General features: G+C 43.9%; 2 protein-coding genes across 8 annotated transcripts in view; both read right to left on the reverse strand.

Annotated features, from left to right (window-relative positions):
• espl1 (extra spindle pole bodies like 1, separase) overlaps nucleotides 1–35,424 on the reverse strand; it is a 37,601-nt gene extending 2,177 nt beyond the window's left edge. Inside the window, exons 1-31 of one of the 2 annotated variants that reach the window (XM_060920253.1) lie at nucleotides 35,307–35,424; nucleotides 34,160–34,249; nucleotides 33,750–34,058; nucleotides 32,302–33,015; nucleotides 32,132–32,221; nucleotides 31,468–31,579; nucleotides 30,801–30,928; nucleotides 30,518–30,711; nucleotides 30,142–30,384; nucleotides 29,618–29,762; nucleotides 24,386–24,551; nucleotides 22,679–22,818; nucleotides 22,464–22,598; nucleotides 14,635–14,751; nucleotides 14,356–14,524; nucleotides 12,654–12,782; nucleotides 11,928–12,084; nucleotides 11,642–11,751; nucleotides 8,272–9,512; nucleotides 7,758–8,115; nucleotides 7,536–7,676; nucleotides 5,374–5,587; nucleotides 4,997–5,190; nucleotides 4,790–4,917; nucleotides 4,594–4,716; nucleotides 3,544–3,687; nucleotides 3,301–3,465; nucleotides 3,120–3,224; nucleotides 2,917–3,032; nucleotides 1,841–1,924; nucleotides 1,575–1,739 (exon numbers count right to left, since the gene is read on the reverse strand). In XM_060920253.1, coding sequence (XP_060776236.1) covers nucleotides 1,575–1,739; nucleotides 1,841–1,924; nucleotides 2,917–3,032; nucleotides 3,120–3,224; nucleotides 3,301–3,465; nucleotides 3,544–3,687; nucleotides 4,594–4,716; nucleotides 4,790–4,917; nucleotides 4,997–5,190; nucleotides 5,374–5,587; nucleotides 7,536–7,676; nucleotides 7,758–8,115; nucleotides 8,272–9,512; nucleotides 11,642–11,751; nucleotides 11,928–12,084; nucleotides 12,654–12,782; nucleotides 14,356–14,524; nucleotides 14,635–14,751; nucleotides 22,464–22,598; nucleotides 22,679–22,818; nucleotides 24,386–24,551; nucleotides 29,618–29,762; nucleotides 30,142–30,384; nucleotides 30,518–30,711; nucleotides 30,801–30,928; nucleotides 31,468–31,579; nucleotides 32,132–32,221; nucleotides 32,302–33,015; nucleotides 33,750–34,058; nucleotides 34,160–34,240 — 6,317 coding nt within the window. In that variant the 5' untranslated portion in view covers nucleotides 34,241–34,249; nucleotides 35,307–35,424. Of the gene's footprint in view, nucleotides 1–1,574; nucleotides 1,740–1,840; nucleotides 1,925–2,916; nucleotides 3,033–3,119; nucleotides 3,225–3,300; nucleotides 3,466–3,543; nucleotides 3,688–4,593; nucleotides 4,717–4,789; nucleotides 4,918–4,996; nucleotides 5,191–5,373; nucleotides 5,588–7,535; nucleotides 7,677–7,757; nucleotides 8,116–8,271; nucleotides 9,513–11,641; nucleotides 11,752–11,927; nucleotides 12,085–12,653; nucleotides 12,783–14,355; nucleotides 14,525–14,634; nucleotides 14,752–22,463; nucleotides 22,599–22,678; nucleotides 22,819–24,385; nucleotides 24,552–29,617; nucleotides 29,763–30,141; nucleotides 30,385–30,517; nucleotides 30,712–30,800; nucleotides 30,929–31,467; nucleotides 31,580–32,131; nucleotides 32,222–32,301; nucleotides 33,016–33,749; nucleotides 34,059–34,159; nucleotides 34,253–35,306 lie in introns of both variants that reach the window. The other variant, XM_060920252.1, reaches the window with a different exon arrangement.
• Nucleotides 35,425–47,465: 12,041 nt separating this feature from the next.
• LOC132885537 (zinc finger protein 239-like) lies at nucleotides 47,466–120,052 on the reverse strand. Of its 6 annotated transcripts, none has more exons than XM_060920297.1 (4): nucleotides 119,869–120,052; nucleotides 92,798–93,816; nucleotides 67,387–67,402; nucleotides 47,466–48,520 (listed from the first exon to the last, which is right to left on the reverse strand). In XM_060920297.1, exons 2-4 carry the CDS (start codon nucleotides 93,787–93,789, stop codon nucleotides 47,705–47,707), a joined length of 1,824 nt encoding a protein of 607 aa, XP_060776280.1. In that variant the 5' UTR covers nucleotides 93,790–93,816; nucleotides 119,869–120,052; the 3' UTR covers nucleotides 47,466–47,704. The 6 variants fall into 6 exon arrangements, with proteins under 6 accessions (XP_060776280.1, XP_060776276.1, XP_060776277.1 ...); XM_060920293.1 differs by lacking the exons at nucleotides 47,466–48,520; nucleotides 67,387–67,402 and adding exons at nucleotides 96,595–96,692; nucleotides 99,148–99,173 and having other exon boundaries at nucleotides 86,126–93,844; XM_060920294.1 differs by lacking the exons at nucleotides 47,466–48,520; nucleotides 67,387–67,402 and adding an exon at nucleotides 96,595–96,692 and having other exon boundaries at nucleotides 86,126–93,816.
• Between the last annotated feature and the right edge of the window lie 1,844 nt (nucleotides 120,053–121,896).

Below are 121,896 nucleotides of genomic sequence, written 5' to 3' on the forward strand. Positions count from 1 at the left end.
AACTGCTCGCTTCAGGTCCTTCCACAACATTTCCATTGGATTAAGGTCAGGACTTTGACTTGGCCATTCCAAAACATTAACTTTTTTCTTCTTTAACCATTCTTTGGTAGAACGACTTGTGTGCTTAGGGTCGTTGTCTTGCTGCATGACCCACTTTCTCTTGAGATTCAGTTCATGGACAGATGTCCTGACATTTTCCTTTAGAATTCGCTGGTATAATTCAGAATTCATTGTTCCATCAATGATGGCAAGCCGTCCTGGCCCAGATGCAGCAAAACAGGCCCAAACCATGATACTACCACCACCATGTTTCACAGATGGGATAAGGTTCTTATGCTGGAATGCAGTGTTTTCCTTTCTCCAAACATAACGCTTCTCATTTAAACCAAAAAGTTCTATTTTGGTCTCATCCGTCCACAAAACATTTTTCCAATAGCCTTCTGGCTTGTCCACATGATCTTTAGCAAACTGCAGACGAGCAGCAATGTTCTTTTTGGAGAGCAGTGGCTTTCTCCTTGCAACCCTGCCATGCACACCATTGTTGTTCAGTGTTCTCCTGATGGTGGACTCATGAACATTAACATTAGCCAATGTGAGAGAGGCCTTCAGTTGCTTAGAAGTTACCCTGGGGTCCTTTGTGACCTTGCCGACTATTACACGCCTTGCTCTTGGAGTGATCTTTGTTGGTCGACCACTCCTGGGGAGGGTAACAATGGTTTTGAATTTCCTCCATTTGTACATAATCTGTCTGACTGTGGATTGGTGGAGTCCAAACTCTTTAGAGATGGTTTTGTAATCTTTTCCAGCCTGATGAGCATCAACAACGCTTTTTCTGAGGTCCTCAGAAATCTCCTTTGTTCCTGCCATGATACACTTCCACAAACATGTGTTGTGAAGATCAGACTTTGATAGATCCCTGTTCTTTAAATAAAACAGGGTGCCCACTCACACCTGATTGTCATCCCATTGATTGAAAACACCTGACTCTAATTTCACCTTCAAATTAACTGCTAATCCTAGAGGTTCACATACTTTTGCTACTCACAGATATGTAATATTGGATAATTTTCCTCAATAAATAAATGACCAAGTATAATATTTTTGTCTCATTTGTTTAACTGGGTTCTCTTTATCTACTTTTAGGACTTGTGTGAAAATCTGATGATGTTTTAGGTCATATTTATGCAGAAATATAGAAAATTCTAAAGGGTTCACAAACTTTCAAGCACCACTGTAAATGTAAAACAACTGTGCCTCAGACATGCTTGGCAATTTATGTGACATTGATCAATGTCTACTGAGGAGTGAAGAAAAACAAAAACAGGAGTTTTTCAATGGATTTCATGCATGAAAATTTACACACAGCTTTAAAGAACTTCAAGTATAAAAACACTGAACACGTTAAAAAAATTAATAAAAAAAAGTACTTTAACATCATACAAGCTGCCTTCTGTCAAGTTTGTATTTATTGAAAATGTAACAGAATCAGATCACAATATCTAAGTGTCATAATGTAATCACATTATATCATTTCACCCAGCCCTCGTGTGTGTGTGTGTGTGTGTGTGCATTACCACCCAGCGGTGAGGTAGCTGAGGGTGATTCCAGTTCCCTCGAGGTTTCCCTGCACACTGAGCGCAGCACTACTGCACCCGAAGAGCAGCGCCACGGCATGAACGTTCCCTCGGAGCAGCCGCTGAGAGTCCAGGAAGCGCGCTCCAGCTCCGTGTCCCACATAACTGCACAGACAGGCCGTGGATCAGTTTCGTGAAAATTAAAGAAAGGGAAACTTCGCCATCTTTCTCCTGTTTACAGAGCTGTGTGGTGACGGTTCACTCACATGTACAGGTCTTTAGTGGCGACGACCTCCTGGAGCTGATCAGGATCAGGAGGAGCTCCACACACACCCTTCCACGCCTGCTCACTGAGGAACGTCACACACACGCAACACGTTAGCCAGCATGATGTGATCAGAAGGACAGCGGTATATAAAGATGGACCAGAACAGGAGCTGACAGTAAAAGCGTTATCATGTAAAGGCACACAATGGTGAGGACTCATTCAGTTCAGAGTGATCGTATATGGGAAGAAGGTGCTTGTGCCTTTGGGAAAGATTGGAATTATGGTTGCCATAGCAATGTTCCAAATCAGATTTCCCATTCGTCCACATGGAAGAGGTTGTGCAGAACAAACCGTGGGATCTGATGGCATGAACCCGGATCAGTATGGGGTCCAGACAGAGTTAAAGACAACGCCCTGATAACCAACTGGGTCAGCAGAGAAACGTTTCAGCATTTTAATATTTCAACACTCAAAACTCTGAAGGTTGAAAACACTGTTTGAACGTAAAGGTTTTAACCTTTACACACTTTACTGTTCAACATTTTATAATGAATGAAGAAAAAAAACTAATATGGCGTAACTCAGTTTAGCATGTTCAGTCAAGTCAGCATCAAAAGTTCACCCATAAACTTAAACGTATAAAGAACGAGAAGGTTCATCAACTTCAGCGACTAACCGTACATAAACACACAGACTTTACTCTGGGCCTCTGCCCCCCCCAAGCAAAAGTACTGGAACATGTTGAGATCAGAATTTTTTTGAGGATTACTATTAGTGTATTAAAAAGTCAGAGGATGTAAATGCTTAGCAACTTGAACTAGTTCTCAACATTTGCCATCATGAATCTGCTTTATAAAAAAAATCAAATATAGTAATGGAATTTTATACACATCAAGTAACCGACGTCATGTTCGTCTCCTATCCGGACTTTCAGAAGGAACTCCTTTACTGTAACTGGACCTTTTAGACCAGAAATTTTAGTTGAACACGCCACGTTTATAAATAGACACACGTGTGTGTGTGTGTGTGTGTGTGTGTGTGTGTGTGTGTGTGCGCGCGCGCGCGAAGTCTAACCCAGTAAACCAGTCTCTGAAGCGCTTGTCCGTCTCAGGCAGGTTTCCATCAGGGTTCAGAACAAAATAAACCTGTTGAGGATCAACACCACGGGACAGCACGCAGTCTGGATCCACCTGAGATTGAGGGGGAAACAAAAGCACTCAGGTCACATGATCACATCTAATAAGACAGACCAGTGTAGGGTGGAGAGGTGTGTGTACCTCTCGGAGATGACTGTGCCCCAGTACAGCGTGCAGTGAAGGCATACGAGTGACAGAACGAGGCTTTAAACACGAGATGTTCTCCCATGGCAGCTTCTGAAGATACTGCAACACACACACGCGCACTAAAATCCCCATCCTGTATTAAAGCATGTTCCATGGGACTCGAGCAGAAACCCACCTTGTCTAAGATGAGGACTGTGTGTCCACGCGGTTCCTCTCTCCACTTCAGCTCACACACACTCTTCTGTAGCAGCTTCAGGAAGTCTCCGTCATGCAGACACGCCCCCTCACACAGAGACTGCAGGTCAGAGCGAGACAGCAGAGGAGCTGCGGAAAGAATCACCTGCAGGAACAACAACAAGTTAAATCTCTTAACATTGCTGCTGAACCCGGATCCGGTGCACATGCACTCATCTCTGACCTTCAGCATGTCCACTGTGATCTTCATTCCTTTTAGTGATGACTGAAGGAGTTTCATTTGAGCTGGGAGCTCAGGGTCAGAGGTCAAGGGGAGGAGCAATGCTCGCCATACACCCAAAGCCGCCTCCATGTCCTCAAGAAGTTTCTGAGAAACACCAAAAGCAAAACACACAGTTGAGCGACCAATAACATTTTAATTCTGAACAGACTTCTACTTCAGTCAGTTTTTCTATATTTGTGTCACGATTAGTGTTCTGTTGGGCATCTAGTGCTCTACACACAGGGTCTTAAACACTTACAGTGGTGCAGGAAAGTTTGTGAACCCTTTAGAATTTTCTATATTTCTCCAACATCCCAGAGTTGAAGCTGTTCTGTACGGAGGAACGGGCTAAAATTCCTCCAAGCCGGTGTGCAGGACTGATCAACAGTTACCGCAAACGTTTAGTTGCAGTTATTGCTGCACAAGGGGGTCACACCAGATACTGACAGCAAAGGTTCACATACTTTTGCCACTCACAGATATGTAATATTGGATCATTTTCCTCAATAAATAAATGACCAAGTATAATATTTTTGTCTCATTTGTTTAACTGGGTTCTCTTTATCTACTTTTAGGACTTGTGTGAAAATCTGATGATGTTTTAGGTCACATTTATGCAGAAATATAGAAAATTCTAAAGGGTTCACAAACTTTCAAGCACCACCGTACATTACAGCCCATGTAGTGAGCGTATCAAGTGCACTCCACAGGGTCTAAAGCTTACCTCATTCCCCATGAAGTGAGGAAATGGTGCACCATGTCGGGTCTACAGCACCTCTGCTGCACCCTGTCTAGCACGCGTTTACGGTGCACTCTACCGGCTCTTAAACACTGACAGTATGGCTGAGAGACTGAGCGTATATACAGTAGTGCACCAAGCAGGCGCTACAACACTTAAGGTTATACTCGATGTCGTGAGCACAGAAAGTTTTATCCTGTGGTTTATGTGATATAAGCACTAATGAATATGCGAATATTAATGAGCATCATGTTATAAACACAATCTTTCACCTGCACTCGAGCGTCAAGAGCCTTCCTGCCCTCCCACCACTGTGCCTTGTCTGCTACTGCGCTGACCTTCTTCTGGCCCTCTAGCACCGCCTCCATCTCCTCCAGCAGCACAGCCATAGAGCGCTACACACACACACAGTCAATAAGTACACACACTGCAGCACACCGGTTGGTACAGCACATTGCAGAAACGTACGTGTGTTCGTGCAGTCGGGATCCTCATGGTGATGGGGGTGGAGTCACGCTCCAGTCGTGAGATAAGAATGGTGCTGCCAATGTCACCAGGACACGCCCCCACGAGAGACAGCAAACACACAGTTACACCTGCACGAGACGACAGCCCTGTTTATCACAGCTAATCCACATGGTGGTCCATCACATCCCAGCACGTTGTGCGTTCTACCTGTGGGCAGGTGTTTGAGCTGCTGCGTGAACTCTCGGCAGTGCGCGTGCGGGAACTGAGTCGGCTGTGTGCAGGTGAAGGAGTAAATCCTCTCGAGTGCAGACAGAGTCTTTGTCTGCGTGTGATTGGAGGATTCCTCCAGACTCAGTCCGCTCAGACTCTCCACAACATCACCGTTCGACTTCTTCAGCTTCCTAAACATGAGCGATAAGAACCGGGGTCAGGGGAGCTTCTCACACAGCCATGAATTATAGAATCTAGCACAGGAGTTCAGAGTTCAACAGATAAAACATTAAAAATAATTTATGGTACCACTCGGAAAGTTTACGATGTATTTAAAAAAAAAAAAAGGGGGGGGGGGGGGAACCTCCTCACACCTAATCCGACTGGCCAGGTGACGAGTCATATGGTGACGAGAGGACACACCCAGTGACTGAGCATGCAGCATCGCCGTGGTGATGGGATCAGACGGGCCGAGTAACAGGGCGAGCAGCGAGCACAGGTGTGGGTAGAGGGAGGGGTTTGGAAAATGATGGACAAGGAGCCAAGAGGAGGTCAAAAGTGATTGGATCCCATCCACTGAGAGCTCACCTGTACACACACACACACAGTAATAAAAGGGTGCATGTTATATTTGTCTCGTGTCTCTGCCTGGTGGTTACTGTAAACCCTGGATATCCACACAAGTTCTACCCCGGTGCAGGAGCGGAAACAGCACCATCGATTTTCTAATCATCGTACACATTAAAATTATTGCCAAACTTTTAGAGCCAACACTTTTCTTTCAGGTCAAAAGTTAAAACACATTAATGAGCTCAAAACATTCACTGCAACAGAAAGCAGAGATGCCTCAGGATCTGAAGTGGGCGGGGCTTCGAGGAAATATTAACTCTTTACTCCTTAATGACATATGACGCCTTGTCTAAAACCTTGTCTTTAGACTTTGTTCTTGCAAATATGTTCTAAGGGTGAACAGTATATACATGTACAAGGGTGGCTGTAGCAACTGCTTTAAGGGCAGGGATGCAAACAACCATGGTCAAAAAAGAGTGAGGTAGCACGGCGACGCGGACCCCCCACCACCACCACCACACACACAAAATATCAGTCAGACAACAGTTTCAACAAAACAGAACATTTATTTAATACTATTATTTATTAATTCAGTTCCCAATCCATCTTCAGTTCCCCACCCCAAAGTCAGTCCATCTTTACTCCCTTCACTTTAATCCAGGTCTGTAGTGTGAAATGTTCTCGGCTGTGTTTTTGTTTAAAAATGTTTTCCAAATTGTAGCTGTGTTTAATTCATATCCAGAAAAACATATATTCCAATATAATATACTCAGCATAAACATTTTAAATAGATTCTATATTTTTGGTCCATCCATGACATATTACTAAAGTAGCCTATTTACTGTTGTTGATGTGGGTCACTTGCTGTTAGCCAATTCACTTTCTCGTACCAGGAGAGCTGAAAGGAACGAGTATTATTCCCTACCTTTTTCACCAAGTCAATTTGAGGCGTTGGTCTACCCTGCTCTTTAATTTTAATTTTTTCCTCGAAAGGAAGACTGGCAAATGGCTTCGCCAAAATTAAATCAGCAATGCTTGGCATCCGTGCGCAGCTTTCTTGCTAGCTGACTAGCCCCCTCAAGTTCAGTCACTCAAATAAACGAAATTTCTGGAACTAAGATAGCAAACTTGACAACACTATATTTACACTTTATTTACAATGAAAATATATACAAACTAAAAAAGCTGGTAGAAACCGTATGTAATGAATGAAATCGAAATGTAAGCTGATCTCTTACAATACACCACAGCACTCGCGAATCCGCATGGGACTGAACTGAGATTCACCGCTGCCTGTCTATAGTTGAAACGAGCTGTCAAAGAAAATATCCGGCCGCTTTCACCAATCACCAGTCTCCTCGCAGAAACTGCCATGTCCCTCCCACTGTGAGGCTCGGAGTCCGTGGGTGGGCGTTTTCGCAGTATTTGTCCAGTAACCGTCTTGCATTTTGAGATTGAAAAGCGCAGAGCTCCCAAATGCCATTGAAGTGCACTGAGGCTGGGCTGCATCGCGCTGTCACGAGGGGGAAAAACTCACGCACACATTAGATTAGGCGAACTGGGGAAAGTTATAACGGAATATATCCACCAGGGGGAACCAAACGTTGTATGGTCTGCACAGTACTCGGGTCTATCATTACTACCAGAGTGGATTACCAGAGACCAACCCCCCCCCAAAAAAAACTCTTCGGATCTGCACGAATTACACAAGTCACCCAAAATGCCGGGGAAAAAGCGGAATGCGCCGAAAAGCACGCCGTTTGCACGCTTGTAAGGGGTAAAGAGTTAAAATTCCGTCATAACAAATTCATGTCAACTGGCTCATCCACCATTTTCATTTTGAGAAAAAGTTTGATCTTTTGGAGTCGATATATTTAACCAGGAACTCGTAGCAGCGTATTTAAAACGTGGCGCTCCTGTAAGCAGGTCTGCTTCGTGATGTACTAGAAACAGGAACCTCATTCACCTGGTGTGACGTGTGTGTGGGGTACTGGTATTCCTGCCTGTCCAGAGCTCCTGAGCTCCTTCACACAGTCTCTGGTCAGATCTGCTCCCAGGTCTCTCCTCAGCACCTCACAGTCAGCGTCAGGGCCGTCAGCTGCACTTCCTACACACACAGGATGTGGATATGAACAAGCATTACATTCCAGCATCTCCAAGTCAGTCAGTCTCACACACACACACACACCTGCGTTCACCATCTCCGAGTCAGACTCCTGAAGGTCCTCCAGGCTGATATCCAGCCCGTCTCCAACCTCATCCTCTCGGATCATCCTCATCCTCTCCGGTTTCTCCACGTCATCGGAGCTCTGAGCTTTTCTGGACCGTCCCCGTCGTGGCTGCGTTTCTTCCTCGGAGGAGGCACCGCTGGTACACAGGGCGGTGCTTTTCTTGGTGGTTCTTGTGCGTCTGGGCCGGTCCTGCGCTGGAGCTCGGCTCAGACAGGGCTCGGAGGGGGGTTTTGGTGTACAGGAGACGGGACGCTTCTCGGACTTTGTCTCCAGCGCATCAGCCGTCTCCGCATCGCTCTCATCACTGAACTCCACCTGGGAAGAACACAGAAAGAAGAAACAGACTGGTTTTATGAGTAAATATTAAAGGAGATGTACTCGTGTGCACATTTCAACATTTGTGCTCATTTGTTAACTTGTGTGTTTATGTGCATTCCTGTGAACAAGACGTCTAAAAACCACTTCTCAGACCTTAAAGCGTGAACGTTTGGTCCGTTTCGGAGCAGCTGGAACAGGGACGGGTTTCTCTTGCAGTGGGGACGAATCTTCAAAAACCTGGAAGGAACCCTTTGGCACATCCTTTGATCTTGTAACCCCAGAGCGACTACTGGGCGTGGCCTTGGCCACAGGAAGAGGGGTGGCGCTGACTGCAATATCAGGAACCTCGTTGGTGAAGTCAAACGCACTCAGGTCAGTGGCCATGTCAACCGGAGTCACGACGGAGACAGACCTGGGTCTGGGGGTTCTGGTTGCTCGTGGGGTTTTAAATACCATGGCAGGCTTCGTGATGCTGATTTTTGGCACAGAGGTCTTGGGTTTCTTCGAGGAACCGATAGTGACCTCTCGGGTTTTTTTACCCCCCGGTTCTACACAGGCCTCCTGTTTGATCTCCATGAGGTTCTTCGCCGATGGTGCTGTGGCTGGGAGAGGTTTGTCACCGCTGGAGCTCTTTCCTCGGGGTTTGACTTGTGTTTTGATTTTAGGAGCCGTCGGAGGAGCCCAGCCCCACACAGAGGAGAAGAGCTCATCAGGGCTGCACTGCTTCTTTCCAGCCAGAGCCAGGCAGCAGGCCACAGCTTTGGCCCCCAGCAGAGCCGCCTTCAGAGGCCCCAGCTCAGGTAACCGTGCCCCTCTGGGCTCCACAGCCTCCAGCCCTGCCTCTATCTCCTCCCACAGAGCGGTGGCTTTCCCCGTCTCGGCCACGCCGCAGCACAGCTGTGTCAGCACTGCGCTCAGCTGCAGTCTCACAATCTCCGGCTGCAGCATGCACGGCTTTTCTGAACATTTAACGGGCACCAGTGCTGCCAAGCGGGTGTAGAGTTTCACGCTGATGCTGCGACAGCGAAGTTTAGCTACGTGGCGTAGTCTGCGTGAACTCTGCGCCTCGTTCTGGGCGTCGGCTTGTGCCAGGGCCCAGAGCACACTGACTCGAGCCAGGCTGGGTTCAGTACAGCAGGGACAGGAGCAGCTCTCAGCATGACTCAGGCAGGACAACATACGCTGCCGTTTGGGCTTCAGAGGAGGGGACGCGTCCTGCCCCAACTCAGACAGCTCCTCTAAAGCTTCACGGCCCAATGAGCGAGAGCTCAGGAGCCCACGCACATCCTCCTCTTCCTCCTCCGGGAGCTCGGGGGCGGAGGCTTTCACAGCCGGGCGGCCTTTACGGGGTTTTATCTTCACCTCAGACTTCTGCTGATGCTGATGACCAAAATCTAAAACGATAACAGGAGAAAGGTCTCTGCGTTTAGCTACGTTCATTACTGACTAATGCTACACATGGAAAGGGTTCTCAAAACAACAAAATTGAGACAATATTTATGAGGGGTGGGGGACACTGACGTGGAGTTACTGTTAAAATCCAGAAGTTGATTATTTTCCTACAAGAGCTTGTCCTCAAGTCTTTTATTCATTACATCACCAGTCTCTCTCCCTCTATTCCTCTTATATCACAGCAATTTACCAACAAGTACAATTTGATTTTTTTTAAACCATTTAAAAAAAATGTAAAGTTAATTCCTGTTTTCAGTTATGTTACAGCAGCTATAAAACAGCTGCTCCCTCACCAGTCTCTCTCTATTCCAATCATTGAAGTTAAGACAAAGAAACGCAGCTTGTTACACAAACTACCGAGAAAAAGTGTAAACTCATCCATCCTGAAGACATTGGAAAACTTAGTTACAGCTTTACCTCTGATGCTGGAGACTTCCAGAAATGTTAAACACCTTAGTTTAGAGCAGTGCTTCTCAATTATTTTCTGTTATGCCCCCCCCAGGAAGAAGAAAACATTTCGCGCCCCTCCACTCTCCGCCGCGACTATAAATAGTATAATTTGTCTATAAAATTGTTATAAGACTTAACAATGGTGTTAGGTGTACTTATAATACAAGTACACCTCTGCATAACACTGTATCCTAATAACATTAAAGAAGACAAAAAAGAAAAGAATATAGATCAACTTACAACAAAGAATAACTTGTTTTTAGTCTGTAACAGAAAAGATTTAAGGTCCATCAAAGTGCTTGCAATTTGCAAAAAAAAAAACCCTTATATAAACATTTTTTAACCGACTAATTCGGTCCTTTTCAAATAGTGGGGCACGCCCCATTTCATACTCCTCTCATTATCTGTAGCCGCTTTATCCTGTTCTACAGGGTCGCAGGCGAGCTGGAGCCTATCCCAGCTGACTATGGGTGAGAGGCGGGGTTCACCCTGGACAAGTCGCCAGGTCATCACAGGGCTGACACATAGACACAGACAACCATTCACACTCACATTCACACCTACGCTCAATTTAGAGTCACCAGTTAACCTAACCTGCATGTCTTTGGACTGTGGGGGAAACCGGAGCACCCGGAGGAAACCCACGCGGACACGGGGAGAACATGCAAACTCCGCACAGAAAGGCCCTCGCCGGCCACGGGGCTCGAACCCAGGACCTTCTTGCTGTGAGGCGACAGCGCTAACCACTACACCACCGTGCCGCCTCAATAAATGATAAATTCAAATTGATCAGCAACATTAACTCAGGAGCACAATATATAAAACACTTTAACCTACAAAACTAAAATTAATAAAACTATTTGTGCTGATTTTTTTTTTTTATCAAAATGAGGAAGTCAGGATTAACGAGCACGTTTTGCAGTGCACAGCTTTTCGAAGCGGGGTTTGAAGCATGATCCTGCAACTCTCAGCTCCTGCTCAATGTTTAGCTGGGACCTGTACGTGGTCTTCAGTGCAGCAACAGCAGAGAAGCCAGGGTCACAAAGATAAGATGCTGCAAAGGGAAGAAGAATCGTATTCTTCATCCTATTTCCTCGTCTTAGCTTTCGGGAGACTGTCGTTTGTCTCATTATCTCCGTCTCTCTCCGCCTTCCTCTTCATCCCTGTTAAATATTTTTCCATGGTGTCTCTTGACGGTTTGTTCACTGCACTTCATTTCTCCTGCTCTGTGCTGTGTGTACGCAAAAAAACCCTACCCCATAGTGCTAATACTCCCCGCGCACACCCTGACAATGAGAGCGCCACTGCCACCTACTGTAGTGGATGTGCAATTACACTTTATTCTAGTACAGCAAAAGCATGTTCCCCAGGGTCACACCCCCCCCCCGGCATCGTACCCCACTATTTGAGAAGGACTGGTTTAGAGAAAGAGGTGGAACCCCCCCACCACCAATTCTACATTTTCAGTTGTTACTATAGAAAACAAAAATGTATGAGAAGGTGTGTAATCGTACGGTATAAACCTGTGATTTGCAGCTGTGTAACGGACAGGAAATTCAATCAACTGATCAGAATCAGAGTTTGATTAAAAGATCTAAATTAATGTCTAAGATGCGTTTACCTGTACAAAAGTCCAGCAAGTGTCTGACCTGCTCCAGATCCAAAACACTGGCTTCACCTGCACCTTTCATCAACTCCAGTTCAGCCTTCAACACCAACAGCTCAGCACAGCTACAACACACACGTTATGCCACATTGAAGTGAACCACACCATTCAGACCTGGTATTAAATTGATATTTATGAACCTACACATGTGGAGTCGAGGCTTGTTCATGTTCTCATTAGAAGACGATGGAATGCTTCAGGAAGCTTGTTTAGTGTGTGTGTTTTATAAATCAGGACTCACTGGCTGAGTGTGTGCAGTTTAGTGGCAAGTTTGAGGGCCTCAAGGCACTGAGCTTTGGCCTCATGAGCTGTTCCACTGCTGCTCCTCAAGCGCACCATCCTCTCCGAGCAGAGCAACACCTCACTAAGCAACAGCCATTTAAACACCACGCTGTCCCCTACACACACAGCCCAGGACAAGTGTGAACAAAACATACATCCGCTCGTACAGTAAACACATCCCTTAACTGCTCTTGCGCCACCAACAGGAAGAAATTAGACATGCATTTACGATCATAAACTCATCATCCTAGTCTTGTCTGAATCTTTGATACATGCAGATAAACAGATACCATGTCAAGTTCCACCATTTTGAAAGACAGAAATGTGGAATTTTCCACTTTGTTTCATGACATGATGGTAATAAACAGGCTTCAAGTTCAAATTCACAGCACTAGTGAGAAGTCAGTGAAGCACTCTCTCAGCAAGGGCTTAATGCATCACGATCAAATTAAGTATACATCTGCATAGGAACCAGAAGAAGTGAGGCCAGAAAACGACTGGCCCCCTTAATCGCTGCTTACAGCTACATTTATAATAACGATTAAACTACATTCACAGTGTTTACTCTATGAATCAGATTTACACCTACAGGTGAGCAGTTTGTCAATAATCATTGGTCTTGGGCACAGGTGCTACACTATGATTGGTCCATCATCCTCCGGAGGAGAAACATGTTTGTTTGTACCTTGGTCTACAAACTGAGTGTCTGTGTTGAGACCAGGCGCTCCGTAAAAGCCGTTTCCCAGCAGCATCATCACCAGACTGCACAACAGCTTCAGGGCTTCATACTGGGTCGTGTCTGGAGTCTTTAAACCTGCACACACCAAAATGTTAAAATGATGGACATGATCAGTTTTACCTTGCAGACATCGCGTGGCAAGAAATACGGGAATTTACCACATTGACCAACACCATGACTCATTCATTTCATTCTTTTTTTATTTATTTTTATAAATATATAAACTGCATACCTGCCAACCTTGAAAACATTTTATGAGTACAATTTTACAATTTCATGAGTACCCCCCCACTTCGCGTCAACCTCACCCCAACCCGGCGCGCATGCGCCCCCACAGACCAAAAACACACTTTCAATCCAGTTTTATTGATTGACCTTGGGAACATAGTCCAGTTTTGTAAAACATTCCTATTGATAGACTTTGGGAAACTGTTATTGATGGCTCTTGGGAACTTCCTTCCGTTTTGAAAAGCACAAAAAACATTAAATACATGCGCAAATGAAATGAAATTAAACCAGAGCCACTCTTTCAAAAATAAATAACACATTAAATAGATACAGTGTGTAAAAAAGGCACTTTCAACACAAAACATGGTCTGCACAAATTTCCCATGCAGTAGGTTTAGACTTTTGCATTTTTTAACATGTTGGAAGTATAAATATTGCATTATACAGTAAAAATATTGCATTATACAGTACACTGCAGTATTTTGTAGTACGCCTTTTTCATGTGCAAACTATTGCATTTACTGCAGTAATACTGTATAAAAAAGCATTTGATACTGCAGTACCACGCAGGTTTTTTCATAAGACGGATGACCAATTTTCGACTTCACATCATCTGCAAACATTCTAGGCTACCATTGACAGAAGTTACCGACTGCCCTTAACATATACAACACGCTACGTTCTGTTGAGCACATCAATAAAGTGGCACTAATCATAGTGATTCAATGACAGCGCGAGAGGAATTGTAATCAGGTTTCGTTGGTTACCGCATCGAATATGCAGCCTCGAGTGACGGCTTCGAAGTTAAATGAAGAACTAGCCTGTACTGCTGGTGTTGTAAATGCACAAAATAACAGCTAGGAAGCTCGAGTACACGTGAAACACAACTGTTTCTGTTACAAATATAAAAACGACGTCTCTAACCGACGTTTCAATCCCCGACTCGCTCTCGCCACCTGGCTGCACTCAAGTCAGAGACGCGAAGGAGGAAGGGGAGGGGCTGAAGAGGGCAGAGCCACATGCTCTGGAAGAGGGGCGGGGGATTGGGCAAAGCGTTCCATTCTGGCTTTGAGTTTTCTCACAGATCAGCGGCATCAACTTCAGCGAGAACTTGACTGAAATGCGAGTTCGGACAATACGCGTACTTTTTAATGTGAAAACGTCCAGTCGTACAATGAGGTAAAAATTCGTAGCGGCTACGCAAGATGCGTACAGGTTGGCAGGTATGTAAACTGTTTGGTCAAGCTAGTAAGCATGCCAAGAACAATTCAACACTGTAACAAGCAAACAACTAATAAACAGTAGCTTTAGGGCAGTAAAAATAACCCGCATTTACAAAGCTAAACTTCCAAACTGCAAATTTCTAGTGAGACTTTACATCCTGTGTGTGAATGCATGCATATGCAGTGTGTGTGTGTACCGTGCTGGACAATGGTCTGGCGCAGGTGTGTGTGCAGGGTCCCCGTGTCCAGACTGAGGTAGGCACTGGCAGTCTGCAGAGCTCGAGCTTTCAGCAGATACCAGCTTTTGGAGTGATGTAGTGCAGTCTCCTTCAACACCTCACAGAGACTGCGTACACCTTCTTCCACCTGACACACACACGATGTAATAACGTTTGTACATTCTGTCTGCTCCGTCGTGCCAAGTGTTAGAACAGACGTATCGTATACACAAGAAAGAGAGTGTGTGTGTCCTTCACCTCTCCTGACGCATAGCAGAGTTGTGCTCTGAGCAGTGCGTTAGTGACCGACAGGATGGTCATTCCCTCACAGCTCATATCTGCAGTTAAACAGCACTGTGCCTGATCCAACGGCACCTGAAAACAATCCCAGCACCGTCAGCATCAGGTAAAGACCAGTGGCTTCATTAACACTGTAAAACACTTACACGAGACCTGAACAACTAGCACAGTTATATTACTGAAAATTAACACCGAGAAATATCCCTTAGTTTCTAATAATCTAAATGATCACTGTACAGCTCTAAATCAGAAAAAGGTGGGACTGAATGGAAAACGCAAATAAAACAGAAATCAGTGATGTGTAAATGTACTTTGACTTGTATTTCATTGCAGACAGAATGAACCCGAGATATTTCATGTTTTGTTGGTCAACTTCATTTCATTTGTTAATATCCACCCATTCCTGCGTTTCAGTCCTGCAGCACATTCCAATAAAAGTTGGGACGGGGAAAACAGGGCCAGTAATGAGGTACAACAATGACGATGTGAAACAGGTGATGTCAACAGGTGACTGTAATCACGATTTGGTACAAAATCAGTCTCCAGGAAAGGCCGAGTGTTTGAGGAGTAAAGACGGGCCGAGGATCTCCAGTTTAGCAACAAATGCGTGAGAAAATTATTGAAATGTTTAAAAACAATGTTCCTCAAAGAAAGATAGGAAGGGATTTGGATCTTTCACCCTCTACGGTGCAGAATATCATTAAACCATTCAAGGAATCTGGAGGAATTTCAATGCGTAAAGGACAAAGGGCTCAAGCCTAATCTGAACCCCCGTGATCTCCGATCCCTCAGACGGCATCAAGAACCCTCATTCATCTACAGCTGATAGAACCACATGGGCTCGGGATCACTCTGGAAAACCTTTATCAAGTTACAGTACAGAGTTACAGCCACAAACACCAGTTACAACTTTACTGTACAAAAAGGAAGCCTTATGTTAACGGTGTCCAGAAGCGCCGTCGACTTCTCTGGGCTCGGAGGCGTCTGGGATGGACCATCACACAGTGGGAACGGGTATTGTGGTCAGACGAATCAGTGTTCCAGGTCTTTTTTGGAAGAAATGGACGCCGTGTGCTCTGAAGAGGAAAAGGACCATCCAGACTGTTACAGGAACGAGTCCAAAAGCCAGGGTGTGTCATGGTATGGTGTTGGGTCAGTGCCCTTGGCGAAGGTAACTTACACTTCTGTGATGGAGCATTAATGCAGAAAAGTCCACTGAGATTTTGGAGCAACATCTGCTGCCTTCAGGACGACGTCTTTTCCAGGGAGATTAACAAGACAACACAAAACCACATTCTGCTCACATTACAAAGGCGTGGCTGTGGAAGAAGAGGGCGTGTCCCCTCTGTCCCCAATAGAGAATGTCTGGAGAATTTAGAAATGATAAATATGACAGTGACGACTCTGAACTGTTCCACACCTTCAGACCTGTTTACAGGAAGAGCGGGACAAAAATAACACCTGATACACTTCATCACTTGGAGTCTTCAGTCCATAAACAGCTTTTAAGTGTCGGGAGAAGGAACGGGAACGTTATACACATTATAAACATTATAAAGTGGGAAATGATTTACTGTAACAAAATTTTTTCAAGTGTGATGCAGGAATCAAAATCTAAAGTGTTTTTTTTTGGGGGGGGGGGGGCGAGAGAAATCACACAATTAAATAATGTGCTGCTACAGTGCGAGTGCAAACACTGTTGAAATTAAAAAGTCCCAACTTTTTCTGATTTGTGGCTGCATATGCTTAAAATAAATAAATACCCCTGTATAAGTGTACTTTCACTTCAAAGAACATGTACATATTTGATAAAACTATATTTGACGGAATTTGAATCCCCCCCAAACAAGCATCTTTTTCATATTAGAGAGAGAGAGAGGAAAAACACAAAAACATTGTATTATTAAGAAAACAGAAGTTCTCATTTCTAAAACACACTTTTGCGGATTTAAATGATCATTTCATGATCCAGAACGGGTTTGCTGAGTGCAATAACAAGGATGCAGAAATGTGCAGCGCAGTCCGGAACGTGGCTCTGACTGTTCCTCATCCTCAGCTACATCACTACAAGTACTATATGACACACCTAATGAGTTTAGCTTCTTTTTCCTGCTCAACATATAAACAAACTCGTACACCTTCACCCAAACCAGCTTCATTCACCCCATCTTAAAGCAGATACGCAGAGCCATGGCCTCGCTTTTCGTTTATAAACACCTTGAGACCTCAAGAATGGCACGGGAATAGTTTTAAGCGTCATCAATAAATCTAATACAGTAATTTTTATGATTAAAGAGATGTATATAGGTAGCGGTCTGAGTGAATGACTGACATCTGTAACGTCACAGCAGGAAGTCTATCGGTCTCGTCGCCATTTCCGCTATACTAAAACACAGAGCTGACTGCAACTCCGATCCTCCATTTTGAGCTAATTTATCGCCATGCCGCGTAGAAGTGTTTTTGGTCGGTGCAGCAACATGACAGAAGGCGGATTTACGTTGCATTCACGGCCCAAGAATGTTCAAACTGCAAAGATTTGGACGCGTTTTGCGAGAAGTTCACGGGCACATTGGGCACCTATGAAGTGGTCTCTCCTCTGCTCTGCACATTTTACTGAAGACTCGTACGAGACCGCTGATCTGTTGAGGAGCGTTGGCTATAAGCTCGGATTGAAAGAGGGTGCAGTACCAGCAATTAAAGGGAAATAAGTATTTATTTTATGTTTTTAAAGTGAGTTCAGTTGCACCAGTCCTCCTGGAGTGTGAGCCGAGGGTTGTTGCTAAAATCTGGGACGGGACATGTCGCTCAGGCAGTGACCTCCCCGCGGTTGTTGCTAAAACCGGTGACCTCCCGTTCTGTCCCGGGTTTTAGTAATTGCCTGAGCCCAGCAGTAATGGTGGAGTACTCAGTATGGAGTGAAAGAGTGGAGCAGCCGTCTGATTTCTAAACTGGATGTCGCTGCCATCTCACCCTGACGTGGAAGAAGTGAATGAACGGAGAACTGACTGAACAACTGAAAGTCAGATTGTTTCAAAAACAAATCGGCCACAAGATCGGCCTTCAAGAAGCGAGAACACAGACGGGTAAGCTCCGACTCTCACTTGGATTTAAAAAAAAAAAAAAAGCGCACGTTTACCTGCGTTTAGATTAATCCATGTAACTTGTATTGTGTGTTTAAGTTAGCGGTATAAGATTATTTAATTTGCTTCAGAATGTGATTGTCTCAGTTCATCTGATTATTTAATGAGCCTTTTACGGTTTATCAGTGAAAATGCATGCATGTACATGTATGTTGCATAAGTTATAGCACCCATCCTGTTTTAATGAGTGTCAACCCACAATCAGTGAAGTCAAATCAGTCTTAGTTGAGCGAGTCGGTAACGGAATTTCTTACCACCCCAGTTCCAGAAAAGTTGGGACACTGTATAAAACAAATAAAAAGAATGCGATGATTTGCAAAATCATGGAAACCCTATATTTCATTGAAAATAGTATGAAGACAGCATGTCAAATGTTGAAACTGAGAAATGTTATTGTTTTATGAAAAATATCTGCTCATTTTGAATTTGATGTCAGCAACACGTTTCAAAAAAATTGGGACAGGGGCGTGTTTACCACGGTGTTGCATCATCTCTACTTTTCACAACACTCTGTAAACGTTTGGGAACTGAGGAGACCAACTGCTGTAGTTTTGAAAGAGAAATGTCATCCCATTATTGCCTGATGTACACTTTCAGTTGCTCAACAGTTCGGGGTCTCCTTTGTCATATTTTGTGCTTCATAATGCAATAAATGTTTTCAATAGCAGACAGGTCTGGACTGCAGGCAGGCCAGTTTAGCACCCGGACTCTTTTACTATGGAGCCATGCAGTTTTAATATGTGCAGAAAGCGGTTTGGCGTTGTCTTGCTGAAAGAAGGAAGGCCTTCCCTGAAAAAGATTTTGTCTGGATGGCAGCATGTTGCTCTGAAACGTGTTTCTATCATTCAGCATTAATGAGGCCTTTCCAGATGTACAAGCTATACGTCATGTGCACTAACGCCCCCTCATACCATCACAGATGCTGTTTTTGAACTGTGCCCTGATAAGCCAGATGGTCCCTCTCCTCTTTAGCCTGGAGGACGTGGGGTCCATGATTTCTAAAAAGAATTTTTACTTTTGATTCGTCAGACCTCGGGACAGTTTTCCCACTTCGCCCCAGTCCATCGTAAACGAGCTCTGGCCTAGAGAAGGGGGCGGGGTTTCTGGATATTGTTTATATCTGGTTTTAACTTGCGTTTGTGGATGCAGTAATGAAGTGTTTTCACAGACGATGGTTTTCTGAAGTGTTCCTGAGCCCATACAGTGATTTCCACTACAGACACGTGTCTGCTTTTAATGCAGTGTCTCCTGAGGGCCTGAAGATCACAGGCATCCAGTGTCAGTTTTCAGCCTTGTCTCTCGCAGACAGAGATTTCTCCAGATTCCCTGAATCTTTTAATGATATTATGGACCACAGATGATGCAATCCACAAATTCTTTGCAGTTTTACATTGAGGAACGTTATTCTTAAATTGTTGCACTGTTTGCCCACACAGTCTTTCACAGTGCGGTGAACCCCGCCCCATCTTTACTTCTGAGAGACTCCGCCTCTCGGCAATGCTCTTTTTTTTTTTTTAATCCAGTCAAGTTACTGACCTGTTGCCAATTAACCAATTTTTTTTTTAGCATTACACAACTTTTTCAGTCTTTTGTTGCCCCTGTACCAACTTTTCTGAAACATGTTGCTGACATCAAATTCAAAAAATGAGTATATATTTTTTTTAAAAACAATAAAATTTCTGTTTCAACATTTGATATGGTGTCTTTGTACCATTTTCAATGAAATATCGGGTTTCCATGATTTGCAAGTTATCCCACTCTGTTTTTATTTACAGTTTACACAGTGTCCCAACTTTTTTGGAATTGGGGTTGTACTTTCTCCATAAATTTTTATTTATATGACTTTGGTCTATAGCTGTAAAAGGCCTCGGCCTTAAAACCGCTTCCCGCTGTGATGTCCTGCACTCAGGGCTGGCTGGCTCAGCGAGGCAGCTCCAATGACAACTTTGCGGTCGATTTTAACTCAAAAAAAAAAAATTATTCCCATTTATGCAGCATACAAGAGTCAAGGATGGAGATGCTACCCACTCAGAAATTTATTTAAAAATAAAGGTTCTGCGTATCTGCTTTAAACACACCACAGCTCGGTCTGATCAGGTTCATCAATATGGGCTTGGTTTGTCCCATCAGCTTCAAATATAACCACGCCCACACAATACCTGCTGCACACCAAGTTTCAACTGGATGCCGCCCTGTGAACCTTTCACGCGCACACCCTCACTGGCCACTTTAATAAGAACCTGTTGGTTCTAAGCCCCCTGTTCTTGGCTGCAGGAGTGGAACCCAATGTGTTCTTCTGCTGTTCCATGCTGAGATGCTTTTCTGCTCACCACGGTTGTAAAGAGTGATTATATGAGTTACTATATCCTTCCTGGCAAAAAAGCTCGACCCAATCTGTCCATTTCCCTCTGACCCTCTCTTATCAACAAGGCATTTGTTTCCACCCACAGAACTGTCGCTCACTCACTCAGTGTTTTTTGTTTTCTGCACCATTCTGTGTAAACTCTAGAGACTGTTGTGTGTGAAAACCCCAGGAGATCAGCAGCTTCTGAAATACTCAAACCAGTCCATCTGGATCAAACCAACACCCAGACCACAGTGAGAGAAAGTCACACTGTGAGATCACAGTGTTTCCCGTTCTGATGTTTGAACATTGTGAACATTAACTGAAGCTCCTGATTTCTATCTGCGGGATTTTATACATCAAAGGATCAGCTGATTAGAGAACCGCGTTAAACAGCAGGTGAGAAGAGATGCAGAGCATGTGGGAAGGAGAATGTTGAGGATGGAGCTGCCAGGGAAATGAAAATGAGGAAGGCCAAAGAGGAGATACATGATGTGGTGAGAGGACATGAAAGTGGCAGGTGTGGAAGAGAAGGATGCGGAAGACAGGGAGCAATGGAGACGAAAGATCCACTGTGGCGACCCCTAATCAGGAGCAGCCAGAAGAAGATTAAACAACAGGTGGATGGGTGTTCCTAATAAAGTGGCTAGTGAGTATATGTATGCATGCATTTATACACACATATATATATATATATATATATTTTTTTTTTTTTCACATCCTTACATATCATTGACCCATATAGACCCCTTTCACTGACGTCACCCGAAACCGGAAGTAAACAGACCCTGCGCCATCTTGGAAGACCAACAAACTCGTGATTAGGGGGAAATAACGGCAGCGGTATGTGAACCCACGAGAATAAAGTGGAGTGGCAAACAACTTAAACAAACAAATCTGAGCTGTTTTATTTATGATTTATTGGCCCAACAGTAGACTTGAAAGAAACCTGTGTGAGACTTGGCAAAAAACTGTGGATATAATGGATAAGTCTGTGCATGATCTGCGGACACTTTGAGGTAAGCAAACGCAAGAAATTCAGATTTAAAACATGCTAAATTGGCCCCAAGTTGATAACTGTATGAGGAGCAAGCCTCCCAGACTTCTACAATTTAATAATAAATAATAATAATTTAGGATGGTTTGGGGCTTGCTCTCCCTCCTATTATATAAATAAAGCATAGTTGTTGTGTAGGCATATATCATAAATACATATGTATAATTTGGATAAATTAACCTAAATTATGGATACCTTAATAGTAACAAAGTATTAATTTTTCAACTGAAAAGATATATTATTAAAAGATAAATATCAACAAGATTACCTTGGCCATAACTATGTGTAGGTTATTCTTAATAACAGCTGTAATATCACGAACCAAGCCGCTAACAACATAACTGTAAGCCTGTAGCCCTTTGTAGGCTTTCAAGTCATCAGCAGTGTAGGCAGTGTTTGAACTACGGGGTACTCGGGGGATCCGAGATCCCCTGAAACAGACATGAGATCCCTTGAAAACATGATTTGGGAAATGTTGGGGGGTCTCTAAAATATTGGCAAAATGATGTTTATTGACATAGCAATCGTGTGTAACGGGAAGCATTTGCATATCCGAAGTGTTGTGTTTACATCAAAGATAAAATAAACCGATAGGACAACGACTGCTGCTGCCAGGTTGGCTGTTGAGTAGCCTGACTGTGTTTTTTTTTCTTGCGTGTGGTATCATTGTTGACGCGAGGTTGTTTTTTGAACATGCCAATGCGGACACGATTTCCCCTGATGAGTTATGACTTCAGACGCGATGCATGTGTGAAGTCCGCGTGATATGTGCGTAAGAGAGGCTTCTCATGTGTTTGGAGATCTGCGCTCCGAGACAAGCGCAAGCACCCCCACCCCCCCAAGGGAAAAAAGGGACCCCCCGAAAATATCGGCATAGTTCGAACACTGAGTGTAGGCACTGGGTGTAAACAACAAATAGTTTACAATGTCTGGGTAGCAAACAGATGGCAGAATTGGTGTCCGGTCCTCCTTATGTTTCCATTCTCCCTTGCCGCGAGTCTTATCATATGGGTCAAACCCATCAATCACAGCCAGTTTCTCCACATACCGTGCCCTTTCTGCAGCTGGTAATGTACTCACATAACCAGAATTATCAGCCATCGTGTCACTTTACTCTCGCTCGTACTTTGTTTTATATTGTGAGTGCATGTACTTGGCCTTCCAATATGGCGCCTAACAAAATCTCGCGGCGCGGTGACGTCATGCGGTAGCCCTCTATACGTGGACATGGTGATGTATCGCTGACCTGTGCGAGTTGTGGAGATCCCAGGTCCAAAAGGAGTTTCGCAGCGTGGAATGAAGCCACGGCGCTGTTCTGGAAATCACCCAGGAGCCGGAAGAGAGATGCAGCCAGCTGATAACACTCCAGAGCCTGCAGAGGCTAAAGCAGAACAAGATCCAAATGAATAACTGAGTGAGTTGTGTGTTTACAGGATAGTGCCTGTTCGTGTGTGTGCGCACCTTGCCCATGAGTGTATAAAGCGAGGCCATTAGTGAGATGGAGGTGGTGGTGTGTTTGGGGTCCCTCACTGCAGGTACAGAGCCGTCCTTCAGCAGAGTCGTCCAGAGCGATAAACTCTTCTCTAAAGGCTCCATGTGTTCTAAACACACACAGTATAATTTGACTCGGGTGCCTAAACTTTTGCATACAAGGAGATATACAGGGGAATGCATTCAAGCCTATTAAAAAGTGACATTTGTTTTTAACACACTAATTTCTGTTCTTAATGAAATTTAAAGGGCTCCTGACAGCAAAAAAAAAATGTTAAATTGTTAATTTCAGCCATATTGAGTTGAATAAAATGACATTTACTTCACACATCGCGCGACAGAATAGTAACAAACATGGTTTTGAATGGCCCGCCACGCAGATAAATCGATATCATAGCGAGCCAACCCATGGCCGAGGAAGAAGGCGGATAGGACGTCACATGCAGAACCACTGACAGACATTTTCTCAACTTCTCGTTGTTCACCAGCGCTTTGCAAGTGAATATTTTTGTGTCCGAGTGGTTTATTTTGGTGAATATGCCTGCTTGTTGTGTGGCTGGATTTTGCTCAAACCCCAGGGAAGCCGGGTATAGTCTCTATACCTTTCCCAAGGATCCCATCAGACGCGAAGAGTGGGCAAGACAAAGTGCGCCGGACACGGGACATGTGGACTCCCAATGACAGGTGGGCCTCTGACAGACGTGACACTTGTTTGATTAGTTGCTGATTGATGATTTTTCGGCATAGATCTCCATCTTGTAATGAGATATTTACTAATAAATAATAGCAATAGGTGAATTTGTTCATGATTCAAAGTTCTTCCACAGTTCCGCTGCAGTACCATGTTGGTTGGACCTTATAGGCCTAACATGCAATTGAATTTCATCAGTTCATACAATTTTTTATTCTTATCAAAAATGTGAGAAAACGGCCCAAATCTAAAAGACCATGAACTTTCAACAGAGCATATTTTTTTAAAAGGAAATCAGTGCGGTAATATTGTCTGCATGCCCCCCCCGAGGACTAGATCTATTATAATAATAATAATAATAATAATAATAATACCACCATTCAGTGTTTTGGAGCCTCCCGATGTCAGCTGGGATCACGACGTCCTCTACATTGGGCCCGTCGTCGTTTGTGTCCGAGTCGGAAATCTCACCTTCTGCAGGCAAATCGTCCAGATACGGCTGAAAACGATGAGGCAAAATGCCACCCACTGCTTCGTCTTCATGTAATCCAACATGTCCAGTGTCAACCTCAAAAAGGGCCTCAGTTTCTGAAGTCTGGTCAGAAAATCGCTCGGTTTCGTTGGCCATAGCTGCCTTGAAGGCCAAGCAGTCGTTCTGCATGTGACATCACGACAAATATGGCGGCCACTGACAGCGGCTTAGCGCTTGGCCAGATTGACGCAACTTCGCACAAAGACAAATCTACTGATTTCGTTCTGTTGGTGGTTAGTTCTATCATGAAAGTGATCAGTGGTGTTTGTAGTTTTATTACAGAAACCTATTTTAGAGCATAATTTTGCCGTCAGGAGCCCTTTAAAGGAACTGTAATTTTCTGAAAGGCCCGAGTCATCACGCGCATGAAACCGGTTTGGATTTCAGAAGAACGAGCCTCAGCGTGAATGTACAAGTTTAAGAATATGAAGGCGTGTCAGTGTTTGTCCCTCACTGTTGTGTTCAGACAGATTGAAGCGCAGTCCGTCGTACACCAGCTGACTCTCCTGGACTTTCTGCTTGTCTTCATACTCCAGATCGTTCATGGGAACCGGATCGAGATCGGCAGCAGTCTTACTGCCGTCCTGCACTGCACGCAGACGCTTCTCCATGTCCACAGCCTGGGAAAAAAAAAAACACCACCACACATTTTCACGGCGAACTGGAATCAGCATGGCACTGGAACTGTTCTTCTGTCCTATACATCCTCTTGTTACATGTGTACAGAGACAGCAGGAAGAAAAATAAAGCATGGAAGGAAGTTGATGAGGAGATCCGTGGTACCTGGAGTGACAGTGGGGCAAAAAAGTATTTAGTCAGTCATCAATTGTGCAAGTTCTCCCACTTAAAAAGATGAGAGAGGCCTGTAATTTTCATCATAGGTACACTTCAACTATGAGAGACAGAATGAGGAAAAAAAAATCCAGGAAAATCACATTGTCTGATTTTTAAAGAATTTATTTGCAAATTATGGTGGAAAATAAGTATTTGGTCAATAACAAAAGTTCATCTCAATACTTTGTTATATACCCTTTGTTGGCAATGACAGAGGTCAAACGTTTTCTGTAAGTCTTCACAAGGTTTTCACACACTGTTGCTGGTATTTTGGCCCATTCCTCCATGCAGATCTCCTCTAGAGCAGTGATGTTTTGGGGCTGTCGCTGGGCAACACGGACTTTCAACTCCCTCCAAAGATTTTCTATGGGGTTGAGATCTGGAGACTGGCTAGGCCACTCCAGGACCTTGAAATGCTTCTTACGAAGCCACTCCTTCATTGCCCGGGCGGTGTGTTTGGGATCATTGTCATGCTGAAAGACCCAGCCACGTTTCATCTTCAATGCCCTTGCTGATGGAAGGAGGTTTTCACTCAAAATCTCACGATACATGGCCCCATTCATTCTTTCCTTTACACGGATCAGTCGTCCTGGTCCCTTTGCAGAAAAACAGCCCCAAAGCATGATGTTTCCACCCCCATGCTTCACAGTAGGTATGGTGTTCTTTGGATGCAACTCAGCATTCTTTCTCCTCCAAACACGACAAGTTGAGTTTTTACCAAAAAGTTCTATTTTGGTTTCATCTGACCATATGACATTCTCCCAATCCTCTTCTGGATCATCCAAATGCTCTCTAGCAAACTTCAGACGGGCCTGGACATGTACTGGCTTAAGCAGGGGGACACGTCTGGCACTGCAGGATTTGAGTCCCTGGCGGCGTAGTGTGTTACTGATGGTAGCCTTTGTTACTTTGGTCCCAGCTCTCTGCAGGTCATTCACTAGGTCCCCCCGTGTGGTTCTGGGATTTTTGCTCACCGTTCTTGTGATCATTTTGACCCCACAGGGTGAGATCTTGCATGGAGCCCCAGATCGAGGGAGATTATCAGTGGTCTTGTGTAGGTAACACTATCCCTTTAAGAAACTACATTTCCCATCAGCCAACTTCTGTGTTGACCTACGTCACATCCTCTTTGAAGCCATAAGTAACGGAACACGTTTCCGCGCGTGCTCTCTCTCTCGTCTGTTCCTGTCTGCACATGCAGAGATCCGCTCCGCCAAGCAAACCAGATAAAGACGTCTTTCCTTTTCCTCAAGAATCAGAGTTTCGTGCTTTTCTTTCACCTTTGGCCACGGTAGATTCTAGAATCGCGCGACTTTAAATTCAGATTGAGTGAAAACCGGTTTTCAGTTACTCATCATAAGTACATACGGACTGCAGCCCAAGCAGTTAATTAATGTCATAAGCGACCAGCTACTTCTAATAAAGCGCTGTGCACATTATTTTAATCAGAGATTTTCTTCCCATGAACTACAAAGCGTCGGATCAAGAATTCTCTGCCTTCTACAGAAGTCTTCACGAGCTCCTGTAAAATTCAGCATCTTCGTAGCTTCTCTGTATTCCTACACAGAGGCAAGGTACTGGAGCAGTAGGGGTCGACTGATAATCGGCCTGGCCGATATATCGGGCCGATATTCTGCATTTTTAGGGTTATCGGTATCAGCCATAATTTCCACCGATATGCCGATAACATGCCTTTTTGCAGCCATTTCGTTCCTAACGTGACTGTCACTGCACGTCCTTTCCTGCACTCGCCTCCCTGAGTTCAAGAACACGGTCCCGCCCACCACAACATCTGATTTGTTTGGCACAAGAGATATAGCCAATCGACATGTGTAGCTAAACGCTGTGAACTGTTTCAAGGCGGCCGTACGGGCACTCGGGCAGAAGCGGCACAAGGGATACAGCCAATCAACACGTAGCTAAACGCTGTGAACTGTTTCAAGGCGGCCGTATGGGCACTCGGGCAGAAGCAGATCCCACTTCAAGGTAAGGACACGCTGCTTTTGCCGCAATAAGTCACAAACGCACAAGTTGCAAAAGCACATCATTATATGTTTACATTCTTCATCTACTACTCGTTAAAATTGTCCATTTGCATCTGTGTAGCCAGGCAAACTTAGCTTACGGAAGGAAGCACTTGAATTAGCCTACAACCAACTAGTCTCGCTGAAACTACATGTAATGCTTCCTTCACTACAATATAATCCTCCTAAATTGGGAATATTAGGCTTGGGCATTAAAAGCATTGGAATGTAGATGGTTACTTGTTAAGTTGTTACATAATAGGGAGTGATAGCCTACTTTATGTTTGATTTTACTTTTTAAAAAATGCTGCAGGCAGCTCCCTACACTTGATTTGTTATTTAAAAACTACTTGAAGTTGGTAAGTCTTACTTAGTTCTTAGTGTAAAAGAATCCAGAGTGTATTTTCATTTATTTTCCACTGAAAATGGTGAGCTGTAATATAGTAGGGAGTGATTTTTTTTTTTTATTGGTGAATATTTTATTATTTTATTTCTCATTTTATTCTAATGTTTGACTTTATTGTACAAATGCTGCTGGCATCTCCCTGCACAAAATTTCATGTTCAATTTTACAATTAAACATACATTTCATGGATATGAAGGTCTGTGTCAGTGTGTGCTATGTTTAATTTCATGTGAATTATAATGTTTACATTTATCGGTTGCACATATCTGGGGCGGCACGGTGGTGTAGTGGTTAGCGCTGTCGCCTCACAGCAGGAAGGTTCCGGGTTCGAGCCTTGTGGGCGGCGAGGGCCTTTCTGTGCGGAGTTTGCATGTTCTCCCCGTGTCCGCGTGGGTTTCCTCCGGGTGCTCCGGTTTCCCCCACAGTCCAAAGACATGCAGGTTAGGTTAACTGGTGACTCTAAATTGACCGTAGGTGTGAATGTGAGTGTGAATGGTTGTCTGTGTCTATGTGTCAGCCCTGTGATGACCTGGCGACTTGTCCAGGGTGAACCCCGCCTTTAGCCCGTAGTCAGCTGGGATAGGCTCCAGCTTGCCTGCGACCCTGTAGAACAGGATAAAGCGGCTAGAGATAATGAGATGAGATTGCACATATCGGTTATCGGCATCCCAGTTCCATAATAATCGGTATCGGCTCTGAAAAAACACATATCGGTCGATCCCTATGGAGCAGATTTGGCATTTTGGGCAAAAAGACTAGTCTTAAGAATTAGTTTATTTACGTAGTGTGAATTTAAACTCAGGAACTGTTTAAGTGTGCACACTGATTTCGTGTTTCCATCATTGTTCCATTTTTGATCTCAATTGTTTCATCGATAGGTTTTGCATGCCCCCTTTTCCTTTCTAACACCAAGTTCATTATTTACACATATTTTGACCTCATCAAGATTTCAGTGAATTTGGTAAAGTTATAAAGCTAGTGGGTTAGCTGTTACGGCTAATTCTTCTGTCTCATTAGCATCCAGGGCTAATTGTATTGTCTCCAGGAACTATAAGGCCTCACCACGTGGTCACACACAAAACAGACCTCAGTTAGCATCCCACGCTATCCTTTTGGTTAGGCCATAGGCCTCACAACACACCTTAGCTAGCAAACCAAAGCTAACTCTCTTTGTTCTATAAACAAACACGTGGTGACCCTCCCCCCTCCGTTCTTTATCACGAGGTCCTTTGTCTCAACTTTAGATAGTATTCCAAGCCCTGATTCAATTCAACCTTTATAACACATTCCCCCGTGCCCACATACATCACGGATGACCATTTGAATGTATTTCAATTGTTAACATTTAATTTTTTTTATCACACACACCTCACTGTTTGCTGCTGACTATTTGAAGACTTCAACTGCCATTATTCATTTTATCTCTGTTATAATAAATTCAGTTAATTATTGAAACTGTTTATTTGCTGTTCCGATATTTTTGAAGTTACTCAATCTCAAAGGATTCCAAGGTGCATACAAGTTGTGTAATATGGTAAATGATCATAATAATTTGGAATATACCATAATATAGCTGTTTGATAATTTATTATTAAGCATCAAAATTAAAGGTATTATTTAATGAGACTGATTTAATGAGATTGATCACTTAATTACTAATTGCACCTACACTTGTATGTCTTCCATTTTCTAATAATTGCTCCCACAGTTGATTTCTTCACACCAAGCTGCTTACCTATTGCAGATTCAGTCTTCCCAGCCTGGTGCAGGTCTACAATTTTGTTTCTGGTGTCCTTTGACAGCTCTTTGGTCTTGGCCATAGTGGAGTTTGGAGTGTGACTGTTTGAGGTTGTGGACAGGTGTCTTTTATACTGATAACGAGTTCAAACAGGTGCCATTAATACAGGTAACGAGTGGAGGACAGAGGAGCCTCTTAAAGAAGAAGTTACAGGTCTGTGAGAGCCAGAAATCTTGCTTGTTTGTAGGCGACCAAATACTTATTTTACCGAGGAATTTACCAATTAATTCATTAAAAATCCTACAGTGTGATTTCCTGCATTCTTTCCCCTCATTCTGTCTCTCATAGTTGAAGTGTACCCATGATGAAAATTACAGGCCTCTCATCTTTTTAAGTGGGAGAACTTGCACAATTGGTGGCTGACTAAATACTTTTTTGCCCCACTGTACATAGCTAGTGCAGTTAGCTTCTCGCTAATCTAATCTGAGATTAATGGCAATCTGAGTGTTATTGCATCATAAAGTGCACGAGCCTATCAGGTTAGAGTATGCAAATACAGCCCATGCAACACCATGGAAAGGGGGCGGGGCCTGATGGACAATGTGCCTTCTAATTTAGACTTTTTCTCCAGGGGAGTTCAATCCTATCTTTGATCTATATGAAATGATCCGTCCCATCTCTGACCTCCTGTAGATCGGCCTCAAGCGTGCAGATATAGAGCCAGAGAGAGGCGTGGGCCTTTTCATCCTTCAGCCTATCAGAGTTCTCCACCGTCTCTGGCTCCTCCTCCAACAAGCGCAGAGCCTCTTGGGCAAAATCCACGGCGGAGCTGAAGAAGAAGTCAACGTGAACATTACAACAGAACCTGAAAGTTAAACACGTGCAATACAAAAGTAAAAATAAATAAATAAATAAATAAATAAATTTGGGGGCGGGGGAGACAAGTAAAACATTAGGTAACTGCAAAACAACATTCTACACTCAGTCCAAGACAGACAGACGTTGCATACATTGAAGAGACCTCAGAATTTCTGAGAACAAAACTCAGAAAAGCAGATTCTTGGAATTTGGCTTTTTAACCTATAAATTTTTCCTTGCCAAAATTTGAGACTTATCTTGGAGACCATCCAAGTTTTTTTTTCCTCCCTCATAAATCTGAGAGTTTAATCTTTCTGAAATGGAAAGATTCACACAACGTTCACACACACCAGTCAGTCTGTTGGCTGAAGTCGTGGTAACAGACCACCTGAGCCATCTCACACAGGTAAGAGGCCCGCCGGAGAGTGTGTGTGGTTTCCTCATGGCAGATATCGAGGAGGTCACACAGAGTGTTATAGCGCTCCTGTGCCGTGTCTCCACTCTGCTCCTTGTACACCCGCAGCTCCTCCTCCAGGAGACGCACACACACCTCCTCGTCCGCTGTTGCAGATCCTAGACCGTCCCTCAGGGTCCTGACCGACACACAGCAGCTCCGGTTTTACATCATTTTAAATTTTAATGTAAATGATCAGAAATCAGCATCTAACAGGAAATCAGGGTGTGACGAATAAAACACTTCTCTCACAAGTCATGTGCTTGCGTTACCTGAGGCGCGTGTCGTCCTCTCCGGCCCGCGCAGCGTCACACTTGGTCTTAACCCACAGTGACACCGGTTCTGAGAGATGATCCAGAACTCGCGAACCCAAAAGCTGAATCCAGCGCACGACCCAATCCAGAGCTCGGTCCAACTGAGACGCTCGTCGACTGCACTGTACTGCTAACATGAAGCAACGGTTCACCTGAACACACACACACACACACCCCTGAGAAACCGGCAGAAACCAGTGAAGGTCAGTTTGTGGGGCGTGGCCACAGGGGCAGGTCTTACTCTGTCCACAGGGAAAGAGGATGGACAGTCTTTACTCAGCTCCTGGCAGATAATCTCCACCAGTCCATACGCTTCCTCATACAGCTTCCTGTTAAATAACTCGTACACCACATTGTTCACCACACACACTACACACACACACACACGGGAAATTAAATACATTTATTCTACATTTGGATAGATGTTCTTGTATTATTCCATTTTCATACATTTTTAAAACACAGCTCAAAGTCTTCAGTGTGACGGATTTAAAAAAATAAAAGTAAACCCACACACAAGGCATTGAAATAAAACCATAAAGTAAAGAAACTAGCAGTGACAAAGTCCAAGTTAATTACAATATGAAATGAGAGGACACTTATTTCTTCCTTCAAAAGCCACCAAGCTTTAGAATGTGCTTACCCCCCCACACACACAAAATACATCCTTTACACTGTAAATATAATAAATGTAATAAAAAGTCAGATCCTTTTATACGTGATCATTTCCAGCCCCAAAATAAACTTCTTTCCCAGATCCAATCTCTGCGATTTGTTTCAGGATCTGATGTGTTCTCTGATATCTGATGTTTAGGAAGCGTTATCCTGATACACGTCCTGGTATTCTAGCATCTGGAATTGTGCTCTGGATCTCTGGTGCACAAAAAAACACCAAAGCTGAGATTTACCTGCTTTCAGTAAGAAGCCGTCGTTGGACAGTTTGCGAAGTTCAGTCATCATGCGTCCTGCTGTTGCCTGGCAGTATAACAGGATTCTGTCCAGACATTCAACGACTGAGTCCTAAACACAAACACGTCATTTTATTCATTCACTCATTGGGGGGGAAATGATAGTCACCAGTTTAGTACTAAAACTTCCTACTGGCTGCGTCTAATACCACCATTGAAAGCGGAGGAGGACGAGGAGTAGGAGAGAGATCTCCCCCCCAGTGGGATATTCTGGTGCCATGGCGCTGCTGCTTGTGTCAAACAAAACTTGTTCCATTTTAAATTCGCACAAATAACTCATTAAAAAAAATTAATAAAGGAAACTGACTTTTACAAACAGAAACCTCATCGTACGAGTCGTTCTCGAGGTTACAGCGTTACTTTCCTCTGCGCAGCTTTTCCATCTCACCTTTAAAGTTAACGAAATGTAAACTCAGGAGGCGGGCCCTGATCAAACCCAACAGAGGAACAGCATCAACACCCCTGTGTCAAGTGAGGCCACGGGCACTTCTAATGTTGTCATGGCGACCACTCCAGCCATCACTCACATAGGTGAGAGATCACTAAACCCTCCTTTAGCTCTGATCTGGTTGTTACCTGTGTAGGAAGTGTGCGTGTTTTTTACCTGTGAGGTGTGTAAACTGTCATAGGTGCTGAGGAAGCCCTGGTACAGACTGAAGCACAGAGAATACTGCAGCTGCTGTGAGAACGAGCCCTACAAAACAAACAAAAAGGTATGAACAGAACACAGCCTTCTGAAAGAAAGGAAGAAAAAGAGAATGAGAGAAAGCTGACCTTTTGCTGCTTGAGTAGAAACTCCTGATATTCCTCCCAGAAGGAAAAACTGGCCAGCAGTGTAGCTCCGCCCATGCCTTTCGACTGCCCCGCCTCTGTTGCCCAGACAACCAGCTGACACGCCTCCAGCAGGGCGTGGCTTTCCGTGTCACTCAGAGCAGCAGGCAGGCCTCTGAGGATGCGAGCGCATTCTGTGAACGCCCTGCTGCATTCCCCGCCGGCGCCGAGGTCTCGATGCAGTCGCACAGCACGACTCGCCAGAACCAGCACCAGACCCAACACCTCGCTGAGCTTCTGTACGCACTCCAGCGCTCCGTCCACCAGCCGCGCCGCTTCATCCCACAGTCCGCTCTTACACAGCGGCTTACACACCTTCACCACTGCCTCACACCTCACAGCCAGCAGGGGCGGAGTCAGTGCGTGATCCTGCTCCACGTGCGCACTGAGGAAACGTGTCCGGAACGCCGAGAGCAAAAACGCAGCGTCATCCTGGGACAAGCTCCCACGTGCACGTTCGTACTCGCTCAGCGCCTCCTCCACAAACAGAGGTACTTTCGATGAGGTGGAGGACGTCCCCTCCAGCAGACGGAAGCGCAGAGCCTGCAGCTGCCCACTGAGTCGCTCTCTCGGCGACAGACCGGAGGCCTGAGCACCGCTCCAGCCGTTCCACAGGACGGCAAAACAGTTCCGCACCAGAACACTGAAGTCTTCAGCCTGTCATCGAAAACATCAGGGACACGTTACTGCTCAAAGAACCACAAACACCGAGACAGAGGTGCATTAATCCACTCAGGGACAGAACTACTCTCTCAGATGGAGACACGTAGGGATACCACAAAACCTTTAGTGTCAAGGTACCAGAACCGGAACTATTTTTTCACTGCTCCATCATGTGAACATTAAAGAACAGGTTCGGGAAGATTTTCTCTCACCTCAACTCTGAACACTGGCCTTCAACATGTCAGGGCTTTCAAATCAAACACGTTGCATACTGAAATAAATAAATGTTTTTGAACCCATGTTCTACTTTTAGTCATTTAAAATAAAACCTACAAACAATTTTTCAGCTTTAAATTAAAACATTTTATTTTCCCTCCGTTTTAAATCAGGCATCTAATTATTTTTTTGATTTATACAAAGATGTCAGGTTCGTTACAGACTCGGCACAGCAGATCATTTCCACTTTGTTCGATACGAGGCTCTCAATGTAATACATCTGTTTTGAACTGCATCATTCAGTCTGGGTTAAAGACATTGCCATGGCGATTGGGAAGGTCACACTCTCCAGAGGAGAACGCAGGATACCGAGAGCTACACGAGTCAGAACAGGAAAAACAAAATCCTGTGTTTTAGACACACCCCCTTCACGGCCATATTTAACTTTGCAATCACGTGGTATAGGAGCTTCATATATTGTTATGCCTCTCCAAGAGGGGGTGTGGCCATACCTTCGAGGACACTCCCTGCAGTCTGAGGTACATCAGCTCCCCGAGTCGACCCGCAGCAGCATGAGCTGCGTGCGTCGCCAGCTTCTGAAGGATGTGGAAGATGATCTTCTCTAGATAAAGCGAGGAACCCTGTACTCCGGGTTCTGTGATGGAGCAGTAGCCCCATGTGGCCAGCTCAACCAGATCCACCAGACGCTCCTGAAGCTCAGGGTCAAGAAGTCCTCCTCCGCCGAGGCGCTGGTTGCAGGCTCGAATTATCCGGTCACATGCCGTCCGGCCGAACGGTCCGAGGCCGCCTTTTACATGCTTCTGTAGAAACAGCAGGTTTCAGAGAAACAAACTTTCAAACATCTAGCAGTTTAAAAACTCACTCATCACATTTTATTCTCATTTAAAACATCATTCCTTACCTTCAGCTCATCATGAAGAACAACAGTGTCCTTTACGCAGGATATCCGCTGGACGTACTCCTCTGTTTTTAGACATTTCATTCTTCTTTCCTTCTTCACACACACACACACACACACACACACACACACTCTCAGGACATGGACAACTGCCCCCCACCCAATATAAATGTAGGGGAAACACTGCCATCCATCAGCTTACAGCAGTCACAGAGTGAAGGCTTTATGAACAGGAAGATCTTGTTTATCATGCAGATTACTGATCCTAAGAATGTTACTCGTTTATACAGTAAAACTTTTCTTCTTCTTCTAACAAAACTGACATTTTCAAGGTAACACTCATCAGCACAGATCTGTAAGATCCTTGAAACGGCTCATAAAATATTCATTAAATGATAAAGTCTCAGTTGAAAGCTAGAAACCTCACATTTGCTTTGTAACCCCAAACACCCATGAGCCCTGCTGCTTCTGTCTCTCTGACTGACAGGCCAGAAGAACTCCAGACAGGAAGTCAGCTTTACAAACCTGATTTCTCAGCAACTTAAAGCTGCATTAGGTAAGAGTCACACACTTCACTAAGATTTGAATGATCTTTATTTTTTAAACTCATTAACCCCACCCCCATCTCCACCCATGTATCCGAAGCTCCACCCCCAAACTCATGGTGGGCTAACTAGTGTTAGCACGCTCACTACAGACTGAACAGGATCCATGACGTCACTACCAGCCTGACGTGATGACGTGATCCCGCCGGGGAGGATTGAAGAGGCTGTGAAACAGTGTTGGGGGCGTGTCCATAAAATGACTGACAAGTGGCCAATCCAAACACATTCCGGGCCGGAAGTCTGGTTTCAAACCGGGTTTTTATTATTTTAAAGCCATGTAGTACATTTTCCCCCCCAGACTCTGGCTCAAACTGTTACCCATCATCATTTCTCCAGAAATGTTCCACGTTAAGCAGTTTTATTAAACTCTGTTTGTTGTTGTGATTATTCCTGCGTAAACTCTGACGTGTGGCTAGTCAGCTAGCTAACAAACAGCGGCTAATGCAGCTCGCGAGCTAACTAAAGCCGTGTAACTACACCGACTCGACTTTAACCCGAGTTTAATAAAGTCCTGTCAGAACCCACTCACCCAGAACCCCACTCACCCAGAACCCGTCTCGGTGTGTGCGGTCAGTAGCCGCTAGCGTTAGCGCTCAGTCCTGTGGGGAGTTTATACTGACCGCTGCCTCGCGCACTTATTCAAAATAGCGCTCGGCCTGTCGGGAAACACGAAGCAAGGCATTCTGGGTATTACAATGTGACCTGTTTTTCATCTGTTCATGACCTAACAAACATGGCGCTCATGCTCCTCCCCCACCGTGCGCACGCGCACACACTTCTTTTTAAGACCCCACACACTTTAAAAAAAAAAAATTTAATACAATTAATAATCATTGAATAATGGCAGCTAAATGAATTATAATAATCTCATCTCATCTCATTATCTGTAGCCGCTTTATCCTGTTCTACAGGGTCGCAGGCGAGCTGGATCCTATCCCAGCTGACTACGGGCGAAAGGCGGGGTTCACCCTGGACAAGTCGCCAGGTCATCACAGGGCTGACACATAGACACAGACAACCATTCACACTCACATTCACACCTACGCTCAATTTAGAGTCACCAGTTAACCTAACCTGCATGTCTTTGGACTGTGGGGGAAACCGGAGCACCCGGAGGAAACCCACGTGGACACGGGGAGAACATGCAAACTCCGCACAGAAAGGCCCTCGCCGGCCCCGGGGCTCGAACCCAGGACCTTCTTGCTGTGAGGCGACAGCGCTAACCACTACACCACCGTGCCGCCGAATTATAATAATTTTTCACGGAAATTAATAATTTTAATACAGTAAAAATGCATCAATTCAACAAGTGTTTCCAGGCAAAACAAAACTCTCCCGGTAGCACTTATGATGAATATGAAGGAAGATGTGGTGAATAAATGGGCCCCCTCTGGGTCCGTGCGGCTCCTGATTATAAATAAGAGTTTTCTGATGCCGTGTCCATACAGTAAATACAGCATATATATTTACTCTATGAGGCAGTAGCTACAAAAATGAACAATTTAAAAATCACAGAAGTAAAATATACCAAGTGTCTGTACTTTATATTATTCTCCTCTTACAGTTTTCCAAACTGAACCCTCCGAGCCGAGGCTGACACACACACGCTGTCGCCACGACCCAAACTCTTATTTCCCGGAAATGGCCCGGCGCTAGAGCTCAGTGGAACGCACTTTCCCTCTGGAATAAGCATAAACACGTCTGAAAGTGATTTCTTTAGTCCATTTATTTCAAATGGTGAACCAAACTGTATACACTCACCGGCCATTTTAATAGGAACCCGTGTATGTGCAGTGCGCGACTGTTACACTCTTACAGCACGATGACGTAGTGGCTCGCACCTCGATATGAGGCGGCAGACGCAACAAAAATGATTTTGACCTTTTTGGTGACCTTGACCGGATGACCCTCAAAATGTTGGAGGTTCTATTTGAGACCAATGTGCATCTGTTCTGAAAGTTTCATGAAGGTTAATCCAGCTGTTTTCCCGTAATATCATTAACAAAAGAAAAAAACAAAGAAACCCAACCGAAAACAAAACCTCACCCCTTGGTGGACTCCGTCCCGGGCGAGGTAACTAACAAACGAACACAGCAGTGCTAAAGGACATGGACCAGGATATAAAACGCCATTCATGATGGTCAATTTGAAAAAGCATTTAAAACTAGTGTTGACCACCTGCACTGAGGTAAATGGTATTAGCACTGACTCGCTAATTTGAGTGATCTGAAAACTTCTTCTGAAGTTGAGTAAAATCTGCCAAAGAAACTGAAATCTGAAGTTACCAAAGTTATATTTTATTATGGATTATTACAGTTATTCACCTGTTCGGCTTTTTTATTATAATTCAGCACTTAGACTTTAATCTGTTCAACATTTGGACAGATATTTAATTTCACATTTTCAGTAAAATATGTTTTAGAAACAAATATATATTTTAGTATAAATCATCCAAAAGTGTATTATATTCCTATAGGTAAGTGATATATTTGTCTGGCATGTTTGAAACTGGAAGAGGCGCTCCTGATAGTTACTCGTTTTGGTTAGTTTAATCTTTGAGATTTATCTTCACTTGTGCATTCTGCTCTCTGATTAATGGTTATTTTGACCAGTAATGTCTTTCTTCTTGTCATAAGATTATGATCCTGATGATCAAGCAGTTCCCACCCAACCATCACTCACATCTATGGCCAATTTAAAGTATTCAGTTAACCTAACCATGTCTTTCACATGGTGGGGGAAGCCAGAGCACCCAGAGGAGCCCACACAGACATGGGGAGAACATGCAAACTCCACACAGGAAGATCGCCCGCCATGAGGTTTGAACCCGGAACCTTCTTGGCGTCAGGTGACAGTGCTAACCACGACACCACAGTGGCACCTGTCAGCAAGCTTATACATCGTGATGCATACCATGTAGCACAGAACTTCCTTTTTTTGAGAATTTTGATAATCATGTCACCCACATTAAATAAACCTCATGAAATTTAGTGAAGGAAAATAAGCACAGTGGGACCAACATATCCACTAACTCAGTAACCATGGATTCAGTTATCCAGGGCCAAAAATATGAAGCAGAAACCTCAGAATCTTGTTCATTCATTCATTCATTCATTCATTCGAGAGCAACCATATTATTTTCTATAAATGGTTTGAAAACAGGATGCAAAAGCAAAATTCCTTTATTATAATAATAAACATGAACAACCAAACAATGTGAACACAGGAAGAATCATGAACATGAAGCAAAAATGAGAAACAGGAGTAGGGACTAAACTCTGAGCAAAACATGGTGAAAATTAGTCACAACAAAAACTAGACAAACACAGAAAGAAAAAAGGAACTAACATGAGCAAATGATGATACAGATCTCCCACTGGCTTTGGACACTATTTTTATTTAGTACACAGCCAGTATCTACTTCGAATTCACACACATGATGTATTCTGAATTTGAAAGTTTTCATTTGCATTATTTATATTAGTGTCTTGCTTTTAATTTTACTCTGACGTGAACTACAGTATATCTGTACAAGTGTCTATCATTAGATTTGTACACGTTTAGTACATAGAACTTTACTGAGGAGTGAGTGAGTGAGAACTACAGTGGTGCTTGAAAGTTTGTGAACCCTTTAGAATTTTCTATATTTCTGCATAAATATGACCAAAACATCATCAGATTTTCACACAAGTCCTTAAAGTAGATAAAGAGAACCCAGTTAAACAAATGAGAAAAATATTATACTTGGTCATTTATTTATTGAGGAAAATGATCCAATATTACATATCTGTGAGTGGCAAAAGTATGTGAACCTTTGTTTTCAGTATCTGGTGTGACCCCCTTGTGCAGCAATAACTGCAACTAAACGTTTGCGGTAACTGTTGATCAGTCCTGCACACCGGCTTGGAGGAATTTTAGCCCGTTCCTCCGTACAGAACAGCTTCAACTCTGGGATGTTGGTGGGTTTCCTCACATGAACTGCTCGCTTCAGGTCCTTCCACAACATTTCCATTGGATTAAGGTCAGGACTTTGACTTGGCCATTCCAAAACATTCACTTTATTCTTCTTTAACCATTCTTTGGTAGAACAACTTGTGTGCTTAGGGTCGTTGTCTTGCTGCATGACCCACTTTCTCTCGAGATTCAGTTCATGGACAGATGTCCTGACATTTTCCTTTAGAATTCGCTGGTATAATTCAGAATTCATTGTTCCATCAACAATGGCAAGCTGTCCTGGCCCAGATGCAGCAAAAGAGGCCCAAACCATGATACTACCACCACCATGTTTCACAGATGGGAGAAGGTTCTTATGCTGGAATGCAGTGTTTTCCTTTCTCCAAACATAACGCTTCTCATTTAAACCAAAAAGTTCTATTTTGGTCTCATCTGTCCACAAAGCATTTTTCCAATAGCCTTCTGGCTTGTCCACGTGATCTTTAGCAAACTGCAGACGAGCAGCAATGTTCTTTTTGGAGAGCAGTGGCTTTCTCCTTGCAACCCTGCCATGCACACCATTGTTGTTCAGTGTTCTCCTGATGGTGGACTCATGAACATTAACATTAGCTAGTGTGAGAGAGGCCTTCAGTTGCTTAGAGGTTCCCCTGGGGTCCTTTGTGACCTCGCCGACTATTACACGCCTTGCTCTTGGAGTGATCTTTGTTGGTCTGCCACTCCTGGGGAGGGTAACAATGGTCTTGAATTTCCTCCATTTGTACACAATCTGTGACTGTGGATGGGTGGAGTCCAAACTCTTTAGAGATGGTTTTGTAACCTTTTCCAGCCTGATGAGCATCAACAATGCTCTGAGGTCCTCAGAAATCTCCTTTGTTTGTGCCATGATACACTTCCACAAACATGTGTTGTGAAGATCAGACTTTGATAGATCCCTGTTCTTTAAATAAAACAGGGTGCCCACTCACACCTGATTGTCATCCCATTGATTGAAAACACCTGACTCTAATTTCACCTTCAAATTAACTGCTAATCCTAGAGGTTCACATACTTTTGCCACTCACAGATATGTAATATTGGATCATTTTCCTCAATAAATAAATGACCAAGTATAATATTTTTGTCTCATGTGTTTAACTGGGTTCTCTTTATCTACTTTTAGAACTTGTGTGAAAATCTGATGTTTTAGGTCATATTTATGCAGAAATATAGAACATTCTAAAGGGTTCACAAACTTAAGCACCACTGTAGTTGTTGGCCTCCTTATTCTGACCCGACCCTGGCCCTTTCTCAGCCCAGTATGCTCAGACTGGATCATTAACGTTACCGTTCCCCAGTGAGCAGGAACAATGTTGTAAGGATCCTCAGTAGTGAAAAACATTAGTGGCTGGGAATCCCAAAGTCATGTTGAAGAGGAAGAGAACATTAGCTGCTGACTGGGAGGAGAACAGTGGTCCTGTGCTCATACTGCTGCGAGAGTGAGCTGTTGGACACGCCTGCATTTGTCCACTGGTCTCGGACTGTGATGAGAGCAAGGGTACTGCTGCAACATTGAGAATGGGTTTTAAAAATCCTGTCAAATTCAATAACTAACTTTTCTAACGCTCCCCCCAGTCCTCTTTTTCTTGTTTCTTTTCTGTACTCTGATGTTTTTTAACCGCTATCATGATAGCTACCTATTTAACAGAGTCAAAAGTTAAAAATTTATTGGATACATTTAATAAATATATAATTTTTTTTTTTTTTTACCAACATTAGCTTTTGAAGTTAGCCAACATGACCTCAATGATGGTTATACCGACAATGACCGATGACCCATGCATGACCTTGTAAACGCCTCCCACTGACAAAAAGCCAGTTAACAAGAGCCAAATTTGAAAGACAGACATTCTCTTAAACAAGTCAAATGACTACTTCCAGGGCATACTTCACCTGTCTTACATTATAGCCTGCTGTCGATGATAGACAGCGCCCCACACTGGTCAATGCTGTCCAACACAGTCGTGTTGTTAATAGCTCCGTCTAATCAAGTTAAACTCGAAATTTTTGAAAAAGCATACGACTACTTAAAAAAAAAAAAAAAAAAACCTTAAAATATTAGAAAATTTGTTCATAAAGCATCTTTAGTATGACAAATTTGTTCAAAGAGACTTATGCATGCTTATAATCAATCATGAAACCTTTATAAAATCCTTTCATAAAACATGTTAAATTAAAAGCCATAAGGAAAAGCATAGGCCCTTAAAAGGTACAAATGTTTATAGCCTCCTTGATTGAGACCACGTCTGAATTGAGGCTGTCAGATCCTTATTATAGAGACTAAACTTTTGTTCCAACACATAAGGACTCGGACTCACCAGAATTTTCAACTGGCTTACTCCAGTCCTCATCAAGGAATGACCCTCTGCTTCCGGCACATGACTTTTCCAACACATGACTGGAGCAGAGGGTCAAAGGTTGTCAATAAAGACTGGGGGAGGTTCTGGTTAAGAGTAGGTTGAAGGGCCCTGATGTAGATGGCTTCTTTTACTTCTCTAGCAAAGAAATTCGGTTCACTATCTCGTATTTCCACTGTGTCGGACTGAATTTTGCGGCCACAGACAACAAAAATTCGGTGGTAGATATAGTGACACAAACTGAGGTAGCTTGTAGGAAATTACCAGAATGAGAGGCCAACGTACTCAGAGCCAAAGTTAACAACATTCTTACCCGCCCAAAGACTGAATCCAACTAGAGCCCTGCACTCCCGCGGGGGTCCCGCCGCAAAGCAGTGCGGCGCGGGACAAATTTTGAAAGCTCATTGCGGGCGCGGGCGGGACCGGAAGTGCACACATGCGCGCGCGGGCGGGAGCGCACATATGCGGCGCGGGTGGGAGCGGTGACAAGCTGCAGTCCCGCTAACTAAAAACATGTTTGAAATAAAATTTATAAATTATTAATTTATGTCTGTCATATAATTTGTGCTGGATATTTTATTTGGCACTAATAAAAACATTTTAAGATGCCTAAATTTGCAGAGAGTGTCAGATTGCCAGATTGAGTGAGGAATGGCATCTTAAATTTGCCATTGATCACCCTAACGGGAAATCCTTTGATCACTCTAATGACTCGCAGTTCACACCCAACTAGCAAGAGAACCATGAGTGAAGTGATTTACTGCTTGCGTTAGTCTACAACTCTAATCAGAGAGACAGGTTACACAGTGACGGTAGGCTTGACTCAATGCTATCCCAGAAATCCTTCCTGTAATATGCAAATTTGGCTGTCCAATCAGAGGCAGCCAAATTTGCATATTACAGGAAGGATTTCTGGGATAGCATTGAGTCAAGCCTACCGTCACTGTGTAACCTGTCTCTCTGATTAGAGTAGTAGACTAACTCAAGCAGTAAATCAATTCACTTCTCTTACTAGCTCTGCTTTGCAATTAAAAAAAAAAAAAAAAACAACCCATTGGTACAAAGCAAGCCCATTCACTTTATGCTGATCAGAGAATTACAATGGTTTCTCATGTGATAATGTGTGATTCGCGATTAAATATTTTAATCGCTTGACAGCACTAATTATTATTATTATTATAAGAGACACTACATGCTGAATTCAGAAACAAGGTAAATAATAACAAACGTGAACGTGAGCTGTAGATATTTATGCTCAAATCCACTCAAAGTAGGGGACGGGGCACCATCACGCTGTGTCAAGACAAGAACTTTCCTGAGAAATAACGCGAACGTCTGCATCATGCGGGATTTGCGGGCGGGAGCAGGACAAAATATGGCAGGCGCGGGCGGGAGCGGGACTGAAAATCAATTTTTTTGTGGGCGCGGGCGGGACTGAAAATCAATTCTTTGCGGGCGCGGGCGGGAGCGGGACTGCACAATGCGGGCGCGGGCGGGACTGAAAAATCCGACCCACGCAGACCTCTAAATCCAACCTATCGAAGGAGGAAAGGGAAGCGCTAAAGACCCTCAGGCAAGACGACATCATCATGATACTCCCTGGGGACAAAGGATGGCTAACCGCTGTGCCAAATAAAACAGACTACAAACAAAAGTGTGAAGATCTTCTCAGTGACGATCCCACGTACCGCAAGTTGGGAAAAAGGGACCCTACACAGAAGTACAAGAAAGAACTCCTCTCGACTCTACAACCCATCGAAAAAGAAGGCAAGATTAACAGGATTACATACAGACAACTGTACCCTACCACTGAAACGCCACCCAAGTTCTACGGCCTACCTAAGATTCACAAGCCAAACATACCTCCGAGACCGATCGTTAGTAGCATTGACTCCATCACCTATCGTTGTGCCAAGTTTTTAGTTGAAATTTTGTCCCCCTTAGTAGGGAAGTCCACACACCATATTAAGAACTCCCAATATTTTGTGAACCTTATCAAGAACAACAGAGTGAAAGAGGACAAAATTATGCGTTCTTTTGACATAACCACGTTATTTACATCGGTCCCTGTTGATAAGGCACTTGAGATCATCTTACGCAGACTACAAGAAGACAACACACTTCCACAAAGCTCCACTCCAACCCCCTCACAGATTGTGGATCTACTTGAGGTCTGCCTCTGTTGCACCCATTTTGTGTTTGATGGAATCTTCTACCAACAGATTCATGGCACTGCTATGGGCTCCCCTGTTTCGCCCATAGTATGTAACTTGTATATGGAACATTTGGAACATCTGGCAATCAACACTGTCCCCCACCCACCCCTATGGTGGTATAGGTACGTGGATTACACTCACACCAAACTCAAGAAGGCGCACGCTCAAGAATTCATGGAACATTTGAACTATTGACCCTCACATCAAATTCACTTACGAGGAACAAGACAATTCACTAGCATTTCTAGACACAAACAGTCATACAGGCAGAGGGCTCATTGCAGGTGAAAGTCTACAGGAAACCAACACACACAGACCAGTACTCGAACTTCAATTCTAACCATCCCCTGGAACACAAATTAGGAGTAATCCGGACGCTCTTCCACAGGGCTAACACCATCACTGACCCAGAGGACATGCAGGAAGAAAAAGAACATATCACTCAGGCGCTCAAGAAGTGCGGCCATCCCCAGTGGGCGATTGACAAGGCTACTCAACCCAAACCCCATCAACCGAGGGAACAACACAGACAAAAAAGACCCACAACAGAACAGAGGCCTTATCGTCCTCCCCTACATCAGAGGACAATCTGAAGCGCTTCAGAGGATCTTTAGATCCCACGAGATAAAAACTTGCTTAAAACCCACCTCCACCCTGAGAAGTTTTCTTGTTGCCCCCAAGGATAGAACTCCCAAGGAGGAAAAGTGCAGGACTGTATACTGGATTCCTTGCCAGGGAAAAACTTCCAAAGGCCAGTGCAGAGAAAATTTACATAGGAGAAACAGAACACTCACTGAAAACCAGGTTCTCGGAACACAAACGACCCAGCTCGACAACGTCAGAGGTATCACAACACATCCATCTAGAATCACCGGGACATACAGTCATACTCAACACTGTGGAAATAAGACAGTGAACCGGATTTCTTCACTAAAGGAGTAAAAGAAGCCATCTACATCAGGGCCCTTCAACCTACTCTAAACAAAGACAGGGGGAGGTTCCAGTTATCACGAATTTGCAACTGGCTTACTCCAGTCCTTGTGAAGGAATGACCCTCTGCTCCAATCACGTGTTGGAAAAGTCACGTGCTGGAAGCAGAGGGTCATTCCTTGACAAGGACTGGAGTAAGCCAGTTGAAAATTCGTGCAAGTCCAAGTCCTTGTGTGTTGGAACAAAAGTTTAGTTTCTATAAATGCCGTTTACCAACACAGAGGAGTCTACATATGAATATTCAGATCCTTTACTGAAGTACTAATACCACACTGAAATACTCCAAGTCCTGTGTTCAAAACCTTACTTAAGTGTATATACATCAACAAATGTTTTTAAAGTGTCACAAGTGAATGTGCTCATCGTGCAGCAAAATGGTTCCAATCAGTGTTTTACTGATTTAAAATTAAATATGTTTATAATTTCACAAGAGCGTTCACTTTCAAAGCTTCAAAAACACTACACACTCAGGTGAAACAGAGCTCCAGATAGCTAACAGAAATGGATCAACCTTGAAGCGATTCACTTACTAGCTCCAGTCTGCATTTACTGTCCCACTGGACTGCAGTTTGCTGCCTAAAAGTAAACAATTACTTCACTAACTAACTATGCACATTACATCATCATTGTAACCACGGATTTGTTTTCACCACATACACACCTCACTGCTGCAAGCTAACATTAAATTGGTCTGCCCACTAAAGATTGGCTTACCTCTACATGCTTCCTTAAATTTGATGGAGTATTCTTATAAGTAGTAATTGTATGGGGCAGAGAAGACATTTGAAAATAAATGACTCCTTCTGTTCCACCACTTGGGGGGGAGATTCCAATAAGGCCATGAGCATTGAAGTGGCGAGTTGAAAGTCCTGACTCTTATACTCCTTCCAAGTTCTCAATATTGGAGGCTACTGTATTGCTAACGTTTTGTGTTTGCTGCATAGCAACAGGTCTAAGTGCAGGTCAAAGCAAATGTCAAAATAAAACATGTGCTGGTCTCTGATTGCTGTGCTCGCTACTTTAATTTGGACAAATCAGTTTTTTTTCACCTCAAAAGTAAGAAGGAACGACAGATGTTGCATCATGTAGTGGAGTAGAAAGCAAGATATTTTACTTTAAAATGTAGTGGCGTTAAAGTGAAAAGTCCCCCAAAATGGAAATACTTCAGTAAAGTACAGATACTCAAAAATGTACTTAAGTACAGGAACAGATCACACTTACTGTCCAGCACTGGTGATCAGCGATTGGTCTCAAGCTCAAGTCAGGTGTTACACTGAGTCAAGCAAACCAACTCGGGGGAGGGGACCCTGGGGGTGCTGTGCACGCCCCCCAGACACACTCCTACTTCCAATGCCCATAGGCCTTCCAACTTCTGACAGTGACTAGAATATAGATATTGTGGCAGAGGAAAGAATGGTCAAGGGTCAGCAGTGGACAAAAAGAACGCTGGATGAAACAGACAGGCAACACATGATTGTCACCCGCGTCTCATCACTGCCAGTTTACTTATTGAGGTCTCTTTGTGCTTGCAAGGACGCCCATAACCAGCTATGATCACACAGGAATCACACATTTAAAATGGTCCAATCAGGGTTTAGGCATTGTAAACAATACTGGTTAAAGAAGCAAATGACATACTACTGGCCTCATAACACCACATTTCTCTGGCTGGAATACTTCTGAGACCATAGCTATGATAAAAATATTCTAGAGAGACTAGAACATTTTGTTGATGTTAAGAGAAGAACCCGAATCAGGACTTACCTGACTGACCATTATCACTTTGTTCATAAGTTCATAGTGCATGCTCTTTGCATGCCAAAGTTTGATGCTCTACAAGTTACAGTTAAAAAGAAAAAAAAGTACACCCTCCTTCAATTCTAGGTTTTTATTAGGACTGAAAAGTATGGTTGTTTTAATCAGGACCTACACAATGATTGTGATCCTCACCAACTTCTATAAACAAACAACCTCAGGGTGACAACTAAAAGCATGACCGATTTCAATACATAGTAATATTTTTCCAAAACATAAACCAACATTCAGAAACCAGGTGGGTCGGAGAGCTCAGCTCAATCAACAGTACTGCCACACATCCTCATCTGTTTCCGTGAAGGTGTGGTGCTCTACCCAGCTGATAACGCCGATTATTATTTACAGGCCCCCAGGTCCATATTCTAAATTTGCTAATTTCATCTCAAACCTGGTTGTTTCTTTTGACAAAGCATTAATTATTGGATACTTTAATATTCACTTCAATAACCCATAAGACCCTCCGAGAACAGCATTCATGTGCATTCTAGATTCAGTAGGGGTTAATCAGAATGTCAAAAGACCGACTCATGGGGGCATCGTGGCTCGGGCGTCGTGGCTCGGGTGGATGGGGCGCCGTGCCGTGGGTCCGGGTTCGGTTCCGACCCGGGGTCGTTTCCCGATCCCTCCCCATCTCTCTCTCTCTCCCGCTCATTTCCTATCTCTGCACTGTCCTATCCAATAGGGGTGAAAAAAGCCCAAAAAAATCTTTAAAAAAAAAAAAAAAAAAAAGACCGACTCGTAGCAAGGCTCCCCGCATGCAGAGCGAAGCTCCATACTTCAGAGAACACGATAATGCATCTACCCGAGTTTTGATGGCTTTTGTGACCGTACGCTGCATGCGTACCACCACAGGGAACCCGATGGCAAGTGCAAGGCAACGCATCTCAAAACACCGGACAACGAAATTTGTATCTTTATTCATACAAGATAGATGGGTTTTTATACAGCGGTTGTTTTTAATTTGGTTCTTTTTTTTTTAAATAACGTAGATTTACTTACTAACACATTTTACACTCACTCATCGGGAGCGCCACTTTTAGGCAGTGCTGAAATATATTAGCGATGTTCACACTCTAGATCTAATACTAAAATGTGGATTAAATACAGAAAATTGTCAGATGTCCACAGTCTGAAGCGACCTCAGATCGTTCTCATCTAAAACGTGTCACAAATATGTTCCTAATGAATATTTCACATATCTGATACAATTCAAACTTTTTAAATTAGCAAATTATGTAATTTCTTTTAATTTATTGCTATCCAAAGTTATTATAATATACCAACTATTTAACTATTCTGTTTTAGAATTCAAACAACTAAACAACAACATGGGCATGCATTAAGAATATATTAAAATCATCTCATTAACTGGGTGAAATTGAAACGCTTTGGAAAAGTACATTATTACTCTCCACACTGTATATAATTAATAGTTTTATAATGATGGACCTCTCTGAGTAATCAGATACACACACACACACACACAAAAGAAATTTACCACCAGCATGTATGAATTTTTGTTCAAAGAGGTCATTTGACCCAAAGTACGTACTGAGAACAGAAATGATTGTTCAATCACACGTTCTGCGGAGAACTGCACACATCCTCGTTGTCAGCGGTGTGGACGTTCAGGTGTCGCTGCAGATTTCTGTGCGTCCTGAAGCTCTTCTCACAGTGTGAGCACCGATACGGTTTCTCTCCTGTGTGAATGCGCTGGTGTTGCTGGAAATTACTGTAACTGATAAAACTCTTCCCACATGCTGAACAGTAATAGGGCTTCTCCCCGGTGTGAATGTGTTGGTGTAGTTGGAGATCAGTTCCTTGAGTAAAACTCTTCCCACACTCTAAGCACTGATACGGTTTCTCTCCTGTGTGAATGTGGAGGTGCTTCCGGAGATTCCCCCGCTGCGTAAAGCTCTTCCCACAGTATGAGCACGGGTACGGCTTCTCTCCCGAGTGAATACGCTGGTGTTGCCTGAGATTACTCTTCCCAACGAAACCCTTGCCACACTGCGAGCACTGATACGGCTTCTCTCCTGTGTGAATTCGTACGTGTTGTACGAGAGTGCCTCTCTCGCTAAAACACTTCCCGCACTGCGAGCAGTAATACGGTCTCTCTCCAGTGTGAAGGCGTCGGTGTATGTGGAGGGTGCCCACCCGACTAAAACGCTTCCCACAGTCTAAACAGTGGTAAGGTTTATCTCCAGTGTGAATGCGCACGTGCTGTTGAAGATGAGTTGTCTGTGTAAAACTCTTCCCACAGTATGAGCACTGATACGGCTTCTCTCCCGTGTGAGTCCGCTGGTGCTGATTGAGAGTACTCTTTAGACCGAATCTCCTCCCACAGTACGAGCACTGATGCGGCTTCTCTCCGGTGTGAACATGCTGGTGCTGTTTGAGATTGCACTTTTGACTGAAGCTTTTTCCACACTGTGAGCACTTGTGAATGTGTTTTTGGACTTGTCTCGGAGAGATGTTCGTCTCGAAAGTACCAGACGACCTTTGCAGACTACTGGAGCTCTCTGTTGGTTCCAGATTCTCGCATTTAATCTCGATTACCTTCATGTTATTTTGATCTTGAGGTTCTTGGAGAAGTAAACTTGCAGGGAGGACAGGTGGGGAAAAAAAAAAAAAAAAAGCAGTAGAAGACAGGACACCACCTGTATCTCAATCTGAAAGAAGCAAAAGTAGTCAGTCAAATATTTTTAATAAATACCACAGATTAATTTTATCAATTGAAATTTAAAACTACACAACATCTTTCCTGTCTGAAAACAAGGGACTGAGCAAGCACCCGAGTGGCCTCTGATGGAAATGGCTGGATCTTCCTAAACCTGTACAGGAAGAACCTGCACTGGGTCAGTCAGTTTAGTAACGTTAGGGGAGGAGGATACGCTGAGGTTGCGTACAGTAGCAGATGGTGAGATCTGAGAGTTGTCCAGGGATATTAACAAGGCCACGAGTCCTGATAAAGTTGGAGCAAATCTGAAGTTTGTATACCTGAGACACTATCTTCAGGACTGACTTATTTGACAGATGTGCTCCCCAGTGCTCAACTGTTGGATGTGGTTATGTTTTCACCTTCATTTGTTTCTTTATCTATTCAACATAACTCAAAAAAGGAGTGAACAGATTTGGATGAAATTTGGTGTCCAGCTTTAGTATTATCAGGAGGTTCAAGTGACTTGATTTTGATGTTGAGAATGTGTGGCTTGGCGGAGGTATGCACTCTAACATGTGCCATTCTAGTTTCTGTTGTAAAGTCTTCAGGTCACCAGCCCCTGTCTTTCTGTGGGACTTCTAGTGGAGGGGACACTCCAGAAGATGGACAGGAGAGTTCAGATGCTCCAAATACCTCTGTCTGCCTAAGGCTTGTGTGAACATGGAGAGAGCTTTACAGAGTTTTAGCGACCTTAACAGTCCTTTCGGCCAAAGTTTGCGATTGAGACTGTTCTGCAATTCAACCCATCTATTTTTAAAAATCTCTTTTGGTTTCACCAAGCTGATCATTTATACCCATAAGGATGAACATTATTAGAGAGTTGGACGCAGTTGGTAACACAGTTTCCTGTGACGTTATTCCTGTTTAACTGTTTGCCACAAGTCTGTCTTATGGTGTGTGTTTAATTTACAAGCTTTCTTTCTGACAAATAATTTTCATCTTTGTTGTATTTTCACTTTCCCTTCTTCCACATTTAAATTTTTTTGTTTTGGAGAACACCAAAGACCACAATTGGAGGCCATCTACATCGGATCTGCCTTCAAGATCAACAGCTCTTCAATTAAGGTATGCAAATCATTTATCATGGCACACCATCAGCTTGTTCAGTGTGCTGAGTGCAGGATGTTTAAATCATTCTGCCTCCATCATTAGTGATCGCTTTATTTGTGATAAGTGCAGATTAGTTAGCTCTCTGATGGAAAAGATTGCAGCTTTAGGAGGTTCATATCCAGACTCTAGAGAGGGTTAGTGAGAATGAGAGCAGTACAGTTTCTGTAGAGGAAAGTCTGGATGCCCTAGGCGGAGTCAGTAATCCCCCAAGTCCAACATTAGAGCCCTCACAGCGGGGCAAACGGGCGACAACTCGGCGGCATAAACAGAGCCAAAGCTACCGCTGAGGCTCGCCCACGGGAGCACCACTCCTCTCCACTTCACATGTCAAACAGGTTCACTCTCCTCAGTGATGCATTCGCTGAGAAACATGAAAGAGCTCTAGTTACAGAAGGCTCTCTTATGGCACATGAAATTAGCTCGGCCTTTAGGGGCACCAGCAGCTTTAGTCAGGTGTATACCAGGAGTCATAGCACCAGACATAGCAGGTAATCTTCAGGTCTTAAGCAAGCACAGGTTCTCAAAAGATAGTCAGTCAGTCATGTAGGAGCTAACGATAGACGCCTTCATCAATCTGAGGTTACTAAAAGTAACTTTGTAGAGGTGTTTAAATTAGTGAAGACGATGTCCAATGCTGTAGTATGCTCTGGCCCCATCCCAATGCGGTGCAGCGATATAGCTCACAGCAGGTTATGGTCGCTGAACTGCTGGTTGTCCAGGTGGTGCTCTGAAAACAGTGTGGGCTTTATAGATAATTGGGCTAGTTTTGAGGGCACTGCTGGCCTGTTAAGGCGGGACGGTATCCATCCCACTCGGGAAGGTGCTGCTCTCATTTCTTGCAACAGAGAGTTCATAGTCTCAGAACAGGCCTAGTTAATTTCTGACAATCCAGAGCCAAGGCCAGGGAGCAGACGAACAGGCTAAACCGACTGTCTGCTAGCTGCACAGAGTTGTCACTCAGGGTCCACTACATCGAGACTGTGTCTGTTCCCCGAGCTCAACAAAAAAGTAGAAATATTCATAGAGTTTGTTCCAGTAACCTAATCAATATAAAATTAGATCATACTGACTGTACAGCTGCTGCCAGTACCTTTGATCTAACGGTGGGGCTATTAAATATTAGATCTCTTGCATCTAAAGTGCTAATTGTTACAGAACTTATTACTGATCAGGAGTTTAATGTACTGTGTTTAACTGAAACATGGATTAAGCCAAATGAATATATAGCATTAAATGAAGCAAGTCCTCCTGGATACAGTTATATACACCAGCCTCGTCTAACTGGCAGAGGAGGAGGCGTCGCGGTTATTTATAATGATTATCTAGGTGTAACACAAAAACCTGGTTATAAATTTAATACATTTGACATTCTTCATACTAATATAATGTGTGTAGTCTCGAAAAATAAGTCTACCCAGTCAACTCCGTTACTTATTATTGACAGGCCCCTGGAGTCATATTCTGAGTTTCTTTCTGAATTTGCAGATTTCATCTCAGACCTGGTTAGTTCCTGAGATAAAGCTTTAGTTGTTGGAGATTTTAACGTTCACTTCAGAGTGTCTTCTGGGTTATCGAAAACTGTTCGTGTCCATTCTAGATTCAGTAGGGGTTAATCTGAACATCATACGACCTATGGGGGTTATTGAGGTCCCGCTCACTAAAGGAAGGTGCAAGCATAACACATAGGCTCTCCTTTCCAGGTGTAGTGATCGCCACATGGCCCGTCTGCTAGGCAGGAGGTCATTGCAATTAGCCTCTCCTACATTACCGTTTCCAGAGCAACACCTTCATGGGATGCCCCTGTTTTCACTAAGATTGCTATGGGTGTGACTGAATACCCAGCATTATAACTGGGTCCTCATGCCTCCAAGGAAGGTTTTTAAACCAGAGGCTAGAAGAAGGACACGCCGATGTAAAACCTACAGCCTTGTGGTCGCCACAGCCATCTGAGCCTGCTGAGCCACTGTGGCGCATCCCCTGGCCTAAAGAGTGGGGTTGGTTTGCACATGCCAATCCTCACTTTAAATCTATGCAGCAAAAATGGGAAGAAAGTCCTACGGTGATGGAAAAGAGGCAAAATGGCAGGTACTAGATGATCCTGGTCGTCGCAATTTAACTCTGCATGCAGGCAGCTCAGAAGTATGGGTCGCATGTTGATGACCTGAGACAACAGCAACATTCGGCAGCACCCGGAGCAATCAAGCAGCCCTCTTTAAGGATTGCACTGCTTGCTCCAAATGGAGACGGACCTAGAAAAAGGTGGTTCAAACAACACTTGTCTCACTATCACCTGGTTGGCTAGCCACGGTCAACAGGCATCTCACCTAAGCGGTAAGAAAGTAGGAATAAAGAAGAAAACAGCAATGCTTAAGGCAGCATGCTAGAACGTCTGCACAATGCAGGACTCGGGCAACAATAATCATTTCACAGAGACATACAGCTCTTGTAACCAGGGAACTAGCCAGGCTGGATCTTGACATTGCAGCAGTCAGTGAAGTGCGACTTGGAGAACAAAGCTCTCTGACAGAACAAGGAGCAGGCTACACCCTCTACTGGTCTGGTAAAGGAAAAGAAGAACGTAGACTCTCAAGCATGGGCTTCATGATAAAGAACTCCATTGCCAGCAATCTCCAGAACCTCCCAGTTGGACATTCCAACTGTCGCACGTCTCTTCATTTGCCACTACGTGACAACCAGTTCGTCACACTCCTCAATGTCTACGCCCCCACACAATAGGCAGATCCTGCTTCGAAATAAGCCTTCTACACAAAGTTGAGAAATCTCCTTTCAAAAGTCAGTGAAACAGACAAGATCCTCATCATGGGTGACGTCAACGCCAGGGTGGGTAGAACTTTGACGTACTGTATGACCAGGAGCTCTGGGCTGGCACAGAGTGGGCAAATGCAGTGACAACAGAAGGCTGCTTCTGGAGCTGTGTGCAAAGAGGGGTCTGAGTATTACCGACACTTTTCCAGCAGAAAACATGCTTCAAAATGACACCCACAGTCCAAACATTGGCACTTACTGGATTACATCCTAGTGCGCCAAAATGATGCGCCAGACATACTACACACTCCTGTCATACCAAGCACAGACTGCAACACAGACCACTGACTGGTCAAAGCCCAGTGACTGACCATTAAACCAAAGACAAAGAAGGGGCCTCAGGTGAAGAAGCTGCAGGTGGACAGGCTGCACAGCCTGAAAGTGGAGTTTCAGAACAAACTGGAAGAGCATATCATCATCATCATCATCATCAACTCAGAAGAGGAGGATCCAGACCTTCTGGTACCGGTTGAAAACCATCCTTCAGGAGACAAATCCCTGAGGTAAGCAGGATATGCAACCAGGAAGAATAGAGACTGGTTTGACGAGAACGACACAGAGATCCAGGATCTCCTTCAGAAGAAGGACTTCTGTTTTATGAGAGGGTCCTTGCTAGACCAGACGACCAGGCAGCTAAAGCAGCCTACAGGAATACATGCAGAATTGTACAGAGCAAGCTGAGGAAAATGCAGAAGTAGTGGTGGATAGACCTTGCGGAGCAAATCCAGCTTTATGCAGACACTCATGCATTCTATGAGGCATTGTGCACGGTGTACAACCATACCCACCAGGTGCAAGCACCCCTGTGTTCATCAGACAGCACCAGCTTCCTCACTGACAAGAAAATCAACCCTTCACCACTGGACAGAGCACTACAGAAACCTCTTTGGAGACAGACGACAGGTGCAAAAAGAGGTCATCAGGAAGATTCCTCAGCATGCATTGAGGATAGAACTCGACAACCCTCCTACGCAGAAAGAGGTGAAAGCAGCCATTGCAAAAGTGCCACAAGGCTCCTGGAATCAATGGTGTACAAGCTAGGTGGCAACACTTCTTGAGAAGCTCATGGACACTTTCAAGGTATGCTAGGAGGTAGGGGTCATACCGCAGGATCTCTGTGATGCCATCATAGTCTCCCTGTACAAGAACAAGGGAGAGAAATCAGACTGCTCAAACTACAGGGGCATCACACTGCTGTCCATATCAGGAAAGATAATGGCTTGAGTCATCCTGGACAGATTCATCCCTACAGTTGCTGAGGAAAATCTACCAGAAAGCCAGTGCGTCTTCAGAGCAAATCGAGGAACAACCAAAATGATCTTCATTTTGCAACAGATCCAGGAAACGCTGCAAGCAAAGCATGGTGTTATATGTAGTATTCATAGACCTGACCAAAACCTTTGATACAATCAGCTGAGATGGGCTCTGGAAGATTCTCTCAAGACTGGGCTGCCCACCTAAGCGCCTCAGGATCCTACAACAGCTCCACAAAAAGCCAGCTGGGGCAAGGGAAACACAGTGGCAATCTGGCCTGTTCTCAATTGATAATGTGGTCAAGCAAGGCTGTGTCCTTACTCCCACGCTCGATCGTTTTCTTCAGCATGATGCTAAGGGAGGCCAAGGAGGATCTCATAGAAGGGATCTACATACGGTTCCGGACTGGTGGAAGTGTCTTCAACCTCCGAAGACTTCTGGCTTGCACCAAAACTCTGGAAGAGCTGATTCTAGAGCTGCTGTTTGCAGATGACTGTGCACTCCTGGCTCACAGTGAAGAAGCTCTACAAGCAGTTGTCAACCATTTTGCAGATGCAGTGAAAGTGTTCGGCCTGACAAATCAGCCTTAAGAAAACAGACGTGCTGTACCAGAACACACCACACAGAACCTACAATGCCTCACACATCAACATTGATGGAACAGCACTCAACACAGTTAAGCACTTCACATACCTTGGGAGCATCATTTCAAACGATGCCACTGTCTACACCCTTGGTGATTATTGCCTCGTCAGAGCCAGTAGCTCTTCTGGCTGCTTGCAGAACCATGTCTGGAAAAAACACTCTCTGCGCTTATCTACGAAGATCGTGGTGTACAGATCTGCAGTTCTTACCACTCTCCTCTATGGATTGGATGCTTGGGTTCTATATCAAACAAATGCAGGTTCTAGAGCGCTTTCACCAGCGTTGCCTTCGGTCCATTATGGGCATTAAGTGGCAAGACTACGTTGCCAACAATGAAATCTTGGAGTGAGCCAACATTCCCAGCATTGAGGCCACGCTCTTGACCAGACAGCTCTGCTGGGCACTTGTCACGTATGGAGGACATGCAAATACCCAGAGCCGTGCTCAATATAGAAAATATAGGTCACACTTCCAGTCTGAAGCTACCCCAGATCATTCTCATCCAATTCAAAATACGTCTGAGCAATAATATATAAACCTCACCACGCTACTGTGTCAAACATACATTCACGTCAACTACTACGCAGAGTTTTAGAAATAGTCTTCCTGACTTAGCAACTTTGATTGGATCACCATTAGACCCCATCGAACTCGATCAGGCAACTGAATGCTGAGAGTCAACGTTCCGCCATACTTTAGATAATGTAGCGCCACTTAAAAGAAAATGATACAAGGGTCAAAGCACAGTGAACACCCCTTTTTGATTTTTGCATGGAGAAAGTAAATTTAGGACCTTTTTTTTTTTTAATTAAATCAACTGGGATTGTTTTAACATGGTCTACTAATCATGCTGCATAATTTCTGAAAGTTTCAGCAGTCTTCTGTTAAAAATAAAGTTTGGTGGCACTTTGAACAAAGCATCCTTTACCCACTTTTACATGTTACCAACAGCATGCTTTCTTTTGTGCATTTTTTTTTTATTCCTGTGAGGAAAAATATTGAGCTGGCAGTCAACAGATGGCAGCACGTGTTAACGGTGCCTCCCAACCCTTTTGCAGCGACCACTGATGGGCTTCCCAGCATTCTCTGGGTGCCACTACTTTGGCTGAAAACATGTGCTTTGCTGTTACCCTTTTACCAAGTTTTCAACAGAAGTTTGCTCAAAGGCCTAGAAAATCCTCTTTTATGTGATAATTTAACTCGTTTTTTTCTACCAATGTATATGGCTGTTATTGGTTTCATCAGATTAATTAAATTTTTAAAAGTAATATATACATTTTTGGCAAACCTGTCAGTTCTAAGTCATATGTGCAAATATATGTCCATTACATCAACATTTTTTTTGGATCAGTTTAATGGCTTTCATGAAAAACAACTGAAGTTAAATAAATACTTCCTCCTTCTATTAAAAAGTCTTTATATACGGGAAACACGTGCACTCTACTCCTGCTTTTAAAAATACACAGGAGCGTCAGCCAAAATTTATAGCCGTCTGTCCATTATGTCAACATGAACGTTCAAATTGCCTTCTGACTTATTACACAGTTATGGAACAGCCTTCCAAGTAGTGTTCGGGAATCAGACACAGTCTCAGCATTTAAGTCTAGGCTGAAAACAGATCTGTTTAGTCAAGCCTTGTGTTAATGGTGTTTATGAGGTAAAGGTGTAGATCTGGAGGGTCCTCAGACAGAGTGTTTTGGTAAACTGGGATCTATGGATGCTGTCAGTCCCCACTCGCTTGCTCACTCGAGTTTGTTGACGGTGTAGTGGCTGCTGCTTTATGTCCCGGGGCCCCTCATGCCTGTGTTACCTTCTGGCTCTCCCCTTTTAGTTATGCTGTCATAGTTAGTCTTGCCAGCGTTCCTGCTTGTACTCAGCGCAAAATGTATACTGTTCCTACTTATTCAGGTGACATTGGACATACTTAACCTGCGTTTTCTCTCTCTTCCCCTCCAAATCTGTCCATCTGAATTACATGTTGGTCCTGAGATCGAGGTGCTGAACCTCTTCTGTTCCTCGGACCTGCCTGATCCATCCTGGTGCCCTGTGTCTGGTTGGAGTCTCATCGCATCGCTCCTGTGGAGGACGGCCTCATGTGGACAGTTGAAAGTCACACCTGGAGGACGCTCTGGACTCTTACAGTAATGCTTTTATGGCTGAGGACTACAGTTGACTTGCAAACTTTAGGACTGCAGTTGTCATGAACAGTTTTGCACTCAGGTTTCCATCAATGAAGAGTTTATAACATCAACGAAACTGACTTCATGTTAAAACTGTTAATGTTATAGTCATGTTGTCTGTTGTTGTCCAGGTGAGCACGGGCTCCCTTTTGAGTCTGGTTCCTCTTGAGGTTTCTTCCTCGTGTCATCTGGGGGAGTTTTTCCTTGCCACCGCTGCCACGGGCTTGCTCATTGGGGATAGATTAGGGATAAAATTAGCTCATGTTTTAAGTCATTCAAATTCTGGAAAGCTGCTTTGGGACAATGTCTATTGTTTAAAGCGCTATACAAATAAACTTGACTTGACTGATCTTCAAGCATCCATTTTGTCAAAAAAAAAAAGATGCCCCTCACATATTCTATGAGAAATTATCACATTTATGAATGTTTGTTAGCTAGAAAAACAGAAGTGATAATAGTAAGCCTGTTTGTTTATTATGCCAACAGAAATGGCCTGGAGGGCAAAACTTATCAATAAAATGGTGTATTTTTCAAGAACTTTGACATCTCGGTACATGTATACCGTCAATCTGATTCATCCAAAGTTACATTTTTCCAGTAAAACTTATTTTTCTAACCCAAGATAAATTGTTTTCAAACCAGTAATTTATTTTACTTGTAAAATATCTAAAATGTTTAAAAATGTTTTTCAAAATAAATAGGTACTTGGTTAATATTACTGAATGTTTGAAATTGTTTTTTTTTTTAAATAAGAGGTATATTTCTGAAATCGACAGAACACCACCTTTCATTTGGTATATTACACTTGTGTCAACTGTAATTTTCATGTCCTTGGGGGACAAATTATGGGGCGTTCACAATGCTTTCACCCTAGAGAGAAAAAACTAGCACCCTGGTATAACCACACACACACACCTTAAAACAGACCATGTGAAAATTAGAAAGTAAATGCCGTCACACAAAATTGGTAGTGGGGGGTTGCGTGAGCTACTGATTGAGTAGGACGCGAGTTTGTGGGCTCCTGCTGTTTTCAATTAAGATTGTAATTTATTTGCACTTTTGGTCATACATGTAATCTCCCCTTATTCTACTTAGTGTTTGTTTGAACGTTTAATTTTGGACCACATTAAAATGTCTGGAACGAACGTGAAAACTTTTAATACTGTCCAAACACAACTGAGACCTGCTCTACATGCCGCGGCCTTGTCCTCGAGTGAGTCGCCACCACCCGCAGGCTCTCCCTCGCCTCAAGCTGATAATGACATTGCCTCTCTCAAGCTCAAGTTACTTACTTCACCGAGGAAGGACATTGCCGATATTTTCAAAAAGGAACTCCAGGAGACTGTCTGGGATGCTCGGTCAACTATCAAGCTCGATTTACAAGCCGTGAAGACACAGCTGGCTAATGATAAAGTTGCTACTGATGATACTATATCATCACTGAAAGGTACCATTGGGGAGATTGCGCATTCACTGTCTGGTTGTACCGATGACATCGTTGAGATATAAACTACTCTCGAGTCCCTCACTGCTACTGTAGCCAAGCTGGAAAATAAGAAGTGTGAAGACCTGGAGGCTAGGTCACGATGCAACAACGTTAGGATAATAGGAGTCCCGGAGGGGCCTGACATGCACTACTGTTGCTGTAGCCGCCTTGCTAAAGGAAGTATTTGATCTGGACAAGGAGCCACTTCTGGACCGGTCCCACCAGACTCGACAACCTAAGCCCAAGCCTGGTGAACGACCATGGGCCATCGTGTGCAGATTTCATTATTACAGTGAGTGTGTTGACATCTTGCGCCGCGCGAAAGAGCGCCAACAGATTAAAGTCAGGGACCTGACCATCTCAGTCTTCCCGGACAACACTGCTAAGATAGCCTGGGCTCAAGCCACATTTTCTCTCCATGCTCTCGCGGAAGGCGGTCGCATTCTCTCCCTCTCCCTTATCTTTCCTGCTTCTGCTGTCTCGTCTGTCTAGTGTCTATATTTTTGAGAGACTCTCTCCGCACTGCTCTCTGGACTAAAAACCATGGAATTGATAAACTGGTCTCTTCACGCAATTGACACAATCTTCTCAACAAGAAGCCTGGGTTCGGGGGAACCAGCCTGTCCTGCTGGAACGTTCGCAGCCGGCTACACGATGGACGCGTGGGAGGAGTGGCGGTTCGTGTGCCTGGCGGTTCTTTCTGTGGAGGACACTGAAGACATCTACCTATTCGGAACCATGATTACAGGACTTTTGCTGATTGGATTAGGCATTGCCCTGGTTTATCAAGGAAATCAGAAAACGGGGACAGCTGTTCAAAGCCCCATAAAGCTGCCCGACATGATGGAAGCGGTGGGCAGAGCTGTCGGCACTCAGACTGTGGATATTCAGAACTTGAACCGCAACGTGGATAACATCATGGAGAAGCTTTCGGCTTTGCAATGGAAATTAGATCATTTTGGAGACCAAAATGGACATAGTGGAAATACGGAGTAGGCATGCAAAAGAATGCGTCTGCTCGCCAAGACCAAACAAATTCCAATCTTATCTATTTTCGGCTCCCTAGCCAGCACTGGACTTGGCCAAGGCCATTGCTGGGACAACAATTCCCCTGGAGAACACTGCTGTTAGACTCTCTCGTATTCCTCCCCCCCTTCCCGTGGTCGCTGCTTCACCCCCAGTGTGACAGGCGGGTGCGTGACCAGCGCCATCATGACTGCTGCGCTGGGTTACCTCTACCTCCTCCCCAAAACCCCTTCCCCCCCTTTACCCCCTACCCCGATCGCCCCCCCTCAAATCCCAAGTTTTCATGTTGTAAAGTGTACTTGTGTTATTTTGTGCTTATGTGCTGAGGTTTTTTTTAATGTTTCCACACTGTACTCCTCACAGGAGCATAGGGTGGGGGTTGCTTTTTTCTCCTCCCCTCTCCTCATGTTACTACTGTGTTTTCTTTTATCCCTGTCTTCCTGTCCTGTCTACTCCCCCTCTGTCAATTATGTATATGTATGTAAGGACAGGTTGATGGTCAATTTTGCTGGTACAGTGATAATAAAAGGGTTCATTCATTAACGAGGTCAGGCGGCAACTTCGTGGCATTGAAGGTGCACGCTATGGACTACTCCACCCTGCGCGACTTCACATTACATTCAACGGTATCCAGAAGGACTTTGTTTCGGCTGAGGAAGCTGGGGATTGTGTCAAAACCTTGGGTTCTGGGTGAGTTGTAATGATTATGACTACACCGTGTTTTTCTCACTCAGGTTCATGGTTCTGAACTGCAACTTAAATTTTATCGTGGATTGTGGACTTACTCCACTTTAATCTACCACTGCACCAATCTGAGGTTTTCTGTTGTGATGCGCCAACTAGGTTGGTGTTATTTCTGTTTGTTTAAATTACAATATTGTATTTATTCCACAGTATTTTCCTTTTTTGATTTTGTTGAGATCAAGGAAGATATATTCCATTTGCACTCTTACTTTAGCTTTTCTATATTGACCCTTGATGGGCCTATTGCCATTTGTTATATGTATATTGTACTTTTTATGTGATATACTGTTATGGTGCCTATATTTCATCTCTGTTCTTCCTAATAATTCAATTTGCCATTAGGATATTTTGCCAATGTTTTTGTTGGAGTGTTCTCTTTCAGACAAAAGGATACTCTGTAATGTGACAAAAAAAACCCGTATTGTAAGTCATTACGCTCATGTTGTTAATCAGATTTGAAATCAGTAGAAGTCTTTTCTTATACTTCATTTTTTGGGGGTTGGTTTTGCTCACTCTCCGAGTCGTTTTCACACTACTGTGGACGATTTTTGGATACTGTTGGAAACACCGCTGTCTCCGTTGTTCTTTGGTTATATGGAGACTTTGGGTGCGTGTTCATATGTTCTGGGGTTTTTTTTGGGGGGGGGGGCTCTCAATGGCAACTTGTTTCTTTGTTGCTCATTTTATGTAAACAGTTAACAACAATATAAAGGGAATAGGCACACCTTTAAGATTTATTACTTGGAATATCAGAGGCATGGATAATTCTGTCACGCGATCTCCGGTATTTACACACTTGAAACGGTTGAACTCTGATATATTTTTACAGGAGACTTACCTTCGGATTAAAGACCATCATAGGTCGCATTGCGCTTGGGTAAATCAGGTCTTCCACTCTAATGTTAATTCAAAAGCAAGGGGTGTTGCCATTTTAATTAGCAATAGAGCTCAGTTTTCATCCACTAATGTTATTTTATTGCAGAAATGCAGACTCAGTGGACGACCTGTATTGCCCAATTTTCAATTTTATTATTGGGCTGCTCACATTCATAAACTTTGCTATTGGGTGAAATCTCCTGGTGTACATTAGAACTTTCATCCGGTAGGGAATCTTCTTTACCTGCTTTACTTCATTCCTCGCTACCGACAAAGCCCTCCTTGTGTACTGATAATCAAGTGGTTCTTAATACACTTAAGATCCAGTATCAGTTTAGATGGCGCTTCAAATCTGTGAGTACATCATCTTTGGGTCCTTTAAGCAAAAATCACTTATTTCCTCCATTACTTTTGGATTCTACATGCTCAGTGTGGCACGATAAGGGCATTAAGCAATTCAAAAATTTATACATAGACAGTGTCTTTGCAAGTTTTGCTAATTTGTCCTCCATTGATGACCTCCCTGTATCTCACTTGTTTCACTATTTTCAAATTCAAAATTTTATTTTTAAGCTCTTCCCGAACTTCCCTTCTGTGCCCCCAGAACAGCCTTGGGAATGTTTGCTTTCAAAATATTCCTATCCCATTCCTATCCTGTCCCAATCTGTATGATTTTTGGACTGGTTTCTTTACTATTATGTCCACTGTTCTTGGTGTAAATTTGCAGCCTTGTCCACTGATTGTGATATTTGGGATTCCTGATAAGTCTGTTGCTTTAAACTCTGTACAAAAGGATCTTATTGCTTTTACATCCTTACTAGCAAAACATTGTCTCCTGTTGCACTGGAAATCTGCTAAGTATCCACATCTATCTCACAATGGTTGAGGGACACAATGTTCTTTTTAAAACCTGAGAGACTCAAATATACTCGAAGAAGATGTACTGATAAGTTCTTCAAAAAATGGCATCCCTTTATTTCACTGAGTTACAGGTACTTCCCAATTGAATGCGTCCCTGCTGCTGGACTTAATAATATACAGAAATCCATTCCTTTTTAATGTAGTGGTCATACTGAGCCGTTTGGGGTGGGTAGATTGTTTAGATTTATCTGGTCCTTTACGACCTGCCACGCCTACTTGGATCAAAAGGTGCAGGCTATCTGCTGGTACCTCGTATAGTGAAGGTGACATCAGGGGGCGGAGCCTTTTCTTACAAAGCCCCACAGTTATGGAACAGCCTTCCAAGTAGTGTTCGGGAATCAGACATAGTCTCAGCGTTTAAGTCTCGGCTGAAAACATATCTGTTTAGTCAAGCCTTGTGTTAATGGTGTTTATGAGGTAAAGGTGTAGATCTGGAGGGTCCTCAGACAGAGTGTTTTGGTAAACTGGGATGTATGGATGCTGTCAGTCCCCACTCGCTTGCTCACTCGAGTTTGTTGACGGTGTAGTGGCTGCTGCTTTATGTCCCGGGGCTCCCTCATGCCTGTGTTACCTTCTGGCTCTCTCCTTTTAGTTATGCTGTCATAGTTAGTTGCTGGAGTCCCTGCTTGCACTCAGTGCAATATGTATACTGTTCCTACTTATTCAAGTGACATTGAGCATACCTAACCACCTGTGTTTTCTTTCCCTCCCCCCCCACCCCAAATCTGTCCCTCTGAGTTACATGTCGGTCCTGGGATCGAGATGCTGAACCTCTTCTGCTCCTCGGACCTGCCTGATCCATCCTGGTGCCCTGTGTCTGGTTGGAGTCTCATCACATTGCTCCTGTGGAGGACGGCCCCATGAGGACAGTTGAAAGTCACACTTGGAGGACGCTCTAGACTCTTACAGTAATGCTTTTATGGCTGAGGACTACAGTTGACTTGCTAACTTTAGGACTGCAGTTGTCATGAACAGTTTTGCACTCAAGTTTCCATCAATGAAGAGTTTATAACATCAACGAAACTGACTTCCTGTTAAACTATAATGAATTTCCTGGTTCCACAGTTGTACTTTGTGACTCTATTGGACACAGTTATAGATGTGAGTAATTTATAAGTCACACTGTCTGTTATCACCCAGACAAGGATGGGTTCCCTTTAGAGTCTGGTTCCTCGAGGGCTCTTCCTCGTGTCGTCTGAGGGAGTTTTTCCTCACCACCATCACCTCAGGCTTCATCATCAGGGATAAATTTAGCTCTTATGTTTAAAGTCTTAAATTTTCCTGTAAAGCTGCTTTGCGACAGTGTATGCACTATAAAAAAGTGCTATACAAATAAACTGACGACTTATTATCTTGCTAAAATAATACATAATCAGGCCTGATTTCTGCAGCATCATTAGTGTCAGATAAAGTCAAGGGCCTCTTTTAAACGTCACAGATGTGTGTCAAAAGCAAACCCACAGGTTTTGGGGAATATACTCAAGGTCACTGAATATTACATTTTACTTAAACTCTGACACAAAATGAATGAGATATAACCTTGTTCAAGGTCATATTTTTGTTCTGTGTTTTATTACATTTTAGGAGAATTTAACAGCAGGTTCATTTCCCTGTTCCACAGACGGGTAAATACACCTTTATCACTCAATACAATCCTGCTGAGCCAGAAAGAGGAGAAAATATTAACAGTGCAATGTTAAACAAAATTAAACCCCTTTAACGAAACGAACTTCACTGTAGTGTCTGGAGTTTTAATTGTTTTGGACAAATTACATTCCTGACCAGATTAAACTCCTTCAGTATCTCAGTGAGGTTCAGCTGATGAGAACAAAGTTACTGAGAAACTTACCGAGCGACAATTAAATTAAAAGGAAGACAAGACTCTTATGATGAGCATCAATTTAGTAATTAATCAATAATTATCTGCACACACTGTAGCGTTTCACTGTAAGGGGCGGAGTTCCAAATGAGTCTTGATTGTGTGTGTAGTGAGTAAACGGCACTAGTTTATATCCTGTGTAGTGCGCTACAGTGTGTGTAAAGGGCACTAGTTTATATCCTGTGTAGTGCGCTACAGAGTGTGTAAAGGGCACTAGTTTATATCCTGTGTAGTGCGCTACAGTGTGTGTAAAGGGCACTAGTTTATATCCTGTGTAGTGCGCTACAGAGTGTGTAAAGGGCACTAGTTTATATCCTGTGTAGTGCGCTACAGAGTGTGTAAAGGGCACTAGTTTATATCCTGTGTAGTGCGCTACAGAGCGTGTAAACGGCACTAGTTTATATCCCGTGTAGTGCGCTACAGAGCGTGTAAACGGCACTAGTTTATATCCTGTGTAGTGCGCTACAGAGTGTGTAAAGGGCACTAGTTTATATCCTGTGTAGTGCGCTACAGAGCGTGTAAACGGCACTAGTTTATATCCCGTGTAGTGCGCTACAGAGCGTGTAAACGGCACTAGTTTATATCCCGTGTAGTGCGCTACAGAGCGTGTAAACGGCACTAGTTTATATCCCGTGTAGTGCGCTACAGAGTGTGTAAACGGCACTAGTTTATATCCCGTGTAGTGCGCTACAGAGTGTGTAAAGGGCACTAGTTTATATCCTGTGTAGTGCGCTACAGAGTGTGTAAAGGGCACTAGTTTATATCCTGTGTAGTGCGCTACAGAGTGTGTAAAGGGCACTAGTTTATATCCTGTGTAGTGCGCTACAGAGTGTGTAAAGGGCACTAGTTTATATCCTGTGTAGTGCGCTACAGAGTGTGTAAAGGGCACTAGTTTATATCCTGTGTAGTGCGCTACAGAGCGTGTAAAGGGCACTAGTTTATATCCTGTGTAGTGCGCTACAGAGCGTGTAAAGGGCACTAGTTTATATCCTGTGTAGTGCGCTACAGAGCGTGTAAACGGCACTAGTTTATATCCTGTGTAGTGCGCTACAGAGTGTGTAAACGGCACTAGTTTATATCCTGTGTAGTGCGCTACAGAGTGTGTAAAGGGCACTAGTTTATATCCTGTGTAGTGCGCTACAGAGCGTGTAAAGGGCACTAGTTTATATCCTGTGTAGTGCGCTACAGAGTGTGTAAAGGGCACTAGTTTATATCCTGTGTAGTGCGCTACAGAGTGTGTAAAGGGCACTAGTTTATATCCTGTGTAGTGCGCTACAGAGTGTGTAAAGGGCACTAGTTTATATCCTGTGTAGTGCGCTACAGAGTGTGTAAAGGGCACTAGTTTATATCCTGTGTAGTGCGCTACAGAGTGTGTAAACGGCACTAGTTTATATCCTGTGTAGTGCGCTACAGAGTGTGTAAAGGGCACTAGTTTATATCCCGTGTAGTGCGCTACAGAGTGTGTAAAGGGCACTAGTTTATATCCCGTGTAGTGCGCTACAGAGTGTGTAAAGGGCACTAGTTTATATCCCGTGTAGTGCGCTACAGAGTGTGTAAAGGGCACTAGTTTATATCCTGTGTAGTGCGCTACAGAGTGTGTAAACGGCACTAGTTTATATCCTGTGTAGTGCGCTACAGAGTGTGTAAAGGGCACTAGTTTATATCCTGTGTAGTGCACTAGCATAGGAAGTAGAATCCCATTTGGGACTGAGCCACTGTTAGCCGAGTTGAACTTACCTTGATGTTTCCAGCAGAACGCAGTTAACCACCTCAAATCCCCCACAACGGATCAGATGGAACTGTGGGGGTAAAACCCTGTCAGAAAGAGTTTAATGGAAAGATGATTAGTAGAGTCGGAGAGCTCAGCTCATCAATCAGCAAAACTGCCGCACGGCTTCTTCTATTTCTCTCAATGTGTGGCGGATCGCGACCGAGACGCCCACAGCGACCCCTACTGGAGCTCCACACTCATCACAGCAGGGCAGAAAGGGGAATTAAACTCAACTCAAATCTCACACTGCTCAGGGCTGGTTTTCCAAAAGCCTCTTAACACTTAAAGCATCTTAACTAGGAGAGAGAGAGAGAGGTCATTGTGCTGCGGTCCATTTAATGATGATCTTTGTGCTACGATGCTTTTGGGAAACTCAGCACTGTTCAGTCTGTCCACAAGTTTCCCACGATTCATTGCTGTATCATAGTGGAAGCCGGGGTCTTTCTTCTGCTCCACTGTATTGACATTTGTAGCTAACGCTAACTGCTAGGTGGGTAAGATGACTAAAAGATGGTTATGTGGGTCCGATTTTCTGACATGCTCTGGGGATAATACGGTCAAAGTGCCTCAGCCATCTACCATCACGGAATAGATACACAACAGGAAGTTGTCAGCCACACTGACGCTGTCAGTTATTCTATTCCGAGTGGGGGCATTGATGGCGAGGAGCTAAGGAACTACACAAGCATGGAGGCGTACAATTATATACACAGAAATAAAATTGGCAAATTTGTGTGTACAAGAGAGCGAGGGCGAGTTTGTTTTGTTTAAAGGCTGAGGTTGAGTCGAGCCAGAGCAAAAAAAGGGAAATAAATCCTGCAGTCCTGCAGCAGCTCTCATCTGGAAGGTCGGCTCTGTCAGAGAAGAACGAGTGGATTATTGGATTGGTTTTCTAATAATCGTGTTTATATACTGTCAGTCACTTCAATCACCAGTGACACAGATAGATAACTTTAACACAATGTCAGAATTTTGTTTAATTGATTGAGACTCTTGAAAAAACTGTACAAAATCTCAGTTCCTCAACATCTGAACTGGACATTCTGCCCACCAACTTTTTTAAGTCTGTTCTTCATCTTATAATTACAGATGTGCATCAAATTATAAATACATCCTTGGAGACTGGTGTTGTTCCTGTGTCCCTAAAAAAAGCCGTTGTAAAGCCCCTTCTTAAAAAAAATAATCTGGATCCTTCAGTGTTAAATAATTACAGGCCAATATCAAATCTACCATTTATCGGGAAAATCCTGGAAAAAATTGTCTTCAATCAATTAACTGCCTTCTTGATATCAAACAGCCGTTTTGATAATTTTCAGTCAGGATTTCGTGCCAATCATAGCACTGAAACAGCGCTGATTAAAGTTATAAATGACTTACGTCTTAATAATACTGATGCAGGCAAAACATCGGTCCTGGTATTACTGGACCTCAGTGCAGCTTTTGATACTGTTGATCACAACATACTGCTATATCGACTTGAACACTGGGTTGGATTGACTGGTAAAGTTATCAATTGGTTAAAATCATACTTAAAAGATAGAAGCTTCTTTGTTACCCTGGGAAATTGTTCCTCAACGTCAATGCCCTTGACCTGTGGTGTCCCCCAGGGGTCGATTCTTGGACCATTACTTTTCAACCTTTATATGCTCCCACTTGAGCAAATTATCAATAAAAATTCAATTTTGTATCACTGCTATGCAGATGATACCCAAATTTATTTTGCTCTATCACCAAATGATTATGCCCCCCTTGAATGTCTCTACCAGTGTATCGATCAAATCAATAGCTGGATGTCACAAAATTTTCTTCAGCTGAACACAGATAAAACAGAAGTAATTCTATTTGGAAAAAAAGATGAAAGACTCAGGATTACCACTATTCTTGACACAAAAGGGATTAAAACTAAAGAAATGGTTAAAAATCTTGGTGTTTTCATTGACAGCGAGCTAAACTTTGACAGTCACATGAAAGCAATCACTAAAACGGCATTTTATCACCTAAAAAACATTTCCAAACTAAGAGGACTTATGTCAAAACATGATCTGGAAAAACTAATACATGCCTTCATCTCTAGTAGGGTTGATTACTGCAATGGCCTTTTCACAGGCCTGCCAAAAAAGACCATCAAACGACTTCAGCTGGTTCAAAATGCAGCGGCGAGGGTTCTCACACGAACAAAAAGAACAGAGCACATTACTCCAATTCTAAGGTCCCTTCACTGGCTTCCAGTAAGCTACAGAATTGACTTTAAAGCATTGCTGCTGGTGTACAAATCTCTAAATGGTACAGGGCCCAATTACCTCTCTGATATGTTGCAGCGACCTAACCCAATCAGATCTACCAGATCGCAACAGAAAAATTTACTATTAAAACCAGTTGTTAAAACAAAGTGTGGTGAAGCAGCTTTTAGCTACTATGCAGTACAGCTATGGAACCAACTGCCAGAGGACATTAAAAATGCTCCTGCTGTTGGCAGCTTCAAATTTAGGTTAAAGACCAAGTTGTTTTCAGATGCTTTCTGTTAAATAATTAATATTTTTACATTTTTTTATAATCTTTACTTTCTCTGCATGTTTTAAATTTACTTTAACTTTATTCTATTTTATTCTGCTAGGTTTTTTTTTCCCTTTCTCTTTCTTTTTCTCCTTTTTCTTTTTGGCATTTTAATATTTTATTTCTACTGTTGTTTAATTATTATTTTCTTTTAATTCTTTAAATTAATTATTTTAGAATAAAGATAAAATTATTTTATGTAATTTTATTTCTCTATTGTTTACTGTTTTGTTTTTACTTCTGTAAAGCACATTGAACTGCCATTGTGTATGAAATGTGCTATATAAATAAACTTGCCTTGCCTTGCCTTGCCTTGCCTTTGGACAAAAGCGTCTGCCAAATACCATAAGTATATGTATCGGCTCGAGAAGCAAAAGCTCGGAGAGAAGCACAGGCTAACCGTTTTAATGCAGATGCTGTCAAACTTTGGAAACAATAAACACGCCATACTTAAATAATTTGTCCAAGCTTCTTCAACTTCCTAACTCCCCTGATCATTCCAGATATTGGATGGTACTTGTAGGTTATTTGTTTACACTCGTACTTCAGCACTGCTCGCTCTTGGGTTCTCTTGGCTACCGAGGCCACATGCACTTATTGTTAGTCGCTTTGAATAAAAACAATGAGCTAAATGACTGTAATGTAGCGTAATGTTTGAACAATGTACAATATCTAAACAACAATTACACAGAATGAATGTTTTTGATTCAGGTCCAAAATGCAGTGGTTACTGAAAGACAGGAGTCACATGTCCAGATGAGCAGCGTATGGTGCTGGACAACACGCCTTGAGCAGGGCCGTAACCAGGATTTTTCAAATACCGAGGTCAAGCATGGCTGACAGCAAACCCCCCCCCGGCACAACTTAAATAAATAAATAAATAAATAAATAACAAACCAAGGATAGATTTGGTGGTGGACACATTTATTTTAACAATTCTACAACTGTGGCACCATAACTGTGGTGTTTTATCTGACATAAAAGTAGAAAGGTAGTGAACTCTTGAACTGAGTATACATACCTAAAGTACCAGTTACATAAAGTATTGGCATTATTTACATTGCAGCATACACATGACAGAAAGGGTGTGAACTGCTGAATTGTAAGCTTTAGTATTACACCTTATAATAATAGTGTGTGTGTGTGAGAGAGAGAGAGAGAGAGAGAGAGAGAGAGAGTGACTGAGAGTTTGTGTGTTATTTGTGGGTGTCTGTATGTGTAGAGACATCTCATCTCATCTCATCATCTGTAGCTGCTTTATCCTTCTACAGGGTTGCAGGTGAGCTGGATCCTATCCCAGCTGACTACGGGTGAAAGGCGGGGTTCACCCTGGACAAGTCACCAGGCCATCACAGGGCTGACACATAGACACAGACAACCATTCACACTCACATTCACACCTACGCTCAATTTAGAGTCACCAGTTAACCTAACCTGCATGTCTTTGGACTGTGGGGGAAACCGGAGCACCCGGAGGAAACCCACGCGGACACGGGGAGAACATGCAAACTCCACACAGAAAGGCCCTCGCCGGCCACGGGGCTCGAACCCGGACCTTCTTGCTGTGAGGCGACAGCACTAACCACTACACCACCGTGCCGCCCCGTGTAGAGACATTCTGAGCAGTAATGTAAAGGCATCAGTCTATCTGGCTGTCTTGAATTGAGATCCATTTGCATGCATTCTCTGAAGCAGAGTGTTCTCACCATTGCCTGTAATGTAAGTTTGGCTCATAACACATTTACTTCAACAATTCTAAAACTGTGCCATCAGAACTGTGGAGTTTTGTCTGACATACTGTAAAAGTCAAAACTGAACTGAACTGAGTGTATTGCTCAGGGTCCGTGTATCATCCGATCATTCAAGTATTACACTTCAAATTGCACTAGTCATGGTAGGCTCCTTTTAAATCGTTTGGTAAATAATTTATTAAAACCTCAGCAGGCAATGTCAATCAACAACTGAATCTTTTCATATCAAGTCAATAGAATTTGTTGCCTGAAGAATAACAAACGAACGTCCAGGCTGATTAAATTAATGGCCTTATACAAGAAATCAAAGCTAACATGAACCTGAGTGAGCTCTCGATAGCTGGCTAGACTCCAAACTAACATTCATTATGATCGCTGTGTTGTTATCCGCCGCCCACAGATCAGGCTCCATATCGGGAACTGTACAGCGTGATAGCGGGCTCACAGAAAGCGGGACTGATATCCGGAACTCTTGACTTGCTGTACCTCCTGAAATGTTTTTTTCTTGCGATCTTAAATCCGAACTTGCTTAGGTCTTGCTGTGCACTCCGCTTGGCCATGATGCTGCAGTCCGCTGCTTCACTGACGCCGAATGAAATGAAAAATATCGGAACCCCAACTGAGTGTCACCTCCTCAAACGCTTGGCTTGCGCGCGCCCTCTCTCGCGGAGCTTACTGTAGCTCAGTTTGAGCAGAGCTGTGTGGAATGGCATTTCTAATTCCAATGTTAAACAGAAGTCATGGCCACATTTATTGATAAAATTGCTCAATGGAAGGGGGGGGGGATGCCCGTTTTAGAGGGGGGATGGCATCCCCCCCATCCCCCCTCAACTCGAGTACAGATTACTATTATATTGAGATAATAATAATAATTAAGAGATCATCAGCTTAATATATTAAATGAATAGGATGTATGAATAAATTACTTGATATATACATGCACATGCAATTTTTCTGTTTCATAGACGCAGAGATGATGATGGACTGTCGCTGAGGATCATGGGAAGGCTAATGTAGCGTGGGGAATAGAGAAAATCAATAATCATAAATTAGAGTTATTATTTCGTTTTGGTTTCCCTGTTTATTATTTGTTCTGTTTTGAGTTGGAAAAAGGAAAACAAACACCAATCCCGCATTTTTTCTGGTCATACAGAAAAACAGGAAAACGAAATATTGAGTGTTTTTTTTTTGTTTTTTCGTTTTCCAGATTGAATGGAATACTTGAATGATCGGATGATACACGGACCGCTCAGCTACCTGAAGTATTGGCGTTATTTACATTTCATTATCTTAAATTACATTAGAATGTAGAGCTATTAGTTCTGTGTGAAGACTATGTATTAGAGAGAGTGTGTGAGAGTGTATTATTTGTGTGTGTGTGTGAGTGAGTGAGAGAGAAAGAGAGAGTTATGAGAGAGAGAGAGAGAGAGAGAGAGAGAGTTACTCGAACCAGCCCGTTTACTCAGCCCTGCACAGGGCTGCCTGTGACAACGTAGTTTTGAATGTTTCTCGAAATGCTAACTAAACTGTAATAGGCAATGACAATGAAACGTTTCCCCTTGGAAAGTTGGCATGACGCCGCTGAACGGTCTGCCACTGCACTGACAATATTTTCTCCCCTTCCCTCCTTCTCTTTCCCTGCTCTTCTGTTGGCTGTCCAAACCATAATTTAGTTTGTTGCAACGTTTTCATTTTGCACTCAGGTAAAGCTCTATAATGCAATGTGACTATTAGCCTACGTTAGGTTAGGTGATGGCGGCACGGTGGTGTAGTGGTTAGCACTGTCGCCTCACAGCAAGAAGGTCCTGGGTTCGAGCCCCATGGCCAGCGAGGGCCTTTCTGTGTGGAGTTTGCATGTTCTCCCCGTGTCCGCGTGGGTTTCCTCCGGGTGCTCCGGTTTCCCCCACAGTCCAAAGACATGCAGGTTAGGTTAACTGGTGACTCTAAATTGAGCGTAGGTGTGAATGTGAGTGTGAATGGTTGTCTGTGTCTATGTGTCAGCCCTGTGATGACCTGGCGACTTGTCCAGGGTGAACCCCGCCTTTCACCCGTAGTCAGCTGGGATAGGATCCAGCTCGCCTGCGACCCTGTAGAAGGATAAAGCGGCTAGAGATAATGAGATGAGAGGTTAGGTGATATGTGATAGAGCGTAGACTACACCCTGCCTGTTTTATCCTAAACCCAACTTCCCCGGCCGACACTAGTATAGGCTCCGTCGCGTGACGCTGCGTTAGACACGGCAACGATAGAGAGAGAGGCTGAGAGATTTCACATGACATTAGACAAATGTGAATTTTATTGGGGGGAAATACAGATGACATGTGGATGTGGACGCTGCATTTTACACTGATCACTGCTCGAATTCAACGTAGACCAATTTTAAATTTCTGAAAAAAATACCGAGCACATGACCTCAGTGTCCTCAATGGTAGTTACAGCCATGGCCTTGAGTGTTTGTGCTCAAAACAGATTCCATTCATAAAATCTTTAAACTTTCGCGAGTTGTTTGTGCACCCAACAGCACACACTGAACCAGAAAAAGACATAATTTAAAAAGACGTTATTCTCTGACTCAAACATGGTTGGCGTAGCTAGCTCCGCTCGGCCTCAGCCGTTTGGATAAACCGGAACTCAAAGAGCAGCATCCGGGAGAGGCGGATGTCATGGCCACTCCCATTGTCTCTCGCAGGAAGGTTGTGGGTATTATTCGTCAGTACGGTTGCCACCTTCAAAGTTCCTGACCTGAACCCCACTGTGAAGAGTCGGGGTATGGATGAAATGATGTGCACAAAACTTAAATCACACTGACAAAATAAGGCACAAATCATTATACTTTTCAATACAGGACCTTAGGGATGGGGGGTGTAACCCTACCAGCAGACCACTGGGGGGGAATTCCAATTAAAACTATGCACACAGCTATACAAAATGTTTAACAAGTGCATCATCAGCACACACACACACACACACACACACACACACACACACGTGAAGTCAGTTTAATTGCATTGTGCTTTTAACAACAGACATTGTTGCAAAGCAGCTTTACAGAACAATAAAGACTTTAACAGGGCAGGGCATATGAACTAATTTTATTCCTAATACATTTACTTTTCCCTGATGATGAAGCCTGAGGTGATGGTGGAAAGGAAAAACTCCCTCAGACGACACGAGGAAGAGCCCTCGAGAGGAACCAGACTCTAAAAGCAACCCATCCTCATCTGGGTGATAACAGATAGCATGATTATAAATAACTCGCTTCTGTAACCGTGTCCTATAGAGTCACAGAGTACAACTGTGGAACCAGGAAATTCATAATTCATTATAATTTTTTTCCCGCGAGTGCCGGCGTTAATTACTAATCCTTTTTTAACTTTTTTTCTATAAATAAATTTCCAGTATCGTCTTCATTTTTATTATACTGTCGCTTTCATTTTTGTACTTTTCACTTTCGCTTTCCTTTTTCCGGTTTTTTTTCCGGTTTTTTCTCTTTCTTTTTTCGGAAGAACGCCGAGACCGGAAGCTTTCTTTTTCTCTCCTCCTGTGTAAAGTCCACAAGCGGAGGCCATCCACATCTGATCTGCTTTAATATCAACAGATCTTCATTTAAGGTACGTGAATCTTTTCATCATGGCACACCTTCAGCCTGTTCAGTGTGCTGAGTGCAGGATGTTTAGTCATTCTTCCTCCGTCACTAGCGATAGCTCTATTAGCTTTACTTGTGATAAGTGCAGATTAGTTAGCTCTCTGACGGAGAAGATTTCAGTGCTAGAAGCGCGTGTCCAGGCTTTAGAGCAGGTTAGTGAGCGTGAGAACAGTGTAGTTTCTGTTAGGGAAAGTCTGGACGCCCTAGGTGGAGTTAGCAATCCCCCAACTCCGGCATTAGAGCCCTTACAGCGGGGCGAATGGGTGACGGCTCGGCGGCATAAGCGTAGAGCCAAAGCTACCGCTGAGGCTCGCCCACGGGAGCACCACTCCTCTCCGCGTCACGTGTCGAACAGGTTTGCTCTCCTTAGTGATGCACCCACTGAGAAACCTGAAAGAGCTCTGGTTATAGGGGACTCTATCATACGGCACGTGAAATTAGCTCAGCCTTTAGGGGCACCAGCAGCTTTAGTCAGGTGTATACCGGGAGCCAGGGCGCCGGACATAGCAGGTAATCTTAGGGTCCTAGGCAAGCACAGGTTCTCAAAGATAGTTATCCATGCAGGAGCTAATGATATACGCCTTCGTCAGTCTGAGGTTACTAAGAGTAACTTTGTAGAGGTGTTTAAATTAGCGAAGGCGATGTCCGATGCTGTAGTATGCTCTGGCCCCATCCCAATGCGGCGTGGCGATGTAGCTTACAGCAGGTTATGGTCGCTGAACTGCTGGCTGTCCAGGTGGTGCTCTGAAAACAGTGTGGGCTTTATAGATAATTGGGCTAATTTTGAGGGCACTGCTGGCCTGTTAGGGCGGGACGGTATCCATCCCACTCGGGAAGGTGCTGCTCTCATTTCCTGCAGCATAGGTCATAGTCTCAGAACAGGCCTAGTTAATTTCTGACAATCCAGAGCCAAGGCCAGGGAGCAGACGAACAGGCTAAACCGACTGTCTGCTAGCTGCACAGAGTCGTCACTCAGGGCTCACTACATCGAGACTGTGTCTGTTCCCCGAGCTCAACAAAAAGGTAGAAATTTTCAGAGAGTTTGTTCCAGTAACCTAATCAATATAAAATTAGATCAGACTGACTGTACAGCTGCTGCCAGCACCTTTGATCTAAAGGTGGGGCTATTAAATATTAGATCTCTTACATCTAAAGCGCTAATGGTTAATGAACTCATTACTGATCAGGAGTTTAATGTACTGTGTTTAACTGAAACATGGATTAAGCCAAATGAATATATAGCATTAAATGAAGCGAGTCCTCCTGGATACAGTTATATACACCAGCCTCGTCTAACTGGCAGAGGAGGAGGCGTCGCGGTTATTTATAACGATTATCTAGGTGTAACACACAAACCTGGTTATAAATTTAATACATTTGAAGTTCTTCATACTCATATAATGTATGTAGCCTCGAAAAATAAGTCTACCCAGTTAATTCCATTACTTATTATTTACAGGCCCCCGGGGCCATATTCTGAGTTTCTTTCTGAATTTGCAGATTTTATCTCAGATTTGGTTATTTCCTTAGACAAAGCTTTAGTTGTCGGAGATTTTAATATTCACTTTGATAACCCAGAAGACCCTTTAAAAACAGCGTTTGTGTCCATCTTAGATTCAGTCGGGATTAAGCAGAATGTCATAGGACCGACCCATAATGGTGGTCACACCCTTGATCTAATACTAACATTCAGATTAAACGTAGACAATATAGTCATACTTCCACAGTCTGAAGTTATCTCAGATCATTGTCTCATCTCATTCAAAATATGTCTGAGTAATAATATATGCACCTCACCACGCTACTGTATTAAACGTACTTTCACGTCAACTACTGCACAGAGCTTTATAAATGATCTCCCAGAGCTGTCAACTTTGATTGGGTCACTGTCAGCCCCTGCAGAACTCGATCAGGCAACTGAATGCTTAGAGTCAACATTCCGCCATACTTTAGATAATGTAGCTCCTCTAAAAAGGAAAATGGTCAGAGACAAAAAATTAGCACCCTGGTATAATGATGACACTCGCACTTTAAAACAGACCACTCGAAAATTGGAACGTAAATGGCGTCAAACAAAATTGGTAGTGTTCAAATTGGCGTGGAAGGAGAGCTTCCTGAAGTATAGAAAAGCTCTTAGTGCTGCGAGATCAACATATCTCTCCTCCCTAATAGAAGATAACAAAAATAATCCTAGATTCCTATTTAATACTGTAGCAAAATTAACCAGGAATAAGTCCACTATAGACACATGCACACCTGCAGTATGGAGTAGCAACGACTTCATGAATTTTTTTAATGACAAAATTGAGAATATCCGACAAAAAATTCAAACTACTAATTTAAGGTTAGACAATGAAAGTGACCTCGTAGTTAACAATATAACTGTATCAGATCATCAGTTAGAATGTTTTACTCCCCTAAAAGAAACTGAATTACTTTCATTAATCTCTACATCAAAAGCCTCAACTTGCGTACTAGATCCCTTACCGACACATCTATTCAAACAGATAATGCCTGGAGTAATTGAACCGCTTCTAAAAATAATAAATTCTTCTCTTATGATTGGCTATGTACCCAAATCCTTTAAACTAGCAGTTATCAAACCCCTGATTAAAAAACCTGACCTTGATCCCTGTCAGCTGTCCAATTATCGGCCAATATCAAACCTCCCCTTTATCTCCAAGATCCTTGAAAAAGCTGTGGCACAGCAGTTATGCTCATATTTACATAGGAATAACATCCATGAAATGTATCAGTCAGGATTTAGACCTCATCATAGCACAGAGACAGCACTGGTTAAAGTAGTAAACGACCTACTGTTGGCGTCTGATCAGGGCTGTGTCTCGCTACTTGTGTTGCTTGACCTTAGTGCAGCATTTGATACCATTGATCATTCCATTCTTCTGGATAGACTAGAAAATGTTGTGGGAGTTAAGGGAATGGCCCTCTCCTGGCTCAGGTCTTATCTAACTGATCGTTATCAGTATGTTGATATAAATGGTGATATTTCTAGACGTACCGAGGTAAAGTTTGGTGTTCCACAAGGTTCTGTCTTGGGTCCACTGCTTTTTTCTCTATATATGTTACCTCTGGGCGATATTATTCGTAAACATTGTATTAGTTTCCACTGTTATGCTGATGACACACAGTTGTATGTCTCTGCAAAACCTGATGAGAGACACCAGCTTAATAGAATTGAGGAATGTGTGAAGGACATTAGACACTGGATGCTTATAAATTTCCTTCTGCTTAACTCTGACAAGACTGAAGTACTTGTGCTAGGACCACATACAGCTAGAAGTAAGTTTTCTGATTACACAGTAACTCTGGATGGCCTTTCTGTTTCTTCACGTGCAGCAGTAAAAGACCTCGGAGTGATTATTGACCCCAGTCTTTCATTCGAAACTCACATTGATAACATCACCCGGATAGCTTTCTTTCATCTCAGAAATATTGCAAAGATAAGAAATTTAATGTCATTGCATGATGCAGAAAAACTAGTCCATGCTTTCGTTACCTCCAGGTTGGATTATTGTAATGCCTTACTGTCTGGATGTTCCAATAAGTGCATAAACAAGCTCCAGTTAGTTCAAAATGCCGCAGCAAGAGTCCTTACTAGAACAAGAAAATATGACCACATCACGCCTGTCTTATCCACACTGCATTGGCTCCCAATCAAATTTCGTATTGATTATAAAATACTACTATTGACCTTTAAAGCACTAAATGGTCTCGCACCACAGTACCTGAGTGAACTTCTGCTCCTCTATGACCCGCCACGCCTACTTAGATCAAAAGGTGCAGGCTATCTGCTGGTACCTCGTATAGTGAAGGCTACATCAGGGGGCAGAGCCTTTTCTTACAAAGCCCCACTGTTATGGAACAGCCTTCCAAGTAATGTTCGGGAATCAGACACAGTCTCAGCATTTAAGTCTAGGCTGAAAACATATCTGTTTAGTCAAGCCTTTTATTAATGATGTTTATGAGGTAAAGGAGTAGATCTGGAGGGTCCTCAGACATAGAGTGTTTTGGTAAACTGGGATGTATGGATGCTGTCAGTCCCCACTCGCTTGCTCACTCGAGTTTGTTGACGGTGCAGTGGCTGGCTGCTTTATGTCCCGGGGCTCCCTCATGCCTGTGTTACCTTCTGGCTCTCTCCTTTTAGTTATGCTGTCATAGTTAGTTGCCGGAGTCCCTGCTTGTACTCGGTGCAATATGTATACTGTTCCTACTTATTCAGGTGACATCGGGCATACCTAACCACCTGTGTTTTCTTTCTCTCCCCCCCCACTCCAAATCTGTCCCTCTGAGTTACATGGAGTCAACAGGAAATCTTTTGGTGGAGACGGTGTGGACCTCGACTGGCTATCGTAGCCTGCAGGGAATCGGCCGTCAGACATTCTGTCGCATGTCCCAGACCCGGTGAAATGTAACTGAATTGTCTTGGCCAGCCCTAAGGGTCCCATCTGCATCTCATCATTGGTGAGGAGTGTGCTCCCATCACCCAATCAAGCATCCAGCCAGAGCAGGTCATGATATATTTTTTTTTACCATATTAACATGCCATTGTGTGTCATGCCTGATGTAAAGACTCTCGTCTCTGCGAGCCTACCACACAGATTTAATACTTGTCATTTTTAGGGCATACCTAACAACATGTTTTCTTTCTCTCCCCCCCCCCCCCCCCCCTCTGTCCCTCTGAGTTACATGTTGATCCTGGGATTGAGATGCTGGCCTCTTCTGCCCCTCGGACCTGCTTGATCCATCCTGGTGCCCTGTGTCTGGTCGGAGTTTTATCGCCCCACTCCTGTGAAGGACGGCCCCATGAGGACAGTTGAGGGTTATACCTGTTAAAACTGTTAATATTATAGTCAGGCTGTCTGTTGTTGCCCAAATGAGGATGGGTTCCCTTTTGAGTCTGGTTCCTCTCGAGGTTTCTTCCTCATGTCGTCTGAGGGAGTTTTTCCTTGCCACCGTCGCCACAGGCTTGCTCATTGGGGATAGATTAGGGATAAAATTAGCTCATGTTTTAAGTCGTTCAAATTCTGTAAAGCTGCTTTGCGACAATGTTTATTGTTAAAAGCGCTGTACAAATAAACTTGATTTGATTTGATTATAGTTTAACAGGAAGTCTGTTTTGTTGAAGTTATAAACTGTTTATTGATGGAGACTTTAGTGTAAAACTGTTCATGACAACTGCAGTCCTAAAGTTATCATGGGGATTGGAGTCCAAAACCATCAGAGCAGAACTGTAGGTGTCCAGAACCATCTTCCAATTGTGACTTACGCTTGTCCATATGGGTCCGTCCTCCACAGGAGTGGTGGGATAAGATCTCACACGAACTGATCAACAAAGTCCAGTAAACATGTACCATCCACATCATCACATTGCATGATAGCAACTATGTGAGAATGATTTCAACAGAGCCAACAACACTGAGTGACAAAGCAAGCATTTAAACTCTGTCAAGGTCACCCATCCAATGCTCTGGAGAAGCTGCTGCTAATAAAACACATGCAAGTGGAGAGTTCTACTGAAGAACAGAATCTCACATGGGCAGGGCAACGTCGAAAGCACATACTGTCCTCTCGGCTGGCTATTATAAAACTCACGAAACAACACAGGATAACAAAACAGGATAACACAGTGGGACTACCCAACAAATATAAGCATCCCTTGACCAACCTCATACTCTAAAACACGAAAAAGAAATTCAATCACGCCTTAATTTAGTACACTTGAAGTCTTCTGTTTGCTGATGAGTTGGATCTCCTCAAAAGATGTTCCTTCCACTCATTAAAATTTTCTGCTCTGATCATACCCTCCCCAGCCACTTTAATAGGAACGTGTTGTTGATTCTAAGATCGCTGTTCTTGGTTGCAGGAGTGGAACCCAATGTGTTCTTCTGCTGTTGCATGCTGAGATGCTTTTCTGCTCACCACGGTTGTAAAGAGTGATTATATGAGTTACTATATCCTTCCTGGCAAAAAAGCTCGAACCAATCTGTCCATTTCCCTCTGACCCTCTCTTATCAACAAGGCGTTTGTTTCCACCCACAGAACTGTCGCTCACTCACTCAGTGTTTTTTGTTTTCTGCACCATTCTGTGTAAACTCTAGAGACTGTTGTGTGTGAAAACCCCAGGAGATCAGCAGCTTCTGAAATACTCAAACCAGTCCATCTGGATCAAACCAACACCCAGACCACAGTGAGAGAAAGTCACACTGTGAGATCACAGTGTTTCCCGTTCTGATGTTTGAACATTGTGAACATTAACTGAAGCTCCTGATTTGTATCTGTGGGATTTGATGCATCGTGCTGCTGGCGAGGGATCGGCTGATTACAGAACTGCAGGGGGATGTGGGGGTGTTTCTAATAAAGTGACCAGTGAGTGTATATTAGTCTCATTTTTAATAATTGTATGCAAATCTTTTGCAATTTGGAACCCATGAACATCACCAAATGCTGAGTTTCCTCCCTTGAGATGCTTTGCCAGGTCTTTACTGCAGCCTTCAGTTGCTGCTTATTTGTGGGTTTTTCTCCCTTCAGTTTTGTCTTCCGTAAATGAAAAGCAGCTCAACTGGATCGACTGACTCAACCATTTGACAACACTCAATTTCTTTGCCTTAAGAAGCTCTTGGGTTCCTTTTGTGGTAAACTTTGGGTCATGATATATCTGTAATTGAAGCATCTTCCCATCAGTTCCACTCTGTGGGATTTGATGCATCGTGCTGCTGGCGAGGGACCAGGGCCGTAACTACCATTGAGGACACCGAGCTCATGTCCTCGGCATTTTTTTCCCACGGTATTTTTTTTTCACTCAGAAATGTGAAATTAATACATGATGAAAATCGTTCTGACTTTGATCGGTGGAAAATTCTAAATTCAGCTTGCATCCCCCTGTTCTCATTTGTTTGTCTAAAAATAAAGTCCACATACTCATTTTTAAACGAAGCTGAAATATCCGACATTGGAAACATTTCATATCCGGCAGCCTCGCGATAGTCAGCTCAGCACCGCGGGATACACAAGAGCTGAGAAGTGTTCTCATCAAGGTCCGACTCCGCAGCCAGGCAGTTTGTCAATTAATCGTGGAATCTGAAAACTGACATAAGATGAAGAAGTCTACTCCACTAAAACAAACCAAACTCAGCTCTGGGAAGTCAACAAGTGAGAGAAAAAGAAAGAGGGAAGAAGGGGAGTTAATTTTGCCAGTCCGGAATGCTTATGATCATTAACAGTGCAATTTTAATTAGCATTTCAAGCAACAACAGTGGAAGCCACTTAGCTAGATAGGATTTTCGTTTTCCAGGCGGCACAAACTCTTTTATTCTCTCTCTCGATGTGATTTGGTGCGTTTCAGATCAGAAAAGGCTGGACAGTCGTGACCTGTTGTTTATGAAGTTATTGGTGCTGACGAGACTTGAGCTATTTTGCTAACTTACCAGACTATAGGCTAACGGGAACACAAGACACTGTTGTTTTGATCATTGGTTGTATTTTCGAACGGAAATGAAAACGGGTAGCAAACTTATGTTCACATTTTATTTACAACATGATGTCCCGCCTCTGACTGCTTTCTGTCAATCATGAGCAGCCCAGCCGCGTTCACAGCTCCTCCTCCAATCAGCAGCTGGAGATGAGCCTCCTCTCGGGAAGTCTTGTCCCGCCCCTCTTATTGACTCCCATCTCCAGTGAGGCTCAGTCTCCCAATGGAGCGGTTTAGTCGGTTTTGTGCAATAACCGTCTAGTATTTTGCTATTGAAAAGGGCAGATATTTTTTAAAAAGCAATTGAAGTCCATTCAGGCTCGGCTAGATTGCGTTGTCACTCTCTCTCACTCACTCACTCATTCTCACTCACTCACTCACTCATTCACTCACTCACTCACTCACTCACTCACTCACACACTCTCTCTCACTCACTCACTCATTCTCACTCACACTCCATCACTCACTCAAACACTCACTCTCACTCACTCACTCACTCACTCACACTCCATCACTCACTCACTCACACTCCATCACTCACTCTCACTCACTCACTCTCACACTCCATCACTCACTCTCACTCACTCACTCTCCATCACTCACTCTCACTCACTCACTCTCACTCAAACACTCACTCTCACTCACTCACTCACACTCACTCACTCACACTCACTCACTCACACTCCATCACTCACTCACTCACACTCCATCACTCACTCACTCACTCACACTCCATCACTCACTCACTCACACTCCATCACTCACTCACTCACTCACACTCCATCACTCACTCTCACTCACTCACTCAAACACTCACTCTCACTCACTCACTCACACTCCATCACTCACTCTCACTCACTCACACTCCATCACTCACTCACACTCCATCACTCACTCAAACACTCACTCTCACTCACTCACACACTCACACTCACTCACTCACACTCCATCACTCACTCTCACTCACTCAAACACTCACTCACTCTCACTCACTCACACTCCATCACTCACTCACTCACTCACTCTCACTCACTCACTCACACTCCATCACTCACACTCACTCACTCACACTCCATCACTCACTCACTCACACTCCATCACTCACACTCCATCACTCACTCACACTCCATCACTCACTCACACTCCATCACTCACTCACTCCATCACTCACTCACTCCATCACTCACTCACTCAAACACTCACACTCACTCACTCACACTCCATCACTCACTCACTCACTCACTCACTCACTCACTCACCTCACTCACTCACACTCCATCACTCACTCACTCACACTCCATCACTCACTCACTCACACTCCATCACTCACTCACACTCCATCACTCACACTCACTCACACTCCATCACTCACTCAAACACTCACTCACACTCCATCACTCACTCTCACTCACTCACACTCCATCACTCACTCACACTCCATCACTCACTCACTCCATCACTCACTCCATCACTCACTCACTCAAACACTCACACTCCATCACTCACTCACTCTCACTCACTCACACTCCATCACTCACTCACTCACACTCCATCACTCACTCACTCACACTCCATCACTCACTCACTCACACTCCATCACTCACTCTCACTCACTCCATCACTCACTCTCACTCACTCACTCACTCTCACACTCCATCACTCACTCTCACTCACTCCATCACTCACTCTCACTCACTCACTCACTCTCACACTCCATCACTCACTCAAACACTCACACTCACTCACTCACTCACACTCCATCACTCACTCACTCACTCACTCACTCACTCACTCACTCACTCACACTCCATCACTCACTCAAACACTCACTCACACTCCATCACTCACTCTCACTCACTCACACTCCATCACTCACACTCACACTCCATCACTCACACTCACTCACTCACTCACTCACTCACTCACTCACTCACTCACTCACACTCCATCACTCACTCAAACACTCACTCTCACTCACTCACTCACTCACTCACACTCCATCACTCACTCAAACACTCACTCACACTCCATCACTCACTCTCACTCACACTCCATCACTCACTCACTCACTCACTCACTCACTCACTCACTCACTCAAACACTCACTCACACTCCATCACTCACTCTCACTCACACTCCATCACTCACTCACTCACTCACTCACACTCCATCACTCACTCACACTCACTCACTCACACACTCCATCACTCACTCACTCACTCCATCACTCACTCACTCACTCCATCACTCAAACACTCACACTCACTCACACTCACTCACTCACTCACACTCCATCACTCACTCACTCACTCAAACACTCACACTCCATCACTCACTCACTCACTCAAACACTCACTCTCACTCACTCACACTCCATCACTCACTCTCACTCACTCACACTCCATCACTCACTCACTCACTCACACTCACTCACACTCCATCACTCACTCACTCACACTCCATCACTCACTCACTCACTCACACTCCATCACTCACTCTCACTCACTCAAACACTCACTCACTCACACTCCATCACTCACTCACTCACTCACTCACTCACTCACTCAAACACTCACGCGCGCACACAAAATACTTTTGTGATCGTGCAGTTTTGAAATTGTTAAAATAAACATGTTCACCTACATGTTCATCTTGTTGGGCTTGTGATTTTGACTCGTTTCCAAAATGTATGAAAAGTCACCATATTAGGACTTTTTTTTTTGGCAAATAAGATGTATCGCAGTGTTTGACCTCGGTATTTGAAAAATCCTGGTTACGGCCCTGTGAGGGATCGGCTGATTAGAGAACTGCAGAAAACAAAAGAGGAGGTGGGTGTAGGGGTGTTCCTAATAAAGTGGCCAGTAGGTGCATCTTGGCTCAGAAAATATTTTCTCCATATTGAAGAATGTAAAGCATTCTTTCACATCACAGTTGTGGCTCCAAATGTCAGCGCATGTTTGAATGTAGTAAGAACCACATGCATAATATCAAAAATGTTGATGGAACTGGAGACAAGTTGTCCAAAAGTGACTTTCTTGCCCCCCTGGCCTGCGCACTGGCTCTCCAAAAGCTAGCTCGAAATGGCGAAGCGCAAAACATCCATTTCAGTCTTAATTAAATCCGGTAATTTCACTTTCCCAGCATCCAAAAAATTCCCACTGCCAGGGTCGAACACTCAAGGCTTCCATGTACGCGTGACTGCATTCAACACTTAATGCAGTAGAAAAGAAGAAACTATAAAGAAACGATAAAGTACAGTCCTTTATAAGGAGGACAAGCCTCCCGTAAAATGATGCCTTCAGTCCCTTCTCCAGTTGAAGGCCTGAAAACCAAAGGGGAGAGAAATCCAGTGTAATCAGACTCATACCCAGCTTCTATTCCCATTGTTTATTTGACTTTACAGGACATGAAGCCAGTACTGTACTGGGTTGCTGTTTTGGGGTTTTTTGGCTTTTATTTTGCACTACATTGCCGTTACTTTGTATTATTTCTTCTGCCTATTTATTTATTTGTAATTGGCATTTATGGTGGACAGCAACCTAAGAATTTCATTGTGCAAGAGGACATGTCCTTACTGTGCATATGATGATAAACATTTTGAACTTGAAATTAGAACACTTGGTATTCATCTCTGGCTAAGCATTTTTGGACACTTGCACTTATGTAGTTTCTTGGTGTTTGAACGAATCCATCATTTTACACAAACTGTACTCTGTGGTCTGTTCCTGCACAACATGCAAACATGACCAGCCATCCTGTATTTACTCAAAGTGCACTACCCCAACCTCACACTGAACGGTTTTCACCAAGACTGGATTTACACACTTAACAATAATAATAATAATAATAATAATACTGAATTATATGCGGCATCATGTAAACTAAATTTAGTTTTCTACAGACTAGTGTTCCTTTTTTGTTTTGCTTATATTTAGAATTAACATTTAAAATCATGTCCTGAATGTCGAAATATTTTTAGCATTAATTTATGCTTTCAAAATGAGAACTGAGTTTTGGGAATGACCCAGAATCTTATATTAATGGGAATTTAAATTCAATCTCATCATAGGTAAAAGTCACTCATGGCATTAAAACACAAGCATCACATTCTGTTCAATAAATGTCTTAATATTAATGCCTTTCGATTTTCTTCTTTTTCTTTTTGTCATTTCTCCAATTTAAATTCTATCTATCCCATGTGTTTAATCGCTATTTTTTCTGTGTTGATAATGTGACTGAGCAGGAGCATCGCAGACATTTGGACCTCCACTATCTGATTAGATCAGATCAGATCAGAAAATAAACACTGATGAGGAAACTGCACTGTAGGGCCCCTGAAGAAGACCCTTAACTGTCAACTGTTCATTTGTCTTTGGATAGAAGTGTTTGACAGAATAATAAAAGTTAAATGTATTTTGGATGGAACAGCCATTATTGCTCGAAAATAGTTTTCCGTATGCACTACCTCAAGAAATCTAATCTTTGCATCAGTCATTTTAACAGATGTCACAGAGAGGTATCAGTATTTTATTAAAAAAAAAAAAAAGACATATGGAAGTACTAAACATTCTTAATTAGAAATATGCAGTAACAGTCAAATGTTTGTACATGCCTTCTACTTCAGTGTTTTTTTTATTTATTTTTATTAATTAAAAGGTCACTTCCTGTCTGAAAGTCATGATGGCGGTCGTTTCTCTTTACTTAGTTGTTCGGTTCTTGACATAATATGGATTACTACAGCTGTGTTCCAGGGCCATTTATTGTATTTGTATTATTTACTATTGACTGTTTGATCTCAGGGCAGCACAGTGGTGTAGTGGTTAGCACTGTCGCCTCACAGCAAGAAGGTCCGGGTTCGAGCCCCGTGGCCGACGAGGGCCTTTCTGTGCGGAGTTTGCATGTTCTCCCCGTGTCCGCGTGGGTTTCCTCCGGGTGCTCCGGTTTCCCCCACAGTCCAAAGACATGCAGGTTAGGTTAACTGGTGACTCTAAATTGAGCGTAGGTGTGAATGTGAGTGTGAATGGTTGTCTGTGTCTATGTGTCAGCCCTGTGATGACCTGGCGACTTGTCCAGGGTGAACCCCGCCTTTCACCCGTAGTCAGCTGGGATAGGCTCCAGCTCGCCTGCGACCCTGTAGAACAGGATAAAGCAGCTACAGATAATGGATGGATGGATGTTGGATCTCAAACCCTCGTCCACTAACAACCTTTTGATGAGACACACCTGTTAATTGAAAAGCGTTCCAGTTGACTCCCTCATGAAGCTGGTTAAGATAATAACAATAGTGTGCAAAGCATCATCAAGGGAAACACTGGATACGCTGAAGAACCTAAAATATCAAACATATTTTGTTTTTAGCACTTTTTTTTGTTTACCACATAATTCCAGATGTTATTTCATAGTTTTGATGTCTTCAGTTTTGTTCTACAGGGTAGAGAATCGTCACAATACAGAAACACCTGTAAATGAGTAGAGTGGGGGTGTACAAACTTCTGACTGGTACTGTATGGTCAAATCCTGACTTTGTAAATGAATAACTAATTTCAATAAATATATTCAAAAGTATGACAGGTGCGTGTATCACACACACACCAGCCATAACATTAAACCCACAGAGAGGTGAAGAAGTGAGTAATATTGATGATCTCATTACAGTGGCACCTGTCGAGGGGCGGAGTTTATTAGGCAGCAAGAGAACAGTCAGTTCTTGAAGTTGATGTGCTGGAAGCAGGAAAAATGGGTGAGTGTAAGGATCTGAGTGACTTTGACAAAATTGTGATGGTAAGATGACAGGGTCTGAACATCTCCAAAATAGCTCATCCTGTGGCGTGTTCCTGGTGCGCAGTGGTTAGTACTGAACAAAAGTGGTCCAAGGATCCAAAGGACAACCGGTGACCGGGTCATGGGCCTCGAAGGTTCATTGATTCACATGGGGCATGAAGGCTAGCCCATATGGTCCAATCCAACAGAAGAGTTACTGTAGCACAAACTATTATAAAAGTTAATGCTGACTAAAACAAAGGTGTCACTGTTAATGTTTTTTCAGCAGTCTGTGCTCGACTCGCTCCAGGTTTAATCTTGATGTCTTGCATTATCAAATGTATCCAACTTGGACATGCATTCATAATGTACTGAAAACACCTGCTCCTTCCGTCACTAATCTTGCAACAATCTGGAATAATTTGTCTCACCCTAATAATTTTTAATAATTCTTTTGATAGTGATAAACCCCAACTGCTCCAGAATATTTACAACTCCACCAGGATGTACAGTGCTGAAAAAAAAAAAAAAAAAAAGGTCTTCGACAGTAATTTTGTTTCATACAGATCTGGTTATAGGTGGGTTTTTTGTTGTTTTTTTGGACAGCTTCATTACCGGGTCAGTAAAAACATTTCAGACTTCCAGAAAATTGTTTTTCTTTTTGCAAATGTAAACAAACAAAAACAAACTTTGTACATCAATCAGGACAATAAGCCATACGTTTGAGACAAAAAAAAAAAATTACTGAAGAATATCACGTTACCTGCACAAACAGAAGGGAGTCAAAAATGAAGAAGAGTCCAGAAGAACTGCTTAGACAAAACTTCCGAGCCCAGATCCTTAAACAGCTGCACAAAGTGCACCTGAGACGGCTAACGAACCATTGAAAGACAAAGCTTCAAACAAAATACTGACCATTGAAAGTACTATAGTTATTTTGATGTCGAAATGTTTGCTTCATTAGTTTTGAAGGCATCTTTGCTTTACAGCATTTCTTTACATGGGCCCAAGTACAACCCTGATTCTAAAACAGCTGGGATGCTGTGTAAAATATAAAACAGCATGCAATGATTTGCAAATCCTTTTTGCCCTATATTCAATTGGATACAGCACATAAGACAAGATATTTAAAATGTTCAAACTGAGAAACTTTGCTTTTTGTAAATATACACCTTTATGTCTGTGAAGGTTCTCAGGTCATTGTAACCGTACAGTAGGTGCTAAAGAAGGCAACTGGATTTGCTTGAAGATGTTTCAGCTCTCATCCGAAAGGCTTCTTCACTTCTGTCTGACTCGTGGGGAGTTCCAGGTATTTATCCTCTAGTGGACCAAAAGCAACCCTAAGGAGCGTCGCTGAGGTCACATGGGTCGTTGACCCTCTATGTCATCCTGTAGGTTGTTAGGGTCACTGGAGGCCAGGTGTGAACAGTGTTAGCAGCCAAGAGGGTCCCTAACAAATGGTCCCTAATGTTAGGGTCCCTTTCGGATGAGAGGCGAAACATCTTAAAGGAATTCAAGCAAGTCCAGTTGCCTTCTTTAGCACCTACGGTATACGCTCATTCTGAATTTGATGTGTGCAAAATGTTCCAAAAAGATGGAGCAGGGGCAACAAAAGATGGGGAAAGGTGTGGAATACTCATTTTAAAAAACAAACAACCAAACAACACCCATTTGGAATATTCTACAGATAATAGTATCATGATTGGATATGAAAGAGCCTCCTCCAAAGGCTAAAATTTGACAAGCAATGATGGGGTGAGGTTCACTACTTTGTGAAAAACTGCATGGGCAAATAACAGACTGGGAACAGTTGTGAAATCTTTGCTGCCATGGGTAATTTGCACATTTGTGAAGGCTCCATTAATGCCGAAATGTACATACAGGTTTTGGAGAAAATATATGCTGCCATCCAGATGACCTCTTTTTCTAGGGATGTCCCTGTTTATTCAAGCAAGGTAACACCAAGCCACATTCTGCATGTAGTACAGCGCCATGACTTTGTAGTAAAAGAGTGCAGGTGCTAAACTGATCTGCCTGCTGCCTACTGAAAATGTGTGGTGCATTATGAAGTGCAAAATACAACAGAAACCCCGGACTGTTGTGCAACTGAATGCATATATCAAGCAAAAATGGGAAAGAATTTCACATTCAAAACTTCAACAAATTTTGGCTAACAAAATGGAGGAGCCAAAGGGAGTTTGAGTGCAACATCACGTGTTTTACAGAATCATGGTTACACCAGGATATCCCCGACCACATCTCCATCAAGGGCTTTCAGACTGTGCGGGCAAACAGCAACAGCATCGAGAGTGGGAAGCGGGAAGGACAGGCGGCATTTACTGTTCTTGTTGACAACAGATGGTGCAATCCTGGTCACATTATGACCAAGGAAAGCATTTGTTGCCCAGACATTGAACTGTTAACTGTAGGACTCCATCCATATTATTTGTCCAGGGAAAATGTCTTATGCCATCATCGTAGCTGTCTACGTCCCACCCTTGGCCAACCCAAAGTTGGCATACGATATTCATACCACCACAGCTGGACTCCAAACTAAAACACCCAAACCCCTGCTACATGTCCCTCGTGAAAAGACAGCCTGCAACCACAAGGACAGTGGGGAGTTGGTCACAGAAGGCCTAGGAGACACTTCAGGGTCATTTTGAGACAACAGACTGGCAGGCACTATGTGAACCACATGGACAGGCCATTGATGGGCTCACTGAGTGCATCCTCTACCTGCTACACCGAGCCCACTCGCATCTGGATAAGGGAAATGGCACAGTGAGGATCCTCTTCTTGGACTTCTCGAGTGTCAGCCCCAGGGTGCTCAAAGCCTGTGCCCCAGCTATGTGGAATGCTTCATCATGTCTTCAACATCAACCCAAGTCTTCAAAAAGGTTCCCGTGATGTGGAAGACGTCATGCCTCATCCCAGTGCCGAAGACACCTCGCTCCAGTGGCTCCAAGATTTACAGGCCAGCGGCATGAACATCTCACATCATGAAGACCCTGGAGAGACTTGTTCTTGAGCAGCTCCAGCCCATGGTCAGACCATTCTTAGACCATTTCCAGTTCACCTACCAGCCCCAACTCAGAGTTGAGGACACCATAAATCTACCTGCGGGACTGTTCCTACTTCTAGCTGAACAAACTGGCGAGCACCGTGAGGGTAATGTTCTTTGACTTTTCCAGTGTTTTCAACACCATCCAGCCAGTGCGTCTGGGTGAGGAGCTGATGGTGATGAATATGGAGGCCCCCTTCATGTCCTGGCTTGTTAATTACCTGTCCAGCAGGCCACAATATGTATGCTTACAACACCGTGTTTGATAAGGTGGCCAGCAATACTGGGGTACCACAGGGAACAGTCGTCTCTCCCTTCCTGTGTTGATACGTGGTATTTATACTGTTTTACTCAATATGAGAATTTCATTTTGCACTATAGGCCACAGAAAACAGAAAAATGCTTGAAACAGTTTAGCTTACGTGTTAAGGAGTCTCGAATATATTAAAATTTCACTTTCTTAAATAACTGATGGAAGATCTCATCTCATTATCTCTAGCCGCTTTATCCTGTTCTACAGGGTCGCAGGCAAGCTGGAGCCTATCCCAGCTGACTACGGGCGAAAGGCGGGGTTCACCCTGGACAAGTCGCCAGGCCATCACAGGGCTGACACATAGACACAGACAACCATTCACACTCACATTCACACCTACGCTCAATTTAGAGTCATCAGTTAACCTAACCTGCATGTCTTTGGACTGTGGGGGAAACCGGAGCACCCGGAGGAAACCCACGCGGACACGGGGAGAACATGCAAACTCCACACAGAAAGGCCCTCGCTGGCCACGGGGCTCGAACCCAGGACCTTCTTGCTGTGAGGCGACAGCGCTAACCACTACACCACCGTGCCGCCCTCTGATGGAAGATATTGAACTTTTCATAATATTCTAATTTTTTGAGATGCATTAGTAGTGTCCTCAGTTTCCAAATACTTACTGAGTGTTATTAAAAGAAAAAGTGATAATGTAAACATGTTCTTGTCCCAACTTCTTTGAAACGTGTTGCAGGCATCAGATTCAGACTGAATGAATGTTTAAAGAAAAAAAGTTTCCATTTGAACATTAAATATCTTGTCTTCGTATTGTATGTAGTGAATATAGGTTGAAAAGTTTTTCCAAAATCATTGCATTTTGTTTTTATTTATGTTGTACACACAGTGTTTCAACATTTTTAGGATCAGTGTTGTATTTTACACAGTGCTATACAGTAGCATGCAAAGGTTTGTGCACCCTTACTGAAAATGTCTGTTACTGTGAATAGTTAAGCGAGCAGAAGATGAACTGATCACCAAAAGGCATAAAGGTAAAGATGGCATTTCTTTTCAGCGTTTTCTGCAGGATTTGTGCATTATTTTTGTTTTGTACAACTGGAGAGTGAAAAAAGAAAAGGAACACCATGCAAAAGTTTGGGCACCCCAATACATTAGAGTTCTCAGGTAACTTTTACCAAGGTTCCAGACCTTAATTAGCTTACTGAGTTGTGGCTTGTTCAAATTCTTCATTAGGAAAGGTCAGATGATGCAGATTTCAAAGCTGTATAAATTCTCTGACTCCTCAAACTTGTCCCTAAACTCAACAGCCATGGGCTCCTCTAAGCAACTCCCTCGCATTCTGAATAATAAAATAATTGATGCTCACAAAGCAGGAGAAGGCTACAAGAACGTAGCAAAGTGTTTTCAGGTAGCTGTTTCCTCAGATTGTAATGTTATCAAGAAATGGCAGTTAACAGAAACAGTGGAGATCAAGGTGAGGTCTGGAAGATGAAGAAAACTTTCTGAAAGAACTGCTCGTTGGATTGCTAGAGAGGCAAATAAAAACCCCTGTTGGACTGCAAAAGACCTTCAGAAAGATTTAGCAGACCCTGGAGTGGTGGTGCACTGTTCTACTATGCAGCAACACCTGAACAAATATGACCTTCATGGGAGAGTCATCAGAAGAAAACCGTTCCTGCATCCGAGCCACAAAATTCAACGTCTGAAGTTTGCAAATGAACATCTAAATAAGCCTGATGCATTTTGGAAACAAATCCTGTGGACTGATGAAATCAAAATAAAACTTTTGGGCCACAATGTGCAAAGGTATGTTTGGAGAAAAAAGGGTGCCAAATTCCAGGAAAAGAACACCTCTCCAACTCTGAAGCATGGGTGTGGATCCATCATGCTTTGGGGTTGTGTTGCAGCCAGTGGCACAGGGCACATTTCATTGGTCGAGGGAAGCATGGATTTGAATAAATACCAACAAATTCTAGAAGCAAACATCACACCATCTGTAAAAAAGCTGAAGTTAAAAAGAGGACAGGTCCTACAATAAGACGATGATCCAAAACACACCTCAAAATCTACAATGGAATACCTCAAGAGGCCCAAGCTGAAGGTTTTGCCCGGGCCCTCACAGTCCCCTGACCTAAACATCATTGAAAATCTGTGGATAGATCTCAAAAGAGCAGTGCATGCAAGACAGCCCAGGAAACTTGTAGAACTGGAAGCCTTTTGCAAGGACGAATGTGTGAAAATCCCCCAGGTAAGAACTGAAAGATTATTAGCTGGCTACAAAAAGTGTTTACAAGCTGTGATACTTGCCAAGGGGGGGGGGGGGGTTACTAAGCACTGACCATGCAGGGTGCCCAAACTTTTGCTTCGGGCCCTTTTCCTTTTTTGTAATTTTAAAAATGTAAAAGATGAATTTTTTTTTTTGCTTAAAATATAAAGGGAATGAGTCATCTTTAACTTTATGCCTTTTGGAGATCATTTCATCTTCAACTTGCTTAACTGTTCACAGTAACAGCAATTTTGACTAGGGGTGCCCAAACTTTTGCATACCACTGTATAAAGTAGTTCAACAATATTATTTCACCCAAAATAAGGACTTAGAATATAACTAATTAAATTCCCATAATTTCTGATGAGAACTTCTGCATATCTTCATTCTCAGTTGTGTGAATGCGTTGGTGTCTCTTAAAGTTCCTCCGTGTCTTAAAACTCTTCCCGCACTGTGAACAGTGATGGGGCTTCTCTCCTGTATGAATGCGTTGGTGTTGCTGGAGATTACTCTGATTCCTGAAGCTCTTCCTGCACTGTGAGCAGTAATATGGCTTCTCTCCTGTGTGAATGCGTTGGTGTCTCTTAAAGTTCTTCTGTATTCTAAAACTCTTCCCGCACTGCGAGCAGTGATAGGGCTTCTCTCCTGTATGAATGCGTCGGTGTTGCTGGAGATTACTCTGGTTCCTAAAACTCTTCCTGCACTGTGAGCAGTGATATGGTTTCTCTCCTGTGTGAATGCGTTGGTGTTCTTGCAGATTACTCTGGTTCCTGAAACTCTTCCCACAGTGTGAACACTGATACGGCTTCTCTCCTGTGTGAATGCGCTGGTGTCGGTAGAAATTATTATAGCTGGTCAAACTCTTCCCACACACTGAACAGTAATAGGGTTTCTCCCCCGTGTGAATGCGTTGGTGTTGTTGGAGATCACTTCCTTGTGTAAAACTCTTCCCACACTCTGAGCAGGGATACGGTTTATCTCCTGTGTGAATAGTCAGGTGTTTTTGTAGATTACCCCGTTGTGTAAAACTCTTCCCACACTGTGAGCACTGATACGGCTTCTCTCCTGTATGAACTCGCAGGTGTCGTCCAAGATGACCTCTGTCACTAAAGCTCTTTTCACACTCTGAACAGCGATACGGCTTCTCTCCGGTGTGAATGCGCTGATGTCGCAGGAGACTACTCTGGCTAGTAAAATTCTTTCCACACTGTGAACAGTGATGTGTCTTCTCTCCTGTGTGAACAAGCTGGTGCTCTTTGAGAGTACTCTTTTGACCAAAACTCCTCTCACACTCCGAGTAAAGGTTTTTTTGCATTCGTCTATGAGAGGTGTTACTGGGGGAAGAACCAGATGAGTTTTGGTGACTACTGGAGTGCTCTGCAGATACCAGATTCTTATATTCAATCTTGTCTGACTTCATCTTAGCAGGACCTCTATGTTCTTGCAGCTGTAGACACAAAAAACACCCCTCAAATCTGGATCAGAAAAAGGTAAAAAAAAAAGACAATGATTCAACATTTAAAAACAGGTCATCAGTATTTGTTAATTTTATAAACTGAAATTCAGAACTATGTAACAGCTTTCCTGGCAGGAAAGTAACTGGTTTGTTCTGGAGGGAATTTTAGAAGTGCCAGGACCTCAGCTTTTAGTGGTTTATTAAGAGAGAGAGAGAGAGAGAGAGAGAGAGAGAGAGAGAGAGAGAGAGAGAGAGACTTTCCTCATTCCTATTATTCCATCAAGTAATGTGGACTCAGCAGGTTGGTGCTGGTTCCAAATAACAAGGAACCTCGTCAGATATCCAGGGTTCATAGAACCATGGTGACACATATGATTAGCATTCCGTTTGATCACCCCAACCACTGGAGGTGGGAACAATTACCTGGGTATTAAATGCCATAATATCAGAAGGCACAGGACTCTTCTTTTGAAGAAGGGAGTATACTGAACAGAACCATGGGGTATATTTTTCAGTTGCACCTTGGGTGAGAAAAGGCTGGGGAAGAACTTCAGTCTGTATCCCTGCAATAGTGCCATCAAGATCCATTGATCTGATGTCGTTAATAACCATTGTTTTTGGCTATAAAGTGTCCCATCACTAGCCAGTGCTCTTCAGGGTCGTGCTCTGTGGCACTTCCAGTGGATGGGGAGCACTGTTTAGGACCCACTCTGCAAGATGGACAGGGGGAACTTGGATGCCTGCTAGTGGCCTCAGGGCATGATTTTCACCAACTATGCAGAGGCTCCAACTTGGGAAATTCTCCCTCTCTGCGAGTAGCTCGGAGGGAGACAAGTTTGAGCGCCGTAGGCGCGAAGGCGAGTTATATGAATGAATGATTCACCACATTAATAGCAACGGATCTAGATAAATCCAGTGACTATAGACCAAACTTTAATATGCCTAAAGTCAATGTTAATGTCAATCATGACTATTATAAATTGCCAATGGTAGACCCTCTGATGATAATGTTCTTCTAATAATATTCAAAGTTAGTAAAAGTCAGACAAAAAAAAAAGTCAGACAAGTTAGTTAGAATCTAACGTCTGATCTGGTGAACTAGCCTTGTCAGATATAGGGTCGTCTTGCTGCCGTCCAAAACAGTCCGCCATTCGTCCCTGGCGACCATCGCGATGGGCAATCCGAACTTTATCTTGGTGATTTTCTGATATTTTTTCTTCGTAGTTTGGCTTTCACCATTTCCACCAACGGAACTTCGTTTCATTATCTCATTCAAGAGAACATAAAGTTAAAGACGAGCAGGCGATAAATGCAGACGCAAAAAAACCCAAACAAAATGGTTGAGTGTTGTGGGTTTTCTCATTCTCTCATGCATATCATTAATAGTGCCATCTGTATGCTTTATCGGTAACTGCTAAGACATTGGGTGGCTCAGTGTGACCCCGCGGCGTACCGAATTCCACTCGATTCATATGTGCGCTTGATCTGCGTGCGCATGCCTCCGGCATTCACTCCAATCCCCGTTACGCCGATTGGTGTACAGACTGGGGAATCGGCATATACTGCGGGGTACACACTTGAGCCCACCCATACAATGTCAGACACACGAAAAGCGGAAAGTCAACTATTAATTTTCGTCAACATAAACGGATCAAGGTCAGGGCCGTAGCCAGCATTTTAAAAATCACAGGGGTCCATAATGCGCGAAAAATGTTCGCCATATTTAAATGAGAGGGTGAATTACACATCACACAAGAGATCTATTCCTGAAATTACTTTTAATGGTGTTTGAACTGAATATCATCAGTTTTGAAAAAAAAAATGTAGCAAGGGTAAGAATAATTTAAGCTTGTTTAATGGTTTGATCTGGCCCAAACAATGAGGACAAAACTGCGCTGCTTCGAAAATGTAAATTGAACAGCTTGATGAAAGTGCGCTGATGGTTACCATGAAAACCCTGTGTCTCCTGCACTGCGTTCCTCCCCTGAGTCGTGCACTCATTCGCTTTTGTGTTCTTGGTCTCAGAGCCGCGCGCACCAAACAGACACAGAAGACAGAATCAACGTTTAACATCATTAACAATGCACTTTTTCCGTAGACGTTTTAATGTTATTCTTTATTTTTTTATCCAGTTGAATATTTAGCGTACAAATGTATTTTCAGCTCTTAAAAATGGCTGAGGTCCGGACCGCAGGGGCCTCAGAGCTGGCTGCGGCCATGATCAAATTGTATATATTTTTTTAACTAAATCATGCATAGTAAGGGCGGGCGGGCGATTTTTATGTTGTCAGCAGGAGAATTTTCTAAATGTTCCCTAAGGCGGGAGATCTCCCGCCCATGGCGGGAGAGTTGGAGCCTCTGACTATGGCAGGTGGGATTAGGAACAAATAGTTTAGTTGCAGTGACAAAAGGTCCTTTTGGTAATTCTGGGTTCATGATTCTGAGACAACTGAACTATTGACCCTTCAGACTATATGGACAGAGATCTGGACTACTGAACAACAGACTAAGAGCAGCTACCTATGAGGTCCTTGAGCAAGAAGAGTAATACTTATTTGCTCCAAGATAAAAACATCTTCCAAATGAATAAAATGTACTACTCAGAGCAGTCCTAGCAGCCAGATTTGTTGGGACTGATTTCCACAAATTCAGCACAGAAGATTTTGCCAGCTGTACTTGATACTGTGTATTAACCTGGTTGGTGAATCACACTATATCCTAGCATAGGATTCTCACTGCAAGGAGAGAAATGTCAATAAGCTCCCTTACAGAATTAATATTTTCGGAGTGAGGTCATCATCAGAGTCCTTGGAATGTTGAAGATATACAGTACAGGTGATTCTCACTGCCCCTTGCAGTTAGGAGGGCTGAAATGGAAAAAGTATTGGAGCAGTTGGAACTCAGTCAATTCGGGAGCATTTAAAAGACATAAGTTGCCTTTGTAGTTTTTGCAATTGCAAAAGAAATTGGATTTTAAATCTCTGCTGGTTTCTCAACTATAACACTTCCCCACAATTAGTTTGCTAAATCAAAGGGCATGGACTAAATGAGAGAGAACACTAGTTTCCACAAAGTCACATGGTGATTACTATAACACAGTATTTGTTGCGGGCCCTGACAACATATCTGGCCGGGTGGTCAGGGAATGTGCTGATCAGCTTGCAGACATCTTCAACACATCCCTGAACACAGCTGTGGTACCTGCATGGCTCAAAACCACCAAAATCAACCACCTCACAGAATCCTGCTGCTCACTCTCCACTGCACATCAATGGCTCTACTGTGAAGTTCCTGGGAGTGCACATAGAAGAAAACCTCTCCTGGACCCTGAACACCACTACCAGCACAAAGAAAGCTCAATGGCATCCATACTTTCTGCAAAAGCTGAAGGTGGCCAGCCTCTCTCCTATCATCCTCGCATCCTTCTACCGAGGGACCACTGAAAGTGTCTTCTGCTATTACATCACTGTCTGGTTCAGGAACTACAACATCCCTGAACAAAAGTCCCTGCAGCAGATAATGAGGATGGTAGGGAGGCTCATCAGGGTCCCTCTCCCACCCATCTCCTGACTCTGTATGAAATGCATTGTCCACTGTGCCAAGAGTATAGTGCAGCACAAGTCCCACCCATCACATGCACTGTTCTCCCTCCTGCCGTCTGGCAGAAGCTACCACAGCATTCAAACTGTCACTACCAGACACTGCAACAGCTTCTTCCCCCAGACAGTCAGAATCCTCAACTCACTGTTACCCCCAAATAATTGATAGTTCAAACTGAAACTAAAACTTCTCATCCACATCTCACCCCATTTGCACTACACTGCCTATTTGCACTGCAACTGTGGTGCGAGCTGGTCTAGGGGTTAGCATGTCCACCTCTCAACTGGGAGATCACAAGTTCTACTCATGGTCAGATCATACCAAAGACCATCATAAAAATGGTACCTACTACCATCTGGCAAGGCATGCTGTGAATAGGGAGTCAAACTCTCGTGGTTACCACAGGACCCACCCCCCACCGTAACCCTAGCTATATAATAGTTAAGAGGCCGAGGGCTGCTGAAACGGAGATCAGCGCCACACCCATGCACCTCACAGAGCTGGGTAGTACTGGGACAGGAGACTGCCTGGGAAGACCAGATCCTGGCATGGGAAGGACTTTGACTTTTTGCCCATTTGCACACACATGCACAATGCTCACTTTGCACTATCTGTCCAGCTAATTTGAGGGTCACACACAGGAGGTCATACCTACATGTTTGAAAATCCATCAGATGCAAAGTGCTTTCTTGAAAGGTTAGACAAGGTAATTTACCCAGAAGCAGAAGACTGAACTGTGGCTTGAAGATGATGTGGGAAAAGTAGTTATGGTTTATTTTTCCTAAACATAAGCGCCATCACCTTATTTTCCTGGCGCAAGTAAGTACATTCTGTATCCAAGCAAGGGCATTGCTATATCTGTTTAATGACATTTTTGTATAACTTTATTCAATATTAATGCAGCTTAACTGCTTCTGTAAGTTGACGGTCGGTGGTTCAACCAGATAACATGAGTGGCCCAGTCAATCTAGATGGCGATTCTGTATTTTATATTTGTACGATTTAGACAAATTCCTTATGGCACAATTGCAGTTGCATTAAGATGCTGAAACAGTTCTCTAATTGGTTGCATTATTTCCATCTTGGACATGGTCTTTCGAAACAAATCCATATCAAAAATTGCTCATATTTAGAGCCCAATACAACAAAATGACCGTAGGAAGAGCCACAGTTAGTTTCATGGAATTTAAACAAATGTTTTATAACCAAGGGGAGAAACATGGAAGATTCTCGGCTTGGTGCATCAGGTAACTCCCATCAGAAAGAGCCATCACCTCAACTGAAGACACTAAAGGTGAGATGACTGTAGACCGCCTGGAGATAAATGATGCTTTCCAACAGTTTGATGTACCACTCTGAATACCCCATTAATTATGATGCTCAAGCTAGATTTCTTGATAATCTTGAACTTCCTCACATCTCAGAGGATTTTGGGGGTAGCCTTGATGCCATATTGGAGCAGACAAAATATCAGAGGAAATGAAGGCAGGTAAAACAGCTGGGCTGCCTATAGATATTTATAAATAAGTTCAAACACAAACTCCAAGTGCCACTTTAAGAAATTTTTTTGGACTCATTTGAGAATGGTCTGCTCTCCACATCATTGAGAGGAGCCCTGATCACTCGGATTCCAAAACCAGGTAAACCAAGGGACAGATGTCAGTCACTTCAGAAGGGAAATGGGCTAAACTCAGATATAAAAATCCTATGCAAGGCACTTACTTGCAGGTTGGAGGACTGGCTTCCATCTGTAATAAAACAAGATCATAATGGATTTGTCAAGGATTTCACAAAGTAAGGAGAGTATTAAAATGTCCTACATGAAAGAAGGGACTCTCCAGATACCGCCATTCTGTCACTGGATGCCAAAAAAAAGGCTTTTGATAGAGTTCAGTGGCCTCATCTTGGAGGTTCTGACCCATTTTGGCTGTGGGGAAACTTTCCTCAAATGGATAAAGCTTGTCTACATACAACCTACCGCTGAAATTCTCACCAACAGTGTTGTTTCCAAAACCCTTCAATATTTCACGTGGTGCTAGTCAAGGCTGCCCTTTCTCACCACTCCTATTCACTTTGGCCATAGCGGTCAGGTCACACAGTGAAATCTCTGGCCTTAGATTAGTTCATCAACTGAAAACCTCTCGATGCTGATGATCCTTTTTCTAACAGACTTAACAAGGGGTATCCCAGCTCAGCTAAATGTCAAGACTTTTGGAAGATTTTCTTGATATAAAATACATAATTCTCAAGCTTCTTTCGTACTGCTCAATAAAACAAAGGCTCAGGCCTATCGACCTGACATCCTCGTTCAACTCAACAGACTGCTTCCCCTACCTTGGCATCTACATCGTACCCGAGGTTGATAAACTTGTCGCAGCCAACTATGACCCCCATCCTACAGTTAATTACCAATTCAGACACACAGATGGTCAAACTTATCCATTTCTACAATTGGCTGAATTAATATACTGAAAAATGAAAATCCTTCCCAAACTAAGTTATTTATTCCAAAATATTCCATTACCTTCTGAAGAATGATTAAGAGGGTTTTCTTAGCTCTTCATTATTTTAGACCTGGTATAATTCTCTGCCTGATAGAGAGAGTTGAGACCAACGATTTGTGTGAAAACCCGAGTCACAAAACAGGTATTTAAGAGCTCAGGTTACAGATAAAGGGTAAAACCTATAGCATAGAACAGACAGGATGGTAGGTGCTGTAAAAGATGGTGTGCGTGTTTGAGGTTTCAAAGGCCCATAGAAACCATCCTTATCTTTGTTACAACTTTGGGGTGACAAAATTTAGTATAAAAAGGTTTTTTGTAAGTGTTTCGTGGGGGAGAAGGCTGGAAGTAGGGAGTGTGTGAGCACTGGACCAGCTCTCAAAGGGGTAACACCCAGGTATGAACCTGAAGCTCCAATAAAACCACCTCCTCCCCTCCAAGTTTGTGCCTGCCTGCATCTTTATTACAGGGTATCTGCACATTTTTCAAGTACAAATTTAAAGACTTTTAAGACCTTTTCAAGACCTCTAAATGGAAAAATTAAGACTGTACCATGGCAAAGAAAATGATAAATACGACAACTTAAAACTGTTTTCTGCAATAGTTTTTTTTACTAACTTTAAGAAGAATGCACACAATTGGTGAACAACAGGGTGCATCAATGGCAACGGTTAGACATGCAAACAGCTGAAGCAAAGTCGTGTGTTCTGGGCTGCAGAACTACTGTAGCAGCAAGGAGAAGACTGGGGTTTACTGGAGAAAACACCATGAATCATTTCAAAAATGAAAACAATAAATGGCAAGTAGAACCAGCTGAACAACCTCAATTTTTATTTGAGAAAATTCAAACTGCATAACACGAACCCTAATGTAGAGGGCGATCCCCCCCGCACCTCAAATCACATCAAAATGCACACCTCAAAGTACATAAAATAAAATACCCACAGCAAATGGTAACAAAATCAGTACAAAAATGTATAAAAATAAAAAAAGTGCCATTTACAAATAACATAAGATTGAAGTGCACAACTTTAAAAATGTTTTAGCTCAGAGAGTTTGTCCTCAATTTCTCCATTTATTCTCTTCAACTCTTCTTGCTTCTCTTTGGCCCGTCTTCTCATTATGTTAGACTTTGTTATCAGGGTGGCCATTTCGGATCCTGCAGAATTTTCAGCCTGTTCTGCCATTTGGTCTGCATCACTTTCAAGTGACTTACAAATCTCCTCAATGGATCTTTTCTTTTTTCTCAGCCCTTCTAGATCCTCATCAATGTTCTTCCTTTTTTTTTGATTGCTCCTCTTTCTTTTTTCCGCCTTTCCTCCTCCAAGTGCTCCCTGTACCGGCTACGTGCCGAGGCACAGTAAGTAACGAGTTCCTTAGTCAGGGGCACTTTCGCCACCCCCCCACAAACGCTAACGTGGTCACAGATCAGCCTCTGGGTGATCACGGTGTCCTCTGTCATACTGCATGTTTCAACCTCTTTGTTTATAGAGAACCCCCGCTCAACTTCTGCCTGTCCATGGGACAGAAGAAGTAGTGACTGACAAAATGTCCAGAGTTCAGGGTAGGACTGAAGGTATTGTTGCAAAAAGACATCCACTCTGGACTTCTCTGAGGGCCTGAAGGACATGAAATCCACAGCTTTGGCCTCACTGAAAAGGACCTTTTCGAATTGCTGTGCAATCACATCACCTATAATAATGCACAAAAGAATTATTTCAGTACATATGAAGAAAAGTATATAATAAACAGCATCACAATATCAAAAGGCGGAGTGAGTTACTTGTAAATAACATGCAACTTAACTGTCCCATTGTATCAGAAATGAACCATAGTATTAAGTCAGTGTACAGCATATCAAGTAACATAGACTACAAGATGGTGATACACTATAATGACAGGCGTACTAACACCTTCTGCATGCTTCGGCAGCGCATTGATACGGAGCTCAGATATCAATGCACTGCCGAAGCGCGCAGAAGGTGTTAGTACGCCTGTCATTATAGTGCGGACTTTCCATAGCATAGAAAATCGCTATGTTTCAATTTGTGTAACTGAACTTGTTTCATATCACTGCTCATATAAACCTATGTAAACAGGAAAAACGCGGAAGAGTTTGGTCGCATCTAACTACAGCCCCAAAAAATACCATTGGCCATGCTGAGCCTAGCTACATTGCTAACAGGAGTGACAGCGCGTCTGACTGCGTCTGACTGACTGGGAGGTCGCGCAAAGCTCGGAGAGGTACGGAGCAGCTCGTCTCAATTCAGGTAAGAGCATATTTCATTATGGAAATACGGTGGACTGTTCCTTTAAGCTACATTATGGGCATTATGGGATATGCTTTTGCGTCAAAATGACTTGAGATTCCTAAAACAGAAGTATAATTGTTATAAACAATTTTACTTATTTGCAGCATAGGCTAACTCCCAATATAAAAATGGCTAGTTCTGGCTGACTTCCACCAGGGCAAGTGCAATTTTTTTCCACTAGATGTCACACTTACTCCTATACCAGGGGTTTTCAAAGTGTTGGAGAGTCAGCCCACCCTCAGAGAGCAAATAAACAACAGCGCCCCCCCCCCCCCCCCCCTTACAATTTTTGTTGTTGCTATACTTAATGTTCCATTCGTATTTTTTAAAAAAATGGTTGTTGTACACATTTTTATTTTTTTCTCTTACACATTTTAAACATCTGTGCTTTTCTTTTTAAAACATCTTGTTTTACACATTTTAAACATCTCATAGCATCGTTAGCTAGCACCTCTTGGCAGACAACACACTGTAGCAGTGGAGCATCTTCAGATCCAGTCCATGAAAATCCAAACTTTAAATAATCGTGGTCATACTTCCTTCTTTTTTCAGTCCCCCCAGGATTCCGCGGGCCTTTTTTGTGATTGTTGCAGGCTAAAATGTCTGATGTTGCGGGGTTTTTCCAAAAAAACTGAGATTGAAAGTTGCAGTGTTTTTTAGGTTTTTGTTGCGATTACATTGCGGGAGGAAGTGAAAGTTGCGAGAAATTCTTGCGATTTTCTCTTTTTGTGATTAAAATTGAGTGATATGTTAAATATTAAGATATTACCGAAAAACTATTGATTAAAAAAACAAAGACACTGAGAAATGGTCCTATAAACAACTTTACCAATATAAAAGATTACCAGGACTACAAAAATGCAGAAAAATAGGCTTTACTTATCCAAATGCTCCTGTTGGTTCAAAAGTTAAAGTGCAGAGAACCTCACAGCACAACATGAAGTTACCTTAAAATATAATATAAATGCCTCAGCTTTCATGTAAGAAAAAAAACTATTAATACTAGTACTGTGTGCAGGCAGTCTCTCCTGAAGACTAAATTAAACAATAATTATAAACTAATAAAATAAATGGCTCAGGCTTCATAGAAGAAAAAAAAAAACAATTGGAACAGAATCTCACAGTATGATGCTGAAGCTGCCTAAACAATGGAAAATAAAATACCATTTTGGCAAAAATGTTGGCATCCATTAATTTCTTGTATTAAGTAAAAAATAATGTAAAGTGCACACAGTCCTTCACTGTAAACATAACACACTTTCAGTAACAGAATTTAAGTCTACATAAACACTGACTCGCACATGCAGTGTTGCAAGATACTGCTGACGTTTTCCAGCCCAAAATATGTTCAAAACCCGCCAAATTGCACTTAAAACCGCCCAATCTGGCAACACTGCGCGTATGCTGCTTCTCTTGAACGTATACATGGAAGTAAGGCGGAAGGTAGTTTGTCGACGTCACCTCAAGATGACGCCAACGATTGGTCAAATTTGCGGGAAGGTTGTGGTGATTGGATATAATTGCAACACCGCCCTGAATTCGCGGGGATTGGTTGAATTTGCGTTGAAGTTGCAAATCGCAACATCGCGAAATCCTGGAGGCTCTGGTTTTTTGCTTGGCCCAGACTCTGTCTCCTCACTCACTGTAGCTTTAGGTACTAAAAATCGATCCATTTTGTCTCTGGCAAAGGCTAGCTGAAGTTCGCTAAATGTCTGCAATAGTAACTTATTCTGGTTCATGTTTCCTCACATTGCGCCCCCCCTGAAGAACTCTGGCGCCCCCCGGGGGGGGCGCACCCCACACTTTGAAAAGCCCTGTCCTATACTAACCCACCATCCCAAATTCATTGCAAGGAAAATGCTTGATTACATTAACAATTAATCCAAGACAATAACAAAGAGCATGAAAAATGATATAAAAACACTGTCTACACGGAGGTCATTTTGGTTAATAAAATGCTAGTAGGGGAATGGCTTACCTTAAAATGTTCCAACAAATCCTCTGCTGTAGAATGGCCCATGAACTGTGACCCAAGATAACGGGACTGAACGCGATGAGTGCCAATCTCGTCAGTTGCCCAGTGTCTGACATGCAGGTCCAACTGTTTACTCTTTGTTGTTCTGTTCATTACTTTCGTCAAACATGATAGTGTTTCCCTGGTTTATCCGTGCCACAAGCTCCCTTTTCACATATGGAACAATCCCAAATCGCGCAAGATACACTGTCTTGTCTCTACCACAAGTAAACGTGCTCGCGTACTCGGAGTCCGGGAACATCGCCTGGAAGACGGTGTGAATGTCATCGTTTGAGCTGTGAGATTGGTGGTGGCTAACTGTGCGTAAAACCCAGAGCACTTCTGCCTTTAACGTGGCTGTGCTAGAGAACATACTGAAGGCAGAGGTAGACGCACTGGAAGTAGACGCAACAGGCCTACTACTACTGCTAGCAGATGTACTTGGCTGAGCGCTGGGTGATGGCGTTGTAAACATTTGCATAGGTAAACTACCCGACTGATCTGCCATATTGCGCTTATGTTTCTCGCTTTTCGCGTGGGAATCTAGGGCTGTTTGACCCATTGTCCCCAACTGTATAATTTTTTTGCAGAGATCACATCGGGCCTCCTTATTGCTGCCAGTTTTCTTTAACCAACCCTTGTATCTGTCATCCCCCAACCACTTGTCATTAAATAGACATTTTCCCATAATTACCAACACTTTCTACCGCCGGACGTAAGCTACCTGCGCATCTCTCACTTCACACCACACTTCCTCCAGTAGCCTCCTAGCGTTAGTTCTTGATCTACGGAATGCACAGAAGATGCACAGAACCAATGCTGCCCCCAAAAGGTGCGCTGGTCACTTTTAAAATTACGGTTAAAAAAAATACCCCAAACCGGATGGAGACATTTCACTCGTTCGGTCCAATATTAAATTTAATACCTCCCTTTCGAAAATTCCAGTCATTTCCAAACAATTTAAGACATTTTTAGGCCTTAAAAACCAAAAGTTGTATTTAAGACTTTTTAAGACCTTTTTAAGGACCCGCGGGAACCCAGTATTAAAGGGGAAAACAAAATTATTTCACAATGCAACAAAATGATCCAATTTTCCAAAACAAAGACAGCATTTAACACGTGCTTGCTCCATGCTAAACCCCTCATACGTTTATCATGGAAAAGTGTAAATAGGCCACTCTTAAAGGGATAGTTCGGGATTTTTGACATGAATCTGTATGGCATCCCCATCAATAGTGTCGTGCAAACACACTGACTTACCCCTGACAGCATCCTGGGAGTCCAGTTCTTGTCCAGACGAAAGTAGTCCGGCAAGTTTGTTGGGGTCACGAAAGTAAAACGTTTTTCGTCTCAAAACAGTATGTGTTCAAAAGAGTGATATATTTGCATCACAAAACCATTGTCAAATAAAAAGTCAGACCTCGAAATCGCTTGGCACTATTTTCTCTCCCTTCTTATCACTGCACGCTGCCGCCAGGTGACAGCCACGGCTGTTTCATTCATTGTTTACTAGTGATGGGAATTTCGGCTCTTTTGGCTCTTCTGACTATAAGGAGCCGGCTCTTTCGGAAGATTTTTTATAATTATTTCTCATGACTTGTACATTCACATCGAGTACACATATCAATGCAAATTAACACGAAGGGATTTACTAGACCAATTTATATCTGGAACTATTTTCAGCCACAGCACAGGCAAAACACTGCTGCAGGCGCAAAGACACCACGCAGCGCCTGAAAACGGGTTTCAGGCGCTGCGCACCCGTTTTCAGGCGCTGCGCGGTGTCTTTGCGCCTGCAGCGGTGCTTTGCCTGTGCTGTGGCTGAAAATAGTTCCAGATATAAATTGGTCTAGTAAATCCCTTCGTGTTAATTTGCATTGATATGTGTACTCGATGTGAATGTACAAGTCATGAGAAATAATTATAAAAAATCTTCCGAAAGAGCCGGCTCCTTATAGTCAGAAGAGCCAAAAGAGCCGAAATTCCCATCACTAGTAAACAATGAATGAAACAGCCGTGGCTGTCACCTGGCAGCAGCGCGCAGTGATAAGAAGGGAGAGAAAATAGTGCCAAGCGATTTCGAGGTCTGACTTTTTATTTGACAACGGTTTTGTGATGCAAATATATCACTCTTTTGAACACATACTGTTTTGAGATGAAAAACGTTTTACTTTCGTGACCCCAACAAACTTGCCGGACTACTTTCGTCGAGACCAAAACTGGACAAGAACTGGACTCACAGGATGCTGTCAGGGGTAAGTCAGTGTGTTTGCACGACACTATTGATAGGGATGCCATACAGATTCATGTCAAAAATCCCGAACTATCCCTTTAAGTCAGTGGCTCCAGGAGATGTCTTCTTACCCGTCAATGGGGAAAACCACATTTTTTGCAAAAGGAGACCTTCGATTCCATATGGGAACCACTCCTTCTGTTTATGGAAAATACGGATTGTCTGAAACATTATATAAGAAGCTGAGGAAATGGAAATTAAGTGATGTGAGGTTGGGTATAAGCGCAGAGGCAAATACTCTTTTTCCTTTTCTTATGGCCCAGTCCCGCAACACCAGTAACTATAACTACAGCTGAATTTAGTTCCAGTTTGGAGCGGTCACACCACAACTATAATCCCGACTATCGGTTGTTGGTTTTCGTGGGAAAATGTAGCAGTTGTATGCTGTGTGCGCGCACACCCAGTGCACTCAGCAGCACACCATGGCTAACAGTGACAGCGAGGAAGAGCTGCTTTTTGATGCTCATTTTGCACAGAAGGCAAAGCCAAAAGAAGAAGAAAAGGAGACTCTGGGTCCTGCAGCACAGAGATGACTGCTAATCTCACACTCCTGGCACTCCCACATGTAACAGAGCCATGACACACAGCTACACACTGTACATATGTAAGACACATGCCTGTGTGTTCTGCTTTGAGAGTGCTAATAAACGAACCTTCAACACAAACAAGAAGCCTAAACTGTGGCTGACAGATTTTGTCCTGTTTACGGTGGGCGTTCCCACTGCCAAAGAGAAACCAATCGAAACTCAAAGAGTGAAAGTGATAATCGTGCCATTACCATGGGAACAGTCTTTTATGAGTGTGTAAGTGCGTGCTCAGCGCGCCGACTCCGGTGTGACTGAGTAAGGGGACAAGTTTTATGTTTCATCTAATTTAGGTAATTTTTAAAAAATATAATATTTGGCAGTAGGCACATAGGAAAGTGCATCAGACATGAGACCTCACACTGCAAAATCGTTTTTACATGTTCCACAGATAGTACTTGTGGCAAAGTGTGTAGTGTGTGGCTGTGTACTCTAAAACCTTGGTTTAAAATGGCTCAACTCGCAGTGCAGCACAACACTTCGCATTTTTTTTTTTTAAACATGATCTACAGTTGGTGCTGGGTAACAAAGAGTGTGGCATGGTTTAAAACAGAAATTTTAGAGTGCACAGCCACACTACACACACTTTGCCACACACCAGTCATACCCACTCTACTGCTGCTGATCTTCCACACATCTTCCTTTTTGGCTGTATCTTTGTACAGCTTGTGCTTTTTGTCATAAAGCATGGGATTCTTTGACACTTCTATAATCAGCTTCTCCTCCATGATGCGACAAGAACGGACAAAGATGCCCAGGGGAAAATTGCACGTGCTCAGACATCAGCACATGTAAACAACGACCTAACTGGTCAGATGTTTTATCGGATCAGGTTCAGGTCGGGAAACATCGCTCCAGAAGCAATCTCACCGGTACCGATAAACCCAGGCCTGGGCTGTAGGGATCGTTATCGCTCTGGTGTGAGCATCAACCACATCAACTGCAGTGGACCAAGTTACTTATAGTTATCAGGGTTGTGGGTCCGACAGTTATTTATAGTTATCGGGGTTATAGTACTCCTCCTAGAACTGCCACCTTATTGTGGTGGAGGGGTTTGTGTGCTTGAATGACCCTTGGAGCTATGTTGTCGGGGGCATTACGCCCCTGTTAGGGTCTCCCAAGGCAGACAGGTCCTAGGTGACAGGCCAGACCAAGAGCAGTTCACCAAAACCTCTTATGACGAATAAATCAATCAAGGACCATGACGTTGCCCGGTATGGCGCAGCCGGGGCCCCACCCTGGAGCCAGGCCTGGGGCTCGTATGCGAGCGCTTGGTGGCCAGGCCTTTGCCCATAGGGCCCGGCCGGGCTCAGCCCGAAGTGGTGACGTGGGCCCGATCTCCTGTGGGTTCACCACCCACAGAGGTAGCGGTAAGGGGCCGGTGCAGTGTGGATTGGGCGGCAGTCGAAGGCAGGGGCCTCGACTACCTGATCCTCGGACACAGCGGCTAGCTGTGGGGACATGGAATGTCACTTCGCTTGGGGGGGGGGGGGGGGAGCTTGAGCTTGTGCGGGAGGTACCAGCTAGAGATAGTCGGGCTCACCTCCATGCACAGCTTGGGCTCTGGAACCCAGCTCCTCGAGAGGGGCTCAGCCGCCATGTGTTGGAGTTTACCCCAGTGAACGAGAGGGTCGCCTCTCTGTGCCTTCGGATCGGGGAGAGGGCTCTTGCTGTTGTTTGTGCCTACGTGCCGAATAGCAGTATAGGAGTATCCGGCCTTCTTGGAGTCCCTGGGAGAGGTACTGAGAGGTGCTCAGACTGGGGACTCCATTGTTCTACTGGGGGACTTCAACGCTCACGTGGGCGACGACAGTGACACCTGGAGGGGCGTGGTTGGGAGGAATGGCCTCCCCGATCTGAACCCGAGTGGTGTTTTGTTATTGGACTTCTGTGCTAGTCACAGTTTGTCCATAACGAACATCATGTTTGAGCATAGGGGTGTCCATAAGTGCACGTGGCACCAGGACACCTTAGGTCGGAGGTCGATGATCGACTTTGTTGTCGTTTCATCGGATCTCCAGCCCCATGTCTTGGACACTCGGGTGAAGAGAGGGACTGAGCTGTCAAGTGATCACCACCTGGTGGTGAGTTGGATCCGCTGGCGGAGGAGGAAGCCGGACAGACCTGGCAGGCCCAAACGCATGGTGAGGGTCTGCTGGGAACGTCTGGCCGAGCACTCTGTCAGGGAGGTCTTTAGCTCCCACCTCCGGGAGAGCTTCTCCCAGCTTCCGAGGGAGGCGGGGGGACATCGAGTCTGAGTGGACCATGTTCTCTACCTCCATTGTAGACACGGCTGTTCGGAGCTGTGGCCGCAAGGTGGCGGCAATCCCCGAACCCGGTGGTGGACACCGAAAGTAAGGGATGCCGTCAAGCTGAAGGAGTCCTATTGGGCCATGTTGGCCTCTGGGACTCCTGAGGCAGCTGACGGGTATTGGCAGACCAGACGTGCTGCAGCTCGGGCAGTTGCGGAGGCAAAAACTCGGAACTGGGAGGAGTTCAGTGAGGCCATGGAGAAGGACCATCGGTCGGCCTCAAATAAATTCTGGCAAACCATCCGGCGCCTCAGGAGGAGGAAGCAGTACTCTGCCAACACTGTTTACAGTGTGGGTGGGGAGCTGTTGACCTCGACTGGGGACATTGTCGGGCAGTGGAAGGAATACTTTGAGGATCTCCTCAATTCCACAGTCACGTCTTCCATTGAGGAAGCGGAGGCTGATGACTCAGGGGCGGACTCGTCCATTACCCAAGCCAAAGTCGCTGAGGTGGTTAGCAAGCTCCTCGGTGGCAAGGCACCAGGGGTGGATGAGATCCGCCCTGAGTATCTCAAGTCTCTGGATGTTGTGGGGCTGTCTTGGCTGACACGCCTCTGCAACATCACGTGGCGGTCGGGGACAGTGCCTCTGGAGTGGCAGACTGGGGTGGTGGTCCCTCTTTTTAAGAAAGGGGACTGGAGACTGTGCTCCAATTACAGGGGAATCACACTTCTCAGCCTCCCAGGGAAGGTTTACTCCAGGGTACTGGAGAGGAGAATTCGGCCGATAGTCGAACCTCGGATCCAGGAGGAACAATGCAGTTTTCGTTCTGGTCACGGAACACTGGACCAGCTCTATACCCTTCATAGGGTGCTCGAGGGTTCATGGGAGTTTGCCCAACCAGTCCACATGTGCTTTGTGGATCTGGAGAAGGCATTCGACCGTGTCCCTCGTGGTATTCTGTGGGGGTGCTTCGGGGCCCTTTGCTAAGGGCTGTCCGGTCCCTGTACGAACGGAGCAGGAGTCTGGTTCGCATTGCCGACAGTAAGTCAGACCTGTTCCCAGTGCATGTTGGACTCTGGCAGGGCTGCCCTTTGTCACCGGTTCTGTTCATAATTTTTATGGACAGAATTTCTAGGTGCAGCCAGGGGCCGGAAGGAATCCTGTTTGGGAACCACACGATTTCATCTCTGCTTTTTGCAGATGATGTTGTCCTGTTGGCTTCTGCAAACCAGGACCTTCAGCATGCACTGGGGCGGTTCGCAGTCGAGTGTGAAGCGGCTGGGATGAGAATTGGCACCTCCAAGTCCGAGGCCATGGTTCTCAACCGGAAAAGGGTGGCTTGCCCTCTCCAGGTTGGTGGAGAAGTCCTACCTCAAGTGGAGGAGTTCAAGTATCTCAGGATCTTGTTCACGAGTGAGGGAAGGCTAGAGCGCGAGATCGACAGGCGGATCGGTGCGGCCTCCGCAGCGATGCAGTCACTTTACCGGTCCATCGTGGTGAAGAAAGAGCTGAGCCAAAAGGCGAAGCTCTCAATTTACCGGTCAATCTACGTTCCAACTCTTACCTATGGTCATGAGCTTTGGGTAATGACCGAAAGAACAAGATCATGGATACAAGCGGCGGAAGTGAGTTTCCTTCGCAGGGTGGCTGGGCGTTCCCTTAGAGATAGGGTGAGAAGTACAGTCACTCGGGAGGAGCTCGGAGTAGAGCCGCTGCTCCTCCACATCGAGAGGAATCAGCTAGGTGGCTCGGGCATCTCTTTTGGATGCCTCCTGGACGCCTCCCTGGGGAGGTGGTCCAGGCATGTCCCCCTGGGAGGAGGCCCCGGGGAAGACCCAGGACACGCTGGAGGGACTATGTTTCTCGGCTGGCCTGGGAACGCCTCGGTGTTCTTCCCGAGGAGCTGGCCGAGGTGTCTGGGGAAAGGGAAGTTTGGGCTTCCATGCTCAGACTGCTGCCTCCGCGACCCGGCCCTGGATAAGCAGAAGACGACGAGACGAGTTATCGGGGTTGTGGGTCCAACGGTTATTTATAGTTATAGGGCTTGTGGATCCGACAGTTATTTATAGTTACAGTTATCAGGCTTGTGGGTCCGACAGTTATTTATAGTTATCGGGGTTGTGGGACCAGGCCCTTAAAATGTATTTATTTTACTTTTCACCAGTGTATTCTTTATTTGCACATTTTACTGAGTTATTGTGTGGGTAGAGGAATGTTTTGTGAATTATGTTTCTTTGTGCTGCTGATGTTTGCCCATTTGTCTTGCTACGGTTGAAAATCAATAAATTCAATGTTGAATAAAAATGTATTGGTGTATTCAGAGACCATCCATTCAAGCAGGACTACAGCTTCTCTTCTGTGTAAATGTGCTGCTGTTAACTGAGAGAACTTATCTGACTGAAGCTCTTCCCACACTGGGAACAGGAGTGTTTCTGTAATAAGATTATTATTATTATTATTATTATTATTATTATTATTATTATTGTCAGCCCTGTGATGACCTGGCGACTTGTCCAGGGTGAACCCCGCCTTTCGCCCGTAGTCAGCTGGGATAGGATCCAGCTTGCCTGCGACCCTGTAGAACAGGATAAAGCGGCTAGAGATAATGAGATGAGATATTATTATTATTATTATTATTATTATGAATGCAAAAATATGTAGAATGACTTCCTTTGGTTTTAAACACCAAAGTCTTTTGCTTAAGGTTTTAATTCTTACAGTTCTTGCAGTGTGTAGTGCACGACAGAGCGCGTAAACGGCACGAGTTTATATCCCATGTAGTCCACTACAGAGCGTGTAAACGGCACTAGTTTATATCCTGTGTTGTCACACCTGAAGGACATCACAGACCCCCTGCCAGCGCTCGAAACTAACGGTGTCCCGATGTCCCGGGGACCATAAAAAATGTCATCGGGACACAAAATTATCATATCTGGGACAATCCCGGGACAATGGAAAAAAATAGATCTAGAAAAAAAGTTCTACATTAATATTATTTACAAAGCCGTAACACATACGTAGACATTCACCTAATTTGTCAATTTTAATTTTAAAACGTTAACAGCCAAAAATACATAGTAGCTACACTTTTGATGCACCTGCATCCGTAGGCTACAGAGCAGCGCATTCTGTTCTAGAATCTTCGGCCGGAGTCCGCATTATATGGACTTGGAATGGAATTGCTACCGCACACGCTGCGCCGACTCTTGCCAGAACAAAAATGCTGAAGTGGTTGAAGCGGACCGACCGCGGGGAAGAAACTGAAAGCCCAGACATAACGTCTCCGGGACCTTCAGGATCCAAAGTGTCATCGCCTGGTCTGCAGGCAACGCTAGCAACTGAATGAACTTAATGAACACTGTTAGACACGTTATAAAATACAACAGCAATGATGTGGATGATATTGACGGAAGATACCGTTCAACAGAATAAGTGAGTTTTCTTGGTGTCTTTCTAGTTCAGAAAGTTCAGTCAGTCAGCAGCACAACTAGGCTCGGACCTGGCACTATGCTGAGGTTGCTAACGTTTGCACCCGGCAGCGAAAGTTCATAAAATGGATAACGGAAAGTTCATAAAAATGGATAACGGTAATGGATAACGGAAAGTTCATAAAAATGGATAACGGTAATGGTGAAAATTATAAGTTGGCCTTATAAGTGCCAACAGATATTCAAGGTATAAGTAGATGAAATGAACATAAAAGGGGTCTTATTTTCAACTAAAGTGTACTGCAGATGTAGGGAGTTGAAACATTTTCTGAATGAGCTAGTTGGCCCCTTTAAATAAACGGGTATCTATTCATACAGTGAGATCACCAAAGTTTAATAAACTGAAAATGCAATAACTGTAATTTTGAAGTAGATGATGTATTGGACATGTGTCGCTTGTGTCTTGTGACTTATTGTAAAAATGATATAAAGGGTTCAAAATTGCATAGTTACAAATATAATAGTAACTTCATATGATAATATTAACCACTGGTTATTTCAGAGAGGAAAAAAATGGGGACACTATTGCTTCCATTCGGGACAATACAACACAGAATTCGGGACCACTGGGGGACACAAAGAAAAAAAGTTAATTTCGAGCCCTGCCCCCTGCAGTTTGCGTACCGGGCAAACATGTCAGCGGATGATGCAATCAATATGGGACTGCAGTACATCCTGCAACACCTTGACTCTGCAGGGACGTACGCCAGGATCCTGTTCGTGGACTTCAGTTCAGCGTTCAACACCATTGTTCCAGACGTCCTCCACACCAAACTCACCCAGCTCACTGTGCCCTCCTCCACCTGTCAGTGGATTATAAACTTCCTGACTGACAGGAAGCAGCAGGTGAGGATGGGGAGCATCACATCTAGCACCCAGACTATCAGCACTGGCGCCCCCTATGGGTGTGTGCTCTCCCCACTGCTATTCTCCCTTTATACCAACGACTGCACCTCAAGAGACCCGTCTGTTAAACTCCTGAAATTTGCAGACGACACAACGGTCATCGGTCTCATCTGAGACAGTGACAAGTCTGCATGCAGATGGGAGATTGAATGGCTGGTCTGTTGGTGCGGTCAGAACAATCTGGAGCTGAACATGCTCAAAACTGTGGAGATGACAGTGGACTTTAGGAGGAGCCCCCCACCCCCACCCTGCCACTGCTGTTGAAACCTTCAAGTTTCTGGGATCCACAATCTCTCAGGACCTGAAGTGGGAGACCAACACAGTCACCATCATCAAAAAGGCCCAGCAGAGGTTGTACTTTCTGCGCCAGCTCAGGAAGCTCAACCTGTCTAAGAAGCTGCTGACACAATTCTACTCTGCCATCATTCAGTCTGTTCTTTGCTCTTCCATCACTGTTTGGTTTGGATCGGTCACCAAACAGGACAAGAACAGACTGCAATGGACAATAAGGTCTGCAGAGAAAATTATTGGTGTCAGCCTGCCCTCCATCCAAGACCTGTACCTGTCCAGAGTCAGGAAACGGGCAGGTAACATCTCTGCAGACCCGTCACACCCTGGTCACAAACCGTTTAAACTTCTCCCCTCTGGGAGACGCTACAGATCACTGTACGCAAAAACAACCAGACACAAGAACAGTTTTTTCCCTTCAGGCTGTCTCTGTGATGAACAGCTAAAACCGGACTCAAATATCGTTCACATCAACTGTGAAATATCTGCACACTCATACCGTCATTCTGTGCACACTGTATATTTATATCTACTAAGTCATGCACCATTTTACACCAAAAGATTCTACATGTACAAAGCTTTTTGTTTTGTTTTTTGTCTATGCTTTTTTTTTTTTTAAATGTTTGTACTAAGAGAGACAAGTGAAATCAGAGTCAAATTCCTTGTGTGTTCTCACATACCTGGCAATAAGTGATTCTGATTCTAGTTTATATCCCGCGTAGTGCACTACAGAGTGTGTAAACAGCACTAGTTTATATCCTGTGTAGTGCGCTACAGAGTGTGTAAAGGGCACTAGTTTATATCCTGTGTAGTGCACTACAGAGTGTGTAAAGGGCACTAGTTTATATCCTGTGTAGTGCGCTACAGAGTGTGTAAAGGGCACTAGTTTATATCCTGTGTAGTGCGCTACAGAGTGTGTAAAGGGCACTAGTTTATATCCTGTGTAGTGCGCTACAGAGTGTGTAAAGGGCACTAGTTTATATCCTGTGTAGTGCACTACAGAGTGTGTAAAGGGCACTAGTTTATATCCTGTGTAGTGCGCTACAGAGCGTGTAAGGCTGCTGGGCCATAGAAGGTTCACGCTGCACGCTGCATGCTGCACGCTACACGTTCACGTGAAGAACCGGACCCTGGGCCATTAAACTTCATGCTTGGATGCTCACGTGTTGCGTCTGTTCTACTTTGACCGAGTAACCAACAATATGGACTCTTCGGATGACGACGATTGCCTCATTCTGCTTTTACTGAGACAGAGGAAGAGAAAAAGGAACAGAATTTGGAGCCGAGAACACTTCCTTCTGAGAGAAACCCGTGGTGAATTTCACCGAACATTCTATAATCTGCTTGACAATCCCGATGAAGAACTATTTTTCAATTATACCATTCAATTATATTTTTTCTGAAGTTTTCCCCTGAAAGCATAGAGTTATCTCCCTAGACCCGTTCTGATTGGCTGGCGCGGCGGTGACCACATGCATTGACTGGAATTTCCATCTTCACGCCTAGAAAAAAAAGTGTGCATGTTCATTTCACGCTTCACGCGTGAAGTGTGCAGCGTGCAACGTGAACGCCGTTCTATGGCCCAGAGCAAGTCATGCTACGTTTGTCCACTTTTCTTTACACGCGTGTAGCGTGCAGCATGCAGCGTGAACCTTCTATGGCCCAGCAGCCTAAACGGCACTAGTTTATATCCTGTGTAGTGCGCTACAGAGTGTGTAAAGGGCACTAGTTTATATCCTGTGTAGTGCGCTACAGAGTGTGTAAAGGGCACTAGTTTATATCCTGTGTAGTGCGCTACAGAGTGTGTAAAGGGCACTAGTTTATATCCTGTGTAGTGCGCTACAGAGTGTGTAAAGGGCACTAGTTTATATCCTGTGTAGTGCACTACAGAGCGTGTAAACGGCACTAGTTTATATCCTGTGTAGTGCGCTACAGAGTGTGTAAAGGGCACTAGTTTATATCCTGTGTAGTGCGCTACAGAGCGTGTAAACGGCGCTAGTTTATATCCTGTGTAGTGCGCTACAGAGTGTGTAAACGGCACTAGTTTATATCCTGTGTAGTGCGCTACAGAGTGTGTAAACGGCACTAGTTTATATCCTGTGTAGTGCGCTACAGAGTGTGTAAAGGGCACTAGTTTATATCCTGTGTAGTGCGCTACAGAGTGTGTAAAGGGCACTAGTTTATATCCTGTGTAGTGCGCTACAGAGTGTGTAAAGGGCACTAGTTTATATCCTGTGTAGTGCGCTACAGAGCGTGTAAACGGCACTAGTTTATATCCTGTGTAGTGCGCTACAGAGCGTGTAAACGGCACTAGTTTATATCCTGTGTAGTGCGCTACAGAGTGTGTAAACGGCACTAGTTTATATCCTGTGTAGTGCGCTACAGAGCGTGTAAAGGGCACTAGTTTATATCCTGTGTAGTGCGCTACAGAGCGTGTAAACGGCACTAGTTTATATCCTGTGTAGTGCGCTACAGAGCGTGTAAAGGGCACTAGTTTATATCCTGTGTAGTGCGCTACAGAGTGTGTAAACGGCACTAGTTTATATCCCGTGTAGTGCGCTACAGAGCGTGTAAACGGCACTAGTTTATATCCTGTGTAGTGCGCTACAGAGCGTGTAAACGGCACTAGTTTATATCCTGTGTAGTGCGCTACAGAGTGTGTAAAGGGCACTAGTTTATATCCTGTGTAGTGCACTACAGAGTGTGTAAAGGGCACTAGTTTATATCCTGTGTAGTGCGCTACAGAGCGTGTAAGGCTGCTGGGCCATAGAAGGTTCACGCTGCACGCTGCATGCTGCACGCTACACGTTCACGTGAAGAACCGGACCCTGGGCCATTAAACTTCATGCTTGGATGTTCACGTGTTGCGTCTGTTCTACTTTGACCGAGTAACCAACAATACGGACTCTTCGGATGACGACGATTGCCTCATTCTGCTTTTACTGAGACAGAGGAAGAGAAAAAGGAACAGAATTTGGAGCCGAGAACACTTCCTTCTGAGAGAAACCCGTGGTGAATTTCACCGAACATTCTATAATCTGCTTGACAACCCCGATGAAGAACTATTTTTCAATTATACCATTCAATTATATTTTTTCTGAAGTTTTCCCCTGAAAGCATAGAGTTATCTCCCTAGACCCGTTCTGATTGGCTGGCGCGGCGGTGACCGCATGCATTGACTGGAATTTCCATCTTCACGCCTAGAAAAAAAAGTGTGCATGTTCATTTCACGCTTCACGCGTGAAGTGTGCAGCGTGCAACGTGAACGCCGTTCTATGGCCCAGAGCAAGTCATGCTACGTTTGTCCACTTTTCTTTACACGCGTGTAGCGTGCAGCATGCAGCGTGAACCTTCTATGGCCCAGCAGCCTAAACGGCACTAGTTTATATCCTGTGTAGTGCGCTACAGAGTGTGTAAAGGGCACTAGTTTATATCCTGTGTAGTGCGCTACAGAGTGTGTAAAGGGCACTAGTTTATATCCTGTGTAGTGCACTACAGAGCGTGTAAACGGCACTAGTTTATATCCTGTCTAGTGCGCTACAGAGTGTGTAAAGGGCACTAGTTTATATCCTGTGTAGTGCGCTACAGAGCGTGTAAACGGCGCTAGTTTATATCCTGTGTAGTGCGCTACAGAGTGTGTAAACGGCACTAGTTTATATCCTGTGTAGTGCGCTACAGAGCGTGTAAACGGCACTAGTTTATATCCCGTGTAGTGCGCTACAGAGTGTGTAAACGGCACTAGTTTATATCCCGTGTAGTGCGCTACAGAGCGTGTAAACGGCACTAGTTTATATCCTGTGTAGTGCGCTACAGAGTGTGTAAACGGCACTAGTTTATATCCTGTGTAGTGCGCTACAGAGCGTGTAAACGGCACTAGTTTATATCCTGTGTAGTGCGCTACAGAGCGTGTAAACGGCACTAGTTTATATCCTGTGTAGTGCGCTACAGAGCGTGTAAACGGCACTAGTTTATATCCTGTGTAGTGCGCTACAGAGCGTGTAAAGGGCACTAGTTTATATCCCGTGTAGTGCGCTACAGAGCGTGTAAAGGGCACTAGTTTATATCCCGTGTAGTGCACTACAGAGCGTGTAAACGGCACTAGTTTATATCCCGTGTAGTGCGCTACAGAGTGTGTAAACGGCACTAGTTTATATCCTGTGTAGTGCGCTACAGAGCGTGTAAACGGCACTAGTTTATATCCTGTGTAGTGCGCTACAGAGCGTGTAAAGGGCACTAGTTTATATCCTGTGTAGTGCGCTACAGAGCGTGTAAACAGCACTAGTTTATATCCTGTGTAGTGCGCTACAGAGCGTGTAAAGGGCACTAGTTTATATCCTGTGTAGTGCGCTACAGAGTGTGTAAACGGCACTAGTTTATATCCTGTGTAGTGCGCTACAGAGTGTGTAAAGGGCACTAGTTTATATCCTGTGTAGTGCGCTACAGAGTGTGTAAAGGGCACTAGTTTATATCCTGTGTAGTGCGCTACAGAGTGTGTAAAGGGCACTAGTTTATATCCTGTGTAGTGCGCTACAGAGTGTGTAAACGGCACTAGTTTATATCCTGTGTAGTGCGCTACAGAGTGTGTAAAGGGCACTAGTTTATATCCTGTGTAGTGCGCTACAGAGTGTGTAAAGGGCACTAGTTTATATCCTGTGTAGTGCGCTACAGAGTGTGTAAAGGGCACTAGTTTATATCCTGTGTAGTGCGCTACAGAGTGTGTAAACGGCACTAGTTTATATCCTGTGTAGTGCGCTACAGAGTGTGTAAACGGCACTAGTTTATATCCTGTGTAGTGCACTACAGAGTGTGTAAACGGCACTAGTTTATATCCTGTGTAGTGCGCTACAGAGTGTGTAAAGGGCACTAGTTTATATCCTGTGTAGTGCGCTACAGAGTGTGTAAACGGCACTAGTTTATATCCTGTGTAGTGCGCTACAGAGCGTGTAAACGGCACTAGTTTATATCCCGTGTAGTGCGCTACAGAGTGTGTAAAGGGCACTAGTTTATATCCTGTGTAGTGCGCTACAGAGTGTGTAAAGGGCACTAGTTTATATCCTGTGTAGTGCGCTACAGAGTGTGTAAAGGGCACTAGTTTATATCCTGTGTAGTGCGCTACAGAGTGTGTAAAGGGCACTAGTTTATATCCTGTGTAGTGCGCTACAGAGTGTGTAAAGGGCACTAGTTTATATCCTGTGTAGTGCGCTACAGAGCGTGTAAAGGGCACTAGTTTATATCCTGTGTAGTGCGCTACAGAGCGTGTAAACGGCACTAGTTTATATCCTGTGTAGTGCGCTACAGAGCGTGTAAACGGCACTAGTTTATATCCCGTGTAGTGCGCTACAGAGTGTGTAAAGGGCACTAGTTTATATCCTGTGTAGTGCGCTACAGAGTGTGTAAAGGGCACTAGTTTATATCCTGTGTAGTGCGCTACAGAGTGTGTAAAGGGCACTAGTTTATATCCTGTGTAGTGCGCTACAGAGTGTGTAAACGGCACTAGTTTATATCCTGTGTAGTGCGCTACAGAGTGTGTAAAGGGCACTAGTTTATATCCTGTGTAGTGCGCTACAGAGTGTGTAAACGGCACTAGTTTATATCCTGTGTAGTGCGCTACAGAGTGTGTAAAGGGCACTAGTTTATATCCTGTGTAGTGCGCTACAGTGTGTGTAAAGGGCACTAGTTTATATCCTGTGTAGTGCGCTACAGAGTGTGTAAAGGGCACTAGTTTATATCCTGTGTAGTGCACTAGCATAGGAAGTAGAATCCCATTTGGGACTGAGCCACTGTTAGCCGAGTTGAACTTACCTTGATGTTTCCAGCAGAACGCAGTTAACCACCTCAAATCCCCCACAACGGATCAGATGGAACTGTGGGGGTAAAACCCTGTCAGAAAGAGTTTAATGGAAAGATGATTAGTAGAGTCGGAGAGCTCAGCTCATCAATCAGCAAAACCGCCGCACGGCTTCTTCTATTTCTCTCAATGTGTGGCGGATCGCGACCGAGACGCCCACAGCGACCCCTACTGGAGCTCCACAATCATCACAGCAGGGCAGAAAGGGGAATTAAACTCGACCCCTACTGGAGCTCCACACTCATCACGGCAGGGCAGAAAGGGGAATTAAACTCGACCCCTACTGGAGCTCCACACTCATCACGGCAGGGCAGAAAGGGGAATTAAACTCGACCCCTACTGGAGCTCCACACTCATCACGGCAGGGCAGAAAGGGGAATTAAACTCGACCCCTACTGGAGCTCCACACTCATCACCGCAGGGCAGAAAGGGGAATTAAACTCGACCCCTACTGGAGCTCCACTCTCATCGCAGCAGGGCAGAAAGGGGAATTAAACTCGACCCCTACTGGAGCTCCACACTCATCACGGCAGGGCAGAAAGGGGAATTAAACTCGACCCCTACTGGAGCTCCACACTCATCACCGCAGGGCAGAAAGGGGAATTAAACTCGACCCCTACTGGAGCTCCACTCTCATCGCAGCAGGGCAGAAAGGGGAATTAAACTCGACCCCTACTGGAGCTCCACACTCATCACGGCAGGGCAGAAAGGGGAATTAAACTCGACCCCTACTGGAGCTCCACACTCATCACCGCAGGGCAGAAAGGGGAATTAAACTCGACCCCTACTGGAGCTCCACTCTCATCGCAGCAGGGCAGAAAGGGGAATTAAACTCGACCCCTACTGGAGCTCCACACTCATCATGGCAGGGCAGAAAGGGGAATTAAACTCGACCCCTACTGGAGCTCCACACTCATCATGGCAGGGCAGAAAGGGAAATTAAACTCGACCCCTACTGGAGCTCCACACTCATCACGGCAGGGCAGAAAGGGAAATTAAACTCGACCCCTACTGGAGCTCCACACTCATCACGGCAGGGCAGAAAGGGAAATTAAACTCGACCCCTACTGGAGCTCCACACTCATCACGGCAGGGCAGAAAGGGGAATTAAACTCGACCCCTACTGGAGCTCCACACTCATCATGGCAGGGCAGAAAGGGGAATTAAACTCGACCCCTACTGGAGCTCCACTCTCATCGCGGCAGGGCAGAAAAGGGAATTAAACTCGACCCCTACTGGAGCTCCACACTCATCACGGCAGGGCAGAAAGGGGAATTAAACTCGACCCCTACTGGAGCTCCACTCTCATCGCAGCAGGGCAGAAAGGGGAATTAAACTCGACCCCTACTGGAGCTCCACACTCATCACGGCAGGGCAGAAAGGGGAATTAAACTCAACCCCTACTGGAGCTCCACTCTCATTGCAGCAGGGCAGAAACTCGACCCCTACTGGAGCTCCACACTCATCATGGCAGGGCAGAAAGGGGAATTAAACTCGACCCCTACTGGAGCTCCACACTCATCACGGCAGGGCAGAAAGGGGAATTAAACTCGACCCCTACTGGAGCTCCACACTCATCACTGCAGGGCAGAAAGGGGAATTAAACTCGACCCCTACTGGAGCTCCACTCTCATCGCAGCAGGGCAGAAAGGGGAATTAAACTCGACCCCTACTGGAGCTCCACACTCATCATGGCAGGGCAGAAAGGGGAATTAAACTCGACCCCTACTGGAGCTCCACTCTCATCGCAGCAGGGCAGAAAGGGGAATTAAACTCGACCCCTACTGGAGCTCCACACTCATCACGGCAGGGCAGAAAGGGGAATTAAACTCAACCCCTACTGGAGCTCCACTCTCATTGCAGCAGGGCAGAAACTCGACCCCTACTGGAGCTCCACACTCATCATGGCAGGGCAGAAAGGGGAATTAAACTCGACCCCTACTGGAGCTCCACACTCATCACGGCAGGGCAGAAAGGGGAAT

Source organism: Neoarius graeffei, chromosome 4 (genome assembly GCF_027579695.1).
Source record: "Neoarius graeffei isolate fNeoGra1 chromosome 4, fNeoGra1.pri, whole genome shotgun sequence".
NCBI classification, from domain to species: Eukaryota; Metazoa; Chordata; class Actinopteri; order Siluriformes; family Ariidae; genus Neoarius; species Neoarius graeffei.

Coding starts and splice junctions, on each gene's coding strand:
- LOC132885537 (XM_060920297.1), bottom strand. CDS start 93,789: ATGAAGTCAGACAAGATTGAATATAAGAATCTGGTATCTGCAGAGCAC.